Below are 144,179 nucleotides of genomic sequence, written 5' to 3'. Positions count from 1 at the left end.
TTGAAGGGAAAAAAACTTTTTTTTTTTAAATGTATGAACCTCTTTTAGTCTGTGAAAGCTCTAGCCCCTGATTTTTCAAGACTTTATGTTCAGGATCAACTGCCATCTCAACATGGACTCTCTCTCTCTCTCACAGCATTTCCCTTTCAGATTACAGCAGCTACTGTAATAGGGTCAAAAGGCTGAGCAAGTCTAGGGCACATGCCTGTGAGAAACTAGTCCATGTGAACCGTCTAGGGCACATGCCTATGAGAAACTAGTCCATGTGAACCTTCCCATTCTTTTTTGTTATTTATTATTTTATTTCATTTTTGTCAGCTTGCAGGCTCACATTTTGTGTCTACCAGTGTTTCTGGGACAGATTCTGTCCCCCAATCTGGCCTCTAGATGCCACGTGCAAGGCAGCCCCATGCTGGGACTCTTCCTAGCCCCTGCAAATCCCAGCACAGGGAACTCTAGTGGAAGGACTGTAACATTGGGATCTGTGGCGATTTCCTAAGGCTCAGGTTGTAAATTAGAGCAATGAGAAGTCCCCAGAATCCTGAGGGCACAAAAGTGACATAAAGATACCCTTTTGTTCTCTTCCCCTGGGCTCCTGGAGGTATAGCATATAATTTCAGCCTCATATCCAGTGATCAATGGTGTAAAACATAAAAAATAGCCCTAGGTGAGGTACACTATAATATGAGGAGCCAGGCTGCCAGAAGAAAGTTCTAGAAGATAGTGCTAGAAATGTGATAGTGCAAAATCAAGGTCATGTACATAGGGACTAACAACAAGAAATTTTGCTGTAAAATGGGGAATTATCAGTTGAACGTGACAGAGGAGGAGAAAGGTCTGGGTGTATTGGTTGACCACTGGATGACTGAGCCACCAATGTGTTGCAGTTGTGAAAAAGTTAATGCAGTCCTAAGATGTATGAGGAGAAGTATTTCCAGTAGAGACAGGGAAGTGTTAGTACCGGTATACAAGGCATTGGCGAGACCTCATCTGGATTAGTGTGTGCAATTCTGGTCTCCCATCTGTAAGAAAGATAAATCACACCGAACAGGTGCAGAGAAGGGCTACTAGAATGATCAGAGGAATGGAAAACCTACCTTATGAGAAAAGACTCAAAGAGTTTGGCTTGTTTAGCCTAACCAAAAGAAGGCTGAGGGGAGATATGATTGCTCTCTATAAACATATCAGAGGGATAAATAACAGGGAGAGAAAGGAGTTATTTAAGTTAAGTGTCAATGTGGACTCTGTTGTAAGTTGTGTGTGTGTGTTCTTTCCCTATGCTGTCCCAGCTCTGTGTAGATAGCTGGTTCATTTTTCACAGAATCAGCAGACCTCGATAGTACTACCCAGTGTGGTTAAGTGCTAGAGACTGGAATATTGTTGCCTTGGAAGTGCTGTTTAGGCTGCTCAGAGCTTTTCTCCTTGGGGCTCCAATGTTATTGGTAGATAGTGTGGCACATTAATTCGGCAGACCTCAATGCTACTTGTAAAGGAAGACCACGGGGCACGGGTTCAGTGGTGAAGGTGCTTGGCCAGGTTTATTGTCAGTGAAGCACAGTACTAGCTCCCGGGGTCAATGTCTACACAAACTCATGTATGCTCATTACAACGGACTCAGCTCAGCCAGGTGCAGGACTTTCCACTACCCCTTAGGCTGGACAAAGGGTTAAGTTGAAGTACCCTGACATTTATAGGCTGAGGCAAACAACTAGAATACACAAGTTACATACCACCTTACTTATTTCATGACATCTGCTTGTTACCGCCCCTTCTTCCTGATATTTTGGACAAAACTTCCCTATTCATCATGTTGTCAAACCATCTGATCTTGTATTAGATTAAAATGTATCTATACTAACTGGAATATATTTACATCAATATCTAATTCCTAGTAATCTAACAACAACTATGTCAACTTCATGTACCGGACAGTGAACTTGTAAGTATCTGTTTTATTACATGGCCTGACTTTGGTTCAGAGCTTCTGGCTCAGGCCTCAAATCTTGCAACATGCCCAGTGCTCCAGGCTCTTTCTTTACTACAGGCACAAGAACAAATGGTTATAAACTGGTCATCAACATGTTTATGCTTGAAATTAGATGAAGATTTCCAACCATCAGAGGAGTGAAGTTTTGGAACAGCCCTCCAAGCACAGTAGTGGGGGCAAAAAATCTAACTTGCTTCAAGACTGAGCTTGATACATTTATGAAGGGGATGGTATGATGCGTCTGCCTACAATGGCATGTAGCTGATCTGTGTCTGGTAATATCTCCACCTGTCAGTGATGGGATATAGATGGGAGGGCTCTGAGTTATTTCAGAGAATTCTGTCCAGATGTCTTGCTGGTGGGTCTTACACACATGCTCAAGGTCCAACTGATCACCATATTTGGGTTCAGGAAGGAATTTTCCTCCTGGTCAGATTGGCAGAGACCCGGGTGTTTTTGCAGGTTTAAACTAATGTAAATGGTGGATTATCTGTAACTTATTTAAATCATGATTTGAGGACTTCAGTATCTAGCCGGAGGTTATGGGTTATTACAGGAGTTGATTGGTGAGGTTCTGTGGCCTGCAATGTGTAGAAGGTCAGACTAGGTGATCATGATGGTCCCTTCTGATCTTAAAATCTATGGGACTTGACATGAATGAGGTTGACAAAATGTGATGGGGGGAGGGGGGAAAGAATGGTTTGATGAAAGAAGAGAGCTAGAGCAACATGATTACATAGCTTCTCAGCTTAGGCATGTACATCCTTTATCTTAAATCCTTGTACTTTTCCATACTTACTGTAGAAAATAGTTTAAATATTGCATATACTGAAGTTGGTTAACTGCAAATTGTGTATAGTTAAGCACTTTCACTGTATATACTGTAATACAGAAAGGGTAGCAAGTGTTTGGTTTTACTTTCAGACACAAACCAATTAACTGCCACAGAGAGAGATGTTTGGTTTCAGAGTAGCAGCTGTGTTAGTCTGTATTCGCAAAAAGAAAAGGAGTACTTGTGGCACCTTAGAGCCTAACAAATTTATTTGAGCATAAGCTTTCGTGAGCTAGTGAGCTGTAGCTCACGAAAGCTTATGCTCAAATAAATTTGTTAGTCTCTAAGGTGCCACAAGTACTCCTTTTCTTTTTACAGAGAGAGGTGTTTCTATTGTGCTGAGCTGTAGCTTCCATCTTGTCATTGTACATTGCTGCTTGTGATGCTCAGTGTCATAGTTCAGGACAACTGCACTGTATTTCCCCTCAGTGGTCCAGCAAAGGCATTTGCTCTTGCCTTCCTGCTCTCAAGCTGTTGCCTTGCTTGGTTGGAGACCTGTGTCTGACACAGCTGCTGACCAAGGCCTTTCCAGGCTGCACAATTCCCTGCCTGCTGCCTTCACTTTGTTATTCCCAACAGAGACAGGCTGCCCAAGCACACCTGCTTGCTTTCTCTTCAGAGACTGATAAGAGCGATTGCCCACGGTTGTAAGTTACCACACAGTCCTTTCTATGCAAGCCTATTTTATTCTTAAAGTTAAAAAAATCAGGAGAGAGAAAACAGATTTAAAAACAATAAAAGAGCCCACACATATGCTAATAAGCTTACAGACACCATTCCAACCCTATCATGGGCTCTGGCAGGAACAGTCCCACAAATGCCCACCCAAGGGGATTCCTTAGGGTTACAAGTTTATCATAGCTTCAGTTCAGAACAAGCATTCAGTCCTAGTAGGCCCAGACCTTCCAACCCTTCCAGAAGGGCCCCCAATTTGCTGGATCAGGAAGAAGGCCCTGAGCCTGTTTAAAACCAGGCTATTTATCCAAGAATCTTTTCTTTGTCTGTTGGTCCCTAGAGAATGCAGTTTGAATTAGTACATGCCAGCATCTTCAGGGGGTGACTTCAAAGGGCTGATAACCAGAGGAGCTACATTAGCATCCCTCTCTAACTAAAGAAGGTACATACAATGCCATGATAAGATACACAATTGCATTTTTAATACAATGTACCCCAAAGGTATTAACCCTAATTCAATAAGATTTAACTTCATTCTGTAAAGTTTATCTTATTTTCATAAGGTTTGTTCAGGATATTACAGGATATTGTTAGTCTGCCATATTCAGGTTCAGAGATGTGAATATTTTTGAGACTAAGGCTAGCTTGAATGTATAAATTTTGTCTTGCTGGCAGTCTAAAGAATGAAACAGCCTAACTAGGAACAACATCTGCCAACCAACGAGACGGTCACTTGGCTTATCCCAGCCAGACACAAGGCATATTCTGGTCACGAATCTGATAAACAAATGAGTGAGAACAGAATAAACCACTGTTGCTTCATTAATCAATCAGGTTATTGATTTTTTTGTTAGCGATCTTTTATATGTTGTTGACATAAGAATGTATACAAACTGCTGTAAGTTATTTTTATCTTCTACTCTTTGGAACTTTTTAATTCATCCTGATTTAAGGCAGTATCCACAATTTTCATGGCTGGAGTATGGGTTTTAGCATCACAATGGAGGTTTGTTACTGAAGATACCATCATCCTTTGAAAGACTTTGAAGCATCAGTTTAAATAAAGTTTAACAATATTTGTTTTTTCTCTCCTCTTTGTGATTTCTTCCCCTGTGGCTAGGATTAAATGCATCAATGGAAAAAGAAACAACCACAAAATGAATATGAACAGTAGCTCTGCCTAGGAAAGAAGGAGCCAGTTCAGGGGAGCTAATTTCATCCTTACTTAAAGAATGATTGCTATGTCTTATGTCCTGACTACCTGACATTTTAATAATACCATAACTCTTGATTTTGTGATAACTTGATTCAAAATCTTCATATACATCCCGAAGTGGTATGTATGACACTGCACTCCATATTCTTCATAGTGAAATTATTATGATATGATTATGCCATAATTATAATGCATTTTGTACAAGGCGGGGCATGTAAGGTGTCATTGGAAAAATTATGCACATATCATTTTTGTATCTGAAGTTATGAATATTGACTATGTATCTGTATTTCAAATGTAGTTACACCTGGGCGATACCCACTAGGCAAAATGCTCCCAGTCTAGATAGCCAGCTGTGAAGGGCCTATTCAAGGTAATGGAGCATTAGGAAAAACAATAAGCCTTAGGAGAATCCCCCACTCGTTAAGCCTTCCTGAGAATGCTCCAGAAAGCATGTAAATAATGGCTACTATGACTCAGCAAGGTATGCAAGGCCATGTAACCAGTCCACATGACTGTGGATTCCATTTTGTGAGGTCTGTATTTTTTCACAAACTGATCTGAGAACCAAGTTTGGAACAAAGGGTTCCCACCATATACTAAAGCTATATAAGGCAGGGTGTGACATCATCAGTGGTTCTTTACTCCTCACACAAGAAAACTCCTGGAAACACCTAAGGAACAAAAAGACTAAACTGGGAGAAGTGCTGGACCCAGGCTAAAGGGATTTCTAGCCTGTATATGAAAACTTGGGGATCTCAAGCTGCAACACAAGTGCAGCTTGGGCCTTGAGAATCTGCAAGCCTGCTTGTATCATCCGCCAGGGTGAGAATTTGCTAATTTATATCCTATCTTTCTAATATCTTAGGCTTAGTTTGCATTTTTGTTTATTTACTAGGTAATCTGCTTTGATCTGTTGGCTATCACTTATGCATTTCGTGATGTACATACCACCATAATTGGGTGTCTAACTGCATTTATGTCCAAAATACCCATTTTTCAGACTTGCTTAAAATAGCTATAAAGGGTCTAGTTCTCCACTTGTATACACCAGTGTGCACCATTGGCTCCAGCAGAGTTACTCCTTATTTATGCTGGTGTAAGTGAGATGAGGACCAGGCCTGCTGCTCAAACTCTCTTGCCTGTTGGCTACATAGTCTACCTTCCCTATTCAGTTGGCCTTTTCTTTCTGCTCTTTAAAGCAGCCTCATGATAATGGCCCATGAGATTTAGTTTAGTTAAGGTTTAAATGAGCTTTCTGTTTAACGCTCAACTCTCTAAAATTCTTATGTTACTCAGATTGCCTTGAAATTTGGTGTGCCTCATAGGAGAATGGGGTATGGTTAGTGAGCCAAATATGGGATCATTTGGCCAAGGGATCCTAAGAGACATCTCCCGGACTCCCCCAGCCCCAGCTTTTCTTAAAGTTGACATATTCTACCAATGTATTTTTGCCCAGATCTGTGGATTGAACCATGGGTCTGATCCTGACAAAAAGGTCTCACTTATTTAAGGATTACCCCCAGGGAGTTCCTGGCACCCACTATCCCTTTGCTAAGTGGAGAGCGGGAATTAGAGAGCAGAGGAGTGAGGACTAGAGGGGTTTGGGGCTGCAGCAAGTGGGACATTATGAGGAAGGGGATAAATGGGAATGGGTGGGAGGGTGGTTTGCGGGAGGGAAGGAAAGAGGTAGGCCACTGGGAGGGGGACATGGAGGTGCATGGCAGGAAGAATAGGGGCAGGGACACCTGTCAGCCTTACAGTCTCCCCTCCCATGTTTGTGCCAGGATCTGGAGAAGCTGCCTCTCTTGGTGATTCTGAGCCTGTTCTCTCTACCTTTGCATATGTGCTAGGATCTGGAAGCTCTGCCTGTGTAGGGGAGGTCAGAGCCCCTCTCCCTTCCCTGTCATGTCAGCTAAGATATGGAGGCCTGGCCCCTCAAGAGTTTTCTGAACCCTTCTCCCCACACCCTTTTGTGATATCTGGGATTCTCTGCCTGATGGAGTGGTGTGTCAGCTCATCTCCCTACTCTTCTCACGGGAGATGAGATCTGGGGAAGCCCTACCCCTCTGGGAGTGAAGCTGAGAACAGGCATACTGGGAGCATGCACTATGAACACTCTGGGTATGGCTACCTTGCAAAAAAAAAAAGGAAAAGAAAAATCAGCATAGAGTCTCAGAGTCTGGCTCAGCTGATTCAGGCTCACGGGGCTCACACTGTGGGGCTAAAAATGTCAGTGTAAACGTTCCCCCTCAGGTTGGAACTTGGGCTCTGAGACTCTCTCGCCTCACCAGGTTTCAGAGCCTCAGTTCCAGTGTTCAGTACATGAGCTTGGCAAAGTTGACTCATGCTCTGAAACTTGCTGCTATGGGTCTCTTTTTGCAATGGGGTAAGGAGCTGTCAGGCTGTATTCATCTCCACTGTATGCAATGTTGTAGCCATGTCGGCCCCAGGATATTAGCTCGAAAATTTGTCTCTCTCACCAACAGAAGTTGGTCCTATATAATATATTACCTCAGCCACCTTATCTCTCTTGATCTCCACTAGGTGTTCTTATTCAGCGGACAACATCTCATTAAGATGAATGGGTAACTTCACACATCTCTGAGTCTCCTGTGGTGGATATGTAGAGCCCCTTCTCTCCATCCTTCCTCTATCCCTGCTAAAATATCTCCCCTTTCAGCATTATAGTGGACAACCAGGTCTACTATAGTAAAGGTCTACAATATTGTTCTTTTTAAAGCTCAGTTCTTCCAAGTGCTCTAATATCATCACAGGTACTTAGATTGCTTTGAAATCTGTTGTGTCTCAGTGAGAGGCTGTCTAGCAATTTGAGCCACATTTGGGGTCATTCAACCAAGGGATTCCCAAGATACAGTACCCTGAAAAAACAGCATTTCATAAAGTTCACATATTCTCCCAACTTATTTTGTTCACATACGGCTTCTAAAATGCTAACAGCTTAATGGGATGGGATGGGAAGGGAAGATCCTGTCAATCCATATAATTATAGACATATAAGCTTATGTCATATCCAGGAAAATCATGATAAACGTAATTGTCAACAAATTATGGCCAGTTTTAGAGGAAATAGTAGGCAAGGAACAGTGTGGCTTGAGGCCAGGCCAAAGTTACACTGATCAAATGTTCACACTCCAACAGCTGATGAGGGGTGGGGTGGAAAGCAAAAATGGGGATTAAAGATGTTTGCTGTTTTCATCGACTTCACAAAGGTATTTGATTTGGTTTGAAAGAAGCAAAATTATTTCGAGTTCCAAATAAGATATTTGCAATTATAAAAATTGAAGATTCCTGCAATGCCATAAAAATTGGTGGAAAATTAATCGACTGCTTCAAGTTGAAGTTTGGTGCGAGACAAAGGGGAATGGTAGTCACTTTTCATCATGCTCTTAAATTGGACATTAGGACTTTTAGATGAGTTGGAGGGTATGACTTTGGGTGATCTAGAGGTAAGCTCCTAAACTTATGCGGATGACATTGTACAACTGGCAGGCATGTTTGAATTAATGATAATACCCTTTGCTACCTTGGAAAAATTGGAATAGTCAACTTGGCCTTACAAATAATGCCAAGAACTTGAAGTGATTGTATCTTGAAAAGGCATAATAGACAAAGTGTTGAAATGCAGAAGCAATGAAGTCATAGAACAAGTATAATCTTATGTATACCTAGGAAGCTTGACCAGTACTGACGGTTTCATCAAGGATGAGGTTAAATGCAGATGTGTTTTACAAGTTCTGCACCGAAGTTGAAGAAATTATGGGCTGATTAAAAACATTAAGTTTAGTACCAAAGTGAAAATGTACTAACTAAACCAGTGTACTAACAGCCATTACTCTATGATCTGAAAACCACTGCATTGAATGAAACAGATATCAGAAGGGTGAAGGCAGTAGAGATGAGAATTCTTTGTAAGATAACAAGTGTTAAATGGAATAATTTCAGGACAAATAAGGAAGTTAGAAGGAATGTATTATGTAAAATCATTGGAGTACAGGATTTGCTACAATCAAAAAATTTTTGATGGTGGGGACTGCAGAACGGAAACAGAGGATAGGATGCCAAAGAAAATAATGCAAACACAAGCAAGGTCAGTCTGAACTAGAGGCCTGTGACAGGATCCATGTGGTGCAACCTGGACTGTGGGATCCTTGAGACCCTCAAACCCAACAACCTGGGTTGCCTCTCACTCTGAGATGCTGATGTCAAGTTCCAAACCTCTGATAGCTAATGCACATACACAGCTATCCACAGGCAGAGGCACACCCAATTGAGTTACATGAATGATTTTCCAGCCCTCATCAACCAGTAATAGAGAGGCTCCAGCCAATTCCCCCCAGCTCACCAGTTTTGCACCACAGAAATGTACTGTCTTGTACAGGTAAAAAGCCTGGAAAGTGTAAATTCATTATCCAGTTTGCCACTCCCTCAATATGAGTGGACACATACTAGCCTTTGTAAACTAGCTGAGATTTCTCAAGCATTTCAGTCAAAACACACTGTTTTAGGTAAAATATAAAATGCATTTTTAACTATAGAACAATAGATTTTAAGTGATTATAAGTAGCAAGCATAGAAATCAAAGTTGGTTATATAAGAAATAAAAATAAATTCTCAGTCTAAGTTCTACAAACTAAACAGGATTTGAATCAAGCAGTGTCTCACCCTGACAGATGGTACAAACTGGTCACAGATCCTCAATAGACAGGCTGAAACTGCATTCCAGCACAGGACCACCTTTCCCCAGTTCAAAGTCTTTGTCCTCCAGAGATTTCTTCCAGGTGTTGAGTTTGGGAGGCTGGGTAGAGGCCAAGTGATGATGTCACTTCTCCTCCTTTATACTTTCTTCCAGCTTGCTGGAAAGATCTATGCTGTGACATGCAGGTCAATCAGTCCCCATTGGTCAAGCAGTCTCCATTGCATACATATTCTTTCTGAGAAGTCTCCATTGTATACAGTTTCTGGGATAGTGTATTCTTTCCTTAATGGATGTTGATGAGCCATTAACTGCTGCCTGGCTACTCCATTGTTGTACCTGAAAAGCTGGTTGTGGGTGTTCCCAACCTCACAACATATTTTAGTGACACATACGGAAATACTTCATAACTTCACATATGATGATAGCACATACAATCCAACAGGATATTAATGTTCAATAGATCAAGACTTTTAAAATGATGCATCACAAGCGATACTTTGTACAAACCATATTATAATTATATGACAGTATGACAATATGCCGGTTTCAGGGGGCTACTCTGAAGTGTCAGCCACTGACTAGATGGCAGGTCATTGTATGCAGGGACATAACTAGGCTGGGCTTAATGGAGAAATAAGCCATGAACAGGAATCAATGGTAATGCTGTATAGCACCCCCTGCATGTAAAAGTACTCTGGGATGAAAAGAAGAAGAAGGCAAGGTCTGGACCATCCTCTAACATAGTGAAACCCCCAGGAGTGGGCTTATGGGAGGAAAACTCAGTGATGATTTCCCTGTTGAATTTCTCTCACTTTCCATTAGCTGGGAAAATATGGTTTGCTCTCCTTTCCCAAAATGATCGTCAGGACCCAACCCTGCAGATCCTCTGGCACCTTTGCATATCCTAGAGGATCCATAGGAAGCCAGAGACATCTCTGAAGAGGTTCTGTGCCTCCACACTGGCTCTGGAGCCAACTATTCTGCACCACTGCACTTTCCGGAACTCCCCTGGATTTGGCTGCCTTTGGGACTTGCCCCCTCATCCCCCGGACTCTATTCCTTTCCCAAATCATCGCTGCAGAATTAATGGAGGGACAATGTACATCCATTGCCCCACCTCCAATCACTGCAAGACAGTGTGCTACCTGCCCTAGCCTGTTCAATCTCCTTCCTCCCCTCCCCCCCAACCCAGATCCCAGCCTATGGAGCACCCTCTGCAGGATTCAGGGGAAGGGACAGCTGCTACTCTGAAACATGATGAGAAATACATCTTTCTACATATGTAAGCTCTGTTGTACTGCAAACAAAATTTTTTTGACTAATCTTTTCATTTTCTAGTTTCCAGCTGGAAATGGCTGTACTATTGTTAAAGGACATCATGTGTGACACTGGCCACCTGCAAGGTTATAACTTATTGCTCTTCAAAGTTGCTACCATGGCTGCTGGCTGAAAGTCACCAGAGATTGCCTGGGCAGTTAAGGTTTATATATTTCTGGATGTGATCTTTCAGTGTCAGAACTTTTATCGGAACATAGGAGTAGTTAAGTTTAGTTAAGGAACATCTGAGCTTTATAAAGGGTTATGAGGGCTTAGGCAGAAGCCCAGAATACAGAGAGGAAGCTCCTGGGGAAAGAACTCCTCAAGGGAGCTGTCTAATAAGCTACTTCCACTGGTGCCTCCCTGCAGAGCAGGAGCTCCTGGAGAGAGCAACATCTCCCAGAACACAAAGAGAGAAAACTTGAGATACACTACAAAGCTGTTCAGGCAGGGAAGCCTGAGTGATACCCTGAGTCAGCAGTGGAGATGCTGCAGAGCTCCAGGCAGTGGAGAAGCCTGGGGATTTACCACAGAAGGAGAAGGCTTGTTTATATCTGGCAGTTGATTAAATAAACTGGACCCCTAAAGGTGCATTGTTAACCTGTATACTAGCCTCATTGAACTTACTGAAAGTCCATGATGGGAGACTGAGGCAGAGATGTAACTGCCTCTCCATACCAGGCCACCAAAGGGTGCTCCAGAGGTGAGTATTTTCTTTTATGCTCCCACTGAAATCATGGGAATTAGGTGCCTAACCAGCCTGGATGCTTTTGAAAATCCCACTAAGTGCCTATGTGCATCTTTAGGTACCTAATTACCTTTGAAAATCTGGCCCTAAAAAATTTGCCTGTGGTCACACGGGAACTTTGGGAAATCTGTGGCAGAGCCATGATTTGATCTATGTCCACTGCCTTAACCACAAGACCATCCCTCCTCTCAAGGGCTTTGGGATGTGTCCTTCCCTCAGAAAAGCAACCGTAAATCTCTGATATCAGAACTGGGGGGGCAGAAACCTAACAATCTCGGGGACTTAAGTTGAACAAATCAGAATCACAGCAAAGAGGAAAATAATTACCTGAAGACGTTTCAATATTTTGAACTGCTAACAGCACCTGTAGCAGGTATGTGCTTAAATGGGAACAAAATTCTTTTTCAGATTCTGTTCCAAATTTGGAATCTGCTACCTTTAAAAAGACTATTGTCATCAAATATAGAGACAGGCAGCTAGACAAATTTCACACCATTAATATTCACATCATAATCAGAATTGCTATTCAAGTCACAGAGGACAAAATAGGAACAAATGACAAAACACATGGAGAAGGTTATGTTGCGAATTGGAGGGGATAGATTCTGACCTGAAATATGTATGACTAGCTCCAATTACATTCGGGTGGAACCGTGTCTATGCTTCTTATGGCAGAATATGGCTTTATGGGCCAGACCCTGCCCTGCACTCCAGACATTTTTTGCCACTCTGATGGCACCAACTGGATGTAAGACTGGCCTAGCAGGTTGCTGGATGAATCCCCCTGTATAGGGGAATCTTCAGGTGGTATAGCAGCTCTGAAAGCCTTCACATCATGAATGTTGACATGGTGGCAAGACTGACAGAAAGAGGTATGATTGAGGCACTTTTGTGCCCTGGTGATCCCTGGCTGCCACAATGGTCCTTGAGTGTTGTTGGCAGCTAGTATAGATAGCCTTCAGGCTTCTCTAATTTATGCTGAGGACCAGTCCAGGGGTTTGACAGTGCAAGACTAAGGAAACGCAAAGATGGATTAAGGTCACCTTGTATTTCCTCCCTTATCCATTCACACATTTCCAGTTTGCTTGGAGGACCTCTGCAGGTTTGAGAGAGTGCATGTGTGCAAGGAGTGAATTTGTGCAGGGTGCACAGCAGCTAACTGGGAATTTGCTTAAAAGATTAATACAACATAATGCAGAATTCATTTTTCCACAAAGCCCACACTGTGAGGTGAAACTGGGTTTCCAGGGGGCATGCCAGAACTCTGGCTCCAATGAGCAGCCCTGGCAGGGGAATAGCTAAGCAAGGGCCACCAGCAGGGCTGGTTCTAGGGTCCCATTACTAGTGGGGCAATTTTGGGGCCCCTGGATGTCACTATATAGAAAACAAACACGCTTCCAGGAGTCAAGAGGCTAGTTATACCCCTGGAAAATCTTTTAAAAAGTCAAATTTGGCTACTGTAGCAGTGTTTTGCTGTGATTTGTAATGTATATAAAGGACGAAGACTCTCCAATCTGCTGCTGTTCCACTGGTTAACATGGTACATATTTTGGCCTTTCTGATAATAATTTGAGGGCCCTTGAAGATTGCCAAGGGAGGAAATGTCCCTTTTGCACCCCTTCCCCTCACCCCCAGTAGCGCCAGGCTTGGCTGACCGAACCAGTGCTGAGGCATAGTGACTCCACATGGAGGGATCTGATCTCCTCTGGATTCCCAAGGTCCATTAATTCTACAGAACAACTCCTCATTCCCTACTCATTCCCCAAAGGGTTGGGACAAACTCCACCTCCCTAACAGAACAATCTGTGGAAATCAGCATTAGTAGATTCTAACAGATTCCCCGCCCGCTCCCTCCACCTAGTCCTCTTTCAAGAGGGTGGGGATGATTTTACCCCTCTTTTTACTCAGTACTTACTTAGGCAGACTCCCACTGGCTTCAGTGGGAATTTTGTCTGCATTAAAACTCAGGAGGTGTCCTAAGGACTTCAGGATGTTTCCAATTAAAAATAACTTGAGACAGGTGGAGAAAGGATGCACAGTTTACATTGTCCTTCCCATTGTTCTCTTTTATAGGGAACTTTCTGTAGGTCTGTCATCCATTACTCTGCAAGAGAGAGAAGAAAGCAGTTTTCCAAAAATATCTAGGACATTTTACATACTGTGCTGTTGAGAAAAAAAGACACATCTTTCAAATCCTTTAATCCTTCAAATAAGGAACATATCCTAACTTTACAGCATTGGGCTTCTGCGAACCTGTGGGAATAAAGGATTTAGAAAGTCTATGGTAAAGGGATTACTACACATTACTTTTGCTTAATGACTATTCCTATTTCTAAATTCAAATGCCAGTCTGAAAACAGCAAATTCTGCAAGTGGGTGGGAAAGAGACAAAACAGAGAGCTGAAATTAGGGATAGGGATTTTTTAAAATCATATTCTGAATATTTAAAAATCTAATTTATGTAAAGTAGATTTATAGCAAGAGTGTGTGTGTGTGTGTGTGTGTGTGTGTGTATTACACACACTCAAGCCATGTTGCAAAACTGACTTGAGAATGCTCTGTTAACAACTAAACCAGTAGTTCCAAGGAATTTGGCCTAAAATGCATTAACAGTGCTTTCCTCAATTTTTCTCTTTAAAATGGAGAGGTTCCATATTGTTGTCTTTTGCTCATAGACTGCCAACATAATATGCAGGAACCACACAGGCCTGGTGCAGTCAAAATAACCATGTTTACTAACTATATACAATGTGCAAGGCCTAACTACATACACTGATTACAGTTCTGGCAGGGATCTGGTGGCTTCAACATAAAAGACAGGGAGGGCATCAAGAGGACTCAAACTATTTAAAGGGACACTACCCAATTCCTATACACTACATTCTCCTGGCCTGTAAAATGAAATACATTTTTAAAAAGTTACAATGTATTATTATCATAAATGATCTGGAGGATGGTGTGGATTGCACTCTCAGCAAATTTGCGGATGATACTAAACTGGGAGGAGTGGTAGATACGCTGGAGGGGAGGGATAGGATACAGAAGGACCTAGACAAATTGGAGGATTGGGCCAAAAGAAATCTAATGAGGTTCAATAAGGATAAATGCAGGGTCCTGCACTTAGGATGGAAGAATCCAATGCACCGCTACAGACTAGGGACCGAATGGCTCGGCAGCAGTTCTGCGGAAAAGGACCTAGGGGTGACAGTGGACGAGAAGCTGGATATGAGTCAGCAGTGTGCCCTTGTTGCCAAGAAGGCCAATGGCATTTTGGGTTGTATAAGTAGGGGCATAGCGAGCAGATCGAGGGACGTGATCGTTCCCCTCTATTCGACACTGGTGAGGCCTCATCTGGAGTACTGTGTCCAGTTTTGGGCCCCACACTACAGGAAGGATGTGGATAAATTGGAAAGAGTACAACGAAGGGCAACAAAAATGATTAGGGGTCTAGAGCACATGACTTATGAGGAGAGGCTGAGGGAGTTGGGATTGTTTAGTCTGCAGAAGAGAAGAATGAGGGGGGATTTGATAGCTGCTTTCAACTACCTGAAAGGGGGTTTCAAAGAGGATGGCTCTAGACTGTTCTCAATGGTAGCAGATGACAGAACGAGGAGTAATGGTCTCAAGTTGCAATGGGGGAGGTTTAGATTGGATATTAGGAAAAACTTTTTCACTAAGAGGGTGGTGAAACACTGGAATGCGTTACCTAGGGAGGTGGTAGAATCTCCTTCCTTAGAGGTTTTTAAGGTCAGGCTTGACAAAGCCCTGGCTGGGATGATTTAACTGGGACTTGGTCCTGCTTTGAGCAGGGGGTTGGACTAGATGACCTTCTGGGGTCCCTTCCAACCCTGATATTCTATGATTCTATGATTCTATGATTATAGTTAAATATACAATATGGTACAAATTGTCTGAGCAGTGGGTTATGCTTTCTCTCTGGATAATGTCTCACAGGCATCACAACAGTAACTGTACTTTCTGGTGTAGCTGAATCAGCTATATGCTCCAGCTCTATAGGGTTAGGGTCATTTTCTGTAGAAATTGGGACCTGAGGTTCCCTGCTACTATCACATGTCATGGTCTGTGGCTGTACTGTAGCCTCCGTATTTTCAATAAGCATCAATGGTGTAGAACATCCTGCAGAACTTGTTCTTAAAAGCTGGTTTACACATCGTCTTCAGGACATGTTTGGTACCACTTCTATCCTATCAGACAGAGGACTCTGGTCTGTGTTATAATCATTCTAGGTTTCCATGAATTATTTTGGAAGCCTCTTATTCAGACTTTTTCTCCTCTGTGAAAACTGTGCAGTTGGAAGCATCAGTTTGTAGCCATTGGAGCATATATTTCTTAAGAATGCGCTTCATTAGATTAGGTTTTAACAAGAACAGGAAAGACCTTAAATCATGTCCTGCACAACATTGCTGGCATCTGATTTATGGTAGCATTCACTGCACTCCTATAGATCAATAGAAAATTTACAATCTTGTGCTGTAAGCTAACTTTATCCTGAGAGAGAGATGTTTCTAGGGGCTTCTGAAACATAGAACACAGTGAGGACCACTAGCAGGCTCACAAACTACTTCATAGATTCCAAGGCCAGAAGGAACTATTGTGATCATCTAGTCTGACCTCCTGTATAACACAGGCCATAGAACTTCCGCAAAATAATTCCTAAAGCGTAGCTTTTTAGAAATACATCCAGTCTTGATTTAAACATTGTCAGTGATGGAGAATCCACCATGAGTCTCCCTTGGTAAGTTGTTCCAGTGGTTAATTACTCTCACCATTAAAAATGTACACCTTGTTTCCAGTCTGAATTTGTCTAGTTTCAACTTCCAGCCATTGGATTATCTTATACCTTTCTCTGCTTGATTGAATTAAAAATTTGTGTAGATACTTATAGACTACAATCAAGTCACCTCTTAACTGTCTTAAGTTAATAGGTTGAGCTCTTTGAGTGTGTTATTATAAGGGATGTTTTCTAATCCTTTAATCATTCTTGTGGCTCTTCTCTGAACCCGCTCCAATTTAAGGGAATGCTACTCAGTCCCAAAACACTACACATATTATGGCTAACATCAATCCAGCAGACACAATGCCCTTTAGAGTCCACCATAGTCACACTCTTTGTTTGGCAGAGGGTCACCAGTGACTAATGTATGGTTTTTCCTTCCATGCCAGTATCCGAGCCATGCTGATTGTGGCCCAGAACATAAGAACTGAAGTTTGGTCTTCTTTATGGGAGCACACAATATTTGCAAGCACATGTGGCAGCCTAGAATTATAATACAGAGAGAGAGCCTGAAATAGAGGAATTACCACAGAGCGGACAATTGGGATATTGGCACTGACTTGCTGTTTGGTGCTAGGAATGTCACCTTACCTCCCTTTGAATTTCCTCATCAGTAAAATGGGGACCATGATCATTAATTACCTGCCTTGCACAGGTTTTATGAGGATTAATTAATGTTTGTCCAGTTCTAATTGCTAAGAAGATAGCTTAGTATTAATTATTGTGAATTTTACCTTTTAATCTCAAGTGAGAAGCAAGGCATGTTACTTAGATGCTGCCAGTATGTGCAAAGGGAGAGAGAGCAATGAAGGGTGAAGTAAAAAAAAACATGGTTCTTGTTGGTGCTGCTTTCAGTATGTTAACAGTAGGGCCTGGTCTATAGTACAAAGTTAGGCCTATGTAAATTGTCGGCCTATTTATGCATGTGTCGACACTCAAATTTGTCTCCTGATGATATAAGCACCCCATTACTGTGATGCAGTAACCCCACCTCCTTGAACAGTGTTGAGCCGTGGTCAACATATTGGGATTGACACTGTGAGTATAGACACTGTGTGTCCTGTGTTGACCTTAATAGTCCTCAACAATGCCCAACAATGACTTCTCTGGTCACAGTTGTGAACTCCATAGCCCAGGGATCAGTGAGATCAGAAGCCACCCTCCCCTTTAAACCCCATCCATATTTTTGAAAGGCCTTTCCCTGATTACCCAGCTTGATGAGCACACCTAGCAACTCTCCCTTGTGTACAATTCCCCAACTGACCATGCTGGCTACAGGGTCTAGATGTGCACCTGCCTGGATTAGACAGGAGATATTGGATCTCCTGGACCTGTGAGGAGAGAGGACTCTGCAGGCACAGCTACAGACCAGTCATGAAAACATGGACACTTATGTCAAGATTGCATAAGGGATGCAGGTGAAGGAGTATGACAGAGTGTAGCAGTGCCGCATGAAAATAAGGAACCGCAGCAGGCATACCAGAAAGCCAGGGAGGCTAGTGCCGATCTACAGACTTACTGCTTTTACAAGCTGTGTGCCAAACTTTGTGAAGACCTCACCAGCATCTCACAGAGCACCATGGATACTGTGATGGAGCCCTGAGACAGAGATCACTGCCATGAGCAGGGAGGAGGAAGAAGAGGAGGAGGGTCATGTAGGGAGTGGAGTATGGGTCTTTGCTGCAAGTCTGGGTCTTTTTGAGACTCCACCACAATCTAGCCAGTCCCACCAGTTGAGCACAGACAAGCCCGATCCAGGGGAAGGCAATTCAGATAAATGTGTGCATGTATTCTCCTTAAAAAGTTTAAATGTGAAGATGGCATCTGGCTCAGCCCCAAGTTAGCAGTACACAGGTATCTGCCTTTCATGGATTTACTTGTACAAGAAGAGGTAGAGCTGTTATCTGCTTTTTTATTCCCCTGTATGATTAGGTGCTCGGGAGGATTCGGGGGCGAGGGGGAAGCTATGCAGAGCAGCTTGTTTATGTTCATAGGATTGTCCCTTGAATCCTCCCGAGAGATCTCACTGAAACCTTCATGGTGATACTCTGCAAACCTGCCCCAAAGGTTTCTGGGGATTACTGCCCTATTTCTTACTATGCACATAGGACACATTCCCATGTTATTCTGTGATGACTTCAGCAGACACTGTTGAAGTAAAACAAGCTAGCAGCATACATGCCTGGGCAGCTTTGGGACACAAGTAGCAGCTGTGCTCTGTGCTTTCATTACTATCAGAAGCAAGATATCAGCTAAAATTACCACATCCTGTGGGAAAAAATGCCAGCACTCAGTGCCATTGCCCTGTACTTGTGCCCATGGAAATAGGAACCAATTTTTTTGTGCAACCAACCAATTCCCTTCCCACCTGTGCCTTATTCACCGTGGCTGGGACTGGAGAGAGGTGCTGTGCACAGGCACTCTAAGGCTCAAGTTTCAATAAGCATGTCTGATTTTACATTTTTATGGGAATAAGGGACGAGAGTTCTGAAACTTATCTTTCTCTCTCTGCTGTGACTGTAAACACAGTGATACATCTGTCTGTTTTATCTGTAGCTGGTGCCATTGTGGCCTTGAGGGGTGCTCTTGCTACACCTGCAGAACACCTGAGCCTGATGCGGAGGAGCAAGAAGCAGGCCAGAGAGGACATGTTCAGTGAGATCCTGCAAGCCAGTACTTCATTGGACTTTGAACAGAGGGCTTGGAGAGTGAATATAGCAAACAGCTTGGAGAAGGCAAAAGCGGATAGTAGAAAGGCCCAGGTGTCCCAGCAGGCATAGGAGAGGAAGATGCACCAGGATATTATGGGACTTTTCAGGTAGCAAACACAAATACTGCAGACTCTTGTTGACCTGCAGATCCAACAGTCATAAGTTCACCTCCCATTGCACTCAATGGAGACTCCATTTCAACAGCTTGCTACAGCACCCAACATTCTATGTGTCATCAGGAGCCGCATCCCTACCCCTCCCATTCCACCCTAGGGGACTGTAAAGAAAACCACAGATTCACATACACTGACCTGTGAGACCCACTGTTGGTGTATGTTTGGCAGAAATGCACTGAAATGGACACAAATGTTTACTGGTGTTCTAATTTAACAGTTCTGTTTCATCAATTTATTTTATAACTTGGCACTATATTGGTTTTTAATTGCACATTATTCTTTGCAGTTTTTGTTACTCAATACATTTTTTGCAAATAATTTCATCTTTATTACTTCATAACATATACTGCAGAATGCCTACCACTACCAAAAGCACACAGCAATTGTAATTGAACAGGACCACAGAACTCATAGGTTCATTGCAACACACATTGTAATAATTATAAATGTACAGTAAGCACACGTAAATTCATAGGTTAATTAAAAGTCTGTGATATTCATAAATTTACAGAAAGCATTGTGCAATTCCTAACAACCCCTAAAACTTCAGAGCCCACTAAAGCATTGTCCAGCACAGCACATTACTGTGGCTTCAGAGTAGCAGCCGTGTTAGTCTGTATCCGCAAAAAGAACAGGAGTACTTGTGGCACCTTAGAGGCTAACAAATTTATTAGAGCATAAGCTTTCGTGGTCTACAGCCCACTTCATCAGATGCATAGAATGTATATTTCTTCTTACTATATGCTCCATTCTATGCATCTGATAAAGTGGGCTATAGCCCATGAAAGCTTATGCTCTTATAAAGTTGTCAGTCTCTAAGGTGCCACAAGGACTCCTGTTCTTATTACTGTGGCTGACTGTTCAGGAGCTCTTTCAAGGCTTCCCTCAGTTGCATAGCCCTGCATTGAGCCTTTCTAATAGCCTTTGTGTTTGGCTGGCTGCTCCACCTCTGCTCTCCACCCTGGCAGCCTCACAGATATTATGCAGGGTACAACAGGCAGCTAAAACCATTAAGATGTTTTTCTCAATGAGATTTAATTTAGTGAGTAAACACTGCCAGCATCCCTTTAGTTTGCTGAAAGCACATTCAGCTGTAGTTCTGCACCTTGATGCTGTAGAGATGGCCACTGTCCAGCTTCATGAGCCAGGGGATCAAGGGAGAGGCTGGGTCCCCAGGATCACTACTGGCATTTCAACATCACCAATGGTAATCCACTGACCAGGAAAGAATGTCCCTGCTTGCAGCTTTCTGAACAGTCCTGTGTTTTTAAAAACACAAGCATCATGAAACTTCCCTGACCAGCCCACATTGGTGATGTACTCTGTTGCAAGGTGGGCTGGAACCAAAATAGGGATGTGATGACCATCTATCACCCAACCACAGTTCAGGAATCCCATAGCTGCAAATCTATCCACACTGCCAAGAGTCACAGTCCTGCATAGCAAGATATGATTAATGGCCCTGGACACTTACATGACAATGGCCCCTAGCATGGATTTTCTAATTCCAAATTGATTTCCCACTGACTGGTCACAATCTGATGTTACAAGCTTCTACAGTGTGCTTGCCACTCACTTCTCAACTGCCAATGCAGCACTCATTATGATGTCCGTGCTCTGGAGGGCTGGGGCAAGCTCAGCACAGAGATCCAGGAATGTGGCTTGTTGCATCCAAAAGTTCTGCCCCCACTGCTCATTGTCCCAAACCTGCACTGTGATGCAATTCCACTCATCAGTGCTCATTTCTTGAGGCCAGAAGAGACACTCTACTGTCTGCAACAGCCCATGAGTACCACCAACAACCTTGAATTGGTTTTCACTATGTACCTTAGCAATCTCTCCTTGAAGACATCATCATGTGCCCCGTTATGATGGTGCTTCCTGCGACTCTGCTAATACCAGAGGATCATTTGTCCTGTGTTTGCAATATTCATGACAATAGTGCAGAACTATGCAGGCTCCATGCTTCTGTCAGAGATGGCGGGCAGTAACAAGTGCTGTGTGGGTTTGTGAGAATTTTAAAAAAGAAATGAAAATTATTGGATATGGATCATATTATGGGATGAGGAAAGTTGCACGAGGGGAACCTTGTTCCCTGCATGACTCATTTGTAGCCCACAAAATATTGCAAAAATCCGCCAAAAGGCATTGCACCAGAGGGCAATGCATGGTACACTGGGATACCTACTCATGGTGTACCACATTTTGCATCGACACAAGCACTCCTGGTGAGTACGCAAAGCACAAGCATAGTATGCATGTACACAAGCAATATATTAACTGCAGCAGCTTTACTGCATCTAACTTGCATCACCCAGAGTTTGCAGTGTAGAGATGACCCAATAAATAGCCTGGAATGCAAAGCCTAACCAGAAATATCCACTTAGCTGAATCTATCAATTACTTAATGAAATCATTTTGAATTATTAACAAATGTGCACAGTCTTACTTCTGTGTCTAGCAACCTGTTAGATGTAATACAGTAATACTATATCAGTAAAATAATATTGTTGACAAGAAATGTTACACTAATTTTTTCTGCTCTTGGTTTAAACAGTGCATTTATAGTCTGCTCCACACTAAAGATAATTATCTCCTAATGAACAGGGTATTGTGGCTGGGGAAAAATCATGATATAGGAAGAGAAGTAAATAAAATAATGGTTTTTGATGGAATTATTCATGTCCTGTTCTTATTATCATAATTAGCTTTTCTCCCATTATGTGTGGTTGGTTTTTTTTAGTTTTGCTTTTTATTCCTGCAGACTATTAAATCAGTAACAGTTTCTTCAATGTCTGTATAAAGTTCAAGGAAAATGAACTTTCCCATATGGATATGATATTTGCAGCCATAAATAAATTCTTAAGATATTTGTCAGGTTTTTCACACACCCACAGATTCTGCTATCAGCCAATAAATCTTTGTTTAAGACACTATGAGATCAGATTTCTTTGGATGAGGTGTTGGCCAAAAGAAAAACATAACATTACAGAGAAATTATACAATTTCCAATTGTACCATTTCTCTCTCATCCACTCCATGTTGTATCCTCCTCATCTTTTGCTTTTGTCCTCAATTCTCTGCCATCGTGGCCACTGGGATTTGAACTATGTAACTGGTGGTAAGAAGTAGGAAGACACCCCACTAGATTTTTTTCTACAGCAGGGCGGGTCTTGCTGAGGGTCCCAGAGCATTACAAGTCAGCTATGCAGAAGGGCATATGGAATCCTCATAGTCTTTGCCTCCCCCCCCCCCGGCCATCTGTGCAGATGGCTCAGTTCTGTATTCCTGCTCTTGCTCAACTGCATGAAAAAACAATTCATGATTAGATCAGCAATGTTTAAAACTACCCCTAGGCTTTATCTGGAGTACACACAGGGGTCCTCCGAGCACTTTAAAGCTAGAAATGTAACAGGTATACTTGCAGCTATTCATATAACCCTATATATACAGTATACACTTCAACGTTTTAAACCTCTCCTGGGGAATCACATATGTGAAGTGCTAAAACAGTGTATAGTTTTCGTGAAGGCTAGAGTCAGGTCAATGTCTCCATGAGGCAAGGCACAGTAATCTTTTTTTACTGAAGAGAGGGGGAGTATAAAACCAAATGTTAGTACCATTTCTTCATTTCATATCCCCCGAAGATATGAGGCATGAATAGCAGAATGTTTAGTTTTGAGTTAATTCCTGAAAACTGAGTTTTGGGATGCTTAGCTCTGTTTTGAGGATTGCTTTTTCTCCACAGAAAGTCCCTTTAGAATTCTTCTTGAAGCATTGCCCCTGTAGTAATCCTCTTTTTCTTCATCTAAGAATTATTGATGCTTTCCTTTGCCTATACAGCTAGGAGTTGTCTAGGCCTGTCTCAGTAGGAAGTCATACTCTGAATATTTTACACAGATCATAATGTCTCTTCTTAGGCATCTTAAACAGCAAGTTAAAAAAGAATTGGGGAATTCAATAAACTTACCCTTGAATACCCTTAATTGAATAAAGCATGCCAGTAAGTACAGGTCAGCTATAATCTACATTCTGAAAAAAGAAGATTAAGACATCTATTTACTGAACATTTTTCTCACTTTGATCAATCCCACTCTTGATAAAATCACATTTGGTGAAGTGAGGAGAAAGCAAGATAGATTTGTATTCTTTCTGACCTTTCACATAGAACTGAGTGAATTGTTAGTCATTTTTTATACAATTTAACTACTTTCAAGTTCACAAAACTTATGCTCCATTGGGTCAATTTTACCTAACTTCTCGACAAAGTTGCATATAGAATATTTTCCACTATCACATTAGTGAGAAAAGCCCCAAAGCATGGAAGTTCACAACCACATTTTGAAAAAAAGGAGCCAGAGGAGGGGGCTATACCTGCCCAAAACAAATGATTACAAGTATAGGAGCTAGGAGGATCTAGTTTCATATCTACCACTAACTCACTTTAAAGTACTTTGCATGTCTAAAGCACTTCATAAATAATATTTAGGTGGGACTCACAACACAGTTAAATGATCATTGATTTCATTTTGCTGATGCAGAAAGCTGAGGATCGTAGAGATTAAGTGATATACTCAAGGGGACACATCAAATGAGTTTCATAACTAGGATTAGCACCTCTGGGCCATATCCTTACCTGTTGTAAATGACTGTACCTCCCAGCTATGCTGTTTTATATCATGTGAGGTCCAGAGTCTCAATTCTTAGTATCTGCTTAATCCACCAGACCCTGGTCCTCCAAAGTCAAGGTACTTAATCTTTCTGGGCCTCACTTACTCTTATGTAAAATTAAGAAAATAGTGCTTACCAAGCTACCTGTGGCTGTAGACATCTGGCATCCTGTACATGTTCAGATCTCACCTATGACAAATACCACTACTGATTTGAAACCTGAGGCAGCATAGCCTGACATTATCCAGCCAACATGCCAAAAATCACAAAAAACTGAACCACATTTTAATCTCCCTCTTCAGCCATTAACAAGTCTTGGTGTCTGAAATTCTTCTCATTGGACCAGCTAATTCTCTAGAAGTGTACATTTCTGCGCCATCTGTTGGTAAAATTCAGTAGCAAAAATAAAACAAGATCTATCCTAGTAGATCTTTTTATGAAACAACTATTGTAGCACTGAAGAAGACACCATTTTTGAAACTAAAAGAAAACGTTTGTGCTGTGAGTAGGGTGTGTAATTCAGGAAGAGGAAAGAGGCCAGTTGGCAAATGATTTCCTTCTGCCCTCATTGCTCCAAAAACCAAATAAAAAAGCTTGATGGGGCTGATGAAAATCATAATTTCTTTAAAAGCCACATTTTCTTTCCGGACTCACAAATCTCAATAAGCTCCATATACTTTTCTCTGGAAGTATAGTTTAGAAAAATAAATGGATTAAAGTAGACTGAACCAGCACAAGAATAAAAATTTCCATTTGGTGAATACTATTAATGTAAAAAATAAGTTATTTAATGGCAAAAAGATAAAAAGGGGGAAAAATTCCTTAGCACAGCAAAGAGCCTATATATTTCATTTCCCATTCATGATGAAACATTGAGAGCTGAACAGTATGTGATATATATCATAGAATCATAGAATATCAGGGTTGGAAAGGACTTCAGGAGGTCATCTAGTCCAACCCCTGCTCAAAGCAGACCCCCTGCTCAAAGCAGACATATATGTAGTATGTCTCTCTCTCTCTGTATAAACTGTGAAACCATGAAATAAACTACATTTATTTTCTACCTTTGACATGCTCCTCACCTGAACTCTGCCCACTAATTTTCACGGGATCTGCTTCTAACATTTCAAACCTCTGAAAATCTGTCAATTGACCTTTTCTTCTTAAGAACCTACCATAAAAATGTTTCCCTCTCTTCCTCCAAATGTGGATTTTGTAAAAGCAGAGATTGAATATTACACTTAATCGGAGGTTTAGCTCTGGCGTGTTTTACAAGTCCTACATTTACAAGTTTTTTTAAGGTCCAATGTCTTGAAAACCAAAGAACAGACTGAAACCACTGTCTGGTTGAGATAGTGATCTGGGTGAAAGGCACGTGGCTGTTGGATGAGACGTTTATTGGAGGAACAGGAAGAGGCTATGTCTGTACCATTTTTGAGTGTGAATTGTTAAGTGTGCGGCCATTTTATGCCAAAATGGTTCACAACATGGCTGGGCCTGAGAAGGTGTCTTATTGGATCCATTCATTGCTCCTGGATCCCGAGAGTGCACCAGTGACCGGTCTGCTGAGAAAAATGTAGGGATGTGCAGGAAGGATTATTGAAGGGTATCGCAAAATGTGGTTTATGTATTGGATTTTGTGCTGCGGCAGCAGTGCTGCAGCTGCGCTTTAATGTTGCTGTGTAGTCGCGGCACCAGCACTGGGAGAGAGCTCTCCCAGCGCTGTAAAAAGCCCACCCCATGCTTCCAGTGCTGGTGCACTGTCTATACTGCCACTTTACAGCACTGAAACTTGCATAGCACAGGGGTGTGTTTTTTCACACCCCAGGCAAGAAAGTTTCAGCGCTATAAAGTGGCAGTGGAGACAAGGCCTTAGACTCTCAGTGTGGAGCAGACAGTTTCAACTTCCTTGCCCATGGGGTGTTTCATTTACAAGAACAGTGATCATAAAGCTGGATGGTCTAACTAACAATGAACAATGAAGCAACAATCATGGGGCATTCACCTAGGTGGCCTGGCTGGCAGACTGGGAAAAACCATCCTGAGGCAGAAGCAAGACTTGTAACAAAGACCATTTACCACTAATGTAATTGGGCCCAGACACACCCACTGTAGGTGGGGACTTTCAGAAAACCTAGTTTCCCTGACAGTGAACAGCCAGATTCTGGGAGACAAACTGAGACCAGGTTTGGTCCCAAAAGAAGCATGGCCTCTTTAAAGACTGTAAGTTGTGTTGGTTGACAAATGAAATCCACACCAGTTTCAGCTTAAACAGTTTATTGTAGACTTTATTTTGTATGTTTTAAGACAATGCTGTTACCGACTATAAATTACATGTACATGCAAAAACAGGTAAGACAAGAAAAGTAATTGATCAAATTACCTCTCCTGGGGACAGGAAGACTTTTTTCAAAGCTCTGGTCTCTGCTATGTTCTTCCCCTGTGCCTTCTCCACTCTCTTGTTGTCAATCACAATCTTGTTGTCTTTTATACCGTGTTTTGTAACTTTGCGCAGACTCAGTTACCCATCCTTATTTGTGTACTTATCCATTTTAATTCCCCGGCTAAACATTTGTATATGTAAATCACAATAACTAACCTAAACTAACATATTTTTGCTTTGCCTACTAAAATATACTTTTATCTGTTTACTTCTATCATCTATTCTCTGCTGTTAATCCCCCGGGCTCCATCCAGTTGCTCTTATCTTACTTGTGGCCTGGGGTTTTTGCTTGTTAGCTTGTCATGGGGGGCACCTGAAGTTGATAATTCCCTCATGACCCTCTTTTTCTCCCTGCTTATTTACACAGGCCAAGGTTTTACAAAGTAAGGTACAAAAATCAGGTTTCATGGTTTACACAGCCCTGAAGCTGTTTTAGCAAAGTTATGGAATGCAGCATCAGCAGGAACACACACAAAAGCAAAAATCCCTTTATATTTTGCTATCTATATATCTAATTAATTTCTCCAACATTGTTTAGTATATATACTTGACTGACACAATTCATTACAGTTTCCCAACATTTCGTTCTGTTCTCTTCCTGTAACTTTAAAGGAAAGCCTATCTGAACGAGCTGTATCGAAGTCTAAACTTATATGAGACTAAGTATGTGTGTAGGCAGCTGCTTGCTGTTTTTAAACCTCTAAAGCTTTGTTCCAACTGCTAAATAAAACAACAACTTTGTTTTAAAAAGGCTGTTGGTCACTATATCACTGGTCACAGGTTCCTAAAGAGAAGACACACAGTTGCTAAAACCCAGCTGGACCTTCAGGGTAATAAGTAGTTGGGATACACAGGGAGTAGCCAGACCCCAGTCTCAGTGAAAGAGCTGAGTGATTCCACTCTAAGGCAGGTAAGGACAAGAAGCCTATTACCTGAAGAGACTAAAAAGGGGACAGAGGTGCAGCTAGCTCCATAACTGTGGCACATGCTTTTCACCCTCTACAGATGGCCAAGATACTTTAGCCATTTTTATGTGTGGTGAACTAATACCATCTTTATTACCTTCAGGCTTAGTTACTACAATGTCCTTTACTTAGGCTACCCCTATAGTAGCCTTGCAAAATTCTACTTGCTCAGTTGCCCAGAACAAGCAGCTTATGTTGATGAGTGAGTAAAATATCATTTAGTTTTTTCATTATCTCCAGGCATCATTGTAAAGGATGGATGAGAAAGTTTTCATAAGTATTTTTAAATGCTTCCCTAATGTCATCTTAGAAGCCTGGCCTAATGTACCTGCCCCATCTGCATGCCTACTTCTGAGTGCTTTCCTTTACCAGTTAAGGCTGGCTGGGGAGTGCTTGTTATTGATACTTATGGGCTAGAAATAGAAAAAGAAAATAATTATGTTTTACTCACCTATGAAAATGAACTTCTTCCCCTGGCCAAGTGGGTGAGTAGAATTTTGCAGTGCTGTTTAAGACATAGCCCTAAGTAGAGCATATTTAAGTCTAAAAGTAACAAAGATGGAGTTAGTTTCCTATTAGATTCTTCACTGGAACGCATTGACTTCAGTGGGATTTCTCATGGAATAGATTACGATGCCTGGTAGGTAGTAAGTGTTTGCAGGACTGGGTCCTAAATTTGAACCCTCCAGAGCTAATGGCAGGGCTTTTTCTTTCAAAAAGTCACTTCTTTTTGGAACTCACCCCACTTGCAATCCTCAAGCTTAAGGCTAGTGACCTTTGGGGCTTGATGCAAGATGCATTTATTTTGTTTAACATTTGATTAACTGATTCTGTTTGTTTTTGTGTATCATTTTTCTGTAATTAAAGCACTTAGCTGCCATGATAATAGGCACTAGTGACATATTCAGATAATTTTACCATTATTTTCCATATTTATATGGGTGGTGTATTTGTTCTGATGTTTTTCCCCTGATAAGTCGACTGTGAATCTGAACTGTACTTTTCTCTTTTTTATGATTATTGTATTATTCTCTTACTCTATTACTCGGCTTTTTGTTTTCTATCATAGTTACTTTGTTTCCATAGATCCTATCTTGCAGCTGACTAAGAAAGAGGTAACCATATATCATTCAACCACGTGTGACGTTGTGGATTCAAAAGCCCAGGTTAGGATAAGAAATACTCACCCTTCAGAAGAATTACTTTAAATGGAGGAATATTCTGTATCATTACTAGACTGAAATGACTGTGACTATTCTTGTCTAAAGAATTATTCTTCAGGAAAGGATAAAATAGCAACTTCCAGATTTTTAATTGCTACTGGTGCCTATTTTGCGTCTTTATGATGTATGAGGAAAGTCTGAATATCTGTGGATATCATTTGTGATTTTTGAGGAATTTCTCCCCACTTGACTTTATTAGTAACATCAGGAATGGCAAGCCTCATCTTCCTTTTATTTTTTCTTTTGTTTGTAGGAAGTGTAAAATGTTTCAAATAGGGAATCTGAATGATACTTTTATCTTTTTATGATTATTGTATTATTCTCTTACTCTATTATTCTGCTTTTTACCTCTTATCTGATGGAGTAAATGGTCCTACCTCTTCCCCATTCCTTCCCATTTCTTCAGGGCGGCTAAAGCCAGTGGGGCAGTCTTTGTGCTAAGGGAACAAAAGGACTGGAATTGTGATCTCCCTTATTTGAGCTGGTCTTGGCAGAGGAAGAAGATTTCTTTCATCTTCCTCCACTTGTAAACCAATATGAAGGCCACCCACAAATTGGTCCTTAGTGAATGTTATGTTTGTAAAATTCTTTGAGATCCACAATTGGAATGCATGAGAAGACCAAAGTGTTACTTAAATGTTGATGGCAGGAGACATTAAGAGACATTATGCTTTTGACTTCTTTTCTTCTTCCACTCATGTTTGTTCACTTTTTTTCCTTTTTTTTTAGATTCTCTCATTGCTGTCTCTTTTTGTCTGAAGGGTCTGTCTGAGATGTAGTCCAGAATGGCCAAAAATAGACTTTCTCTTAATCCAGCTACAAGCCTCCCTGGTTTGAAATTTGGTGAGAGATCTCTTGGCCATTTCTTCTGTTAGAAAATTCAGGATACACTCAGTCCTGACCTTTCTTTGTCCAAACATATTTCTGCCATATTTAACCTCACTCTATTTCACTTGAAGATTGAGGCCAATATAAAGCTTTGATTTATTTTTAAATTTGCAAAAGCCATATACAACATGAAAAAATGGTCCAATACATTAGAAGCGGCTTTTAAAAATGTCCTTTTCATGCTGAAGTTTATATTTATGTGAATGTTAAACCACAATAAAAGATCATCATCAAATGCTCTGGTCACCTTTGCTGACCTTAAAAAATATTCTAATAGACATAGTTAGCCAAACTGGAATTAATCTGGGTTACAGTGCCATAGGGGCAAGGGGAGGAAGTAAATATCCCCCAGGCACCTAGAATTCTGCATTTCTCAATAGAAATAGATCTTGACTGTGAACCATAAGCTTTGAAACACCAGTAATAAAATGTATTGTTGTTATTACAAATGTCACAGCTTATGCTACATCATGCTTATTGGATAGTCTATGAATTATTATTTATTTGTGTTATCATAGTACCTCAGAGTCTCAGTCATGGATGCTGTTATGGGTCTATTCCACATTTGACCTGACACATGGGCAAACTTGTTGTGGGTGAAATGTTTGCATGACACTCTTTGCATTCAGCGACGCCTGTCCTGGTCTTAGTTTGCTGCTAGCCCCATTGATTGTTTCTTCAGCTATGCAAAGTCATGAGCAGTTCAGTGGTTTGTGTTAGCGTGTCCGTCAGAAGAATAAATCCATAAAGAGGGTGACAAACTGATTTGGACTTAAAACGTCTGCTCCTCTTTAAGGAATAAACTTGTACATAAATTAGCAACTCTCCTCTGTAGTTTCGTGTGTCATTAGGCTAATGATCTGTTTAACCATGGTTATCAATCATTTCTTGATTAAAACCTTTTATGCCTGGCAACAAATGTGTGCTAAGCAAAAGTGTTAGCACCAGAAAGATGCTAGGTATTATTGTGCTTTTGGGAAAAATGAAAATAAGAAGGAACCAACTGTCTGAAGTGTTAACCAAATCACTTCATTAAATCTGTGACATGTTAACTGGGAATTCTGAAATGGGCTCATTAAACAAATTTGAACAATTGTTCACTTAGTAATGTTATTTTCACAATTTGACCCTGACCTGCTGTTTGTTTTTTAAATTGGCCTGTCAGTGCCCTCATAACTCTGTAAGGCAACATGAGAAGAAGATAACTGGAAATCATCAGGACGTCTTTGAGCTAAACCAAAGCACTCATTGTCCTGCTGGATGATGAGTCTGCTTATTATTTCCAAGCTTAGAGAAGCCTCAAATAGTTGGGCCCTTCTTTGGGTATTAGTCTAGAAGCCTAATGGTCTGCTCTGATGAAGGCTAGGTGGTGATGAGTTGCTGGGCCTTGCTTTGAGGAGAGGTTGTAATTTTGGGGTTGTTGGACCCTGCTTAGAATATGGGTTTGGAAGAATAGGGGCTCCCAAGATTTAGCAGAGGTTGGAGAGATGGGACAGTCCTTTGGCTTGTAACATGGAGATGTCCTTCCCTACTTCTCCTTCCCCCCAGCTTTAAAGGGGGAGGCCTGAAAATGTTGTTTATGTGGCTGCCTCTGAATTTAGCAGTGAAAGCAAGGGGTTAAGGAGTGACATTGAGCCCAAGTAACCCCTACCCCAACCCCTGGCACACCTGCAAATCAAGTATGGCTTTAAAAATCAATTACTTACCAAAATCCATTATCCCATCATACCATCTCCTCCATAAACCTATCGAGTAGAATCTTAAAACCAGATAGATCTTTTGCCCCCACTGCTTCCCTTGGAAGGCTATTCCAAAACTTCACTCCTCTGATGGTTAGAAACCTTTGTCTGATTTCAAGTCTAAACTTCCTGGTGGCCAGTTTATACCCATTTGTTCTTGTGTCCACATTGGTGCTGAGCTTAAATAATTCCTCTCCCTCTCCTGTATTTATCCCTCTGATATATTTATAGAGAGCAATCATATCTCCCCTCAACCTTCTTTTAGTTAGGCTAAACAAGCCAAGCTCCTTGAGTCTCCTTTCATAAGACAGGTTTTCCATTCCTTGGATCATCCTAGTAGCCCTTCTTTGTACCTGTTCCAGTTTGAATTCATCCTTTTTAAACATGGGAGACCAGAACTGCACATAGTATTCCAGGTGAGGTCTCACCAGTGCCTTGTATAACGGTACTAAAACCTCCTTAACTCTACTGGAAATACCTCACCTGATGCATCCCAAGACCGCATTAGCTTTTTTCACGGCCAGATCACATGGGCGGCTCATAGTCATCCTATGATCAACCAATACTCCAAGGTCCTTCTCCTTTTCCGTTACTTCTAATTGATGCGTCCCCAACTTATAACTAAAATTCTTGTTATTAATCCCAGTGCATAACCTTACACTTCTCACTATTAAATTTCATCCTATTACTATTACTCCAGTTTACAAGGTCATCCAGATCCTCCTGTATAATATCCCAATCCTTCTCCGAATTGGCAATACCTCCCAGCTTTGTATCATCTGCAAACTTTATTAGCACACTCCCACTTTTTGTGCCAAGGTCAGTAATAAAAAGATTAAATAGATTGGTCCCAAAACCGATCCCTGAGGAACTCCACTGGTAACCTCCCTCCAACCTGACAGTTCGCCTTTCAGTAGGACCCGTTGCAGTCTCCCCTTTAACCAATTCCTTATCCACCTTTTGAGTTCATATTGATCCCCATCTTCTCCAATTTAACTAATAATTCTCCATGTGGCACGGTATCAAATGCCTTACTGAAATCTAGGTAAATTAGTTCCACTGCATTTCCTTTATCTAAAAAATCTGTTACTTTTTCAAAAAAGGAGATTAGGTTGGCTTGGCACAATCTACCTTTTGTAAAATCATGTTGTATTTTGTCCCATTTACCATTGACTTCAATGTCCTTAACTAATTTCTCCTTCAAAATTTTTTCCAGGACCTTGCATACTACAGATGTCAAACTAACTGGCCTGTAGTTACCCGGATCACTTTTTTTTTTCCTTTCTTAAAAATAGGAACTATATTAGCAATTCTCCAATCATTCGGTACTACTCCTGAGTTTACAGATTCATTAAAAATTCTTGCTAATGGGCTTACAATTTCAGGTGCCAATTCCTTTAATATTCTTGGATGAAGATTATCTGGGCCCCCTGATTTAGTCCCATTAAGCTGTTTGAGTTTCGCTTCTACCTCAGATATGGTAATATCTACCTCCATATCCTCATTCCCATTTGTCATGCTACCATTATCCCTAAGATCCTCTTTAGCCTTATTAAAGACTGAGGCAAAGTATTTGTTTAGATATTGGGCCATGCCTAGATTATCTTTAACCTCCACTCCATCCTCAGTGTTTAGCGGCCCCACTTCTTCTTTCTTAGTTTTCTTCTTATTTATATGGCTATAGAAACTTTTACTATTGGTTTTAATTCCCTTTGCAAGGTCGAACTCTACTCGATTTTTAGCCTGTCTCACTTTATCCCTACATGTTCTGACCTCAATTAGGTAGCTTTCCTTGCTGATCACTCCCATCTTCCACTCCCTGTATGCTTTCTGCTTCTTCTTAATCACCTCTCTAAGATGCTTGCTCATCCAGCTTGGTCTACAACTCCTTCCTATGAATTTTTTCCCCTTTCTTGGGATACAGGCTTCCGATAGCTTCTGCAGCTTTGATTTAAAGTAATCCCAGGCCTCCTCTACCTTTAGATCCATAAGTTCTTCAGTCCAATCCACTTCCCTAACTAATTTCCTTAATTTTTGAAAGTCAGCCCTTTTGAAATCAAAAACTCTAGTTGCAGATTTATTTTTGTTAATCCTTCCGTTCAGTTTGAACTGAATTAGCTCATGATCATTGAACCAAGACTATCCCCTACAACCATTTCTTCTATGAGGTCCTCGCTACTCACCAAAATTAAATCTAAAATGGCATCCCCTCTAGTCGGTTCAGCAACTACTTGATGAAGGAATCCATCAGCTATCGCATCTAGGAAAATCTGAGCCCTATTATTATTACTAGCACTGGTCCTCCAGTCTATATCTGGGAAGTTAAAGTCTCCCATGATCACGCAGTTTCCATTAGTATTTACTTTATTAAAAACATTAAAAAGGGCTCTATCCATATCCAAATTAGATCCTGGAGGTCTATAGCACACCCCAAGCACTATCGTAGGAGAGGCTTTACTAGTTATCTTCCCCAATGTAATTTTTGCCCAGACAGACTCTGTCTTATCCATTGCATCGCTTGTGGGATGTGTGACAGCAAGACATACAAATAAAAAAAAGTCAAAAAAAGTCATGGGACATGGCCACCGTGAATCGGGTAATACAATTTTTTTTATGAGGTAGTAGCACTTGTGGGAGTATTACCTCCTCTTCAGAGAAAGTAATAGCAGCCGTAGTACCTCCAAAGATGCAGAGGCAGCCTAGCTATTGCTGCTCCTATCTGCTCCTACCTATCCTTTAGCTGTCTTACCTTTAGTTCCATTCCTGCAAGTATCGTGACCCCACTGCTTCTCTTTTGTTCCATTTGCCGTGATATTATTGTTGTGCTTCATCAAGGGAAGAGTCATGGGACAGAAGTGGAAATAAACTTAATATCTCTTTCACTGGACTGGTGAAAATAGAAAAGTGACTGGTAAGGTAGTGCCCTTATATGTGATCTCTAAAAGGAGGATATGAGAGAAGGAGCGTGGGAAGTATGAAAAAGGGGGGGAAATGGAGAAAGATCTGCTACAAAAAAAGTACTGTCTTCCACACACACTCATCTCCACTACCAGCACCTTGAAATAAATTAAGTGATCCATTCTGCACTTCATCCTATTTTATTCCCAAGAACAAGACCAGAGAGAAAAAACCATCCCCAGAGGTAGCAACTCTTTCTAATATACATTGTCCCCATAAGTGAAATAGAACCCTGACCAGGTGTATTCTATCTGCTACCCAAGATCCATAAACCTTGAAATCCTGGATGCCCCATCATCTCAGGCATTGGCACCCTGACAGCAGGATTGTCTGGCTATGTAGATTCCCTCCTCAGGCCCTACGCTACCAGCACTCCCAGCTATCTTTGAGACACCACTGACTTCCTGAGGAAACTACAATCCATTGGTGATCTTCCTGAAAACACCATCCTGGCCACTATATATGTAGAAGCCCTCTACATCAACATTCCACACAAAGGTGGACTACAAGCCGTCTGGAACAGTATCCCCGATAATGTCATGGCAAACCTGGTGGCTGAACTTTGTGACTTTGTCCTCTCACATAACTATTTCACATTTGGGGACAATGTATACCTTCAAATCAGCAGCACTGCCATGAGTACCTGCATGGTCCCACAGTATGCTAACATTTTTATGGCTGACTTAGAACAACGCTTCCTCAGTTCTCGTCCTCTAATGTCCCTACTCTACTTGTGCTACATTGATGACATCTTCATCCTATGGACCCATGGAAAAGAAGCCCTTGAGGAATTCCACCATGATTTCAACAATTTCCATCCACCATCAACCTCAGCCTGGACCAGTCCACACAAAAGATCCACTTCCTGGACACTACGGTGCTAATAAGCAATGGTCACATAAACACCATCCTATACCGGAAACTTACTGACTGCTATGCTTACCTACATGCCTCCAGCTTTCATCCAGACCACACCACACGATCCATTGTCTGCAGCCAAGCTCTACGATACAACTGCATTTGCTCCAACCCCTCAGACAGAAACAAACACCTACAAGATCTCTATCAAGCAATCTTACAACTACAATACCCACCTGCTGAAGTGAAGAAAGAGATTGACAGAGCCAGAAGAGTACCTAGAAGTTACCTACTACAGGACAGGCCCAACAAAGAAAATAACAGAACGCCACTAGCCATCACCTTCAGCCCCCAACTAAAGCCTCTCCAACGCATCATCAAAGATCTAGAACCTATCCTGAAGGATGAGCCATCATTCTCATAGATCTTGGGAGACAGGCCAGTCCTTGCTTATAGACAGCCCCCCAACCTGAAGCAAATACTCACAGCAACCACACACCACACAACAAAACCACAAACTCAGAAACCTATCCTTGCAACAAAGCCCATTGCCAACTGTGTCCACATATCTATTCAGGGGACACCATCATAGGACCTAATCACATCAGCCATACTATCAGAGGCTCATTCACCTGCACATCTACCAATGTGATATATGCCATCATGTGCCAGCAATGCCCCTCTGCCATGTACATTGGTCAAACTGGACAGTCTCTACGTAAAAGAATAAATGGACACAATTCAGACGTCAAGAATTATAACATTCAAAAACCAGTCAGAGAACACTTCAGTCTCTCCGGTCACTCGATTACAGACCTAAAAGTGGCAATTCTTCAACAAAAAAACTTCAAAAACAGACTCCAACGAGAGACTGCTGAATTGGAATTAATTTGCAAATTGGATACAATTAACTTAGGCTTGAATAAAGACTTGGAGTGGATGTGTCATTATACAAAGTAAAACTATTTCCCCATGTTTATTCTCCCCCCGCCCCGCCGCCACTGTTCCTCACATGTTTTTGTCAACTGCTGGAAATGGCCCACCTTGATTATCACTACAAAAGATTCCCCCCGCCCTCACTCTCCTGCTGGTAATAGCTCACCTTACCTGATCACTCTTATTACAGTGTGTATGGTAACACCCATTGTTTCATGTTCTCTGTGTATATAAATCTCCCATGTATTTTCCACTGCATGCATCCAATGAAGTGAGCTGTAGCTCACAAAACTTATGCTCAAATAAATTTGTTAGTCTTTAAGGTGCCACAAGTACTCCTTTTCTTTTTCCATAACTCTGTAACTTTACAGGTATTATTGTAGAAGATTGTCCTGGTGACATAGTCTAGAGCCACGTCCTGACCCAGAACTGGTAATTAGACCTTGATACAGTGGATAGCATGCAAGCTGTATGTACCTGCCATAGAACTGCTATCAGACTCCCACTGATTTCAATGGGGTTTTAATCAGGTGCCGAGAAAGGGTCACTAACAGACAAATGATTGGGGTAGAATATCACACACTTACTCAGCATGGCATATGAACATCCTCTTAGTATTGTTCTTGTGGAAAGAGGGGAAATTGTTACCTTTCCTCTCCTATGTCTCATAGGCAAGACAGCACAAGAGAGATTTTAGGGATGATATGAAAGTAAAGGAGGTAGCTTCATGAATAGATTTTGGAAGGGCTTTCTAAGGCGATTTTCCATATTATATTCTGTTTAGTCACATCAACATTAATAAGGGAACAGCTTATTTGCCTTTTTGATGCTGTGACACACTGAACAGAAGCCTTCATTGAGCTGACCGCAGTGATGTCTAGATCTTATTGCCAAAGTGACTGCAAACAATTCAGAACCCATCAGTGTATATGAGTAACTTAAATTGTTTGAGCACGTTAAACAAGGAAATGTGAGATGGAAGGTTGAGCTCTGCTTACAAGAAAGAAAATGGAAAGCACTGTAAAATGGATATAAATGGGTTAGTATCCTTGAAATGTTCACTCTCTTCCTAGATTTTTTCTGTTGCTGTCAATGAGAAAAATTCTCCTCTTTGCTCTGGATTGGATGTCTGCTACCCACAATGTGCACCTCTCTTGCATTTTCTGTGTACAGATTTTCACAGAAAAAAAATCATCATCAGTGACCTTTTCAGTTTTTAGAAAAAAATGACTCTTTCAATAGAAATTGCAAATTGAAAATTTTAACCAAAAATGGTTTTAAAATGCAGTAACTGTGTTTCCCCCAGTTTTTCATTAGTTTTACGCACAAAACGCACAAAATTCTGGTGTGAAATTTGGATAAATATAAAATACAAACAATTTTTTTGAAAAATTTCCACAAAAAATATTAGTTTAGTGCACTGGGAAATTTCTTTCTAGAACCATTTTCATGACTAGGGATGATGTAGGGTAGTGTATTAACCTCGGGAAATACAAAATGCTACAAGACAAAAAAAATAATGCAAACTATTCCCACTGCTTTCTAGGAGACAACGCCCCACTTTGTGACTCTGAAAAGGGTTTCAGGGGTCATAGTGAACAAGCAACTCAGCAAGACCTCCCATTGTCATGCTGTGGCAAAAAGGGATCCTTTGGATGGAAAACAAGGGATTGATAAGTAGGAGTTGGGAGATGATGTTTTCCTCTCTGTCTAAGGCATTGCTGAGACTAACACTAGAATACTTCATATGGCTCTCATGTCAACATTTTAAAAGCATGTTGAAAAATTGGAGAGGGTACAGAAAAGAGCCACAAAAAGTTGTCCGGGGTCTAAAGGAAATGCTTTAGCCAAACGCAAATAATTGGGCTCAAAACAGATGTAACTGGGTAAAATTTAAGGGCCTGTACTATACAGATCTGATTAGATGATCTAATGGTCCCTACAGGCCTTAAACTCTATGAGTCAGTGAATGAATCAGTGCATTTCAGCATGCTTGGATACAGTGATCCTGATTCTGTTCTCAATAATACTGTGGTGAATCAGGAGTAATTCAACTGGGATTATACTGGATTCAATGGAGTTATACTGCTGTAAAATGATTATTTGGTCAGATCAGAACTGGACCATGGAGATCACATTTAGCCTTAGGGTGCAGCTCCTATTGAAATCACCAGTAAATATAGTAGTGCCAAATTTGGACCAGCAAGAAAATATTAGAATGTACCTGCTTTTTGTAAACTGGATTGGTCAGGTTCTCTGTATTTCCCAATTAACAATGAAAAAAGATCTCCTGATACTGATACAGCTATGTTCTACCAAACTTCTACAGTAACTAGTTAGGACTAGAAACTGATGAATAACACCAAAATGTTATTGCTAAGGATGGATCTATAATACTGGAGAAAACTTCCAACTATGATTACTGTATATTTGTGTTGCTCAATTGGAAAGTGGTTAGATCTATTGGTTTACATCAGTGGTTCAGCCAGTCACAGCTCCCAGTGGCCGCAATTCGGTGCTCCAGGCCAATGGAAGCTACTGGGAGCCGCAATTGGCCGAACCTGCGGACACAACAGGTAAACAAACTGGCCCGGCGTGCCAGGGGCTTTCCCTGCACAAGCGGCAGAGCAAGTTTGGGAACCACTGGTTTACATGGTCATATTTATATTTATTTTTGTTTGTTGGTTTGTTTAGAACATTCTCAGTTTTACAGACTGGCTTCCTTATTCTCTTTTTCTGCATCAAGAAGAGAGGCCAAATTCACCACTGGAGTTATGTCCATTTGTGCCAGCTGTGAAAATGGCCCTCTAGTCTGACCCAGGGAGCCCCCTCAGTGCCAGCTGGCAGAGGCCACGCCATACTATAACTCTCATCAAGCCTGACACACTCATTGCCCCAACTCACTCTTGTCATAATCTGTATCTTACAGATGTCATGTTAGGTGTAATATGCAAACTGGTAACATGCTGGTCATGAATACTATTGAGTGACGTATGTATGGGTGATGTATAAAGAATTTTGGTGTGTGCTGGAAATACGTTCCCAAAGTGTGCTTGGCAGGCAGTGCCTAAGCCCAGACTGACCTAGAGAAAAGCATGTTTCACTGGCTTGACTGTGTCTCCAATGTAAACTAACCAAGGTGAGACCCAAAGTTAAAGGAAAGCACATCTACAAGTAAGTTAAACAAAGCCATCAGGTGAGGAAGTGGGAGAAGATGGCCATTTAATCACAATGGAGGATGGAGTTTGCACTCCCTGGAAGCCTTCCTGCCTTTTGAAACAGGGTCGGTGAACTTTGGTGATTCCATGGGTAATGAATGCCTGGTGGACAAAAGCAATATTTTAGGAGGAATTAAGTGAAGTGGTAGGACAGGAAGTAGGAAGGGATAAGAAAGAAGGTTACTAACGTTTTCCCAAGTGCTCTTTTATAGGATTTGGGATATACTTTTTATTTCAGGTTCTACGGCTTTCTTTCTGCTGTGTGCACTCTGGAGATTTTTGCATCAGTGGATATAGTATCAGTTTCCCATTGTTACATGACAGTGGCTGCCTACATGCTGTGAGTTTAAAAATGTATGACTTTGGAATGGAAGAAAACGATCCAATTCTTCTCTGTAACTTTGCATAAAAGATTTATAATATAAAGGTCAAGGCATGTGGAAGTTTTAGTGAAAACAAAATGCTTTTTATTTGTTTCACAGCTAAAATGCCTGTCTTAGCAAGTAGGTGTCTTGAGAAATATATAAATACACATTTCATAACAAAACCTGCAGCCAGTTCACTCCCCAGTCATTAGTGCAGGGTGGGAATCCTCTAGCCCTAAACCTGATGTGGTTTGTCCTGACTGATGCAAAGGGATGTCCTCTTAAAGAGACATATCCCTCTTTGGTGCTAAGAGCCCTAATGAGGGTGCGGACCAGCTGAGGCAAAGATGCTGTGGTTTATCAGCTCCTGCCCTGCGGCTGCTGTAGAGTAGTCTCCCTTTAGTTCCTAAGGGATTGATGCAGTTAGCTAGATTTAACGTTCATCACTGGAAGGACAGACCGCTCAGTTGATAAAGTTTCATCACGTTGTTAGATGCAAATTTTTAAATAAAAAAAAAAGAAAAATTGAAAGTCACTATCTTCTTTATTTTTTATTTGATTATTAAAAAAAAATCTGCTATGCCCTGCAAGTCACAATGAAAATGGGAGCCCCCTTCCCCGGCTTTTCATTAGCAACAAGTGAGACTGTCGGCTGGCAGAGTTGTAGGAAAGAAGTTTTTAAGCAAGCTGAGAGGTCTGTGTTAAATGATCAGGCTCTACAGTGTGTTTTAGAAGCTTTGTGCCAGCTTGCATTCTGAACCTTCAGTATCCTCCTTTCTGAAGCCTGAACCGCTTTCTCCAGTTTTACTTTTCAGACTACACCCAGGAACTTGGAATCTGAGGGTTTGTCTACACAGCAACTAGACACTCATGACTGGCATGTGCTAGCCAGCTCGGGCTCTTGGGGCTCAGGCTGCAGGCTGTTTCATTGCTGTGGAGACTTCTGGGCTTGGGCTGGAGCCTGGGCTCTAGGACTTTGAGAAGTGGGAGGGTCCCAGAGCTTGGGCTGCAGCTCAACCCCTGATGTCTACACAGCAATGAAACATCCCAGCCAGAGGCGGTTTAAGGTTTCCTGGGGCCCTAGGCCCATGGCTCCACCCACACCCCACCCCTTTCTGCCCCCTCCTGAGAGCCCCACCCCTGTTCCATCCAGGGTCCCCTCCCATTCTGCCCACCCCACAACCTGTATCTTCCTTTCTCTCCCCCACCACACGGTGGCCCCAAGACCCGGAGAAGCTCTGTCCCTGTGCCATGGCCCCAGGGCTGCAGTGCAGAGTGAGAACTCCTCCAGTCCCAAGGCTGCAGTGGGGGTCCAGGTGCTGGGGCTTCCCCCCCCCCACACCCCCTGTGCTTCTGCAGGGGACCAGGGTCAGGGCACTGGGGCTTCTCCCACCCTGCCTGGCCCTTCTGCCAGAAAGTGGGGTTGGGTGCAGGGGCTTGCCCTGCCGCTCCATGACTTCTGACAGGGACCTGTATGGGTCGGGGCATTAGAGGATTCCTCTGCTGGAGAAGGGGATGGGAGGCTGCTTGGAGGGCTTTCCCTTCCCTCCAGCTTTTGCCTGGGACAGTGTCAGGGGTTGCTGGGAGAGCTTCCCCTGTCCACAGCTTCTGCCGGGAAAGGTGTGTGTGTCAGGGAGGAGGGTGCTGCAAGGTCCCCCAGTTGGCTGGTGCCACTGGGCTGGGCCCCATGGGCCCAGTGGCTAATGTGCCACTGATCCCAGCAGCCCAAGCCCCATGAGCCCAAGTTTGTCTAGTTGCTTTGTATACCCTGAGGATATGTCTATACTGCATTCTGAACCCAAGCTCAGACTCGGGTTGGAGCTTAACCTCCCCACCATCCATACATAGATCTATTTGATGTGGGTCTGCAAGCACTCAGGACTGAGGTCCTAGGACCCACTCATCTGAGCTTGAGTCCTGCTGAGACTTCTGTCCAAGCCTTGTCATTCTGCAGTGTGAATGATGCAGTGCAAGCCACAGATCTGAATCAATATGTCTGTGTAGTGCAGTATGGATACATTAGTAGAGTGGTGAGACTTGGGTCTAGCAATTGTAAACCCAGGTCTGGGTGGGCTAGGAAACAGCAAGTCCACAAGCGCGAGACCCACACACCTGGATTTACAATGCAGTGTAGACATACCCTAAGGGTCCAAGCCCACAAACACTTATGTATATGAACAGTCCCAATGACATCAGTAGAACTACTCAGATGAGTAAGAATGCACGCAGTGAATAAGGTCTGCAAGAACAGGCCCTAAATTAGGTCTAGGACACCAAAAGATATTGAAAGGGTGCAGAAGGGTGATGGTGCCAGGAGAAGGGTGGGGGTTAACAACAGTAAATATTCATGACCTAAGCTATTGTAGACACACCCTGCTAACTCCTGTTTTCTTTATTTGAATTGTGCATGTAGCTTTTAGATATCATAAGTTTGTTTTTTAATATCAATTATTATATTGCATTAAGGATTAGATTTTCAAATGTGCCTAAATTCCCACCCTTAATAGCTCAAGGGAGCAAAGAGAGGCAAGAAGGCAGGAGTGGCAGATTGGGGGCCAGCAATGGGGAGTTCCCAAAGGAAATGAACAGAGTTATCTGATTACATTGTCTCTCTGTTACATTCAGGGAGAAAAAAATAGACTATGTGCTGAATAAGGGTTTGATTGTGCTGTTTAGACACAGACAGTAGTAAGGGCTGGTACAGAACTATGCTGGCCCAGGCAAAGCACGTGTGCCCACAGATGCTTCTTTTACACACCTCTTACTTCCCCATCTCTGAAGCCAGCCAGTTATGTTGGGGCGGGGGGGAGGGAAGAAAGGGCTGTGGAGCCATGGCTCTGCTTCCTTCCCATCCTGTTTTTGCACACCCAGAGGAATATGGAAGGGGGACCCAGACTACTCAGGGTTAATAGAGAGAATCTCTGTGCGCTTTCTGTTGCATTCAAGGTCCGGCTCTTGTGTCCTATTTATTTCATGGAAAAGGAATGAGTGGGTTTGGGGAAAACGCTAATTGGGACAGGATAAACCCAGTCAGAATTTCAAGTGGAAGTGACTTTCCAACTTTTAAGTCTGAACTTACTACTTTGTGGCATATCAGTGGCTCTGCTAATCTATTGCAATCCCAGTTTGTCTTACTGACATAGCTGAACTGAAGAACTTGGTACTAGTGCTGAGAACTCCCTTCTGAAAGTAATTATCAGTATTCACCAGATGATTTCAGTCTCTTGTGGATTCTGGAAGAAATATTCTACCATTTTGGAAAGATGACATAGTTAGCAATATCTATTTCTCTTGGTACATTTGTGCACTATTCAGAGTCTGTCAGCCTTCATCAGCCACACACATTGTGACTTGAATGATGAAGCAGGAATAATGGATGTGTGGAATCATGTGGAGGGGGTTTTGTGGTTGCCAATCATAGGGACTCTAGTAACCTATAGTTTAATATAGATAGTATGCAGGAATCCTCTCTCACACATTGTGTATATTAACACAGTGGGAGAAGGTACCTGTGTAATGCCAATAATAACCGTGGGTCACACCAGACCTCCTGATGTTCTGTAACCACAAAAATCTTATTAAACACTTAACCCACCAAAACAACCCCCACCCTAATCTGTTCACAAGTAGAGTGGAGTTTAATTTTTACTTTAAATTTCATAGTAATTCTTCAATTAACATTAGAGTGACATTTTGAAAATTGATTGCATTAAACACTGAGGATTAGTTTTATTTCTCAATGATTAATTATGGCTATTTTTATTGCTGTGATTTAGGGATGAACTTCCACATCTGGTCACATAACGCATTGAATCAGATTGACTGTTGCAGGTCCAGAGAAAGGCCCCTTTGACTCCAATTGGATATGTGCGTGTGTGAATCCAAATGCAGAATTCAGCCCTTCCTGTCATTGTGTGAGATGAATTTGCTCAATAGTAGGTCAGCAGAGGCGAGCGTAATGAATCTGCTTGGGGCAAACCTGATGCTGCTTTCTTTCTTCTGCTCAGGAGGAGATAGTTTGCCTGAAATGGGGGGGGGGGAGTTCTGTGGCTGCTGGAAGGACAGTTGACAAGGAGTGGATCACAGCAATGTGGTGTTTGGGGGCCCTGGGAGGAGCATGACAATTGGTTGAATGCTATTTGGGACTCAGCAGATGCTAGAGCCTGAAAGCTTAACCTGAAGCACCTCCAGCCTGAGTAGAGGTACAGAATGTGCTATCTTCAAGGGCTGTTTTAAGGTTGGTGACCATAGCATGCCAGAAACCCCATGAAGAGGGGACAGTGACATTACATAAGCAAGTGGGTAGTTTATTATCCCATAAAGAAACAAGGTTTGATTCTGCTGGTCTTGAAGTCACTCAAGGGGAAAATGCTGTTAAAAAACAGGTCCCACTCCAGCAAAGAACTTTCTGCATGGAACTGCTAATATGATTAAAGCTAATCATTTTCAGGGCTAGATTGTGGGAAGCCTGTGAGCACAGAGTGAGTTGCTCAGTATTGGAGTTGAAGATCCGAAATCAATCCAGGACCAGGCCAGCTCAAAACCACAAAGTCAGAGACTGTTACCAATTTGAGAGCGTGCAGCAAGAATCAAGGTCAGGCTGGGCCAGGGTCTTTCACTAGAGTCAGTAGTAAGTAAACCAGGATAAGGGTCAGGAGCCAAGCCTAGGTTGAGAGCCAGAAGTCTGGACACCAGGCAAGTCACAGTGAGGAGCAGTTTGTGGTGTGTAAGTGCACACTGGAGATCTGCATTGCTTAATGTCTGCATCCCAGAAATGTCTTCCTCGTTTACATGGCAAGTGCCAGCTTCTAAGGGAATCATGGAGGGCTGTCACTCATGCCCCTTAGGGTGGAACTTCCTGCAGTACCTCTCAGTACCTCTTGGTAGCAAACTTCCATGGGTGCTTCATGGCAATGAGGAAATGATGCCTGCCTCAACCACTACAGACCCTGCTGTATAGATTCTTACATCACCCCCCTCTTCAGGTCCTTACTTTTCAGGATGAAACTGGGCCAGCTTGTCCAGATGAGTCTCACAAATCTCTCCTACCAAGTTGGGGGCATGGATATGGGAGGCAGGTTCCCAAGTACGCTTTTTCGGTCTATATGCAGCCCCATCTACAAGGTAGTACAGGCATCCTTGCGTGCATTTGGAATAGAGGATGGCATGCACCCCATATTCTTCACAATCTAAGAGTGGAGGAGTTAGTTTGGCCAGAGAAGGGTTTCTCAGTGTAGGATTTTAGGCTGTACAGGGTTTGGGAAGCTGTAATCTGAAAGCAACTGAGTTGACTTTCTGGCATAGCTGGTCCAGTTTGTGGGAGGGTCTACTGGACAGAAGAAGCTTCAAAGTGAGGCTGATTTTCTGGTTTATGGAGAAGGCCAGAGCCTTCTGGCATCCCTTGTTGGCATACTACTTTTAAGCTCTCGTCATGTTCTCTAGCTGGTCCTTAAGTTCCTTAAGGTATGCTGGATAGGCTGGATAGGCTTGAATGTCGGCCTTCAGGGAGGGCCAGTAGAAAAAGTGTGAGACTGTGTGTGAAGTTTTATGATGACCAAAATGTCCTGCCACTGGGGCATCAGGACAAAGATGTTGTATCTCAAGGCGGGGGGCCTGGAGGGACAGACATTGAAATACACTAATCTGTCATGATTGGAGTGGTTTAGCTGGGTCCCTGAGACTTGGAAAGTGTTCCCCAGTGAGGGGGTCCTCCTTCAAGATGGATGGAATAAGATCTTGGTAAGTTGCTCCAATAAGGGAATTATTGAGTTTGAGGTGATATAGTGGCTCGGTGGTTAGTTCTTCACCCTCGTGGTAGTGCTCTCCTTTTCATGAAAAGGCATCGGCCTTCCCCGTTTGGTAGGGAGGGTAGGTAGGGAGGTGATGGTGAACAAAGACCTGAAAGTAACAGTAAGGGCCTACTTAACTGCCTTTAATTTAAAACTCAGCCCTTGTGGAGATACTTGAAGTCCTGTATAGGGTGTTGAGCTCCCTCAAGGTGGTGGTGCCACTCCTCAGTTTTAATTCAGAGCAGCTTCTTATCTAATATTGTGTAATTTCCTTCCTGTTGGGTGAGCTTGCAGAAGTAAAATGTGCAAGCCTTGCTGGGGTTCAAGTTGGTGCAAGACTACTGTTCCAAGGGCCAAGTTGGATGCATTTACCTCCACTATGAACAGGCAGGTTGGGTCAGCCAAGGTATGCCAGGATGGAGGCTGTCATGAAGGCAGACTTGAGCTGGATGAAGGCATGCTGGACTTTGGGTGGCCGAGTGAACTTATGTAGTAGCACAGTCAGAGGACTCATTTTTCCTTATAAGTTGATGATAAACCACAGATAACTGGTAAAGCTCAAGCAGTGTTGTAATTCACAGGATTTCCAGGGAGCTCCCCAGTTGTGGATTGCTGCTATCTTTTGGGGTTCTATTTGAATGCCCCTTTAGGAGATGATGTAGCCCAAAAATTCGATGAAGACTGGGCAAAGAAGCATTTTTCCAATGTGGCAAATAGCCCATGCTTCCACAGCCTTTCTAGAATAGATTGGTCATGACAACATTGTTTTTCTGGGTTTTCTGAGAACACTGGGATATCATTGAGATGACTGATAACACATTGATCCAATATGTCCCTGACCATGTCATTTACAGAAAGTTGTAGGGGCATTGGTTAAGCCAAATGGCATTACTAAGCATTCAGAATGTCTGTATTGGATACAAAAGGTGTTTTTTCCACTTGTCCCTGGTTCTTAAATTCCCCAAAGGTCTAGCTTCATGAAGATCCTGGCTGTTTGCACGTGATCTAACAATTTTGTGTTCAGAGGCAGAGGATACTGGTTGCAGATTGTGACCTGATTTAGGGCTCAATAGTTCACACAAAGGCACAGCAACTGATTCTTCTTCCACACAAAAAGGACTTGGCCTCCTGCTGGGGAAGTAGATTGATAGATGAAGCTCTTCTCAAGATTTTCTTGATATAGGTGTGCAGTGCTTCCAGCTCTGGTTTGGACATGGTATATATTTGTCCATATGGGGTCTTTGTCCAATTCTATGGGACAATAATTGTGCTGGTGCAGGAGCAGGATGACCACATATTTTCCCCTCAAAAAAGTTGGTTTACTCCTTGTGTTTCTTGGAGAGATGGGGTTCTGGGCTCAAGGCAATTTCTCTCTGACTGGCCCCCACTGCCCTGGGTTTTCCCTCAGGTGGTAATGTCCCTTCTTGGTGAAAAAAGATTAGCTTACATGGAGATTGCAGGCAGAGTTTTTGGTACTAACTGGAAGAAGAGTAACTGCTCTTCCCACTCCAGGAGTTACGTGGGCTGTGCTGCTCCAGCCACAGTATACTGAGTATTATTGGGAGAAACAGAGAGTGGATCACATTGATGTGTAATAATTTGTGGTGCTTTTTCATGCTGGCCTCTAAGAGAACAATTTCCTGGGTTACTGGACCAGATGACAGGGGTAACTCATTGATTGTTTTTATCAGGTCCAGTGAAAGTTTGGGCTGAAGGGGAATTTGTAGGGTCTGGGCCACCTTTGCCTCTATAAAATTGTTGGCAGTGCCAGAGTTGATCATTGCTAACTGCAGGGGAATCAACCTAAATTCCCTGAGGATGCACAATTGCATGGTAACTGTAAGTGTGGAGAGGCTCTGTAGGGTTTGGGGTGTTCTTTTTCAAGGTGAGGAAACTAGCTAGGGGCTTGGCACCAGAGATGCCCAGGAGGTACCCCCTAACTGGGCCTGGGTTGGTCTGTTGCCCAATATTGATCTGGATGGACAGGAAGTGAGGGTGTTTCCCAACACTTTACAGTAGAAACAGAGGTTAAATTGCCAATGACATTCCTTTTCCTCCAGGGTCAAATGTTTGCCACCTAGATCTACTGCATCAGTTCAGGGGTTGGTTCCACTGGAGTGGGAGCAGTGGGTGGGTGTGGCAGCACTGGGCCTCCCTTTCTAGCCTCCTTTCACTTGCACATCTGGGTGTCAATATGAAGGATGAAATCAGTGAAGGCATTGAGTCAGGTAGGGTTCTCTACATGAGACAGCTTGTCTTTTACCTCTTTGCTGAGACCTCACCAGAACTGGTGCAGTTGCACTGCCTCATTCCACTTGACATTAGTCACCAGTTGTTAGAAATGGGTAGCAAGTGACTTAGCGAGCCCTTGCCTAAACTTCTGGAGGGCAGCCTCTGCTGAGTGGGCATGGTGTGGGTCATCAAAGATGGGCAACAATTCTCAAAGAAAGTCATCCCAGTTGGAGAGTACTGGGCTGTTTGGTCCTCCCTCTGTTAGAACAAATCTAGTACTTCTCTCCTGAGCAGGCTAATCACTTGTCTCCCCTTTGCTTGATCTGTGGGCCATGTCTGGGGATATGGCAGGAAGAGCAGCCAACACTGTCTTAGGAAACCTGGAGATTTCTGGAAGTCCTCATCAAATTGTTCAGGTAGTAGAACTGCAGGGCCTTGTTCAGGAGGGGAATGCTCTCCCCAGGTCCTCAGGGCAGCTGCCTCTCCTTGTGATACACAAAGAAGCTCTCAGAGGTTCTGTACTTCTGATATAAGTTGTGTGTGAGTGGGTCTGTGACCAAGCCAGCAGCTCATGTAGGGCCAGCACCTCAGCCATGGCTTGTGCTAACTGGACTTGCAATGAGAGGTTCTTCATCTGCAAACAGGCAGCTAGCTGCATTAGTGTGACTCTGCTGTAAAGTGAATGAATGCAGGCTTCTCTTGCCCACCATGCTGGAAGGGCAGCCACTGCAGCAAGGTTCTAAACTAGGAAGTGGAGTTGTCATGTGTGAAACCAGTCCAAACTAGGGCTGCATAGGAAGGAGGAGCTGGATTAGACCGGGGTCACACAGAAAAGAAAAGGCAGGTCGCAGCTGTCTTAAAGCTGTATTGAGACCAGACAGGCTTGCTCATGAGTTCTGGGGAAGAACAAGAGGGTCCAGTTCTAGAGGTAACTCAGTCAGACAATTTTGCAGTAACTGATATGCCAGCGGGGACCCAGTACTTAAGAAAGCTTATTAGGGACCTTACGATAGCATGGCATTCAAGAAAGAGCTCCCTAAGTACATAGTAAACTGGGAGATGTTTGTCTAACATACATACAGCACATTATTTCTTTAAGGATGTTTGTAGAATTAAATAGTTTTATCTGTTAATTCTACTCAGTGGTGAGCTACAGACCTGTGATCTGCTGGCTTGTGTGGGAACACTGCTATAACGCACAGCTTTGGTCAGAGAGTTACAGAAAACTCCGTGTAAGGAGACAGGAGAAATCTTCAGAGTATTCATGCATCTAATCTAATTATACTAAAGCTATGGCTAATAAAATATACCATGCACACACTTAACAAGGTGAGCCAAAATGGTCTTCAAAGCATTAATTCAGTTTAGATTAGTGAAGATAAGTACTGTCAAGTTGCTACTGTCAGATAAAAGATTCCAACCAAAGTCTACACAACAGAGATAATTGAGAATAATACACACACAGCTTCAAAGTTCTATATTTAAAAACTTGGTTGAAGCCAAAATGTTTGTGTAATGTTCTGATGATTCTCAGGGTACGCAGGATTGTGAGTGACTTTGTTATCCCCTGCCTCTAGTGAGAGGGAATCTTTCTTGTGGTAGCTGGGTGTCAGCTCCCTGACACTGTCCTCCTTTCAGCCACCCAGCACTCTCCTGTGGATAAGGGCTCCTTATGCTAGCCCTTCCTTCGCCTTACAGGTTAACAACAGGTGAACCCCAGTCCCTTAGTCACTTGGAATAATTCCCTTGTGGTACCCAGCCCCTGACACCGGCTACTCATAGATATGCCAGATTCTCAGCACCTAAAGCTGCAGTGTACTCCATTTTGCCAATTTCATCTTATACCACAGCTCCTGAAAATAATACAACAAACCTGTGAGCATGTATATTAAAAGTAGGTTTATTTAAGAAAGAATAAATATTTAGCCAGAAACAAGAGAGAGAAGTGGAAACAAGTGGTTATAGCACAAAAATAAATTGCTATAATGTGAACCTGGGTCTACACTTATCCATAGCTACCTTTTTTATTTAATAAAGTAGATCCCCCTCCCACCACAAAGTTCAGTTGATTGCAAGTCTGGCTTGTTTCTTAATAATCAGGATCTAAACATTCATGTAAGCACTGCCCGCCATCCCCTCTCCCCCGGAGGATTTTTCCTCATTGAATGGATCTAAACTGCCTTTCCCTGCACTCGGTTATACTCAAAACAATCTTTTGTTTCCATTCACAGACATAGCAAACCCCTGCCCATAACAGAGTTTGTTTTCTACCTTCGAGCAGTTTCAATTGTTTTCTGTCTCTGATGGTTTTCCATTGACTGTGGCAATGATAGACAGTAGAACCTGGCATTACCTCAGTGGCTGACTATGGAGGGGTGACAACTTCTGATCCTGATCTATGAACACTGAAAAATCACATATATGATCTATTAACCATTTATAACTCTTTTCTTTTCTTTTCTTTTCTTTTCTTTTCTTTTCTTTTCTTTTCTTTTCTTTTCTTTTCTTATTAAACCTTTAATTTTTGGTTACTAAGGGATTGGCATGAGTGTGATTATTGGGTAAGATCTGAGTTATATATTGACCTGGCTAAGTGTCTGATCTCCTGCGACTGGAAGGACCCTATATCTGATTGGTTTTCAGTAATCACATATCATATAGTCCAGTATCTGGATGGTGAGCCAAGGGCTGGTGGCTAAGGAGACTGCATTTTTGGCTTTTTGTTAACCGGTGTGGTGAGACAGAAGTTCACTTTTGTTACTGGCTTGGTATGCCTAATGATAGAATAACCATCAGTTTGGGGGTGAGTCTGCCCTATTTCTTAGCAGTTGGTCCTGAATTTGCCACTCTTAGCCATGACTGAGAGACTGAGGCATGGTGACAATCAACATCTTGCTATGTATCTTAGACAAGAAAAGCAGACTACTGTTAGAGTAGGTGCAATTTCCTTTCTTAGGGCCTTCTTGTGTCCATGAAGAGTTCCCTTTGTTTTTATGTTACCTACTGCTGTAAGGTCTTAGTGTTGGCTCCCCAAAGAGATTCTGCTGTGTAATCTACCCAGGGGGAGAACTGAATGGAGCATTTTTGTTGTTTTGAGGAGGTCCTTACAACAAATGAATAAAAATATATAGCCAAATTCATCCCTGGGACTAACTCCAATTAACCCTACCTGTGCTGTCATTACCTTGGAAGAGCTTTTTCTCCAGTAGATTGAAACATTATAGGAATCAGGGTGTCGGGAAACCACTGTCATACACTGCTTTCTTCATGTGTTCCGCCTTGTCCAGAAACTTCATTCTGTTGAGTAATAAATTTGTGGGGCCGGCGGGGGAGGAGGAGAAGGAAAATACATTCAAATAATGAATAAATCTGAGGAAAAAAGAAGAGGCTAAATTTGTTAAGTAAACTATTCACTGAATGATTTGCTTAGTTCTACTTCTAGCTTAAACATTTTGAAGTATCCTGTGAGTGGTTCAGATGATAAATAATGAAATGGTTAAGCACATAAGAGAACTGGCAGTTTTTGATGCCAACAGGACACATTAGCTCATTATTTACAGATGTAATCTTCTTTCTCTTGGTCTTGGCGTAAAGTCACATAATCAACCCTTTCTAACGTGGGTCTGTGTTCCTTAATGTTGTTATAGTGCAAGTATTCAAGAAACTGCTTTGGAGCAGCTTGGAGTCTTTATAGGCTAACAACTTGTCTGAGAACAAATCTCCTACAATGCAATGTAATGGCCTGCCATTTTGTGAACAATTGCAACGGAAGCTCTTTTTTTCCACAGAGACATGAGGATAATTTCTAATGTCTCCAGTCAAGGAATCCAAATATGTGGTTAGAGGCAGTAAACTGATAGTAGCCTATTATAAATATATGCATTATTTATCCTTCTAATAATTCACACCTCTGTTTTATTTTAAATACAATACTTGAAGTATCTTATTGCATCTCTGCTATAATAAATACACACCTGTTTGTACAAAAACTTTCTGTCTCTGTGTCCTCTTTACTTCATAGATGTTAAGGTCAGAAGGGGCCACTATGATCTAGCATGGCCTTCTGCATATCACAAGCCTTAGGAATTCACCCAGTAATTCCAGCATTCTTCAAGCGTCACCTTCACTTGATCCATTGGAGAGTCAAACTCGTTACAAGCATAGGAGAAAAAAATATAATAGTGTTTTTAAGACTTTGGGTAAAGGTTACTCACATGGTGATGCAAACCTCTTGGGAAACTTATCTTATTCCAGAAATATTTTTTATGTCTGTAGAAACACAGATGGAATGTGTCTGAGTCACACAAAATGATTAGTCGATACTCTGCAAAAGGAAAATCTGTTTTGCATTACAGCAGTCTTAAAATATTGGAAAAGAGATGGGTTGAAAATGATATACTTGATTTAGTTCCTCATGCTGGCAGTTTCTCTGGAGACTGCGACTTGTACTGCACAATCCCAACTTATATCTGTTAGCCATTGGCAGAGTTCTCTGGATGTGACTGAAATGAGCTGTAGTGCTTATACTCATAAAAGGTTGGCTTTGTTGAACAAAAGCACAGAATCTTATAATCATTTGGTTAGCTAAGGCCTGGCTCTTCTTTTTCTAGCTGGCACAAATCAACATAGTGAAAGAAAAATTGCACAATTTGCAGAAATGATATGTTAAATGAAACTTTAGAACATTCCCTTGTGTACATAAACATCAACAAATCTGAGAATTCAGCAATAGGACCCCTACCTGAATCATTTTTGGGAAAGTTAACTTGCCCCTTTTTCCTACCTTCTTTTTTCATTTCTAAGTATTCCCAGTATACCATTTACTCATACCATACTGGTGCTGATACTGCAGTGGTAATTAAACTTCTGCCAGTGGTTTGTGTTAGAAACCACTATTTTTAGAATTTTCTAACTAGACTACAAGTTGCAGTCCAGAACTATTTTTAATGTATAAAGACTCTGCCTAGAAGCAATTTAAAAAAAATGTAATTAAATCTATTTGGCTCTGTTTGAACTGAGCAAATGCAATTACTGTATGTAACAGAGTACAGTCCGCTCTTGATGTACAATGGCTTACATGCCAATGCAGCATCCCACCAGGACTCTTCTTTCTTATACTCATTTGATTAATTGATATATAATTACCACTCTACCTGTCTGGCTTTTGTTCTTTCTATGCTTTTTCAATGTTTTGAAATTGTTATAATGTTGCTCTTCTAATTGATCTTCTCACCTGTGTTTTTTCCCCTTATTAATTAATGGATCTTTCAGCCAGTTCCTGAGGTGAGGCATAGCTTTTGTGCATTATTGTGCCCACAGAAATTGTTCTTAAACCAAGGGGAATCCTCTAGTGGTATAGGGCCATTGTGGAGGCTCTCTGTGCCATCCCCTGACTGTTGCCAGCATAAGGGTCAAGGCCAGGAGAAATGGGGCATGGCTGGAATTCAGTACACTGCCAGTGCTCAGCTGCTATTTTAATTTACAGCATCGTTAGCGCCCATTCAGATATCGGCAGAGTGGAGAGGAGACTGCAGAAGGAAGACATGCTGCTTCTGAGCCCCATCTCTAAATACTCCTAGAGCCCTATATCCTATGGAGCTTGCACTTGAGGGGCTTCCAGAGAGTTCTTAAGGAGGGGTTAATTTTCTTCATTGATACACACCCTTTGAATTCTTCCAGATTTAGCTTCTCTTCTTTTAAGATTTGTTGTAATAACGGCCTACAAATTTACCCTAATTGTGAACACAACTGTCAACAGTATGTGAAAGTTCTTAAGATGTCGCAACAATCTATAATAACAAATATTAATGGGAAAAGATATGAAAGGGAGACAGACTGACTTCATCCAGACAAAAAGGCCTACTGATATAACTCAAGGACTGTGTTAAGATCATGCCTGATAAACAAGAAAAGTGTGGAATCAGAAATCAATGAACCAAAATGGATGTATTGGAAACTATGCCTAATGGATGGACACCATTCCCTTTGTGGGTCTTAAAGAAAGAGACTTTGAAAGAAATATTGGCCACTGGTCTGAGCTTCGCTATCATGACTGCCACCTCCATCTTTTTCTGGGATCCTGAGAGATCCTGATCCAGGCTGAACCAGAGAGAGGGACCCAGATGACATTGCTACCTCTACCAGCTCTGGCTGAATCCCAAATATCACCAGAGATGAAACAGAATCTGACTTTAACAACAACAGCTCCTGTTAATCTCACCTAACTTGTCTCTTTTCCTCAAAAGGACAGTTATTACCATCTTTGATACCATCTAAGAGAATGTCAAACAAGGGTGTTTTTTCTTCTAAAAACTCTCTCCAGCCAAAGGGAAAGGGAACAAGGTGTGCTGTTAAGATGAAAGGCTTATTTAATACTTTACATTGCAAATGTTTTAACTGTTCTTCCTTTCATTTTCTTTAATAAAATGTTAAAAGGATTTTTAACTGTGTGTTTGCCAGCGTATTAAGCGGTTGATGTCTCTGTATAACAAAAGCCTTGTTTAACAATGTTTAATGTTGGACAACGACTGGGTTATGATAACATCTTTGGCTCATTTATTACATCTAAATTAATATAAAAAACACTTACTATTAATTTAAGAGGAGTAATCTGTGGGACTTGGGTTTAACATAATATATGAATTAAAAAATATTTTAGATGCTCTTCTACACTCCAGTAAGACAAATAAAACAGCACTCATACCATATATTGGAAATTTAAAAAAAAATGTAGCTTGTGGATTTATGTGGAATGTGTTCACTTTGAAGGTCAGGAAGATTATAGAGCAGTGGTTCCCAAACTTGTTCTGCTGCTTGTGCAGGGAAAGCCCCTGGCAGGCCGGGCCGGTTTGTTTACCTGCCGCATCCACAGGTTTGGTTGATCGTGGCTCCCAGTGGCCGCGGTTCGCTGCTCCAGGCCAATGGGAGCTGCTGGAAGTGGTGTGGGCTGAGGGATGTACTGGCTGCCACTTCCAGCAGCTCCCATTGGCCTGGAGCAGTGAATCGTGGCCACTGGGAGCCATAATCGGCAGAACCTGTGGACGCGGCAGGTAAACAAACCGACCCGGAGCGCCAGGGGCTTTCCCTGCACAAGCAGCGAAACAAGTTTGGGCACCACTATTATAGAGCCTTTAGTGCTGAGATTTGTGTGGAAATCTTCATTTATCAAAATAGCAAGTGATGGTTTTGAAACTAAATAGTTTTCAGAAATGGTCAAAGTGACCATGACAGACAAATACTCGAGACCTTCTAGTCAGCCTTTATTGTGAGCTGTGAATGTCTCACCAACATTCCCAACAGAATGTGCAAATAACTGGTAGGTGAAACAGTACTGGAAAGGCACTTTTCCTTGATGTTGTAGGAATATGTACTAGGTATGTCATAACCAGATTCCTATGTATTCTGCTGTTCTACAGCTGTGGAGTTTGTGGGCTTCAGAATCTAAGCTTTCATTGATAAAACGAATATGCATCTACTCCACATGTTTGTGAAACAGACATTAAAATATTAACTGAATGTAAATTGACATAATGCTGTCTTCCTGCGTCTGCAGGCAGCTTGAAAAATAACTATGAGAGGCATGACTTGCTCCATTCACATAAATAGGATGTTGACTCTGAAATCCACAACAACAATTTAAATGCCAACATTAACTGTTTCACTGCTGATCCTTTCTATTTGATGTGTTCATCCTAAAATCCCAATGAACCTCAAAGCCCCTTCGGGTTCCAAAAAGTCTCAACTATGGTTTTTGACAAAATCCACATCTTCTTCCCTGATGACTGCTGCAGAAATAACAATGTGAACAGTGTAAAAACTCTCTTTTAAAAAAAGAATTAATCTCCTGTCTGCTGCATCACTCTGTTGCAAAATCCAAGTATTTAGGTATGATTCTCAATGAAAATATGGGCCCTGGATTACCACTAATTTAGTTTTAATTCTTTTCCTCCAAAGCATCTGGCATTGGCTTCTCTCACACATGACACTGGAGTAGAAGGACCACTGGTCTGATCCAGTATGGCAGTTCCTATGTTTCTCTGTTGCTAGTCTGCTAGATGTAGTATAGTGAGTAGATCCACTGACATCAGTGAGAAAACAGTGTAACGGCTACAAGACTGGTATGAGCATGAACCCTTAGCAGAGAAAAGTATAACACAATCCAATAGCAGGAAGTTGAAGCTAGACACATTCAGACTGAAATTAAGGCAGTACATTTTTAACAGTGAGGGTAAATAACCGTTGAAACAATTTACCAAGAGTCGTGGTGTATTCTCTATCACTGGCAATTTTGAAATCAGGATGCAATATTTTTCCAAAAGATACACTCTAGGAATTATTTTGGGGAAGTTCTTTGGCATGTGTTATCAAAACAGTCACTTCTGGCCTTGGAATCTATGAAACAAATCAGCAATGTGATATACTTAGTAAAGCTGCACACAGAATAGTATTTATATTTTGGGGAGGACTTCAGAATTTCAAAGTTTTGGTTTTGTTCGGATTTTGAACAAAAAAAATGTCAAAATTCTCCACAAAACAGAATATAAAATGTTTTGAAAAATCAAACAGGTTCATCTTGATATTATTGAAACAAAATCCTGCCTGACAGGCTGACGTGGAGCCAGGGAAACCAGGGGAGTGCCAAATGAGTCAGAAGCCTTAGAACTTGGGAGAAGGCACTCCCAAGGCTTCCAGACCTTCTCTCCCGAACAGCCCACAAGGTTGGCTGTCGAAGAGCCTGGCGGGAAACTGGGCAGGTTTTGAAATACACCTGGGTTCCACTGGATCTTTGTCAAAATCAAACAGTTCCTACAAAATGTTTTGATTTTGACAAATTTGCATTCTCTGACTGAAAACTAATTTGTCAGATAATTTCTAACCAGCTCTTCTACTTGGCCCTGTATGTTTGGCAGCAGTCAAATGAGTGAAAAGGTAATTATATTACTGCAAAGTCACTTTCCTTAGCCAATGGTTTATTTTCATCACACGCAACTGACAAGTTATAGGAAAAACTCTATCTACTTTCCTATCACCTCAGATATCTTGACTTCTTGCTATTTTTTTTTCTTAGCGCTGAACAACAGTATTCAGCTTCATGATACTCTCCTATCATCTTTTCTAATGTTTATCATGAACAATTTTGGTATGTTTTATTCCTGAGAACCCTAAGACAGATTCTTAGAAAACCTAGTGCTGAGTCTTTCTTTTCTCCACTATGAAAGCAGATCTTAATTACAATGTAAATGCTAAGGATGCTATAACATCATTATTTATGACCTAGTTTCAGGAACTGATAACTTGGTCATAAAATCTGACTCCAGGGATGATGCTTGTGGGCGTACATACAAGATCTGTATGTCAGAGAGAATTTTTCTTTTTCCACCAAAGCCATTTAGAAGGTAGACAAGTGCACGTAAAATATGAAAATACATCGAAATAGCGTTGTCACACACAGATTAATAAAATAGGGTCAGATAGTCTTGCTGAAAGCTATACATGTTATGCCATTCACGATCAGAGGTCAGGATATGGCCCATACAATTAAATGAGGAAATTAAAAATTAAATCCTCGGAGAAAGAACAATGCAAAATAAAAATACAAACGAGGAAAATCTGGGTTGGAGCAGCTAATCTCTATTGTTTTCACTGCTGAACTATATGAACTTTCTTTTTGCTACTAAGTCACCATCTGTATGAAATTTCATAAACATGAAAACATTTATGTTTACCAAGTGCAAAATGAAACTGGAAAATTTCATAAAATATTTTGTACAAAATTTTGCTGTTTCACAAAGATCTAACAATCAGTGTGGAAAGTTACAAAATAAGATCTTGCTAAACAATGGCTATCATGTAAACTGCAACAGGAATATGTAGGACATGGGATCATTGCGATAGCTAGAGAGCAAGACAAGTCCAGTGAGACCAAACCAAATTCAGATCTGAAATAAGGTAGTAAAAGGTACACTTTTAAGAGTGAGGGTGTTTAACCATTGGAGGGGGCAGATTCTCCGTTTCTTGAAGTTTTCAAATCAAGCCTGGCTGCCTTTCTGGATAATATGCTTTAGTCAAACACAAGTTATTGGACTGTGAAGTGTTATGGCTGCGAAAAAGAAGGTCAGACTAGATGATCTAAGGGTCCCTTCTGGCCTTAAAAATCTATAAGAGACAAAGGCCTGCTCCTGCTCCCATTAAAAATGGTAAAACTTCTATTGACTACAATAGAAGTAATTTGGAGTCCTAAGACAGGGAAGATAAGCATTGCAGCATATCATTTGCCCTTTAAGAGATGCCTATTCTCTATAGTTCTCAAGCCATTAGCCCTAGCTCAGAGTACTTTAAGGGTCAAACTCTCTGGTTCCTGTGTGACTGCACAAGAATGGGAGGCTGCAAAGAGCCCTCTCACCTTTGGGTCCAGACTAATTTGGCTGAAGAGAACAAGCACTTTTCCTTTCCAGTGCTCCTGTGAGTTGGGTCATGGTAGGCTAGCAGCTGGCTGGGTACAGAACAAGGTTACTGCTTCTTCCTCTCTAAAGAATTCTTCCTGGGGCCTCCACTGCAAGTTGAGTGAAATTGTAGGTGATCAGCACTTCTGAAAATCAGGGCCTAGGTTTCTTAAGTTACGCAGCCAAAAACTAAAACATCCAGAATTAAGGGATGCTTTTGAAAACTTGGTCCTAAATTAACAGGTATTACAGCCTTAGCTGAACTCCCCCTGCTGGACATTCACTCTTGTGTTTGGGTTCACCTGCTGAATCTCATGTGCTCTTTGGTTGGCTGGGTAGAGTCCATGCTCTGTCTTTGCCTCTGAATCTGCATGCACATTGTCATGGTACAGATACTATGTCTAGCACTCCTTCCTGAGATATGGAACTCTGCAGTAAACTATACAGGCCCTGAATAGTGATGTTTCTCCCAAGCATCCCCAGTAGCTATTTTACACTCCCCAGATTTCTACTGGAGCTGTGGACTCTTTCATCTTACTGTTTCACCCTTCGGGGACTTTGTGACAGTTAAAGAAAGTAACACAGAGACTTTGCAAAGGAATTTCTAAATCAATCACACTTTACTCAAAGACAAAGCACATGAGACATATAGATCTCTGGAAAAATAACACAAGCCTGCATGCAAAACCCTCTCTGCAGTATCCTCACCACTCTGAAAGCCCTTTGGATTTTGGTCAGTCCTTTCAGTAGCATGGGACCGTCATCCTCCTCCTGCCCAGTCTTGCCTTCTTGTTCTGGTTGCTGCAAGAGAGCTCCTGCAAAGAGCAGAATTTGTCCTTTTATAAAGTTCCAGCCCCCTCTGTCAGGTGTCAGAGGAGCAGCCGTGTTAGTCTGTATTCGCAAAAAGAAAAGGAGTATTTGTGGCACCTTTAGAGACTAACAAATTTATTTGAGCATAAGCTTTCGTGAGCTACAGCCCTCACCCCCCCCCCCCAACCTTGGGGCTCCAAATCCTTTGTCAGATGATTTGTCACTTGGTTAGAGCCCATCTAAAATCCAGATTAGGAAAACTGGTTCCTTCTGGGCTGCAGCCTGCTCATTATTGTAGGGTGCTTCCATCTGAATGGAAGACCATCCAGAATAATGACTCCTGAATGCTCTCCATTGTTAGCCCTATGCTGAGGGTACACAGAGTCTCTGCTAACATCTTATCGGTATCTCAGTCCAATATGGAGATGTAAAGGCATAGCACAATTTACAATCTAAATGACATGTATAAAACAAAATTGATTTTGAAGACTGATACAGATTATAAAGCCAGAAGGGACCATTGTAATCATCTAGTCCAGGGATCAGCAACTTTTGGCCCATGGCCCGCCAGGGTAAAACCCCTGGTGGGCCGGGAAGGTTTGTTTACCTGCTACATCGCAGGTTCAGCCGATCGCAGGTCCCACTGGCCAAGGTCCGCCGCTCCAGGCCAATGAGGGCTGCAGGAAGCAGTGCGGGCCGAGGGATGTGCTGGCTGCCGCTTCCCGCAGCCCCCATTGGCCTGGAGCGGCAAACTGCAGCTAGTGGGAGCTGCGATTGACCGAACCTGTGGACATGGCAGGTAAACAAACTGGCCTGGCCTGCCAGGGGCTTACCCTGGTGGGCTGCGTTCCAAAGGTTGCCAATCCCTGATCTAGTCTGACTTACATAACATAGGCCATAGAATTCCAGGAATTGATTCCTTTTTGAATTAGCGCATATCTTTTGGACAAATGTCCTATGTTCATTAAAAAAATTAAACTGATGGAGAATCCACCACGGCCCTTGGTAAGTTGTTCCAATGGTTAACTAACATCAGTGTTAAAAATTTGCAACTTATTTCTACTACGAATTTACCTCAACTTCCAGCCATTGGATCTTGTAATACCTTTGTTGGCTTGACAGAAGAGACTCTATGATTAAATTTCTGAGTGTCATGTGGGTAACATATAGACTGTGATCAAATCAGCCCTTAACCTTCGGATTGATATCCTTGAGTCTTTCACTCTAAACCATGTTTTCTAATCCTTTAATCATTCTCATGGCTCTTCTCTGAACCTTCTCCAATTTATTAACATCCTTCTTGAATGTGGACATCAGAACTGGACACAATATTCCAGCAGTGGTCACACCAGTGCCAAATACTATATATATAGTAATATAACTACCTCACGCGTACTCAAGATTCCCCAGGTTATGCATCCAAGGATTGCATTAGCTTTTTGGCCACAATGCAGTATTGGGAGCTCATGTTCAGCTGGTTATCCACTATGATGCTCAAGTCTTTTTCAGTCACTGCTTCCCAGGATAAAGTCCCCCATCCTGTAAGTATGACCAACATTCTTTGTGCCTAAATATATAACCTACATTTGGCTGTGTTGAAACACATTTGCTTGCACCCAGCTTGGCAAGCAATCCAAATCACTCTGTATCAGTGACCTGTCCTCTTCATTATTTACCACTCCTCCAGTTTTGGGGTATGGCTACACTGCAATGTAGTGTGATTGTAGCACATATTGATATAGCCAAGCTGGTTTTAATCTAGTTAATGGGAATACCAATAGCAGTGAAGCTGCAGCAGCCTGGAATCCAGTGTGGGCTGTACAAGCCCCCTCCAAGACCTATTATATGTACCTGGGAATTTGACCTGCACTAATCTTTGCTGTCGTGGCATCACTGCTATTGGTACTTGAACAAGAGCTGAGATATACTTCCATGCGCTGCAATCACATTCTGATTGCAGTGTAGTCCTACCCTCTGTATCATCTGCAAACTTCGACACTAATGATCAAGCTGGTTTTACATATACTCATGTTGACTGGCTGTAAGTATATTACCCTCCTTTAATTCTTTATTAATTGAGTTCCATATCAGCTGCTCCATTATTTTGTCCAGGATTGATGTCAAGCCAACAGGCCTATAATTACCTGGGTCACCCCATTTATTATTTTAAAATATTGGCAGAATTCTAGCTTTCTTTGAGTCCTCTGGAACTCCCCCAGTGTTCCAACACTTATTGAAAATCAACATTAACATACAGACATGGCACTAATCCATCACAGTAGGAAATAAACATCCATATCTGCATTTTTCTCTTTTCCGGAGAGCAGTTTTAGAACCAGGTCCCTTTTAACCGACACCCTGTGTAGATTCACAGATTCTAAGACTAAAAGGGACCATTGTGATCATCTAGTCTGAACCCTGTACAACACAGGCCATAGAACTTCCCCAAAATAATTTCTAGAGCAGATCTTTTAGAAATACATCCAATCTTGATTTAAAAATTTTCACACTCCACCATGACTCTTGCTAAATTGTTCCAATGGTGAATTACTCTCACTGTTAAAAATTTATACTTATTTCCAAATAAGTTGTCAAGCTTCAACTTCCAGGCATTGTATTGTTAAGCCTAAGATTTTATCATGGATATTTTTAGTAAAAGTCATGGCCAGGTCACAGGCAATAAAGAAATGTTAATGGAATCCCATGACCAGTCTCTGATTTTACCAATAATATCCATAATAAAATAGGAAGGGGCTGGGCAGATGCTGGGAGCTGCAGGGTCCCCCTGCAGCAGTGGGGAGCAGCTGGGGTCCCCCTGCCCTTGCAGCGGCTGGGGTCCCCCTGCCCTTATGGTGGCTGGGGAGCTGCTGGGATCCCCCCTGCTACCTTGGCAGTGGGGAGCTGCAGGGATCCCCCATGCCACCCATGGCTGGGGAGCTGCTGTGGTCCCCCATGGTGCCTACGCCAGCCTGGGTGCTGTGGGGTTCCCCTGCTGCCAGCGGTGATCGGGAAGCTCGGGGATCCCCCTGCCACTGGTAGCTGCAGGTAGCTTGGGGATCCCACCTGCTGCCCGAGGGGGCCAAGGAGCTGCAGGCATCCCCTATGCTGCTGGAGCTGTAGTGTACCCCCTTGCCCGCAGCGGCTGGAAGCTTGGGGGCACTGCTGCTTTAGGCAGTGGGGGTACCAGGACTTCTGTGACTAAATTGTAGCCTTATGGATTATGTTATACCTTTCTCTGCTTGACTGAAGAGCATATTATTAAATATTTGTTCCCCACGTAGGTACTTCTAGTCTGTAATCAAGTCACCCCTTAATTGTCTCTTTGTTAAACTAAATAAACTGAACTCTTTGAGTCTATCACTATAAGGCATGGTTTGTAGTTCTTTAATCATTCTTGTCTGGGGGCTCAAGTGTCTCCTGCGCTCTTAGTTGTGTGAGAGGTGCTCCATGTTTTTACTTTCCTTCAGAGGGATGAACTATACACTTCTCCTGGCTGCCCAGCTCTGCTGGTCAACATGGTAGAGGGTGGAGTGGGGCCCTGCCTCTGCCCTTCCTGGTTCTTCTTGTAGTAGTAGCCTATTCATCAATACCACAAGGATAGCCATTGTTATGGCTCACTTCATGAGGTGGCTTAAGGTGGTTTCTTTCACAAGGACTGGAAAGTTTAGCTTGGAAGAAATCAGAGGACACATATATTTGCAACTCGATAAACACCATTTTCCAGATTATTTTGTGAATTAGGAATTTGCACTTCAGTGTGAATATATCTGTTAAATAACAAAACAAGTTAAATAAAATGAACTCTAACGGTGGCAATGTGCTTACCTACTGTACCAACAGGCATATTGTAGCCAATTATCCATGCTGCACAGCAGTAAAGCATGAATCAATCAGTCAAGGACTCATGGGAGCTGGTATGAGGGATGGGGAAGGAGCAACTGAATGATTAATCCAACTACCCAAGAATACATAAAGTAGGTTAGAAAAGACAAACTGTATTGAAATTGTCAAACTTCTTAAAACAATGACTTGAATTTTTTTTAACAAGTAAAAGTTTTTCTGGCATCTTTTCATATAGAAAAATGAATAAAAGCCACAGGGAACTGAAGTGACATCAGTATAAGAGACAGGTGTATGAAGTTTGTCTTCAGTTTGGAGAAGTTGTGGCTTGATGTCTGATTTGTGTGCATTTATTCTTTCAGCAAATTTCTTAGTCTTAGATTTCTTAGTCCCGCAGACACCTACAATAAGGTCCTCCACACTCATGGGGTAGAGGGAGGGCAACATTTGACCTCTATAGAACCTGTCTCTGATAAGTTTCAGAGTAGCAGCCGTGTTAGTCTGTATTCGCAAAAAGAAAAGGAGTACTTGTGGCACCTTAGAGACTAACAAATTTATTAGAACATAAGCTTTCGTGAGCTACAGCTCACTTCATCGGATGCATTTGGTGGAAAAAACAGAGGAGAGATTTATATACACACACAGAGAACATGAAACAATGGGTTTATCATACACACTGTAAGGAGAGTGATCACTTAAGATAAACCATCACCAGCAGCAGGGGGGGGGAAAGGAGGAAAACCTTTCATGGTGACAAGCAAGGTAGGCTAATTCATCTGAAGTGAAGAAACAGATTGACAGAGCCAGAAGAGTACCCAGAAGTCACCTACTACAGGACAGGCCCAACAAAGAAAATAACAGAACGCCACTAGCCATCACCTTCAGCCCCCAACTAAAACCTCTCCAATGCATCATCAAGGATCTACAACCTATCCTGAAGGACGACCCATCACTACTACAGATCTTGGGAGACAGGCCAGTCCTTGCTTACAGAATCCCCCCCAATCTGAAGCAAATACTCACCAGCAACCACACACCACACAACAGAACCACTAACCCAGGAACCTATCCTTGCAATAAAGCCCGTTGCCAACTCTGTCCACATATCTATTCAGGGGATACCATCATAGGGCCTAATCACATCAGCCACACTATCAGAGGCTCGTTCACCTGCGCATCTACCAATGTGATATATGCCATCATGTGCCAGCAATGCCCCTCTGCCATGTACATTGGCCAAACTGGACAGTCTCTACGTAAAAGAATGAATGGACACAAATCAGACGTCAAGAATTATAACATTCAAAAACCAGTTGGAGAACACTTCAATCTCTCTGGTCACTCGATTACAGACCTAAGAGTGACTATTCTTCAACATAAAAGCTTCAAAAACAGACTCCAACGAGAGACTGCTGAATTGGAATTAATTTGCAAACTGGATACAATTAACTTAGGCTTGAATAGAGACTGGGAATGGATGAGTCATTACACAAAGTAAAACTATTTCCCCATGGTATTTCTCCCCCCCACCCCACCCCCCACTGTTCCTCTGATATTCTTGTTAACTGCTGGAATTAGCCTACCTTGCTTGTCACCATGAAAGGTTTTCCTCCTCCCCCCCCCCCCCCCCCGCTGCTGGTGATGGCTTATCTTAAGTGATCACTCTCCTTACAGTGTGTATGATAAAACCCATTGTTTCATGTTCTCTGTGTGTGTATATAAATCTCTCCTCTGTTTTTTCCACCAAATGCATCCGATGAAGTGAGCTGTAGCTCACGAAAGCTTATGTTCTAATAAATTTGTTAGTCTCTAAGGTGCCACAAGTACTCCTTTTCTTTTTGCGAATACAGACTAACACGGCTGCTACTCTGAAACTTATCAGAGACAGGTTCTATAGAGGTCAAATGTTGCCCTCCCTCTACCCCATGAGTGTGGAGGACCTTATTGTAGGTGTCTGCGGGACTAAGAAATCATCTTCTGCACACCTAGAGCTGAGGTGTGAGATGCCTTCCTGCACTTCACTAAGGAAGAGGACTGGGTACAGGGAAGGGGCAGTGCAACTGGGTCCACTGGGGGATATCCACACCACACAAGGCCTGAAGGGGTTAAGATGGCTAGGTGGGCCAATTAACTGCCTAAACTGCCCCTGGTTGAGGAGCCAGGGAGCAATGAGGATTAATTAGAGATGAGGCTCATCTGGAGAGGAACAGAAGGGGCTTGTATAAAGCCCAGTAGCTGAGCTTTGATAGAGGTTGCAGGGATTGAAGCTGCAGAGTAAGTGGAGGCAGGAAGCAGCCCAGGGATACAACATTATGGGCTGGGACTGTGCAGACCGTGCCTGCTTATTGTCGGGTCTCTGGGCTGGAAGCTAGTGGTCCTGGGGTTCCCTACCAACCACTGGGGAAGTAGCACTGTTAAAGGGCTGTGAATGGGAAGACTGCCCTGGACAATGGTTCCTGAGAGATTTTGATTTTCCCACACACTCCCCTGGAAGGGAAAATGGCTGGAGGGCCAACCCACCAAGTGGGACAAGTTGAATCCTGAGAGGACCAGAGAGAGAGATGGCCTGAGCAACCTCAGGAGGGGAGCATCAGACTGGTGGAGTTAATCCCCAGAGATGGCCACAAGGAGATGCTCTGGCAGTGAATAGAGCATCCTGTGACAAGTGGGTATCCATTAGTCACTTCCCCCGGTAGAGAGGGGTGCAAAAGAGGTAGTGAGATGGTATTAGGCTGCTGTCATTGCCACCAAAAAGATGGAAGGATTCCTTGCCCACTGCCTCAAGGAGCTCCCCATTGTACAGCTCAGGTGTAATTAAAGCTAAAATAGTGGAATACTTACAGTAAATGTGCCTAGCCTTTTCAGTAATTTATCTTGAAAAACCCTGGTTTCCCAAAATACTCTTATTTAGCCAGTAACTTAATTCTACCACTAATGGGAAAGGCTGTGTTGCTTCCGACCTTTCAGAGCACCTTTCATGCCAAAAGATTGCTAAGTACTTTCCTACCCTTCTATCCAGTTCTCCTTAGAAGTGGTGTGAGGCACTTGTTACAAACTTCCCACAATTTTGGGGCTGTTAAATTCTGGAATGTTTTTCTTTTTTTTTTTTTCCAGATCTGTAGGAGTTGGCTGCAAAGTTCAGTTTGAATCTCAGTTTCTCCAAAGTCTGGGGATATTTGACTCCAAAGTTTTGTTTTTGCCTGATTTCAAACAGGAATAATTTAATTCACTACAGAAATGCAGCTACTTCTGGGGTGACATGCAGTAATGTGTTGGTGCATAGCAAAACACTCTGCAACAATTTGAGAGGAAGTGAGGAATGAAAGGTGGATTTTAGCTAAGCTGAACATAGTTACCTGAGTTCAGAAAACCAGAGTTAGTAACATGACATCTTTAGTATACACCAAAAAAAAAAAAAAAAAAAGAAAAAAAAAAGAAAAAGAAAAGGATACAGACTAACATGGCTGCTACTCTGAAACTTAGTATACAGCAGTAATCTGAAATTTTTATAAATTTCTAGCAATACTTTCCTCACTAATGATATGTTAATATATAGCTTTAATACTGATTCAGAGGGAAGAAAGCCACCAACTGAAACATGAATTCATATATAGTTGTGAGTACCAGAAAAAGGTTCTCACTTTCTATTGCCTTACACTTAAGTGTAATTATTTTCATCTGTGAAAACTGGGTGTAAAATTCTACCATTATCAAAGTTTTGAGGCCTAACTCCTGTCTCGCACCTTAAGGAGACATTTATTCTGTGGAAAGTGAATGCAGATATGGAGCAAAAAATCTACCATTATAATGCTATACTATCCTTGGAAGCTATATGAACTTATGATAAATCATTATGCATTATTTAATTTAGAAAAAACATACAAACTGAGTTAATTTTCCTTTTCCATCTTTACTTAACCCCCCCACTCCCTCCTTGCAAAGAAGAAGAATGGAATTTCTTACTGAGATCAAGCCATTATAAGAAGATTGCACTTAGATTAAGGAATAGAGGATTTATTTAGGACTCAAATTTATTAAAAATTGAGGATTCATTTAAGGGCATTTGGAAGCCTTTTATGGATTATATATATAAGCAGATGCTGCGTCTTAGAAATACTTGTAATTCATTGTCATATCCTACTTGAATGTAGGTTTGTAATAAGCCTGAATTGTATTACCAGCTAAGAATTTTCTTTGAGTAATGGAGTTGTTTTCTTTCCTTTCTTCTGTTGGGGAGGGTATTTTGCCTCCATTCTGTTGCAGAACACAGCACATCTCATTGTGGGGAAATATGCTTTTATTTCACAAAGACAATGTGCATCCAGGAGCATTTCAAGGGCCACCAAGAACAAACAAACAAGAACAAGACAAGAAACACAACACCCTTCTTTCAAGAATTCAACTCATTCACTTAAGTAGAAATCATGTAAAAACACGTACAGAGGTCATATTAACTTTCCTTTGGGGGGCGGAGAGAATTCAGTCCTGAACTAATAGAGAAAGGAGCACAGGGACCACTAGGGATCTGCTTGGACCTCTGAGCAGGTTAGATGGTTCTAAATCGCATGCCTGTTGTAATAGTTCCTATTGGCTCTAATCCATGCCAGAATACCCCTAGCCAGTTTTGCACATGGGGTCTTTGATGGGATTTGGCACAAGCCAGCAGAGGGTTTTTGCACTAAGGTATGCCCTGGTGGGCACGGCTGGCTGCTTTGTGGACCCTTTGTGCCCTCTGTGCTGATGCAAAAAGGGTGCAGGCACCCTTGTTGATAAGTCAGGCTCAAAGGAACAGGGGCAGTAGTTCCATCCCATAGTGTCTCTAATCATAAGGTCATGTATGGTGTTGGACACAAAGTAAAACTATTTCCCCATGTTTATTCCCCCCTCCCCGGCTGTTCCTCAGATGTTCTTGTCAACTGCTGGAAATGGCGAACCTTGATTATCACTACAAAAGGTTTTCCCCCCCGCTTTCCTGCTGGTAATAGCTCACCTTACCTGATCAGTCTCCTTACAGTGTATATGGTAACACCCATTGTTTCATGTTCTCTGTGTATATAAATCTCCCCACTGTATTTTCCATTGAATCCATCCAATGAAGTGAGCTGTAGCTCACGAAAGCTTATGCTCAAATAAACTTTAGTCTCTAAGGTGCCACAAGTCCTCCTTTTCTTTTAGTGGTCCTTTCTGTATCCCTCCATCCACTTCCTCCCCACTTTTTTTGAGGCGATTCTCTCACCCTGGGGGTCAGGAGAGGACAGAGGGAGAGTTTCCTGAACTCCCCTGCACACAGGGACTGAGATTGTCTTTGGTCTTTGTATAGGATACTCAAGGAGTGAAAGGCAATCAGGCGCTAGGAGAGCAAAGCTGGGCTGCTCTTTGCTGTTGTTTGGAGGAGGGAAGGAGTTATTCAAATTCTTGCTTTCTTCTAGTTTTCCCAGTGTTTTCTCTGCTTGTCTATAATTGTGTTTCCTGTCAATATGTTTGCTGCCTGGATTTCTGTGTGCAGCGCCTTTTTCCATTTGTGCTTCTTATTTAGGACTACTAGGTAAGATGGTCTTTCTTCTATTGGCTGCTTGCCATTCCATGAACTGCTAGCCCTTGATCCCTAGACTTGCTGAGTTTCTGTTTAAGCTACAGTACATTGAACATTTTAATTTAGTTGCCTTTCACTGATGGATATTTGTACAAGGTTGCTGGTTGTTGGTAGTTTACTTCTGTTCCCCTGTTGCTTTTGAAAGACTTGTTATAGAAATACTGTTAAAATTACTCTGTGGAAATGTTTGTCCAAAAAACATCTTTTATATACTATTTCCAAGGATGTTTGCAGTCACAACCCTGATGGAAGCAATGAAATGCATTAATTTTTAATGACTTGGCAGATTATGGACTCTTTTGGTTTAGGGAGAAAGGGTGACTTAAGAAGTTCACCTTAGAGACTAACAAATTTATTAGAGCATAAGCTTTCGTGAGCTACAGCTCACTTCATCGGATGCATTACATCGGAATGCATCCGATGAAGTGAGCTGTAGCTCACGAAAGCTTATGCTCTAATAAATTTGTTAGTCTCTAAGGTGCCACAAGTACTCCTTTTCTTTTTGCGAATACAGACTAACACGGCTGCTACTCTGAAACCTGTCATTAAGAAGTTCAGCCATCAGAAGTGGACTCAGGAGTCCTCACTTCAGTTTCTGCCTCTGCCCTACAGTTGTTTTGTGACCCCCATCAAGTCACAAATTTCTCAGTTCCGCCCTGTATATTTCAGGCTATTAATAATTCCTCCTTGCTTTGTCTCTCTTGTCAATTTAGATTGTAAGCTTTTTGGGACAGGGACTGTCTCTTAGTAAGTGCATGTATGCTACCTAGCACAATGGGTCCCCAATCTCATTTGGGGTATTCAGGCACAACTCCAATGGTTTTATGTATTTAGATTTATGGAAATGCAAAAAAGGGCACTACTCAAATGCTTTTAGGCACCCTTGGTTCAAATAAAAAAATACAGTAAGAATACCCTAAGTGCAGCAGTACAATTTAATACACCCCATTTCCAGTCAGCCAAGCAAATTAAAAACTCAAATCCCTCATCCCCTCCCACAATTGCCCAATCTTACAGTCTATTTCTGAGCAAAAAGATGAGCCTTGCAACGTCCCCTGATGGCCATCAGGCTTAGGTTATTTCAGACCAAAGGAGGGAGTGAATTCCAAGGCTATGGTGCCCCCATGGACAGTGCTATGCCAGAAGCCCCATCCTGTGCACACCAAGAGGGTTTGCAATTCAAGTGTGTCTGCTGATCTCTGCTGTGTCTATATGTTATGGAGAGAGAGGCAGATAGATCCTAAGTCATTTAGGTCTTTATAAGTCAAAACAAACACCTTAAATGTCACCCAGAAACCCACAGGAAACAGGTGCAGATTGTGGAGAAAAGGTTTAAGATGTCTGTGGTGAGAAACTCTACTTACCAATCAACCCACTACATTCTGTGCTAGTTTCAGTTTGTGGATGGATTTAGGGTGCATCCCTGCATTGGGCTCATCTCAGTAGTTTAATTCAGGGGTGACAGTTGCAAGGTCTGCACCTGACAGCAATGTCACAACCTCCTGGCTGTACATAAATGATTAAAAAGCTGACCTGACTATTGCAGCTACCTTACAGGTTCAAGTAAGGCCTGGCAATCCAGCTAGGTTATGAACCTGACCAACAAATGATTCATGCAGATTCTCAGTAAAGGGGGCATATTCTGTAATTGCTTCTCCCAACCAGATAATATCATTTTACTCTTGTCAGAATTTAGCATCACTGAACTAGCTCTCATCTATGGCCCAGTCTCACCCAGACACTGAATAAGAACCTTAACTGTTTTGGATGAGTCAGATGAAATGGTAAGTAAAGTTGTGTTATCAACATATTGAAAACATCACAGCCCATGTCTCCTCAATTATTCTCCCAGTGACCCCATATACATGTTGAACAAGAAAGATGTTAAGATCACCTGCAGAACATCACAGGAGTGCATGCCCAGAGCAGGTTCCCACCACTACCCTCTGAGAAGGTGCTGCAAGGAGGGAACAAAGTCAATTCCAAGCAGCCCCATCCGTCCCCCTTTGATCAACCTCATAATCTGTGGTATCAAAGACAGTTGATTGATCTAATCTCAGCATGGACAACTGATCTTCATCCATTTTCAGGAGGAGGTCATCTATCAATGCAGTCTCTGTTCCATACCCAGGCTGTAACTAAGATCGACAAGGGTTAAGACGAGCTGATATAACTAGTTAGTGTTTATTGTTTCACCATAATCACGCTACCGCTATAGGCACTCTAACCCTAAAGGCGCCTTTCCCACTCCCTTATCCACTTAGGTCACCATGGCTCTTGAACTGAACACAGGGCTTATACACATAAATGACTTTTTTTTTAGGGCTGTCAAGCAATTAAAAAAATTAATCGCGATTAATTGCACTGTTAAACAATAATAGAATAATACCATTTATTTAAATATTTTTGGATGTTTTCTACATTTTCAAATATGTCGATTTCAATTATAACACAGAATACAAAGTGTACAGTGCTCACTTTATATTTATTTTTATTAAAATATTTGCACTGTAAAAAAGATAAAAGAAATAGTATTTTTCAATTGACCTAATACAAGTACTGTAGTGCAATCTCTTTATCATGAAAGTTGAACTTCCAAATATAGAATTACGTATAAAAAGACTGCATTCAAAAATAAAACAAGTCCACTCAGTCCTACTTCTTGTTCAGCCAATTGCTCAGACAAACAAGTTTGTTTATATTTGCAGGAGATAATGCTGCCCTCTTCTTGTTTACAAAGTCACCTGAAAGTGAGAACAGGTGTTCTCATGGCACTGTTGTAGCCGGCATCACAAGATATTTATATGCCAGATGTGCATGCTTCAACCACCATTCCAGGGGACATGAGTCCATGTTGATGATAGGTTCTGCTCAAAAACCATCCAAAGCAGTGCGGACCAACACATGTTCATTTTCATTATCTGAGTCAGATGCCACCAGCAGAAGGTTAATTTTCTTTTTTGGTGGTTTGGGTTCTGTAGTTTCCACATCAGAGTGTTGCTCTTTTAAGACCTCCGAAATCATGCTGCCTACCTCATCCCTTTCAGATTTTGGAAGACATTTCAGATTCTTAAATCTTGGGTCATGTGCTGTAACTATCTTTAGAAATCTCACATTGGTACCTTCATTGTGTTTTGAGAAATCTGCAGTGAAAGTGTTCTTAAAATGAACAACATGTGCTGGGTCATCATCTGAGACTGCTATAACATGAGATATATGGCAGAATGCAGGTAAAACAGAGCAGGGGTCATACAATTCTCTCCCAAGGAGTTCAGTCACAAATTTAATTAACACATTATTTTTTTAACAAGTGTCATAAGCATGTCCTCTGGAATGGTGGCCAAAGCATGAAGGAGCATATGAATGTTTAGCATATCTGGCACATAAATACCTTGCAATGCTGGCTACAAAAGTGCCATGCAAATGCCTGTTCTCACTTTTGGTGACATTGTAAATAAGAAGAGGGCAGTATTATCTCCCGTAAATGTAAACAAACTTGTTTGTCTTAGCGATTGGCTGAACAAAAAGTAGAACTGTGTGGACTTGTAGCCTCTGAAGTTTTACATTGTTTTGTTTTTGAGTGCAGTTATGTAAGTTGCACTTTCATGATAAAGAGAGATTGCACTACAGTACTTGTATGAGGTGAATTAAAAAATACTATTTCTTCTGTTTATCATTTTTACAGTGCAAATATTTGTAATCAAAATATATACTTTGATTTCAATTACAACCCAGAATACAAGATATATATGAAAATGTAGAAAAACATCCAAAATATTTAATACATTTGAACTGGTAGTCTCTTGTTTAACAATGCAATTAAAACTGCAATTAATCACAATTAATTTGAGTTAATTGCATGAGTTAACTGCAATTAACTGACAGCCCTACTCTTTTTTTAAAACACTATTTTACCAACTCTACTCATCCACCTATCTTCAGTGCACCCTCCTGATTCCCCATCTGCCATATCTTTCATAGCAGGTATGGACATTTTGTGCTGCATATTGGAAATCCCATGGAAGTATATGGAGTACACATAGTTGACTTCTGATTAAATTTAGCACAACAAGACACCATTGTATAAGGAATGGGGGGGATTTACACTGGTGGCTCTACTCACCAGCTGGGAATGGACAGTCAAATGGACATGCTCAAATTAGAGGTCTGTCCCTTTCTTCTGGGCTCTGTTTATTGTTTTCACAAAGAAAGAAGTGTGCAAAAAGTAAACAAACAATCTGGTTAGGGGTTCAGATGCGGGTCCTCTTGTAGCCCTTTCCAATCCTAGGGGGCTCCATAGGGATGGTCTGCCTGCTCTGGTTACCAGAGAGTATCCTCTCTCCTAATTCCCAACCTCCACTCCAATGGAGCAGAGTTCTCCTTTATATTGTCCAGCTGAGTGTGGTCCAGTCTTGATGGGCTAATCAGCTGTGTCAGCTGATTCCCAGCACCTGTCTGCTGGGCATCTCTTGCTGCTCCCTGCCCTCCCGGGCTATTAAAGGGGCAGATTGCCCTGTTAAAGGAATATTTAAATATTAGCAAGGGACTAAACATATGTCTGCTAAGGGACTGAATTTTCAAACCTACCTGTAGATTTCCTAACTTAAAATGTAGGCATCTAAATAAAAGTGGCTTGACTTTGAAAATGTTGGCCTTATTGTTTTAGGCTTGTGAAAAAAATATTTGCCAGGGGTGAACCTGAGTAGGTTAGAGATTCACGTTTTGCATTTGATAGGAAAAAGTTCCTTTCTTGAAGTGATCTTATAAGTTGTATTGCTGGGCTAGCTAGCATGTCTGCACCTCCCACGCAGGAAAATGAAGCAATGCTTCAAATAAAATTGTAGTAAGCATAATGACAACCTGAGATGACTTCAATTTGCCGTTCCAAGGGCCTTGTGCTAAAATTTTGTCTCAAAGCACACAGTCACAGCATAAGATGATCATTTTAGACTATGGTATCACCACCACCATTATTTTTCTAACTTGTGTAATACTGTAAATCTTTATCTTAAATACAGAAAGGAAACAATCTCATCACTGAGCTCAAAGGGGCTTTCCACATTCTTCCCATTAATAAGTTTCACTTCTAATTTATACAGTGCTGCAGGTTATGATTATTACAATGAAGGAATGATGAGGATTAATGCACCCCCTTGCTGTAAAGTGTTTTTTTCACCAACACGTGTGACTGTGGGGCCAAGATGACTATAGCTTTTAGCACTCAGTTTTATTAATATCCATGACAGTATCTTGTTAACTACACCTTATTGTTTATTGTAAAGTGTTTATAGCAGTGGTAGGCAATTTGTAGCCCACGGGCCACATGTGGCCCATCAGAGTAATCTACTGGCGGGTCACCAGACTGTTTGTTTACATTTGCACTGCTACCCGCAGCTCCCAGTGGCCGCAGTTCACTGGGAGCTGCGGGTGGCAGTGCAAGTGTAAACAAACTGTCTGGCGGCCTGCCAGTAGATTACCTTGATGGGCCACATGCAGCCTGCGGTCACAGGTTGCTCACCACTGGTTTATAGCAAGTTCAAGCTGAACTCGAATGAATAAATGAATTTACGTTGGATATCCCCAAATGCTTTAGTGAAATCTGGGAGGAAAGTATAATCACAGTGCAGTATAAGACTGAACATAATGAACACAGAAGACTTTCTTCCCTATGCACATTTTGTGTGTTAAATATTTTAATCCTTTTAGGCAAACATATTTTAATTCTTCATTGTTTTCAATCCCATTAACCTTGGACCACTCTCTGGGTAGCAATATACTGCTACTAATGGCCCTGGGCTGGATGATGGCTGATCCTGCAGAAGTGTGCTACAGGAGAGCAGAAGTGCACAAAGATACTTTAATTACCAGGACACTGGTGGCTGGCTGTACTTATGAGCCCGAGGAAAGAGAGTTGGCTAACACTTTTTGGCTCAGAGTTGTATGTGCATAATATAGGCAAAATGACTCCTTCAGTGACTCCTGGAGTGCTAGAGATTCTCCATGAAGCCTAGAGAGTCAAAACTAGATCCAATAACTTATGTTCATATAATAGCTTTCTAGCTGAAATCCCCAGGCACAAATTACATATATATAGGGATCACTTCTCTCACCACTGCAAAGCACCTTTGGGTTTGAATGTGGTACTTCTTTAATAGAGCACAGCACCAACATACAGGACTTTAGAAATGAAGAAGAGTGTTACACCCATTAAAACTGCCGTGCAGTCTGGGTTGCCAGAATGTCATCACCCACAGTGGAAACTTGCCAGGAGAATAAGACAAATAATACAGGGCCATATTCGGTCAATATTACACTGGGCCAGGTTATCTCATGGACTTTAAAACATGCATGGCAGTTTTCTGAATAGCAGGGGGGGCTTGCCTTGGTTTTACTCTCCAAAATTTCCCTGTGTATCATACATCAGCTGGTGGCTGCATTTTCATGTTGCTGTACATCATCTATAGAGTGAATGATGAAAAAGCACTATAAGTAAAATTTTCAAAAGTGCCTAAGTGACTTAAGATCTTAAATCTCATTTTCAACAGTGACTTGGGCACTTAGCTGTCCAAGTCCTGTTGAAAGTCAATGGCACCCTGGCTCCTAAGGGCCAGATGTTAAAAGATATTTAGGTGCTTTAAGATGTAGGTAGGTGCTTTTAAAAATCCTTCTAGCCACCTAAATCCTTTTAAAATTCTGGCCCTGAGTGACTAAAATGGGAGGTAATGTTTTGAAAACTGTACCCACCATACATAATATTTTATCAAATTGAAATGTATTCCCTTACCAATGTTTTCCTCTTGCTCATACACTGCATTATTATCACATAGGTATCTATGAGAGCTGAACTTCAGTGTTGGCATTTAAAAAAAGGTACAACTGGATTAAAATTTGCGTTAGCAGATGAATACTCCACCACTGAAAAAAACATGTGCCCTCAGAAAAACATAAGTACATTGATGTTATATATGTTTGTACTTTTCCCCAGAGAGATCAGTTGAAGAGATGAAGAGAGGAAAAGTTAGTCCAGATTTGATCATACCACTTTTTTAGCCCATCTATTAGGAATGTTATGAGTCTGTCAGACATCAGGAAGGTGGCACTCTCTCGCACTTGACACTGTATTTGTAGTGTAAGTGGACAACCGATGAGGCTGTTTGAGTATTTTGTGTGCTTACTTATACATCATTTAGGAGAAGAAATAAAGATGACACAAGAGATTACCCTCTTCACAAAAAGGAGTGAAGAACATCTGAAGGCAAGCCTTTTGTTCCTTCCCATACAAGGGATTTCCTTGGATTGATGGGGGTGGACTCTTAAAAACATGTAAAGAAGTTTAACTTTTGACTTTTTGTCTGGATGTGGATGTGACCAGCTGCAGTTTTGTGAAAGAAAGAGGGTTGACACTGAGGTATTGTGCTGAAAGGCAAAAGTATGAAGTGTGATTTAGAAAGCAACACGGACAAATTGGAATAGTTCAGGATGTTTCTTCTGGTGTAGGGCTAGGAAAGAGGGAAAAGATGCCTGCTTTTTCTCTCTCCCCTATTTATCCATTTTTCTTTTTGTAGAATAAGTAAATATTTCATTGTCCATTTTTTATTCATAATTTTCATTATCTATGTGCCATAGTGATTGCAATTACTGTGCTTATTGTTCTTGAATACAAAACTTAATGAATATTATCAATTCAGTTTGAGTATTGCCTATTTTTATTAGTAATAAAAACAATAAATGATCGTTTTGGTTATATATATTAGTTTCAGGTGAATTTCCTCCCACCCTTTTTAGAGATCTGGACTGGATAATGGACAGGTGGCACACAGGAACAAACTTTCAAAAGGCTAGCCTTTCTTTTGCAGGGTCAAGTTGTGCCCAAACGTTTGTTCCTGCAGTTTTGCACGTACAATTCAACTTCATGTGCAAGCCTGAATATTTGTGCCTCTAGCAACCTAGTTTGTATCACAATTCATTTAGCAGGTGCAATTTGTACCCACAGAAAGGGTGAACCTATACAAATGTACCTCTCACTATAGACACATTGGGGTTGGACTAGATGACCTCCTGAGGTCCCTTCCAACCCTGATATTCTATGATTCTATTAGGGTGACCAGATAGCAACTCTGAAAAAACGGGAGAGGGTGTGGGGGGTAATAGACTCCTATATAAGAAAAAGTCCCAAAAAACAGGACTATCCCTTTAAAAACGGGACATCTGGTCACTCTAGAGTCTATAAAGTTGGTACTCAAAAATGCTTTTCTTAGCAAGAAAGGTTTCAGAGTAGCAGCCATGTTAGTCTGTATTCGCAAAAAGAAAAGGAGTACTTGTGGAACCTTAGAGACTAACAAATTTATTTGAGCATAAGCTTTCATGAGCTACAGCTCACCTTCATCAGACACATCCGGTGGAAAATGCAGTGGGGAGATTTATATATACACACACAGAGAACATGAAACAATGGGTTTTATCATACACACTGTAAGGAGAGTGATCACTTAAGGTGAGCTATTACCAGCGGGGGGGGAGGGGGGGAAGGAGGAAAACCTTTTATGGTGATAATCAAGATGGGCCATTTCCAGCTGTTAACAAGAAAGTCTGAGGAACAGTGGGAGTTGGGGGCTGAAGGTGATGGCTAATGGCATTCTGTTATTTTCTTTGTTGGGCCTGTCCTGTAGTAGGTGACTTCTGGGTACTCTTCTGGCTCTGTCAATCTGTTTCTTCACTTCAGCAGGTGGGTATTGTAGTTGTAAGAATGCATGATAGAGATCTTGTAGGTGTTTGTCTCTGTCTGAGCGGTTGGATCAAATGCAGTTATATAGTAGAGCTTGGCTGTAGACAATGGATCGGGTGGTGTGATCTGGATGAAAGCTAGAGGCATGTAGGTAGGAATAGTGGTCAGTAGGTTTCCAATATGGATGGTGTTTATGTGACCATCGCTTATTAGCACCGTAGTGTCCAGGAAATGGATCTCTTGTGTGGACTGGTCCAGACTGAGGTTGATGGTGGGATGGAAATTGTTGAAATCCTGGTGGAATTCCTCAAGGGCTTCTTTTCCATGGGTACAGATGATGAAGATGTCATCAATGTAGCGCAAGTAGAGTAGGGGCATTAGGGGACAAAAGCTGAGGAAGCGTTGTTCTAAGTCAGCTATAAAAATGTTGGCATACTGTGGGGCGATGTGGGTACCCATCACAGTGCCGCTGATTGACAGAGCCAGAAGAGTACCCAGAAGTCACCTACTACAGGACAGGCCCAACAAAGAAAATAACAAAACGCCACTAGCCCTCACCTTCAGCCCCCAACTAAAGCCTCTCCAATGCATCATCAAGGATCTACAACCTATCCTGAAGGACGACCCATTACTCTCACAGATCTTGGGAGACAGGCCAGTCCTTGCTTACAGACAGCCCCCCAACCTGAAGCAAATACCCACTAGCAACCACACACCACACAACAGAACCACTAACCCAGGAACCTATCTTTGCAACAAAGCCCGTTGCCACATATCTATTCAGGGGACACCATCATAGGGCCTAATCACATCAGCCACACTATCAGAGGCTCGTTCACCTGTGCATCTACCAATGTGATATGTGCCAGCAATGCTCCTCTGCCATGTACATTGGTCAAAATGGACAGTCTCTACATAAAAGAATAAATGGACGTAAACCAGACGTCAAGAATTATAACATTCAAAAACCAGTCGGAGAACATTTCAATCTCTCCGGTCACTCGATTACAGACCTGAGAGTGGCTATTCTTCAACAAAAAACTTCAAAAACAGACTCCAAAGAGAAACTGCTGGATTTGCAAACTGGATACAATTAACTTAGGCTTGAATAGAGACTGGGAGTGGATGAGTCATTACACAAAGTAAAACAATTTCCCCATGTTTTTTCTCACCCCCCACTGTTCCTCAGACGTTCTTGTTAACTGCTGGAAATGGCCCACCTTGATTATCACCATAAAAGGTTTTCCTCCTTCCCCCGCCTTCCTGCTGGTGATGGCTCATCTTAAGTGATCACTCTCCTTACAGTATGTATGATAAAACCCATTATTTCATGTTCTCTCTGTGTATATAAATCTCCCCACTGTATTTTCCACCAAATGCATCCTATAAAGTGAGCTGTAGCTCATGAAAGCTTATGCTCAAATAAATTTGTTAGTATCTAAAGTGCCACAAGTACTCCTTTTCTTTTAGCAAGAAAGGTGTACAAAAATCCTACAGATAATAAAGTTTTGATTACAGCTTTTGTCATGAGAACAAGGTATCAGAATTTTTATGCTCATTGTTCATGTGAATTATGGCCAGTAATATGCTCTCACACTTAAATGTTTTCAGTGTCCCATAATATGAAGGACCTTCTCGACATTCTGATTAGGGGAAACAATCTTGAAAGTAGTAAAAAAGGGACCATTTTAGATAGAGAAGCAGTTGGAATGAAATGAATAGTTAATGAAACCACACAATGCAGGAAAACCAAAGTCTTACTGTATATATCATCATAACTCAATCATATATGAAGAATAAATAGTCTGTGCAACATTCTTTTGAGAAAGATTATAGAGAAAAGGAAAGAGACAAACAGTTCTCTCATTTGTTCTGGGCAAGAATCTAAAAATATCAACTACCCACATCTACACATGAGTAAGGGAAATATCCCTTAGTCTGACTAGAGACTTATATGCTTTAGCCCTGAAAGTTCTAATGAGATACACATAATTCCTGTTTTCTAAAATGCTAGTTCAAATTCTCCTTTCATATGGCCAAACTCTGGCAGTTAGCTACTGGCAGAGTAATGGATAGAGTGGAGATATGCTGCTGTGTAAGGAGTTTGGGAAGGGATTGTGCCTCATCGAGGCACAGCCTCTTCTTGAGTGATCCAATGTGATGATGCAGTTTGCCACTAAAATAAAGTGGTGATAAAGCTCATGCAAATACCTGCTGTAGATAGATCCTTTGGAATAGTGATATTAGCTCTTTCTGTTGTGGGTGCAGTGAGTTCAAGGCTCTACCTCCTCCTTTCTGCTTTGGAGCATTATGTATCTTCCATGAAGAGCAGTCTCTGTGTTCCCCTGGGAGCAGGGGCTGCAACTGGGACAGGTCATTGAGCAAGCTGCACCAGGGCAAGAGGGAGATTTCTTGTACACTCTTCTTTCCCTTCACCCAAACTCATCTGTGCATGGCAAATACCTGTGAAAATAATTCTGAATAGTGCGATTCTACCAGCACAAATGGCTGGAATCATGTCACATTAGATTACATCAATATTACTCTAACTGACCACATGTACTTGACACAATATGATCTGAGGCAAATGCAGTGGAAATGCAAAAATTATGTGGCTTAATATAAACTCATACAGTTTTGTGTGTGTGTGTGAATATTTTAACAATACTATTGATTAAAAGGAATAGTCAACTAATTGACTATACTTGTGGATCAATATTAAACAATACCCTACAGGAAGGTCTCACTTAATGACAATATTGAGCAAAGGTTTATCAGTTGTTTTTCTTTTAATTTTGATGGGTACTTAGCAGGCTAGGTAGAGTGATACCTACATATCTATCCTGTTTGATGATATGTATGTCACTGAAATTGTTTGCCATGTTACGAATGGTAACAACAATGGGAGATGAAAGAAACTTAGCTTGTTGAAGAATGCAATGATAAATGACAGTTACAGTTGATAGTACAATAAATTAATACTCCTATGTGAAATTAATTTGGTATACTCAGTCCTGCTCCTAGTGAAAGCTAATCCATATTTTCAAACTCCAATATTACCATTAAAAAGTCAACATTTATACACCCAGCAGGATCTAAGGACAATTCTACCCTATTCTAAATAACGCATAGTGGAATATTGCATCATTATAAAATTAACTGGAATGGAAATAGGGGTAAGCAGTAACTGATTAATGGTGATTTTTGAACCACACCAATTGATGCCATCAGCAGTCTTTTTGCAGAGGCCGGCACTTGGACTGGAAGAGTGTTGTAACTCAGGCTTGTTTTACAGGGGTACCTCTACACAGTGAGGGGCAGCCTGCCGCAGCAAGTCTCAGAGCCTGGGTAGCCAGACTTGGGCTTGTGTGGCGCCTGCTACAGCACCAAAAATAGCTCTAAAGCCACTTGAGCTCAGGCTGTAAAACTTAGGGAAGTGGGTGGGCTTCAGAACCTGAGCTCCAGCCCAAACTGAAATGTCTATACAGTTGATTTTAGTGCTGTAGCATGAGCCTCATAAGCCTAAGTCTGTTGATCTGGGTCTGAGATTCGCTGCCCCAGGCTGTGTAAACATACCGTATGTGGTTAATTTGAAAATCAATACAAAATGATGATCAGAGCTTGTGATAGAGTTAGCTGCCATTTTTTTGCTCCTACACTTGCATGAGCAATAAATAAGGTAAGGGTGATGATAAAATGTGATCTTCTTCCAATAATAATATAACCTACTGCAGCCCCTCTTAGCCAAATCATTAGAGGTACTTCACCAAGTAACTTCCATGCTTATCCCTGGCCTCACTGTACAACCTTTGTCTTGAGGGCACTGGTTCTTTTACCATGAAGTGCATGGGTGTGAGGACACTCTCTTGTTGGGACAGAGAACCTCAGGCAGGGTGAGATTCCATTTGCACTTGGATTTACATTATACTTCTGGCTACCTGCCTGAGATTTGACTTTGAGAGGCACCTCTAACATAATGGGGGTTTAGGATTAACAGTACGAGGGTGAGAGCTGCTGTTGTCTAAAGGTGCTGAGAACTGTGTGCTTTAGTCAGAGTTCAGAAAATGAATATTTAATGTAGATTTGGTGCTGCTTTTGCTATCTTTGTTCAGTGTGATCAGGCATGAACTTATTGTCAACCGCGTAGGCTTCAGATGCTCTTTTCTAGACATAGTTGTTGCTCTCTCCCCTGAAATCATCCCTATTTACATATCACAAATGTGACTTGGCTACTCAGAAGCAGATACTATTTTTCATTAAAAAAAAAAACCTAACTGGATGAAACTCCAGTGCTAATTGATAATGGGTAGCAAACGTCACTAAGTAATGATACCATGGAGATATAGCCTGCATCTATCCCTAGGGCAAGGAGATGCTGTCTCTTGAATACAAATATAAACTCCATGAGCCACAAAAGATTGATTAGATGTCCATCTCATGGGCCCTTCCAGAAATCTGATTGAGGTCAATGTCCCTTTCTGAGAAATTCAATTAAAAGAAAAGGGAAAGTGTAAAGACAAACCCCCAGTTTCTTGCAATCTCTTATTTTATAATTAGGGAAGGCTCTTCTTACTGGTGACTACTAACAAAAGAGTTTGAAAACAATATGTGCTTCTAAAAACTAAAGAGACTGTGGTATAAAGCCTGATGCACTTGAGAGACCAAGATGTTTTGTCAATACTGAGCAAATATAGCAACATGTTTTTATTTGATGTACAAAGGGGAATGAGAGGGTGTGGAGAAACCTTGTGTAGTTGTACAGAATCAAACTGTTGGAATAATGGTAATTATGGGCTGATTCTGTGGTGGTAATAGTCTGAAGTGCAAACCCACCACCAGGAAATCTTAATTTATGGACCATAAGGACTAGGAAAAAAATAACAAAACCTAATTGGAGGAAATCATGGGTGGGAAAGCAAATGATGCCATAAATGATCTTGTGAAAGGCAGATGATGCTTTAAATAAATGGTTTTCAACCTATGGCCTATGGACCCCTGGATGTCATCAGACTGTCTAAGATTCTGAAAGGGGTCTACACATCCATTCAAAATATTTTAGGGGTCCACAAATGAATAAGAGTATATATGGTCTCAGGCAACTGTTACTTAAAATAGGCACAAATTATCCTGTCTCTCTCCATGGTTGAAGAGGATGAAAATCCTATGGACTCACTCTCAGAGGGCACCAACATGGGGAAATGTCACCTCTGTATTATTGAAGGCCTCTTTCTCTCAACTTCACAGAAGCTCCACCATATAGGAGGCAATGCTGGTTAGGGGGAATGCATATTGTCACACCACCAATGGCTTTTGCATGTGGATTCCATGCAAAAGTTAATGCTAGCTGAGTGGATATGATGTTTTGCATTCTGCCTTGGTTGTGTTTATAGAGACAGTCCACTATGTCAATGTAGGCAGCCATAAACCATGACACACATCGTTGAGAACTGCAAAATGACTCAACTTCCTGGAGGTCTTCATGCCTTGAACATTGTTGATAAGAATGCTGTGGCTTGACTGGATTGCATAAGCCAAATAAATACATTTCCCCTCTGCAAACTGTGGGATGTACTAAAGTTAGCTATTTATTAGCAGTGGCAGGGAGGAAAGTCACTGGCAGTTTTGCTCCATTTCCATAAGCATCAAATTCATACAAACATTAAAAAAAATCCTGAAACCCTTCTTTCTTTCACATACTTGTATGTGCACCTGAAGCCACAAAAAGGAGATTATTTCAGGCCAAAGGTCACTGTATGCTTTATGCCTGGCTCTGTTCTTTGTCTGTTTTTCTCTTTCTGTGGTATTGAAGTGGATTCTTGATCTGATCCTGTCAGTGAAAGATGTTATTTCAACTCCAATCATAATGCAGTCAAGCACGTGGATATGCTGGTATCAAATCTTCTTTGTTCTTACCAAGTATTTATAAACCGCTTTATGGGGTGAAAGCTATTTCAATTGAACTCTCTGTTTAAATGTATAGAGCTAGAGCATCAGCCTGATTTTTAAGTTATCTTGATATCCAAAAGGCTAGCAATTTTCTTTCAAAAATAGTTATCCAATAATCAAACACCACTGATTTTGATTTAAATCTGCTCTGTTGCTCCCATAACATTTTACAAATCACAATTCTCCTTTCAATGGGCTATGCTCATGGTACCACTAGAATCTATTTCTGTTGGTTAGGAAGACCTTCACGTTTCTGGGATGACAGTAATAATTATCTTTCTCTTTCAGGTGGGCTCCTACCAGCTGAACTGCCTAAGTGAATTCCTGCCTGCTTGGATGATTAGAATCCCGCAGCTCACAGAGTCAGGCAGTGAGATCAGATTCCGCAACTCTGTCTGGCAGCTGCAAGGTTAAGTCTCCAAACCCTAAGGACAAAGAGATGTAGCGTCACATCAACCTGACCTACCTTTCGGAGGGCTAGAATTTCACATTTAGTAAATGTGAAACAATAGGGCAGTGCTTCCTTTTGAGTGAACATTAATATTAACCAACAATGGAATCCCAAAGGAAATGTGTGGCTGAAGCTTGAATACAAAATGAATTCTTTATGAGTAGGGTTGAACATTAAAATAAACCCTGTCACAGCCAGGTGAAAGAATTAAACTAAGAGAATTTATGATAAAAAAGCAGGAGAAAATCCTCATTGTGAAAAACTTGAGTTGGTGTAAGTGTCTAAACCAGAACAAAAATAGCATCTTCTGTCTGAGGCAAGATAATATTTTAAGATAATTATGTTAAAATTAGCCATGATAGAATTATAAGATTCACCACCTACACAGATGCTCAGAAGCACAAATCTTACAATACAGAGAGATTCAATATAAATGCTTTTTGGCTTTCAGAATACTTTTCCTGACCAATTCAGTACTGCTACAATGTATATACTTTGGGAATATTTCTTGCGTTAGTTTTAATATTTAAAGATCTCTTTTCCCTTATTTGCCTATGTATATTAACTCTCTTTGATGCCAGTTTGATGTATGAGCAAGGATTACCCATCTCTTTATTATATGGGCTCTTAGTAATTCCGTTAGCCCTTGCTAAGGTGTAAGATACAAAGTAATATATATATAAATGTAAAATGATTACATGTTAAAGCTGAGCAAATAGTGGGAAATATTGTCCAGGAATATTAATTTGAGATGCAAACATATCCTTTTGTGTTTGCTTTCTGTGATCATTTAGTGCTTGAGATTTAAAAGCATATTCTGAGCTCATATGGTTGGATAGTTTCTGCAAGTTAAATTTGATTCTATTTTGATTGTATAAGGTGTGAGTCACAGTTTGCAATAGCCTACACAATATGAAAAGTAAATTTCACAATTGGCTACAATTTGAAATTCTCTCTGTGGGAGAAACTGAGAGTTTACTCCTTAGCAAGGGGCAGCACATAACTACATTATCCCAGCAGCAGACCAGGGAGTGAGTCTGAGAATCATAATTCCCTCCTTCACTCTGTCTTTGCTCAAAAGGGAAGTAATTTGTTATGGGTCTATTCCAGCTGTGCTGGCTGGTGCATGGGGGTAGAAGAGAATGCCCTGTCCCTTGCCTGACCACTCACCCATTCCCAAAATGGCTCCATTGGAGGTGGGGGCAGTGACCCCACAGAGTGTTATCTGCAATGTAGTCTGCATGAGGGAGTTTAACTCGTTGGGCACCAAATAATAGATTAAGTAAAGAACGCGCAGGCTTTGAAAAATAACTTTACTGGTTTAAAAAAGGATAGGAGACTTTAAGGAAAAACAACAAACATCTGCATGCAATTCCCTCCTTAAGTTTCCTCCCCACTCTTGAAAACTTTTTGGGTTCAGGGCACCTCCTGCTCAGTCTTCTCATTCTGGCAATGATGTGCAAGATAGCATCTCTTTTCAAAGCAGTGTCTGACATCTTGTTTTCCTTCTGTTCTTTCCCCAATTCTGCTCTGTTCGATTGCAGACAGAGGATCATTAACAGTTAATTGCTTCTTTGTAGCCACCTTTGTCTTGCTAGGGCACGGCTATTCAGTTGTTGATGGCTCTGTTTCTGAGGCTGTGTCTGCACTTACAGCATTGCGGCCACACAGTTGTAGCACTTAGGGTATGTCTACATTGGCAGAATTCCAGTGCTGTGGAGCGCACTGAAGGGAGTGCTGAAGGGAAACCGCTGTTGTGTGGTCACACTGTCAGCTGCCTGTGCAATAGTGTGTTCACAGTTGCGACACTTGCAGAGGTATTCGGACCGGTGCACTCTGAGCACCTCTTTCTCTTCTGCCGCTAAGAGTTGTGGGAAGGTGGGAGAGGCCCGCCGTTGAGTGTGCTTTTGGCCATTTAAAGCCTATATGGGAGGCTGGACCTGGCTGATGACAATATTCCTATGCTTATAGCTGTGTGCAGTACGCTCCATAATATTTGTGAAGGGATGGGTGAAAGCTTCACTCAGGGCTGGACCGCTGAGGCTTAGCACCTGGAGGCTGAATTTGAACAGCCAGCTACCAGGGCTAGTAGAGGGGCGCAGGATCAGGGATGCCTTGAGGCAGCAATTTGAAGCTGAAAGACACTAATATTTGTTGCTATGCTGCAGAATGCAGTGCTTGTAATGCTAGGAGGTGATTGTGTTTGATGCAGATAATGCACTATGAAGGTTTAAGAAAATTGCATGTTGCTTTGCAGGGCTCTGTTTGCTTTCAATTAATGGAATAAAGATTTCTTTCAAACCAAAACAATTCTTTTATTAAAAAACAACAACCGGAGGAGAGAGACGAACAAAAAAACACATCAGGACTGAGGGGGATGGGGGAAGGGAGGGTCCCAGGAGGAGGTGGGGTCCTGGAATGGTTAAAGATTTGTGTATGTCCAGATATCATATCCAACCTTCTCCTTTGGAGTACAGTGCAGCAGAGCCAAATTGCAGAAGGATGAGTGTTGAGTGCATTGGGAGTCCACAGTGCTGGACTGTGACGAGGGAGAATTGGAATGCAGCGGGTATAGACTGGAGTCAAGAGGTTGATAAGAGTGTGTTGGTGGGGTCTGGAGGGCACATGGGAAAGAGTTTTGTGACAGCGGCTGCAGGGGAGGGCAGGCACCGAACTGCTCAGTTTGCAGTGCTAGTAACACCTGGCGTGTGTCCGCTTGATGCTCCATAATGTTTAAGAGCCGCTCCGTGGCTTTGTTCTGGTGTGCCATGTTCTCCCTCCTCTCGCTGTCCCACCACTCCTTCAATCTTGTTTTTCAGCTGCGGAGTGCATCATGACATCACACAGAAAGTCCTCTTTAGTTCTTTGTTTCTGCTTTCTAATTCTGCACAGCCGTTCAGTCGGCAATAACAAAGAGGAAAGCTGGGTTCCCAAGGTCCTACCTGTGAAGCCAAAATGCAACATTTTACAGAAGCAGTGTTGTTTGCAACACACAGACCACTGATTCAGTGATTTAAAACACAAACATTATTCACATACCTATCACTAACTGGCTGACTCCAGGCAAGCACAAATGAGCCACAAGACCCCCAAAATGGCAAGTAACCACAGGGGCAGAGGAAATCAGTGTTCCAGGACTGCACTATACACTGGGCGTGTGGCTCTTGGGGAAAGCCAGCACTGTAGGGGGGTCCTTATAATCATTATTGTCCCCACATTTTCCACAGGCTGTGTTCTTTATGGAAGATACCTCGCTGCTGAGGGTGATCAGGGAATCAAGGGAAGGTCTTCTCCAAGCCTGTGGCTTCTGCCCTGGCCTTTATGCAGCTCACCTCAGTGCAGCAATGGTTCCTCCTCTCCCCCGCCCTCCATGATGGCAAAGTGACATGGGAAAGTTACCCTTGATGGGGCAAGAAACAAAGCAGCTCTGCCAAAGAACCTGTGGCAGTGGATTGCCCAGTATCCCCATGAGAATTTTGTGGAGATCTCTGAGGCAGATTCCCATGAAGTGAGGGAGTCAATCAACACCCTGTTCCACTGCTCAGACTAGGCATGTGGTGATACACGCATCACACAGACCCAATCCTGCTTTCTGCAACCCTCCTGCCCCCAACAACTTGCTTCAATGATTCCCAGAATTAAAGGCACTTATCAGGGGCCTCCTCTCCTGTTTGCGCTTTGCCAAGCTCCAACAGCTGTGACTGGCTAGCCTCCTCCGGGGTAGAGAAGAGCTCCTGGCTGCTTGGATCTCTGGCCTCTGAGTCGTCCTCTGCCTCTGGGTCTCCCTCCACATCCTCGATTTCCTCCTTCTGGCTCAGTCCACTCTTGACTGGCACATGAGCCACTGAAGTATCCCCAGCGGCCTTCGCAGTGGAGGTGGGGTCACCACCGAGTATCGTGTCCAGCTCTTTGTAAAACCAGCAGCTCGTGGGTGCAGCACCAAAACAGTGGTTTGCCTCCTGCACCTTGTGGTAGGTGGTCCGTAGCTCCTTCACTTTGACCCTGCACTGCAGTGTGTCCCGGTCATGGCCTCTTTCTGTTATGCATTGTGAAATCTGTCCATAGGTATCATAACTCTTACAGCTGGAGCGCAGCTGGGACTGGACAGCCTCCTCTCCCCAAATGCTGATGAGATCCAGCAGCTCAGCATTGCTCCAAGCGGGGATCACCTGGTGCATGGAGCAGTCATGGTTACCTAGAAAAATGCACTGAGACCACTGCATGCGTCATCGAGCAAACAGGAAGGGGACTTTCAAAATTCCCAAGGAATTTAAGGGGTGCAGCTCATGGTTGGTCACCTGAGGGCTGGGCAGAAGAGTTCAAACCTATTACCAGAGAGGCGAGAACAGGCACTCTGGGACCCCTCCCAGAGGCCAATCACAGCGCTGTAATTGACCACGTTGTCTACACTGCCACCGCAGCACTGTACCACCAGCACAGAAAGCTCTACGCCTCTTGTCGGGGTTGGGTTTTTTTCAGCACTGCAACTGCACAGTTTCTGAGCACTTTGTGGCTGGCAGTGTGTGCACCTCTGGGGTATCAACACAGAAAGTTGCCTTTCTGCGCAGAAACTTGCCAGTGTAGACAAAGCCTTAGTGAAGATGCTACCTACACAGACAGGAAGGCATCTCCCTTTGGCTTAGGTATTCCACCTCCTCAAAAGGTACTAGCTATGTCAACAGAAGAAGCCCTCCCGTGAACATAGCATGGTCTACACCAGAAGGGTTAGGTCAGTATAACTACATTGCTCAAGGATGTGGATTTTCATAGGCGCATAGGCGCCGACTTTCCAATATGCCAGGGGATGCTCGAGCCCTGGCTCTACCTCAGGCCTTGCCCCCACTCCATCCTGCCCCACCTCTTCCGGTCCTATTCGGCCCCTCCCCCCCAGGGTGCCTTGCCCTTGCTCCTCATGGCAGGTGGGAGGCATGGGGTTGGAAGAGGAGGTGCTGATCAGCAAGGCCGCTGGTTGGCGGCAAACACTAGGGTGCAGAAGGGGAGCTGATAGGGGTGCTGCCGGTGGGTGCTTAGCACCCACCATTTTATCCTCCTGGGTGGTCCACCCCAGAGCACCCACAGAGTCGGCGCCCATTAGACCAAGTCTCAGACAATACCCGTGTTACCAATAGAGGGAAGATTTAATCCCTGCTGCTATAGTCAGCAGTAGAGATCATAAAATCAAATGGAATTCATAAGTTTCTATAGACAGATTCCCCAAACTGTCACAGACCCTCAGCCACGTGGGCCTAATACTAGAATGAAATTGGTTATCTAGAGGAGTGAACTCTCAAATATTGGACTTCCTCCTCTAATCAGCCTTAAAGAGACAGTGTCTCTAATAGAACTTAACCTCAACTGGTTCAGCTGCAAAAGAAAAAAAGTCAAGCCTTTGAACTGTAGTCTATGCCATTAGGAGTGGGATGACCTAGTAACCCTTTCCCTTCTTTCAATCCCATGATAATTGAGCATTTTCAAAATGATGTGTAAAGTACTCTTTCACCTCTAGTACAAACCTGTGTGTCAGAATACCAGTCTCCCACAGAGCAACAAAATTGATTATCAACATGTCACAAACATGAAGAAGCAATTGACAAAAGATAAACATATGCATATATATATATATATGTTTTTTTCCCTCCTAGCACCTCTAGAGGTATTTTGCCTGTTGAACATACACAGCTGAAAGACTATGGGATTCATCTTTAAAAGTCTTCATGATGCAGGTAATTCAGTAACTGCATATCTCTATGTTCAGCTTTTTAGTCCTTTAGAATTGCTTCTCCCTGGGAACTTCCTAAAAGGAAAATGCTGTATTTTATAGATTTTTGAAGATCACTTAAATTTTTAACCAATAAATACTATCTGTTAACTATCTTCATTTGAATCCTCTGATTGAAGAAAATTTCTTTCAGATGTCACTAATCTTGCTTGTAATTTGTTCAAGTATATAACAGCTACAGTTAAAGTATTAACGGTCTGTGACAGATCAGGTTTAATCTATCTAATTTATGGTGATATAAGAAGGAAAGAAGATTAAAATGACATTACTGGATGGGGGGGAGGGAGAAGCTTTGTAATAGTTGCCATCTTGGCTAGCACTGGAGAATGAGCAAGGGACCTCCAGAGTTGAAAGCTCTATAACTTGAGCTAAAGAGCCAGGATTTACAACAGGCCCATATATTCTGGATCAGGCACAGCAGGGGATATCTCTCACATGCTTCTTCTGGATAGAGGAATTTTTCCTAAGCAGTTCAAATCTAGCACAAGCCCCCATTTATGTGGCAAAATCTTGACCAACACTAGTGATGGAACTAGGGCCCTCAAGAAATGAAGGCATGAATTGCTTGAGCTAAACAACTAGACTGTATTTGGGAGCTGTAGCAGAGTCATCTGTGGATTTAGCAGATGACCTCTGAAAAGTGGATTATATCTTCTCTTTAAAGAATTAGGTTAAAGGTTGCCCTTTATACCCGAGACAAACATTTGAAGGGTGGTTAATTACCAACCCAAAGGACTTCTTAAGCAATAAACAATCACCCTGAAAGTAAGACAATGGGAATGTGGGACAGCTCTTGTATGGCTACACTTTCCAAAGAAACTTTACAGTTGTAAACAGGGTACAGAGAAAAACAGAAAGCCAAACCTGGTTATCCAAAAGAATGGATCTGGGAAACATCCTGTGGACATTTCATGAGAAAATGTCATACCCCAGCAGAGGGACATCTATGGGGGATGTAAATACATTTGTGGGGGATACTTGGGGTTATTATAATGAACAAATACTTTTAACATAAAAATACCATAACACTTGTGGGGGAAGCTCTATGACACCTGCCTATAGCTCCAAATCATAGTAGGCATGGGATCCAGCCTCAGTCTGCCACCTATTCAGTCCTTAGTCTCCTTGCTGCAATCAACAATAAGGGTACCACTTAGTGTTAATTGTGAAGCAGACACCTCCCCACTAGGAACTGGATCAAGACCATCAGCTCAGTTCATACAGATTTATATCAGTGACTTACTGGTGAAAAGCTCTGTATGGTATTGTCAATCCCTTGGGCAAGGTAGCCCCTGTTTTAGAGTTGCTTGACAAATGAGGTTTGGTTTCCAGAGAACTGTTGCTAGGTTGCGCCTTCTTCCCTGATATTAACTTATCACACCTCTCACTGTCTTTCTTCTCTTCCTGACAATAGTCAAATAGATGTTAAACAATAGAAAAAGGAAACCAAAGGGAAGGTATTTTATTGAAATATGATTTTATGTTGTTATCATAAAATAAAATTTGAACTGGCCATTTAAACAAGAGGGACATATATACAAACCTCTAATGTTGTGAAATTACCACCACTATTTAATTTTCATAGAAAGAAATGTCCTTTTAAATATATCATTAGAAGTCTGTGTAAATGTGGTATGAGATTCTCAAGCTTTCTACTGGGAGTCCTTCTGTTTTGTTGTTTTGGAGGAATTTTATATGATCATTCTGTCTATTTATTCCTGATACTTAACATGCCAAATGAAAAGCATTATCAAAAAAAAAAAAAGAAAAAAAAGGTTGAATGTTTTTGACAGCAAATAATTAGTGATAAATGCAATTTCTTTTAGTTAACTAACAAAAAGTTCTAGGTGTGATATAGAAAAGATGATCTATTTAACAAAAAACTGTGAAATCAAGTTGTTATGGAAACTGGAATTTGAAAGAAAATAGGTTTAAAAAGAAAAGAAAGAAAGATTTATATTCCATCTGGTCTAATCACTGTGTTAAAACACCACTGTTGAAAAAAAAATAACCCACCATCCAATAAGGATAATATCATATCTGGAGTCAAGTCTGTACAATATTTCACATCAACAAGACTCCCAGATGCAAATCAAATCTTGGTCAAATGTCTCCTACATTATATTGATCGTGCTTAATTATAATTTGGCAATTTTAAAACTATATTATTCTCAGTTCAAAATGCTTGAGTCTGCTCATTTTTGTTACATATTGCTTTTATTGATTTTGATTAACTGCATAAGCTCATGATAATTATCTAATGTAACGTATTGGACATTACTTCTGTTTTCTGTTACCCTGCAATGCTCTGGGAAATGAGATGCTTCATCACACTTGGTGCTGCAGCCTGTTAAACAAACATATGTATTGGCAATTAGAATAGAGACTGTCTGAGAAGGGGCTTTGTGGAAGGGCTTTTGGGTCCCATAAGGTATTAAAATCCATTTCACTGGGCTCCAGGGAGAAGAACTTACAACCCTAAACAAAAATAGCTGGTAAGATTGCTTTGAAGCAAAGGTTATTAGAGATTGTACATTGGTACCTGTGCTGTGGAAATTGAACTAAATTACAGTTCTGCTGCTTCCCAATTCACTAAAGAATCTGTGATTGCCTACAATTGCCAACAAGCCATAGGCTTTTAAATGTGCATCAAGAACAGTTTTCTAAAGTGGTCATTTTGCCATTTCTCTATTTCATTATCTAAGAACTGTCCACTTTCCATATTCTCTAGATATCCTCAGTGTCAAGCCATCAAGGAGGTTATAAACAGGAAATCTCTTTTCATGAAGGTTGTGCTTTCCTAGTTTGAGCTTGACCTCATTGCTGCTTGCTTTCTTCCCCACATTATCAATAACAATGCTTGGAATCAGAAGCTACATAGTTTGTGAGTGTTTGATCAATTCCACTCAATCACTTTTCACATTAAAGTCCCTTCTCTCTTTCATTTCTAAGCTCATTGGACATGCTGTCTACAGTCGCTGTGTCTGGAGTTCCTCTCCTGCAGTTACATGTGTAACTAGACCCGCTCCATTCTGGCTTCCATCCCTTGCACTCTGCTGAAACTGCTTTTCTCAAAAGCTATAATGACCTCTTCCTAGCAAAGCTCAAAATCAGTACTCCAACCTTGTGTTCCCTGATCTGTTAGTTGACTATGCTCCTTTTCTTGAAATCTTGTCCTCCCTTGGCTTCTGTGACTGGCTTCTCCTGGTTCTCCTCCTACTTCTCTAATCATTCTTTCAGTGTGTCCTCTGGAAGATCCTTCTCATCCCTCCTCCAACTCTGTGGGTTCCACCAGGTTCTATCCTTGGTCCCCTTTCTCATCGCCCCCTACACCTTATCTTTGAGTAATCTTACCACAAACACAAATTCAACCACCATCTTTATGCTGGTGATATATAGATCCACCTGTCTACTCCAGATCTTTTTCCTTCTGTCCAAACTAAAATCTTGGTCTGTCTGACATCTCCTCATGATCATAAGTTGAACCTCAAGATGGCTAAAACAAGACTCCCAATCTCTCCTCCAAGCCCACCTCCCTATCTCCTTTCTCGATACTGTGGATAACACCAACACCCAGCCTGTCACTCAGGCCTGTAATCTGGGCATCATGTTTGATTTGGACCTCTCTCTGGGTTCTCACATCCAGGCTATATTTAAGTCTTGCAGATTCTTTCTGCATAACATCTCTAAGATGCAGTCTTTCTATCCACATACAACTAACACTCTCCTCCAGGCTCTCATCATCTTTGTTAATGTAACGTCCTTCTCTCTGGCCTTCACACATGCAAGCTTTCCCTTCTCATCCATTCAGAATGCTGCAGCAAATATGCTCTGAGCGCCTCACCTTGGTTGTCACCACCTCTCTTTGAATCTTTCCACCCGTAGATGCTGACTCTGTGGTGCTTTGGGGCTGGAGCACCTATGGGGGAAAATGGTGGGTTTTGAGCACCCACCAGCAGCACCTCCCCACAGCGCCTCCTGCCTGTCTGCAGGCCCTGCTGATCAGCATCTCTCCCTCCCTCCCAGCGCCTCCTGCCCACCACTGTTGGCATGCAGGAAGCTCTGGAGAGGAGGGGGAGGAGTGAGGACACAGCACGCTCGAGGGAGGGAGCAGAACAGGGAGGGAAGAGGCAGGGCAGGGGTGGGGTGGGGTGGAGCGGGGCCTGGGGGAAGGGGTGGAGTGGGAGTGGGGCCCGGGGCAAAGGGTGGGGGTTGAGTGCCCCCCCCATCCCCGGCACATTGGAAAGTCATCGCTTGTGCCTCCACTGGCTCCCTCTTTTCTATCACATCAGCCATAAACTACTTGTTTTCATTTTCAAGGCCCTTCTTGGCCTATCCCTACCTTACCTTTCATTCCTCATTCCCTATTGAACATGTCAACTCCTGACTCTGATCAGCCCATGATGTCAGTTACATCTTCCACTTTGTAAATGGTCAAAACAAGCACCTTTGTGTTTTTCCCATGTTGATCCTCATGCTTTAGAGGAGCTCCCCATAAACATCCATAAATCTAACTCATCATCCTGCTTCAAACACTCTTTTGCCACAAAACAACTGGACTACAGTTAGGCTGTTGCTGTGCTGTGACCACGGCTGATCATGCTGACTATTGTTGTCTTATTGTTTCCTTGTAATCCTCCATCTCTCTGTATTCATCAGTTATCTCTTGTCTTATACCAAGGGGTTGTTTACATGAACAATTTGCTCGTGGCAAGCTGGGATGTAAATCTACCCTGCATGACCCTGCCATGGACTAACTGTACATGTGGACCCTGCTGACATACATTAGTAGTGAATTAATATGCTTTGGTCTAGTCCAGTTTCAGAGGACTAGATCAAGGATCATTAACAAACTTTTTACACTCATCAGCAGGGTCCACACAAAGTTAGTCTGCTGTCAGTGTTGCATCTAGCATGGGGAAATTCTATATTAAACTTCATCTTGAAAGATACAGAGAAACTAAAAATGAATGACAGGTTTCAGAGTAACAGCCGTGTTAGTCTGTATCCGCAAAAAGAAAAGGAGTACTAGTCTCTAAAGTGCCACAAGTACTCCTTTTCTTTTTAAAAATTAATGGTAACTTAGGAACAAGTGATCATGAGTTGATCACAGACCAATGATATATGTACTTGGTGCTTTAAAAGGGCCAATTTCACAAAGCTGAAAACAATTATGAGCCAAATCAGTTGGGAGGAAGAATTTAATCAGAAAATGTGAAAGATAATTGGGAATTGTTTAAGAATACTTTAGTAAATGCCCCAAAAGCCACAATCCCAAAATCAAGGAAGAAAGCTATGTTGGTTAAAAAAAACAGCCTGTTTTAGACCAGAAGTGAAGGGAGTTACTAGAGAGAGAGAAAAAAATGTATCAAATGAAAGAAAGGGGAACTTTGATAGTAATGCATAGAAATCAGAAGCTAGGAAATCCAGAAAATTGATAAGGGACACATGAAGAAACCTATGGACAGCAGAGTTACGGACAATAAAAAGGAGTTTAAGCACATTAGGAAAAAAATAATCCTAGCAATGATATTGGCCCATTATTAGATGCAAATGGTAGAATTATGAGGCAGAAAAGGCAGAAGTGTTCAGTAAATATTTCTGTTCTATATTTGGGACTGTAGGGAGGCAGTGTGGCTCCCCGGTGCCCCGGAGAGGGACGAGCTCTGCCGGATACCAGAGTGGGTGGAGCCAGAGCACTCTAAGCCCGCCCCCCCAGAAGGTCAGAGGCTGGACAGGAAGTATAAGAGCTCAACCCCAGAGCTAACTCCAGAGACAGCTGCTGGAGAGGCCAGACACCTCTGGCCCAGCTTCTGCTGGGGAGACTCCAGCAACGGACCTGGAGACTGGCCTGACTAGCCGATATTCAACGTGGACCAGCGTGTGGGAGAGTCACCGAGCTTTCCCCTCGCCAGCTACCCTGAGGATCCAGTGGTGATTGACCCCCCGAGGACCCCACCTTGACCCAGGTTCCTCTAGAGTGGGAGTTGGGAAGTAGCCCGGGGGCAGCCGACCTGAATCTGGCTGCAACACTGCTGGAACCCATGTCAGTGTGTTGCAGCCAGAATCCCCACTGACACAGCAGCGAGCCTTTGGCCACTGCTAGGGCCCCAGGCTGGGATGCAGAGGAGTGGGAGGGCCTGCATTCCCCCCTGCTACCCAACGTGTGGGTGGCAATCTCCCCCCCTCTCCCAGGTCGCTTGGAGCCTGAAGCCTGGGTGTGCTATTTACCTGTGTTTGCTCAGCCCCTGCCTGAGGGCCTGAGCTTTGGACACTTCGCTGCCCCGCCCTGACCCAGGGCCTGGGCTTATTAACTGCTAATTGTTCCCTGTGTTTGCTCAGCCCTGCCTAAGGGCCTGAGCTGTGACTCTTTATTGCCCTGCCCTGCCCTGACCCAGGGCCTGGGCTAGTTATCTGTTAATTGTTACCTGTGTGTGCTCAGCCCCTGCCAGACGGCTTGAGCCAGGACTCCTGCGGCCTGACTGATTCCCCAAAGGGCTGTGCAAGGACTAAGGGAGGTGGTGTGGTTCCCCGCCACCCCAGAGAGGGACGACTCTGATGAACCCTCTCTACAGGGACCAAAACAGATAATGTAGTCTTATCATATTATAACGTTCAATTCGTCTCAGGAGCAAGTTAAATAGCAGCTAAATGTTTACTAAAGTTAGACATTTTTAAATAAGCAGATCTGGATAACTTGCATTTTAGAGTTTTAAATGAGCTGGATGAGGAGCTGTTAATGTTGATTTTTCAATTTTTAGTCTTCGAACACTGGGGAAGTTCCAGAAGACTGGGAGAAGCTAATGTTGTCCAAATATTTAAAAAAGGTAAACAGGATGACTGGGTAATTATACGTCTGACTGTCTGACATTGATCTGGGCAAGATAAGGGAGCAAATGATATGGGACTATTCATAAAGAATTAAAGGAAGGTAATATAATTCATGACAATCAACATGTGTTTATGGAAAATAGATCCTATCAAATTAACTTGATATTTTTTGATGAGATTACATATTTGGTCGCTAAAGGTAACAGTAAGTAATATACTTAGATTTCTGATATCATGGTATCACACAACATTTTGATTAAAAAACAAGAAGGATCTAAAATCATTATCACCTTTGTCTGGCTTGTCCTCATCTGTCTCTCCACGAATGCCACACCATTCTGTTTTAGTGCAAGCATGTTCTTTCCATTTCTGGCCAAAGAGTTTTGTCAGCCCAGTGTGTTTTCGGTCTGTCCAGCGGACCTTGTGGTCTCTGGGCTGTCACTGATGTGAGTTATCCACCTATCGTCTTCCCTAAAGACTACATGACCCTCCCATCTCAGCTTTGCATTGTACATCGCCTGCACTACATTGGTCACCTCTGTACAGTTTCTAATCTCCTCATTTGGTATATGATCATTATGGTACATATTAAATTTATTAAAAACTGGCTAATTGATAGGTCTCAAAATATAATTGTAAAGGAGAAGTCATCAAATGGGTGTGTTTCTAGTGGGATCCCATAGAGATTTGTTCTTGACACTATGCTATTTAACATTTTTATTAATGACCAGGAAAAAAACATAAAACCATAACTGAAAAAGTTTGCAGATGATGCAAAAATTGGGAGAGTCATAAATAATGAAGAGAACAGGTCACTGGTTCAGAACGATCGCAATTGCTTGGTAAGATGGCACAAGTAAACAATATGCTTTTTAAAATACAGCTAACTGTAAAAGTATACAGCTAGGAATAAAGAATGTCGGCCATACATACAGGATGCTGGACTCTATCCTGGGAAGCAGTGGTTCTGTAAAAGATTTGGGTATCATAGTGAATAGCCAGCTCCCAGTACAACACTGTGGCACAAAAGACCAATACAGTCCTTGGATGAATAGACAGGGAAATCTCTAGTAGGAGTAGAGATGACTTAATCTCTGTTACGACTCCTGCTGGAATATTGTGTACATTTCTGGTGTCCACAATTCAAGAAGAAGGATGTTGATACATTGGAGATGAGAGAAGAGCCACAAGAATGATTAAAGGATTAGAAAACATGCTTTCTAGTGATAGTCAACAAGTTCAGTTTATTTAGCTTAACAAAGAGAAGGTTAACACGTGACCTGATTAGTCTACAAGTACCGACATGGGGAAGAAATACTGGGTGCTTCAGTCTAGAAGACAAATGGTATAACACAAACCACAGGCTAGAAGTTGAAGGTAGACAAATTCAGACTGGAAATAGAGCATACATTTTTAACAGTGAGTAAATAACCATTTGAACAACTTACCAAGGTTGTGGTGGATTCTCCAACACTGACAATTTTTAAATCAAGATTGGATGTTTTTCTGAAAGACTTGCTCTAGGAATTATTTTGGGGAAGTTCTATGGCCTGTGTTTTACAGGAAAGCAGATTAGATGGTCGCAGTGTTCCCTTCTGGCCTTGATATCTATGAATAAGGCCAGTGTGGGGTACATTCACACCCCAGTTTGCTATAAACTAATTGTTTGTTTGTGTAGACAAGTCCATATATTGTAAGCTCCTTTGGGCAATGTGATGGGGCCATGCTCTGTCTCCACCCTCTGATGGCCCAGAAACTGCTCAGACCCACTTTCTTCTTCTGTGCAGTCAGTATTTTATTCTAAATCCATTCACCAACCACAGTACAGTGCAACACGCTTTAAACGCTACATCTCTCTGCCCTTCTTTGCTAGGGCCCTCGGAGGATAGGAGGTCTCATTTCCTCGACGGAGCTCCTTCATTCCAGGCTCAGCTAGTCCTGTCCTCCTCCTCTCTCCCCTGTATCGTTTCCTTCCTGGCTTTTATCAGGTTGTTCAGCTGAGGCCTAGTTAGTTCCTTACCTGCCCAGCCTCTTCTTCATATTGGCCAATTATTCAATCAGCTGTTAGTGGGGGAACTAATTGAGGCTACAGTGGTCAGATTGCTGACCAACCTGTCAGATCTCAGCACTCAGTCACACGCAAGGACAATCTTTGTATTCTGTGTACAGCACCTAATATAGCGTTCCATGACTAGGCATGTATGTGTGACAGAATGTACCCCTGTGTCCACATCTACCCAAAGTATGCCTTGTGAGGTACCATTGGAAAGCACATAACTTGCTGGTCATTATTGTCCTGATAAAATGTGTGTGGCAACGTTGTATATGAAGTTATAAGATTCCAGTCTATTTTAATACATTCCATTCCATCTTAACCCATGTTCCAAACCCAGGTTGGCAAACAGGTCTGTCTCAAACAAAGGAATGTGTGCTTTGCTTAATTTGCATTTAAGCAGTAAACAGAGTCATCAAGCAGGAATGAAAATGAAAACAAAGGAAGCTCAAATAGGTGAGGAAAAGCAGCAGGGAACACTCTTCCACGTAGACTCTTTGTCTCCTGAATCTCAGCTGGAAATGTTTTTCAAGAGGGGGACTGACAGTATAAAAAGGAGGGACAAACACTCCAATATACCCTCCTCTCTGTGTGTGTGTGTGTGTGTGTGTCTCTCTCTCTCTCCCTGCCCACTGCATTCATGGCACCAGAAACAACAAACGAAGCATTCGTTGGACTGGAGGAAGAATCCTGACCTCAGAAGTTTGGTCAGTATGATTTCTGAAAGCATATTGTGAGAAAGTATATTTGCTTGAATCTAATATAGTTTAAATTTGGCACTAGTTGCATTTAAACTTTGTTTTCTTGTAACTAGTTCTGACTTGTATGCCTCATTACTTGTACTCATTTAAAATCTTTCTTTGTAGCTACATAAACTTGTTTTATCTAATCCAAGTTGTTTAAATTGAAGTGTTTGGGAAACTCCATTTGGGGTGCAAGTTATGTGTATATTACTTCTGTTAAAGCAATAACAAACTTTATACAAACTTGTATTGTCAAGGAGAGAACTGGGCAGTACAGGACATACATTTCTGGGGGAAAATCTAAGACTGGGATGTTGGCTCTTACCAGCGTGCAATATAACCAAAGCTGGTTGGTAAGAGCCAAGGTTTGGCTGGCTGACTTTCTGCAGCACATGCACAGATATAGCTGGGAGTAACTTGCACGCGGGAGGCTGTTTGTGAGCAGTCCAGGTGGGAGGCTACAGTGGCAAATCAGGCTAGAGGGCAGAGGTGACAGTTACTTATAGGTCTGTATTGTACCTGACTGGATGTCACACTATAGTACTACAAAGAACACATCATATGATTTGGTGACAATCACTTTCAGTGTAACTGTCATCTGCCAAGCAGAGGCTCTTTCCACTGTTTTAGATCTCCATCCACTGTTCATTTTGAGAGCATTACAGATCCCAACATGTTTGTAATCCTCCTCACAGAAATCTCATTCACGCTCAAAACCTCTCTGGAATGTTAGAGCAAGTAGTTGGTTGCTGGAGTGAATGGAGATATGTGAACTAGAAATGACTCTCTGTTCCTGTCCAGATCTGAGAGAATCTGGCCTCAACATAAGACTGGAAGCCACCAAAATGGCTTTCAATCATAACTTTAATCTGTCATTCCATGCTATCTCATAACAAGTGGAAATAATTTCATTTTAGTCGGATGTTTACGGGCATGCTTGTGCTTTGGCAAATAGTTTTTCAGATGGAAAACTCTTCTGTAAAGCACATGAACAGCTTTTGTTTGCAGCATTTTAGACTGAATATTAACCAGTGGTGTAAATAATTACATTGTTATTAAGGAAATCCATATATCCGGGGTGTCATTTACACAGTTTGAATCATACTGAAGCCATTTATTGCTGACTAAGTATGAGGCAACAGAATAGGTTTATTTAATTATGGGAAGGGTAGTATTTATTCATAGGTTCAGAGTGGATCAGAAGATTTAGAGAGAAATTTATCTCAGTGCAAATCCTTTAATCTTCTTACATTCACATTTCAAAATCTGAAGTGAGGGAAATGAGATGTTTTATATGCTATCATATTCTTTCACTGTCAGCCTAAGACTTGTCCAGTCTGTTAGCCATTGCCTTAGATAGCTCTCTAAGCTTTCTTTAGATTTCTGTAAGTAATACTATGCCTTGTTGAATCACAGGTACTCCCTACACCTTTCACTTACTCTGCCATGTACCATTAGATTTTTATTTGGCTGGATTATATTTCTTCACCTTATACAGATAAATTGCATTTTGGAGAAGCAAAGATGTGTTATCACTTTAAGGAATCTATCATTCTAACCTCTAGTAAACCCAAGGTCAGAAAACAGGTTCAAGGGTTTAAGTTATTTGCTTTCAAAGATTTAATTGATTGCTCTAGTAATTGCTATATAGTAACTGCTAGAGCCGAGTGAGTTGCACTGTGTTGTGAAGAGAGTAAAAAAGCAGGGAGCAATAGAAAAAGAAGCTTCTGTAGATTATGGGCCTGATTCTCCTTTCACTTCTGTCAATAAGGAATAACTCCACTGAAGTCAATGTGTCAAAGGGTGGCCCCAACTGGAGTACCATTCTGTGGTATGACATGCATCTGCCTTAGTTTCCCTCCTTCAGAGTCCAGAAATAGTCCAGCCTTTCTTGCTTGAAGCATACCCCTCCTAGTGAGGGCCAATTTGTTTTTAAAACATGCAGTACAGAAGTCCCCAGCATAGTCCACTTATTATCCTAATGCATCTTGTCCTTAGAATTCCATAGCATGATGTCCCACTATCCCACACTGGCATCATCCACCACACTTAGCTCCTCATCAGTCATCTTCTGTCCCTCTGCCAGGATAGTCACCACAGTCTTTCAAGCTGGAGTGCAACTCTGCTCTTCCCAGCAGGAACCCCTGGAGCCTCTCTGAGGAGAAATCATGCTCACCAGGGGAACATCCCTCATGCCCTGCTGGACCTCTGAGGGTTTCCTTGGGTCCAGCTCTGTGGTTTGGAGACATCAGTGGGTAAGTGCCTCCACTGCTCCCTTGACTTCAGCTCTGTGGATCAGAACCAACAGGCACCCCCCTCTGTTGCTGCTGCTGCTCCTCCTCCTACCTTCAGCCTTGGATCTCTGGCTTGGGGGGGGGGGTGTCGGCCAGCAAACCCCCCTTGCTGTTTTCCTTGCCTTCAGCCTTCCCTCAGGATACACCTTCTGGATCTGGTAACTCTCCTTTCCTGCCAATCATCTCCTCTCAATTCAGCCCTGACTCACTGGTTCTTCCTGTTACTGGTTTCCCTGATCTTTGATAGCCCCACTCTCTTAATTGGTCAAATGGAAGCACCTGTTGTAGCTCAGGGATGCTGTGCACAATGGAAATATGCTGCTGTAAGTGAGGGGAGAATGATGCCTTGATGCCTAGATGTGTTGGAATAGAGACCAAGCTGAAGTCTACTGACTGAGTGGAAATTCTCACTAATTCTGATCTTGAATATCTTTTTAACTCCTTGCCCATGGCAGTTCCACGCAGCATTTCTGGTCATAGCTAAAGATTTAAATCAAGGAATTGCAACTTCTGAAATAGAATATTCTTCCACAGTAGAATATAATGTATTCTGTTCTCTGTAAAGGGGGGAAAAAAACCCCAAGAAGTTAACATAGTGGAATGCTACAGGCAGGCAACTGGGTTGGTGGAATCAATGGAAGTTCTTTCTATTTAAGTTTAATCTTCCACACCAAATTCCATGTAAATGAAAATGGGCACAGTTCAATGACACTTCACCCTCTTATGCTATGCCCCATATCTCAGGAAACTTTCAAGTGAGATTGTTGACATAGTCTGTTTGACTTCACAAGTGAATGAATGCTGAGAAGTAAGGAAATGGGGATATACAAGTGACCATTAATAATGTTTGGTATAACTATACTGATTTGGAATGAATTGGATTAGACAGAGTGGTAGAAATATCATAAGACTTTATCTCCAGATTTGAAGTGGCAATAGAAAGCCATGTTGGGATCTGGTTCGTTAACTGACCTTTCCTACATGTCTAAAATGGTTCACTTGAGGTTTGGCTCAATAGGACAAGGGCTTCTTATTGTAATTAAACTGTTTTACTCATTCCCAATCATAAATTGGTAGAAATTTTCAGTGGTTTGCTTAATTTATTCCCAGTTTGGCACTAGAAAACAGTGAAGCAAGAAAATCTGAGGAAAGGTGGATATATTCAAAACCCAGTATTCTCAGTAATTTTTCTTCTATATTGATTAAGAAGTTTTCTGAAAAGCATTTCCTGCAATAGGTTTTTAAAATTATTTGCTGCAATTAAATCAAGTAATTCTTTTGTAAAGTACAAAATCTTTGCAAAATGTTAATTAAATAATTTATCAGTTACATAGATGCCACATCTCACACTCCCATGGGGAAACCTGCAGGAGGGGAGCAGGGAGAGAAGAAACCGCCATAAGGTTTCTGTCAGGAAGTTCCATCCACATTTTTCCATGGAGAAATTTCTCTGTGGGGCAAAAGGGGATCAGCCTTAAACCCTGCAGAATCCTTAAGACCCATGTGGGTCCTGGGGTTCCACTGGAGGCTTAGTGTCATATGTATCAACAAAAGCGGCCAAGAGTCCTGTGGCACCTTATAGACTAACAGGTGTATTGGAGCGTAAGCTTTCGTGCGTGAATACCCACTTCATCAGATGCATGTATCAACAAAGTTTCCATAATAGCTACTTGGAACATCATATTACTATAAAGTAATTTGTTAGATGTTAGCATCCTTAAAGTATAGTTATCCATCATCTTAAGTTCCAGGGCTAAGTGCATATGTGGGTATAAGTAAATCAACTTTCTGTGATTATGTTGGAAGACAGCCAGCCTGGCCAGAAGTGAGAGGGCAAGCAGGAATATGCTGGAAGCTCTCTAGAAAAACTGAATGTAAGATGTAAATATAACTTGACCTTTTTAAAGTTTGTGGAGTCAAGGTCATAACATATTTGTGGAAAACACTAAGAAATTGATTCACTCAAATGCAGCTGCTTTGGGGGCATGACCCTCCTGGAAGTTGGTAGGATGATAGGATCAACCTAAGGATTGCAAAAACCAGTCTGTGGTGGGGTTCACTTTAAATTTGGCAGGGGAAACCTGGAGCAGCTTCATCCTTTCATAAACACTTGATTCACCCTCCACTCCTACTATCCAGGCAAACAATTCGTAGCTGTGAAGAATGTAAGCCACTAGCCATGAGTGAGTAAATGTAGAGAGAAAATTGGGGATAGATGACTTGGGAATCTGTGGCTACTTATTCACTGCTAAAAAGGTGGAGGGTTTTTTTTCAGATAACTAACATATGCTAGCTATCCCTCTGTAAATTTTTCAAGGAATCAAGGCATTGTAGTTTTACCATGGGATGAACCATGGGGTGGGTATAGCATTGACCTCATTTACCTACCTTGCAGTAAAAACTACAGAGCCTTGTCTTCACTGGAGTTTTACTGTAGGACAGCCAATGCATGTTAGTTATCCCGTGATTAAAAACAGATCCTTTTTTGACAATGAAGACACAGCCCACCTCAGCAAAAATCAGACTAAAAATTTCCATTTCCATCAGCTGTGCAGTGAGTGCCCATGGAATATTGCTGTTGCAAATGTTTTTGTGTGAAAAAAGTGACCAATTTTGTGCAAGTGTCTGACACCCTAATTGCATGTGGAAAAATTAGCAGTTTGCCACCCACGTTCGTATTTTCTAAAGGTTGCTTTTGGCAGGGGCTGTCAACATGGAAACAGAAAACAAGAAGAAAAACATTAATAGACTTTGATAGCCAAACACCTTGGAGATATTCGTTTAACCATTCAAGTGTGAAAACAAGTTCTGCACTGCAGAGTGAGCAAAAGCAGAAAATACGATGGGTGGGAGGGGAAGTTTACATGAAAAAATTGTTTAATTTGGAAATTTGATTTAAAAATAATACTGTTATACATACCTAGCAAATGGATTTTTCTTTTTTTTAGGTTAGAGATTTGGGACATAAAAACTTGCCCTTTTATTATCACTGTTTATGTATATCACTTTTGCAAAGGGCACTTCCTGGAGAATTAATGACCAATTGGGGCTAATGGACCTTAGCTGTACATCAGTCCTTCAACTCTCCCATCCAGCCATTAATCCCAAGGAAATATCCTGTGATTTGATTGTTACTACTTTAAACAAGGGGGCATAGAAGAATCTCTGTTCTGTTGTATGGTTCTCTATTTCCTGCCAGGACTCTTGTACAGAATAGGGGAGAGAATATCTTTTGTTAAACATATCACTTTATATAATGTATTGTAGAATGGTGGAATGTGAGTCAGCAAAATGAAGTGCAATTGAACATGCTGGAATGCATGCATTGAACATGCTTTTGACTGTCCATTCTCTACTTAGAAAAGTTGATAGTGAACAACAGTTGACCCAAATTGCCCAGTGAATAACAGACTACAAGCAGCACATGGTCATACATGGTCTACTTATAAATCAGTGGCAAACTCACATTTGGACATAAGACTTGATACAAATCTAACTCTTTATACCATGTGGTCTCTCTGATGCTTTTAAACTACAGCGCTCTAAAATTATTACTCTGTCATACTTTCTTGTTGCTGCACAAATGAAACTTGAGACATTAGAACTTTTCCACTCACTTTCCTACAGTGGTTCCTCAGTTTTGAAAGGTTCCATCATTTACAGCAAAATTCCCTTCAATGGAGTATTCAGCTGGCAATTGTAGAACCTTTGAATATAGCAGGGGTTCTCAGTCTTTTTCTTTCTGAACCTCTCTCCAAATATGCTATTAAAAACTCCACAGCCCACCTGTGCCACAAAAACTGGTTTCATGCATATAAAAGTCAGGGCTGGCATTAGGGGATAGCAAGCAGGGCAGTTGCCTGGGGTCCCATGCCAAATAGGGCCTTGTGAAGCTACATTGCTCAGGCTTCAGCTTGAGATCTGGGTGGCTGGGCTTGGGGCCCCAAACTTCAGCCCCAGGAGGTGGAGCTACAGCTTTCTGCCCTGGGCCTCAGCAAGTCTGATGCTGGCCCTGCTTGGCGGCCCCCTGAAACCTGCTTGCGTCCTCCCAAGGGGCCCTGGACCTCTGCTTGAGAATGACTGGAATATAGTACAATATTTAAGGGTTCCTACCATACCCTTGTGAGAAAGAAAGTGAGCTACCTAGTGAGCAGAGATAGCTTCATTCGATAGAGAAGAGGTCTGAATCATACTTCCTCAGGTAATGACTATGGATTTGAAACTGCAAAGCCACAGAGGACTCCACAGTTCCAATATTATTTTATTTCAGAAATCACATGTCTGTGTTTAGATAATTTTGGCCAACCAAATTGGAAATATTGTAGTCATTCTTGTGATTATTATTTGTATTGTGGTAGTGCTTTGGTGCCCCCGTCTGGGCCAGGATCCCATTATGCTAGGTACTGCACAAACACAGAACAAAAAGATGGTCTTTGCCCCAAAAAGCTTATAATATTTGGGAACCTCCAGTCATGGGGAATGAACAAAGCATGGATTTTGATACTCATTCTCTTGCACTATATGTAGTTACCGTCATGTTTCTCGGTCCTAGTGCCCAAAAATGTACCACTCTAGAGGATGGAATTCGCAGGAACTGAACCATACCACTGGCAATACTCTTTCAATGGTAGTTTCAAGTTCCGCTGCTTGATGTCCTGGAATGATATTTAAAGTGTTCTTGTGTTCCATATGCCTGTGAGTAATGACAGTATTGCAAAACTGTTCGGAGGGGCCAGTTTTTTGTCTTAATACAATTTACTTGATAACAAATTTCATCCTGAAAGCAAAAGAGAGGGACCTTAAGAATAGGAGGAAACAATGAATATTCTGAGTGCATTGAAGACACTCACTACAGTCTTAAGGTAACATTGCAAAAGTGCCTAAGTGACTTGGGACCTTACATCCCATTTTCACAAGTCAAGTAGGCACTTAGGAGTCTGTCATTTAAGTGCTCTTGAAAATTTGATCCATAAGATAGGGAGACTCTCAGAAGCAGAACTAGGAAAATTAATGTAATAGATGACAAAATCCTAATTTTTTCTTGTCTGATATAATTGAAGGTAGCATCTGAAAACCACTGGTTAGACAGATCAGAAAGCACCAATGAAATTAATGGGATTAGACACCTAACCTGCTTGGTCACTTTTAAAAATCCCACTAGGCACCTATCTGCATCTTTCAGTACCTAAATGCCACTGACAATCTGGTCCAAAGGGACTTAGGAACCTAATTCCTATCAACTTTCAATCAGATTTAGGGTTCATAGCACGAAAGTCACTTTTAAAAATGTGACTTAAAAGCCTAAGCACTTAATTTTTTTCCTCTAGATCATATACTTTAAAAAAAAAAAAAAAAAGCCAAATTTGAGAATCTTTATGAAAATTGCACTTTTATTTTTTCCTACGAATAAAGAAAATGACCGTTTATATTCTTTGTTCAGGATTAAGGCAAGTATGCTTCCTTCTCACATGCATGTTGCTACTAGGTCTAGAAATATAGTTCCATATATTCTTCTGGATTCAACTGAAAACTGGCAGGGATTGGATAAGGAAGCTTGTTTTGGCCTGTTCTTCAGTGACCGTCCATGATAAGATACTTCAATGCCTCCTTCTAGCCACACTGAACATGACTCTGCCAGATACAAATAAGACAAAATGTCTATAATGGGGAAAGTAGGTGTGTGTGAAAATCTTTGAAGTCAGTCTCCTGACACAAAACAGAAAATAGGGCCAGGAGACAAACTTGTATGAATCAGCTAGACTGATCTACTGTAACACTTTTCACCCTAGATGCTCTACAGAGCGTTTGAATTTCATTAGTGGGTGCTGTAATGCCTACATGCAATCTTAGAAAACAAAGGGGTATCTATTAAATATGCCCAGTAATATAAAAAGTGTAAAGTGCTGGAACAGTTGTTTCAACAACAAACAGTGCTTGAGTCAATAAGTCTTCCTGCTCAAAGATTTTTCCTGAGATTTTAAAGTTTTGTAACAAACTAATCCTTCCCCCAACCCCCAATTAAAAAAAGACGGGGAAAGAAATTTACATAATTAGAAAACAAACAGGAAGGGAAAAAACAGCTTTGGTTAGAACTAAGCCATTTGACAAGTGGGTGTAGAGCACTGTCTTCCTAAAGGCATTCCCTAACTGGCTAGATTTCACAGAATGTTCGGTACTCCCTCTGAGAGCCTGATTAAGGTTTCAGTACATGGGCTACAGCACCAAGCACAATGAAGCTGGAATCCAGACTGAGGCATGCAGACACTACTGCAATATAAATAATACAAAAGAATAACTGCCCTGCCTTCTTACTCTGATCTGACCCAGGCAGTCAACCCTCTCCTTGCTGAAAATCAGGTAGGGCAATCTGTCCCCCATGTCACAGATTTCAGGACAAGAACTGAATATCATAGTTAGCTGGAAATGTAGAGAAGTTGAGCGGAATTCTTCTTTAGCCCGTTCTGGGTTCACTATTAGATGGACAAGTTCCACTTACTTAAATCACTAACAACACTTCTTGGAGCACACAGAATTTTCTTTTGGAAGTCTCCAATTCATTTGCTGACCAGGTCAGACCACATTTAGCTCAGGAGAACTGAAAACTAGAGAGGGTTGAAATTTTTTTTGTTGAAGTTCCATTAATAAATGTCATTTAGGTGAAGCCAAAATGTTTCATAGGAACATATCTAGTTTGATGAACTTTTCCTCAGGTCCAAGAAGGAATTTCTGGTGAGTGAGAGAGAGAGATGGGAGACCCAGGTTCAAGTCTGATTTGGAAAAAGAACTTGAAGTTGGGTCTCCAAAAGCTCAGAGGAGCACCATAGCCATCAATCTGTAGAGTAATTCTTTCTTTGGCCCATTGAATATTTAAATTATTTACACAGTGTGGAACAGCTCCAGCAGGAGAGGCTGACTGACCCTCTAGCATGGTTATCAGCTATACTGGGGCTTGCTCGTTTTTTCACAATTTTTTTCCCCATGTGTCTCAATTTCATTCCTCATCAGAATAGAAACAAATCTCAAAGATATGGAAATTTGTGACAAAACAGTTGTTTTCTAATGAGCCTTACTGACAACATCACAGTCTGAGGGTATGTCTACAAAGCAAAGAAAAACCCATGGCTAGCCTGTGCCAGCTGACTCAGGCTCATGGGACTCAAGGTGCAGGGCTGTTCCATTGCTGTGTAGACTTTTGGGTTGAAGCCTGTGCTATAGGACCCTGTGGGGAAGGAGGGTCATAGAGCTTTGGCACCAGACCGAGCCCAGAAGTCTACACAGCAATGAAACAGCCCTGCAGCCCGAGCCCCACAAACCCATGGACTAGCTGCAGGTTTTTCTTTGCTGTGTAGACCTACCCTTAGAACCACGCCTGCAGACGTATGAATAAATATCAGCAGATAGGCCAAACTTGTATATGTGCCCCACAAAATGGGTAAGAGGTAGGAGAGGTTCAGTCCTTACCGATCGACTAAAAACAGGGAAGGCAAAACAAAGAGCAAGACATGTTGATTCAGAAGGGAAAATGCTTCTGATCTAAGAGATGTGGGGTGAACTTAGTCTTTCTGTGTTGGAGTGCTTCAGTCCAGAGCTACTTGTAAGGTTTGGTGCATTGTTAGTGTTAATAACTCTTAATAGTATGCCTATTTTCTTTTATCTGTCTCATTTTCCTTCAAGATGGCCAGAACAGCAAACTATATAATAGCAGTATATTACATCTACCTCTGAAAACAGGACCAGTACAAATTAAATGAAATAGATTTTAAGTGATGGGTGCATTAGAAATGCCTGGTTAGAGCAGACCTGCATTTCCAGGTCAGGCATTTCCTGGAAATTAATGACTGTTAATGTGTGATTTGAGGTCTTAATTTGTCTTGGGCCTTCAATCAGCTCATCATTAATTACCAGGAAATATACTCCCCTATTAATCAGCTGCTTAAATAATTAACCCCCTATTTGTTCTTTATTGAGGAAGTACCTTAACTAAGGTAGATTTCTTTATACCTCTAGCATTTGAAAATGAACTTGTTAGAGAAGTGATTGAGATGATTGTAAAAATATATCAGTTTAATGAACAGCTCTTAGGAAACTAATGATGTTGTGTATAAACACTTGCAACTTCAGGACATTTTCTTCTGTTTTAGGTGCTCACTATATTAAGCAAACCTAGAAACTCTCAGCTCTCAATGGAGTTAAAAATGAAAACATGTTTTAAAGTCAAACTCTTTTCAGTCCTCAGGGAATGATATTATATTATCTGTAAGTATTCTTTTTCAGGGTACATTAACTTCCAGGTGCAAGTTGCAATCATTTTGTTTTCAACATATGATCACCCTCTTTATATTTACCAGAGATGGAACAGCACATAAAGCTTATAAATGTTTAAATCTGACTCTTGTTTAAAACTATGTGGTTGTCAGACACTTTTTTCTTATGCTTTAGTTATTGTATAAACCTAAACAATCATTTGCCTAATCTCATCACATAGATGGTTTCTGCAGTGGCAAGTCTTTGTCTATGGGTAAAAAGAGGATGAATGTCCTTTAAGATTCACAAAGTAACACTAAAAAGAATATTCTAATTATAACAACAAAATGAAATTCTAGCTGGAAATATGCAGGTTAATATATCTGGGGGGTATAATTGGGACCATAGCCATTGTAATCATAACAGGAGGAGAAAAGCAAATAACCATAGCAGGGTTAGAGCCAAGAAAATGTTTGAGGGCAATGAAGAAAGGAGCAGCTATTATCCAGTTGATAGGGCACTAGACTTTGCATCAAGGTTTCATTGATTTCATTCCCAGCTCTGACTTTAGGCAAGTCACTTTACCTCTCTGTTCCTTTGTTTCTTCTCCTATCCTATGTCTATCTTGTGTATCTAGGGGTAGAGCCTCTGCTAGTGTGAATTGTCATTGGTCCATTGACTTAGTCCCTGCACCAAACAGCTTATGCCTATTTCTTTCAATATATGTGCGCTCAGTGTGGCCCCACTCTCAATACGAAGAATAATGAGGAGCGAAAAGGAAAAGAGAGACTTGGGGATTAATTACTGAGGGAAAAATCACTTATTTGGTTTTCAGTTTTAATAAAGTTGATACGCTTTTACTAATTTACCAGGTACCGTAGTTGTAACAGGGATGGCACAGCTTGGGGCACATGAAAAGGAGATGTTCCATGAGAGAAGCTCTTCCCGAACAAGTGGTCTATGCTAGGAAAGCCTGAGCACTGGTCTAGGGAATGGTTGGGAAGGTGATTCATCGAGGGAATGCGTGGACACATTGAAGTTCAGAAAAAAAGACAAACTCTCTCCTTTTATCCTGGTTGAGACATAAACAGGAATAATAGCATACAGTTCAACACACAAAAACAACAAAGGAAAACTGATTTATTCCCCTTTAAAAAGGTTTTAAATAACAAACATCTTCACAAACAGTTTTGAGGAAATAACTATATTTCAGTATGTGAATTCCACAGACAAATGCCATTTTGAAAATAATTGTTCTATAATATAGTAATATGGATTGGGTGAACAAACCTGGGGATGAAATACATTTTTAATATGAAGGATTACTAAAAATAATTTTTAAAAGAAGCTTTTTGAAATGCCTATGCTAGTTGAGCAGGGAGTTAAATTAGATTAGAAGGACTAAAACATTTTACATTAATATTTTATATAGTCAAATATTATGTATACATATTTTCTTTAGTGTACTTATTGAGGAAGAGGCCTACATTTTCTATACAATATGGCTTCTAGTACAGGGAATCTTTTGATCTTTTCAGTTATGTGGGTGTGGGTATTTGAACATTTTATAGATGAGGTAATTTTAAAGGATAAACAGTATCTAAGCAGATTCTAATTATAAAGCAGTATGTGGTACTGCCCAGAACAAGCTAACACCAAAGGATATGTATGTTGAACAAACTGAGCATTTCTAAAGATTCTTTCCTACAGCCACCCCACCTGGGGCTTTGATGTCCTCAGATCTCACAAATGAAGCAAAAAGGGCTGTAAGATCACCCTTGGCTGTCTTTGGAAATTGGAGTAAGTCATTGCATGGAAAAAAGACCGCCAAGTAAAAGCTTGGGTGTTGTAGGATGTGGTTCTGGTGATTCAGAAAGTGCCACACTTCTCTTTTGAGTCATTAGTGAATATTGACATTAGTGAATCTGTTGTTGCAGGGATCATCTTTTGGCTCATCCACAAATCATTTTTTGTCTTGGTGTTTTTGCTAAATTTCAGTTTGGATAACTTCTTTCTACCAAGCTACAGTATGTTCCCCTTGCAGTTTCAAATGGATTCCTGTCTTATTCTAAGTAGTTGTGTCATAGTGCACTGTACTTTACACAACTGGGGCCTAAATGGTATATGTTGCTATTTACAAAGTATAATATACTAGTATTACATACTAAACTAAAGAATAATCTGTTAGTCAAAATTCTGATGATTTGCAAAGTATTAAAATAAATGGTTGATGCACCATTCATTAAAATTAATGTTTGGTTCTAGATTTGTTTCAACACTGTGAAACAAGAACAAAAAAACCTATCAAGGGCAGTTGTGAATACACCTTGTCTAAATCCTATGTAACCTACAGGGCCTACAGCACTGTCTGTGTAACCAATTCCAAATGGGATGTGTGCAGTGCCCTTCACACCAGCTCCATAAAGCACTTCACAGTAATCTATTTTTAGCATTTTTACAAAGTGTGTTTTAGTAATTAATTATCATATAAATCTAAATATGCATACCGACTAAAGCAGCACTCTGCTTCACATCACATCACACAATACAAGGCACTGAAAGCACAAAAAGAAGTCTAGCTCACACGAGAGTCAGATTCTTCCAGCTCCCTGGGTAATGAAAGCAAATGAAAAAAACCTTGCTTCTCACTGATGTTATAAACTCCCATGTCAAGGAAAGTAATCTCCCAGAGCATGCAATAGTCTGACAAATTCTCAAACACTGAAGGATTTCAACTATCTCACTAGCAACCCCATCTCATATCTTCCGTTCTTGGATAAGATCATTAATGGCAAATGATCCCTAGCAGCATCTAATTGTTGCTAGTATCCCACACTGCTCTCAGTAGGCTTCAGTTCTGGTTACTATTATTATTTACTATTTTTAAGGCCCCAAAGGGTGTGAGATGGTTCACAGAGACAAGTGAATGCATGGTTCCTGCCCAGTAGCGCTTATAGTCTGAATTCAGACACGAAAGTGGGGCAAGGTCATATACAAACAAACAAAAAAGGGGAGGGAGAAGAAGAGTTGGAGAAAGGTTACAATAATATAATCACATGATTCACAATAAAGTCTCATGATTATTCTGTTAAACTACTTCTGTTGTGTTTTATTGTAAGGACAGCTCTCATATTGGTGAATGTTCTCCATATTATATGGACAATGATAAAGCAGCCATACAAATTATGCTGGATCTACCTACTTTCTTCATTAGTCATCTGTGATCCAACAGGTACTTTGAGATCATCTTTGGAATAAAGAGGGAATCCAGGAAACTGCTCTCAGATGACTTTGCTCATTCCTCTCCATTCATTGTATTCAACTCCACAGGTTTGTGATAAAGAGCTGCTCCTCCTCACCAAAAGCCTTGTCCTTGGAGTACCACAGAGTTCAATCCCTGTCCAATTCTACATACATATGAAGCCATTAGGAGACATTGTGCAATTCAAATGCCAAAGGTAAGCAAGCTCCTATACCTACCATTCTAAACTACAACTGACAATATCTTCCAACTATCCAGTGTCTGGATAAGTAATTTGATCTTTCATATTAGGTCCAACTAAAATGGAGGTCATTCAAGAGGAAATAATTTTCAAAATCTTGCAGCATCAATGCATGATTTCAACCTTGGCCAAGAGCGTTTGCTCAGCAGTTATCAAGGAAGTACACAGTTCAGGAAGAATACTTGACTCAGCACTATAAGGCAGTGATAATGTGTTATGCCTTTCTTATTACAAGTAAAGTTTGATGCTATCTACCCAGGGCTCACTACATTGGTTTCCCAGAGAACAATGCTTTAATTTCAAGATATTGGTGTTCATATTTAATGTTCTCTGTGGCACTAGACCAAGAATTCTAAATGAACTTTTCTTGTCAAGGGATCGTGATGTTCCCTTTATAGCTGAGTTTCACAGGAATGACTCAGATTCATACATACACTGTAAAGCCAGAAGGGACCATTGTGATCGTCTAGCCCTACTTCGCATATAGCACACGCCACAGAAGTTCCCTGAATTAATTCCCATTTGAACTAAAGGATAGTCCCAGCCTCTTGTGCAGAGAGAGAATCAAGTACACTTACACCATCCCTGACAGATGTTTGTCTAACTGTCATATTCTGGGTAGCAATAGAGACCAGTAAGGGGTAGATCACTGCCTTCCCCATAACACTGGGTGCCTGAAATAGACTAATAGACTTTAAGGTCAGAAGGGACTATCATTATCATCTAGTCTGGCCTCCTGCACATTGCAGGCTACAAAACCTCACCCACTCGCTCCTGTGATCACCCCATAACCCATAAATGTTCTGCTGCTGTGGCTCACAGCCTGGACACAGACAACTAACAGACAAGCTTGCAATATCTCGAGTCTGTGTGCTTTGCAGCTCTGGTTCAGCACTCTGAGACCAGAGCGGGGCTGTTGTGTTGTAGACAGGCTGCTGGGGTCAATCACCCAGTTACCTCATGTAGGGATGACTCCAACCACACTCCCAGTCCTAAATTTCCACAAAACAGCGTGCTTTGCAATGTCCAGCCCTTTTCTCAACCAGTATTTTTCCAGGTATCAAAGTTAGGCTGACAGGTCTATAATTCCCTGAGTCATTAATGCTTCCCTTTTTAAAGATAGGCACTATGTTTTCCCTTCTCCAGTCCTCCGGGACTTCAGCCATCCTCCATGAGTTCTGGAAGATAATTGCTAATGGTTCTGAGATTGCTTCAGCTAGGTCCTTATGTATCCTAGGATGAATTTCATCAGGTCCTGCCAACTTGAATACATCTAACTTATTCAAATATTCTTTAACTTATTCTTTCCCTTTTTTGGCTTCTGTTCCTTACTCTTTGTTGTTATTAATTGTATTGAGTATCTGGTCACTATTAATCTTTTCTAGTGAGGACTAAAGCAAAATAGGCATTAAACACCTCAGCCTTCTTTGTCATCAGCTATTGCTCTTCGTCTGCACTAAATAAAGTCCTTCCACTTTCCTTCATCTTTCTCTTGCTCCTAATGTACTGAAAAAACTTCTCATTGCCTTTTATGGCCCTTGCTAAATTTTGTGCCTTAGTCTTTCTGATTTTGTTCCTACATGCTTGTGCTATCCTTTTGTACCTCTCCTTAGCAATTTGTCAGTGTTTCCTTTTTTTGTAGGGTTCCTTTTTGATATTCAGGTCATTAAAGAGGTCCTGATGTAGTCTCATTGGTTTCTTACTATTCCTCCTACTTTTCCTTTGCATTGGGATAGTTTGCTGTTGTGAATTTAATATCCTCTTCTTGAGGAAATTGCCAGCTCTCCTGAATTCCTCTGTCCCTTATTTCTTTCCCATGGGACTTTACCTACCAGTTCTTTAAGTTTGTTAAAGTCTACTTTTTTTTTTAAATCCATTGTCCTTTTTCTGCTGCTCTCACTCATTCCTTTCCTTAGAATAATGAAGTCATCATTTCATGATCACTAAGGCTACGATTTTGTCATGGAGCTCATGGAAGTCACAGATTCCATGACTTCCAAAGACCTCCGTTACTTCAGCCCCTGGTGGCTGGGAGCTGCAGGTTACCCCCACGGCCTGAGGTGGCATGGCCCCCAAGCTCCGAGCCGCTGTGGGTGGTAAAGGGGTACTCCACAGCTCCTGGCCGCTACAGATAGAGGGGAACCTCTGGAGCTCCCCACAGCTCCTGGCCCCCGCGGGCAGCAGGGGAACCCACAGAGCTCCCTGCTACTGCAGGGGGACCCCAGCAAGCTCTGAGCCACCACTCAGTTGGTGGGGGCCCCCAGAGTTCCCAGCTGGCCCTGCAGCTGCCCAGCGGCTTCCAATTTTGTCATGGATATTTTTAGTAAAAGTCAGGGACGGGTTACCAGCTTCTGAGAATTTTTCTTTATTGCCTGTGACCTTTCTGTGACTTATGAAAAATATCTGAGACAATCTTAGCCTTAATGATCATTTTCACCCAAATTGCCTTCCACTTTCAGATTTGCAACACATTCCTCTTTGCTGTTCAGAATCAAGTCTAAAATGGCTGTTCTCCTTGGTTACTTCCTCCACTTTCTGAAACAATAAGTTGTCCCCAGTACATTCCAGCAATTTACTGGAAATTGTGTTTTTCCAACAGACATCTTGGTAGTTAAAATTCCCCATTACTACCAGGTCTTGTGTTTTGGATATTTTAGTAGTTTGTTCTAGAAATTCCTCATCCACCTCTTCTTCCTAATTTGGTGGTCTATAGTAGATCCTGTCACTCCTATTTTTCTCCTTTTATCTTTACCCAGAGACTTTCAACTGGTCTGCCTCTCACCTCTTTCTGGCCCTCGGAACAAATGTATATATTCTTGATGCATAATGCAACACCTCCTTTCTTTTTATCCTGCCTGTCCTTCCTACAAAAGTTATACCCCTCTATACCAATATTCCAGTCATAGATCCATCATCATTTATTAAAACATCTAGTCTTGAATTAAGCATTTTCATGATGATGAAACAAAGAAAGTGTCAGCTGCAAGGGTCAAATTCATTAAAGCAGTCGACAGAACTTTCTCAAGAACTGGCTCAAGACCACTGTTCCCTTTAAGCTGTGCTCGTGTGCGTGCACACACAGATCTTAAACCCCACGCACACAGTGAAACACCATGTGCACAAAAACTTGCGCAGAAGCACAACAATTTGCACAGAAGAAATTTTTTGTGCATACGGCCTCTTAAAAATTAGAGGGAACATTGCTCAAAACTATGAATTCTCTTCTAGAGACTGTAAAAAATGATCACAGAAATTTCATCTCTAATCCCCTGACCAATACCAGCAAGCAGAAAAAGTAAACAGGAAAATAACCCTTATTCTTTTATAATTCTTCATTCACTCCAAAAGTCTGGGACAAGAGAGGGGCTGTGCAGCATGACAAAAGGTCAATAGAGTCACCATTCTGGGTTGTTTTTTTTTTTTTTTTGGATTAAGGAAGGGCAATAAATTCCTGAGTTTCATAATTTCATACTGTTTCAGACCAAAAGAGACCATTAGATCATCAACTGTTGCCGCCTACATATCACAAACCATTAAATTTCATCCAAATCACCCTTAGAATCATAGAATATCAGGGTTGGAAGGGACCTCAAGAGGTCATCTAGTCCAACCCCCTGCTCAAAGCAGGACCAATGACCAACTAAATCATCCCAGCCAGGGCTTTGTCAAGCCTGACCTTAACTTCTAAGGAAGGAGATTCCACCCTTATATTGTGCCCAATGATTTTACTTAAATTTAAAGCATTTAAGACCAGTAGCCCCTTCCTGTTAAATCAAGTGGCTCCCCCTTGAGCATCACAATTGATTTACAATGCTGGTGGTATGATATGAGGAGCAAGGTCGTTCCTCTTGTAGGCAGGTTCTAAGCCATTTAATGAATTGTGTAATTAATGCATATACGTGTTTTGTTCCTTCTGTGAAAGCAGGCTTTTCTATGGGTGACTGACATTCTGGGGTGCAATCCAGACCAATAAGGGTCTGTGTCACCACTTGCCCTGAAATGTGAGCAAATGGTGACAATGCTCTGCTGCTGTAGCTCCCTACCTGGGCTCCTCACAAACAGCATGCAGGTCACACCCTGAGTGTCTATGTATAGTCACCACCCTGGTCCAGCGCCAGCAACACTCTGGCTTCCAGCAGTCATGGTTGCTACTTGCAGGGTGACCCCAGCACACTCCCAGGTTCCCCCCCCCAAAAAAACCCCTGTATTCTGGACTGTCCAGCCCTCTCCCGGACAGTCCAGATATTAGATTTGTTGCCCTTCTAAGGGAATCAACATACAACAGTTTACTACCTTTAGGGGTGTTACCCAAACAATTCATAATATGGGATTTGTTTTAATTAAAGAATAAAACAAGTTTATGTAGCTACAAAGAGAGATTTTAAGTATCTAGTATCATTGCTGACCAAGTTTCAGGTCAGGCTCGCCTCCCAAAGTCCATCGGCTGTATCTTTTGTTTTCTGAGGTGGAAAAGAGAGAGAGATGGATAGGTAGAGATCCCTTGGAGTGTTTTTTCCCCTCACTTATTTCAGTCCCCCTTGGAAATACATTTTACTGAAGGTTGCCCAACAAAGCATTTTGCTCATTTTGAAGTCATTGTCAAAACTCTAAATTTCAGTGGGAGCAGCATGGGGTCCTGTTATCAGATAGCTCCATTTTAGGAATAGACAGCTAAATCTTAGTGTCAGAAGTCCCCCTGATTATAGTATGGCAAAGAGAGCTCTGTCTGAGAAAAAGACTAAGCAGGCTGGGGGAACAAACACAATTTTAGGATTTGGGATATCTTAAGTTCTAAGTTGTCTGCTGCTACCTTACTTCCACATTGCCTGGGGAAAAATCACTTCCTCTGCCTCAGCTTTCCTACCTGTAAAATGGGGACACGAATTCTTGCTTACCTACCTCTGAGGAGTTTTGAGGAATAATTAGCTCATGTTTGTACACTTCTTTGCATATGTAATAAACACAATTGCTTATTATGATAGTAATAGACTTGTGAGCTTGAAGTTTATAACCCTGAATTTATTAAATTCTGTCATTTTAAAAATGAGTCACTTATTATAGTGTCCTACCTGACAATGACTGATATTTCACAGGTTGTTGAGAGTAGGCAAAATCCCCTTCCCTCCCCAGTTATAACCCTCCCTACCTTTCCTGACATCCCTCCCGCACCAAACAAAATTTTCTGTTTCCCATTGCTGGGAAAAGACAAACACCAGGGTCCCGATTCTCTTTGTCTCTGTTTTTCTTCTCTCTGCAATGAAGGCCACAAATTCACATTTTAAGAGAAACTCTTTGAGATTTGTATGGATGATACTTTCCCCGAAGCAGCTGGAAGCACATTTTTATGACAATATCTGATTTTGTTTACAAAGGCCAAGCCCAATCCTCTTGTGAATCTCTAGGGGAATGCTTTTAAGTTTTATTCAGTTAATTCAAAACACTGGAGCAGTAAAAAAGGTGCTTCGATGTACACTGTAAAAATGGTAATTTATGGTTTCAGTGACTTTGATAGCTTTATTAGATTAAATTATTTATTGCTAGGGATTCAAGCAAAGAGTAAATGCAAAACCAGTAGTGTTGCTATTATCTTTTTGTAAAAGGGTTTTTCTTCTCTTTCCTCACTGTTTCTAACCAAATAGACTAATTTTATGTATTTGAAATATACGCCCTGATGGAACATTACACACCACTACCCAACCCCCTCTGAGAGGTTGCATACATGAAAGGCCTCTTATTTACTGACATTTCACTTTTCAAAGTCTTGTAAGCAGACAAATTAAAGTATCATCATACTGGACAACTAAGCTGGACAACTACCATTTACTTACTATAGGGCTGGCTGCTGGTTTGGGGGCTAAAACCTGCTCCTACTGAAATCAATGTCAAAACTCTTAATGACTTCAGTGGAATCTGGTTCAGCCCTTGATTCCTGTTTTACTTACCTTCTTTTCACTTTTACATTATGACCATGCCTGGATCTTACTGTTCATACTTAGGCAAATCTGTCAGAGTTAATATTTTCATAATGTAGGTTATTATTTGTTTGTTTTCCTCTGTCTATACAGTGCCTAGCACCATGGGGCTCCAATCTTCAATATCCCTAGGCGTTACGATAATAAACATGATTAATATTGAATTCATATCCCTGTATCTTATACAAAAGAGATTAACAATACACATTTCCAAGAGACATTCAGCTTGCACATTGATCTTGAATTCTAGTTTTTCTTCACCCCCCGTGTGTACAAAAATCTAATTTTGTTCAGTGAGTAGCTCTGGTAATCCATACTAATGGGTCCACCACTCTCTACAGGTGACTGAAAGGAAGACTGACAAATCATAAGAAGCATCTCCCAGCAAGGGAGTCAGTGTTGGTAGCACGCAGGAACCTATTTGCGCTCTGCCTTATGGAGGTATGAGACACGGTTCTGCTCAGAAGCCTTTTATTTTTTCCCCTTCAGATGATGCCTGTACAAAGTGAAATACAGGTATAGGTTGGCCTTTACTAACTGCTCCATCTGCAATGGAGACAGCGGCATAAAAGCAGGCCAAGCTTTTGGCATCTGATTCTCATTTACTCTGGTACTGTAGAAGAACCTTAAAGTGAATGCGAAGTGCTTTCATCTGACACTGGATTGCTATAATTCATACCCCCTTTCCAGTGTAATGTTTTTAAAGAGTCAAAGGGTAGGTTTTCTCCATTTGTGTATTTCACAGACAGCTATTATTAATTTGCATTGCAGTAGCACTTGGAGGCTCAGTTTCAGCGGGGTGCTACAAACATATAGTAAGAGTTAGATCCTTTCCCAAGGAATTTCTAGTCTAAACAGAGACAACTTGACTTTCACAGGCTGGCACAGCAGGTCAGCAGCCAAATTAGGAACACATAAAACAAGTCTGAGTCCTAGTCCAAAGTACTATCCACTGGACCAGTGGTACAGGGAGCACAGAGAAGACAAGGAGGAGATAAACCATATCGCATGAAGGGAAGAAGATATGGTCTCCACAACTTTCAGAAAACTGCTCATAAATTTTAAGACAAGACAGAGCTGACTGCCAGATACAAAATGTGATTTGTGACTAAAAGCAGCATGCTTGGTTCATTGTTTGCAGGATCAGCAGCTGGATATTTCAGGGAAATATTTGCAAATCCCAGAAGTTTCATTAATTTTAGCATGTATAATTGTTCACTCAGAACTTCATAGTGGAAGTGTATGTTAGTTTATGTGCTTGTTTAAAAATTCAGTCATCCAGTCAGAGAGTGGGAACAGAAGCATGTGACTAGATTACCATTCCCACCCCAGGAATACAGAATAGTTGATGTGAACAATTTATTGGCTGAAATTTGTTTGCAAAAATTATTTGGTGAACATTTGCAGCAAAACGGGCCAAATTCAAAGAAAATATTATTTGCAATGAATAATTTGGCCAGCTTTAATCAGACTAATTTAGGTTTAGATATCACTGAGTAACAAAACAGTGTGTTGGGCTGATAATTTTTCCCACCACAATACTATGCATTAATAAAGACTGAATGCTGTTAAAATGAAAATCAGAAAATGAACAGGCAGGACAATATGACTAATTCCACTGTACAAATTCCTAATTCCACTGCCAATTCCACTGTATAAAATATCATTAGCAAAGCTGCTGCAGGGGTTTGGAAGCAGGAACTGTCAACTCATCTGATAACACTGCACTTTCCACAAGTATTTGAGGTGAGTTATACATTAAATTCCCCATCAAGTTCAGTTTCCTCAGCATCTCTGGTGGAAAGAGGAGCCAGGATTTCTAGAGATCCCAGTTCCATTTATTCCTGGAAAGCTCCAAAAGAGCTTGGCAAAGAATGACATGACTGATATCCTCCTCAGAAATGGAGAAAACAGACAATGCAATCCCAGTCTTGGAAGAAATGTGCCATGGTAGTTTGGGCCAAAATCAGAAGATAAAGCAATTCTGGCATTACTATGAAATGTAAGAGGGCTTTCATTATTTGGAAAGACTTAGACTTTGAAAATTAGGCTACTGGAAAATGATTCATCTTATTTAAACATATCCATTACATTATAAACCGCCCATCCTGGGCTCTAGGTACTTTTCCCATGTACTAAAAGTTCAGTTCTGGTAAATGACCTAGTAAAGAGTGAATGCAAGTAACTACGTTAATTATTCTTCTGTCTCTATCTTCAGTGGTTATATTACTGAGTTATAAAAGGGAACTCCCTATATACACTTTTGTAATGATTTAACTATATTGGTTTCTAAGTTTCTATAATGAAATCAGTGTAAGAAACTGTGGGTAGACCACTCTGTACTGTTTTCAAGCAAAACTAATGGACTTGTCTCAGAAACCTATGTGGATTAAATCCAAATATAAAACAAACAAACCAACAAAAACCTGCTGGTCCCACCCTTAACTGGTCCGAACAAAGAGCCTGGTGACATGCAGACTCTTTTGGTACATAAAGTACCTTAAAACCTTCTGAATTTAAACATATAAAACACATTTTCCCAGGAGAAGTAAATGATGTTTTTGAGTCTGGAAGTAAGCAGCCAATCGTGGTGTTAAGGGGTGGGTTTTGCTACTTTTTATTCAGGAGGGATACCTTACTCCACCAGCGCTTCCACTGAAATCAACATGTGGAAGTTTATCAGAATTTGTCTACTGTAAAATACTTCTAGGACCAATATGAAGTCTGTACTGGTAGCCATGGAGAATCTTCTCTCTTCATTGGGATTCAAATGTGACTTTTTGTGCCAGAAACTTTGGTGCTTGCGGAATCTGATTTCTGTTTCTGAACAGGTGGATTGTTGTCAATATCATTTTCCTGAATTGCTGTGGCAAGAATTTACACATTCAGTGGGACAGCTTTGATTTAGGCGAGAGTTCAGCAAGGCTGATAGAAGAGGAATAATTATAACAGGGTTATAATGATGCATAAAATGCATAAACGCATAAAATGAAGGAAGTGTAAAGAATACAGAACAACAATATTTTATGGTGACAATAAATATCTTTAATATTCACAATATGATTTTTAGCAAGGCCAGAATAAGAGGAATGATCTATGAGTTTTACCCATCATCCATTTTTCCCTCCACAGTCTGTGAAGTAAATGATTATTAGGAATTATTAGGTAGGAATATTTGATCATGACTAATATTGCAATCATTGTTTTACATGGGGATCTCAATGCATTTTATAAATATTAATAAATTTAGTGTCACTGTGACACAGTAAGTAAGCATTTTAATCTTCATTTTCCAAATGAGGAAACTGAGGCACATAGTGGTTAAATTACTTGCCTAAAGTAATGCATGAAACTGGATCAGAGCTCAGAAAAGAACATAGCCTGAACAAGACTATTTCTCTCTGAAGAGAGGAATTGAGTGACAGTATGAATGGAGCAAAAGAAATACTATGGCTAGGAATACTATAATTCAATATAGAATAGATGCAATGCTTAAGGAATAGCACTTACTTGAAAGTCTACATACATAAGAGGAGAGAAGAAAAGCAATTTGGCATTTATGATGGACATGCTCTCTAATAATGTCATTTTTGCAGATGAAATAGCTAGGGAAAAGCAGGTGGGAATATTTCCAGAAAAACTGAGTGAGCATCAGAAATGAATCAAATTATTGTGGAGGCAACACTGGCAATTACTGCAGCTTTCTCAATGTACTTATGACACCTTAGATTAAATAAAGTGATTCCCCACCCTCCTTCAGCACTGAGAAAAGTTTTCATTTTGTTTCTGCCACGAATGAGAGAGAAAATTACTACTGTTTACTTGGAATAAGAACTGGAAATACAGCAGTTGGCCTTTAAACTTGTCAGTTATCTTAGGTAAGTGTTTGCAAGAAAACAACTTCCATACTTCCACAATTAGTTAGTAAAGGGAATTAACATGGTAGGTTGCAGTAAACTTATCTATATATCTCATGTAGAACTGGGAAACTTAAGTACTACACATAAAAGGTTCTGAAGACAGGATTAAAGAATTAATTTAATTCCTACTGGTCAGAGCTGGAGTTCTGTGTAAAGAAAAGAATGGACATCACAAGTAGCTATTGAAATAATATATTGTGTGGGAAAGGAAGGAAATTGACACATGCAGTCTGAATAATTTAATTGCTGGATATTATAGTACAAATCACAGCACATTTATTTAGAAGGTAAAACATAAGCATACCAAGCTAATGAAGAGAAGATGGCTAAGAAAAAATAGAAATGAATCCAGGGCCAATTATATAAAACAATGTATCATTGAGTGCTGAAAAAAGTGTGTCAAATAGAACCCAAGATAATTTTCATTGAACAGGAGAGGGAATCAAGTTAACTATGCTTGGAGATAAGTAATATTAGAAGGTTTATTGTAGACAGTGACAGTAATACAAGAAAAGAAAGACACTGATATAGAAATAATTGAAGAAATTAGTTGCCTGACATCCATGAGAAAGCATTACTTCTAATAAAGTTAAATATGCAGTCAATCAATTCAAGCAAGGACATTCTCCTGGGAAGACCACAGTAAGTGATATGCTATTGCTAATGACCTATAGGTTAGTCGGAAATGTTTAAAAACAAGCTTTATGGAAGTTTCAGCTATCACCAGTGACCACTGGTAGACGTAGAGTAGTTGAGTGGAATACAACGGTCAGCTTAGGATGGCACTGCCCATGAGGAAGCTGAGAGACACTCCATTCTGCCACTCCAAAATGACCAGATTGAATCAGAGTATGGTGGAGTCGTGCAAACCCAAAAGATATTAAAAAAAATCAGTCTCAAACAGTCTTAGGCTTCATTGATGATTTATGCCAACTGAGGATCTGGCTTATTAGCTTCCAGTTAATCTGTTTTAGTCAGGCAGGGATACACAGACTGATAGCACTTTTTTAGCCTGTTGAAGTCATTTCAGGCCACAGTAAAAACATTTTTAGGGGATTTTTTTGATTGCCATGGGATTCAGATGTCCAGATCCCATATATGGTTTTGAACATCAGTTTTAAATGCTAAATCATTCACATTTTGCAAACAAACTTTTTAAAACCAATTTATCAAGTGTGAGTTTTCAGTCACAGCTGTGGGTAATGTATCTGTCTGAAACATGAAGACATTGTACAGATCTTTGACAGACTATCTCAATTGTTTCTTTGGTGCAGCAGATCAGTCCATATTATGGAGATAATGTGTGAGATTCTCAGTTCCACTTTCTCCTTTTTAAGCCATGTAAAAGAGGCCAGAGTGGCATAAAGGGGCTCTTAAAAGGTTCTTATCAAGACACGGGAAACTCTGGAAGACAGCCATAAGGCTCCCCTCTGAATGACCCCTCATCAGGTGTAGGGGGTGTGGTGGGGGCTGGGCCAAAGCACACAGCACTGTGGAAATTTGGGGTAGTGCTATGTCCCATAAAGGAGCCCAGGGAGGCTACTGTCACTTAGGGCACCCGGGCTGTCTCAGTTATTCTGCAGGACTTTTCCACCCTCCACAGTAGCCCGGCATTGGAAGGGTGCAAGTGTCTCTTAAAATCACCTTAGCTTCCTCTCCCCCTGGGCTGCAAGTTCTGTGCTGCAACTCCTCTCGAGGTAGAACTTTGCAGTGGTGGCTTTCAGTGGTTTCTTTACTATTGTGTCCATAGATACTATAGTTCAGAGTAATGTTTACATTAATATGCATATGTGCAGAATATTTTAAGACATGCCATATTGCTCCCTCCCATGTGTGTGTGGCGGCAGGGTGAGGGTCGGAGCATGTACAACAGGGGACCAGAGTGGCAGGAAAACTCAATGGAGGTGAATCTCATGGACTTTCCTATACAACTTCTTGGGGTGACAGAAGGAGTGGGAAAAGGCAAAGAGTGTGGAAGGGGTGAGTCCTTCTCACTGGTTGCTTTCATTTTAGAAGAGAGGCTTATATTGGAAGTGTTATCAACTTCTAGTTATAGCTCTGCAAACATAATCTCATATGAAAATATACAGATTAGAGACCCAGGACACAGCAATCTGGGTGAATGCCAGACTCTATTTCCTATTCACACAGGCTCTTACCTCCTTACTGTATATGCCCCATAGTGGCTACCCTGAATGTATTTCTAAATAGTCACAACACACACCACATAAAGACCATATGAAAAATAAAGCCACATAGAAACCATTAAAACCCTTACAACAGAATTAGGCCAGATCCTTAGCTGTATAAATAAGTATAAATAAGCACAAGTCCCTGTGACAAAGTGCTGAGGCCTGACAGATGAATCAGCACCCTGATCACCATAGCCTCAGTTTCCTCAGTGATGGCTGATTGAGGAAATAGGGAGCTAACCAGATAGGGAGGTTGGGTGAGTGAAGGAATTAATTGGATGACTATCTTGATAAAAGGCAAGAAGGCAGTGTTAGGGTGGGAGGACAAAACTAGCTGTGTCTGTACCAAAGGAGATCCCAAGTAAGGGAGAGCTCTTTTTCTGCCACGGCTAAAGGTTATAGGAATTAGGACTATTGTGATGAAATGTATAGGTGGTGGTAGAAGGGATTTGAGTAAATTATACAGAGTGGACACTAAAAGAAGAAAGTTTGAGCAGTTCCTGGGGCAGCCAAGAATGTGGGACATGTACTTCATCATTCAGGTCAACGGAGCTATACCCACTTACATCAGCTGAGGACCTGGCCCCAGTGTCTATATTTCACCATACAGGCATCTTGTTGATTAATTTTTTAGGTGCCTGACTAAAATAGATTGACATGCTAGTGTTTATTACCTTACATTTTAAAAAGGACCTCAAATGTAGTATGAATATGTTGCTCTCAATAGAAACCTTATACAAGTGAAATTAGATACATTTAAAAGCAACATTTTAAATATTTGTGACGAGTTGGATCACAGAAATCTGCTGGGGGCTGCCAACTGAGGTGCCAAGACTACTTCTGCCCCTGCTTTCCCTGCCAGCTTGGAACTCCAGCACCCTGTCTTGTTGAGCCAGACATGCCAGTCTGCTCCAACACAGACCCAGGGTCTGAATCATGTGCCCCAAAGCAGCAGACTTAATTGAAAGCAGCTTAAGAAATGTTCCTGTATTTGACACTCAGATGCTCAACTCCCAATGGGTCCAAACCCCAAATAAATCTGTTTTACCCTGTATAAAGCTTATAGAGCGTAAACTCAGAAGTTGTTTGCCCTCTATAACACTGATAGAGAGATGTGCACAGCTGTTTGCCCCCCCAGTATTACTACATATGCTGGGTTAATTAATAAGTAAAAATTGATTTGATTAAATACAGAAAGTAGGATTTAAGTGGTTCCAAGTAATAGCAAACAGAACAAAGTGAATTACCAAGCAAAATAAAATATGCAAGTCTAAGTCTAGTACAGTAATAAAACTGAATACAGATAAAAATCTCACCCTCAGAGATGTTTCAATAAGTTTATTTCACAGACTAGATGCCTTCCTAGTCTAGGCACAATCCTTTCCCCGGTACAGCCCTTGTTCCAGCTCAGGTGGTAGCTAGGGGATTTCTCATGATAGCTGCCTCCCTTGTTCTATTCCACCCACTTATATATTTTTTGCATAAGGTGGGAAGCCTTTGTCCCTCTGCATTTCCACCACTCCTTCTCAATGGAAAAACACCAGGTTAAAGATGGATTCCAGTTCAGGTGGCATGATCACATGTCCTGTGAGACCCCAATCCTTCATTTCTCCCAGCCTGACTCACAGGGAGGCCTGCTTGCAAACAGAGCCATCCACAGTCAGTTGTCCTGGTTGATGGGAGCCATCAAGATTTCAAACCACCATTAATGACCCACACTTGGCATAATTACAATAGGCCCTCAGTTATATTTCATATTTCTAATTTCAGATTCAAGAGTGATACATTTATATAAATAGAATGACCACACTCAGTAGATTATAAACTTTGTAATAATCCCAAGAGACCTTTTGCATGAAGCATATTTTAGTTACATGATGGAGCTCTCTTTGCTACAGATTAGCAAATGGACATTACCTTGTGTCCCTTTTACCAACCCATGACAGTTGCCACCAAATTATTTTATTCTGTCCAGTCTCTTTCAGGTGTTCACACTCATCAGCATACTTTCATAAAATCATATAGAGTGCAACGTCACAATATTGTTTACATGTATGAAATGTATAATATTTTAGTCAAGGGTTGAATCAGAATGTAATCACATTGTGGCAGGACGCTGCTGGGGAAGCCTCAATCAGCTCCTGCCACTCTAGCCCCAATCAGGGGAAATGGGTAGGGGCTGGGTAAATTAGCCTAGGTTTGCTGAATCACTGACTGCACCTGCCAGTCTCATTAGGCAGGAGCTATAAAGCTGGGAGGAACTAAGTGAAAAGGGGGTAGAGACCAGGAGGTTCAGAGAGTGGTAGATACCTATTACTCTATTGTTTACAAGCCTGTGCTAGGCTAAGCTATTGTAAATAGCATGTATATAGTACAGGAATCAGCAACCTTTAGTATCCCATGGCCCACACCGCTTTCAGCAGCCCCCATTGGCCTGGAGCGGCAAACTGCAGCCAGAGGGAGCTGGGAATTGGCTGAACCTGTGGACACAAAAGGTAAACAAACTGGCCCAGCCTGCTAGGGGGCTTACCCTGGCGGGCTGCGTGCCAGAGATTGCGGATCCCTGATGTAGTAGGAAACTGACACAAATAAAGAGCATGGAATTTGCACCAGCTTGGAATGTCCCTAAATCTGTGAGAAGCAGGACCAAGAGGCTAGATATGCAGGGGCACAAGGGGGCACTATTACCCACTTACTGTGTGTGTGTGTGTGTGTGTGTATAAATTTTAATTGTAGGGGTTGGGGTTTTTTTTTGCCATCTAGTCAACATTGCAAAGGTATGTCACAATGCAATAATTTTTCATTCTACATTTAACACTCTGGTTTTCATCCTTCAGACCGCACTAAATGCTCACATGAGTGCTAGATGTGTTTTAATAGATTGTGTGAGTAGTTAAGCTTATTTGCTTCTCTCTAGCTCACCTGTTAGCAATCAGTTCTTTGAAAATGGTTGGTCAGTTGACATTGAGGAGGAAAAAAAGGCTCAAGAAAAATGAAGGCATCTATCATTTATGAACTGGCTTTCTGTCAGTGAAAATGGAATTTACATTCACTGATGTGGCCCTCATGTGGAGTACATAAGGGAGGCAAGACAGGCCACAAATTATGTAATGCTGGTATTGTGTTGCATGACATCATGGGAACCAGAATGGGGAAAAACATATCTGAATATTAGTAGCTCCTTCATGTGGAAAGGTCATTTGACAACTGCAAAGTAAAATATAAAAGCATTAAATAACATTGCATTCTGGCTGAGTAGCAAATTTTAGTTCTGTATTGGACTTTACAACATTGTGGAATTCTTGGCAATTCAAGGCCCAGACCTGAGGCCTCTAAATAGGCTTTTGACTTCAGTGGGAAACTTGGCCTGAAGGAATATTTTTAATTCACTACCAAGTTTTGTATACATGGAACTGCTCCTGATCACAAGGAGCCCAATGCTGATCTCATTTGCACTAGTGCAAATGGGAGATAAATCCACTGAAGTCAGTAATATTATTCTGCTGTAAAATCATTGCTGAAGAGACCAGAATCAGGCTCCAAACATTATCAAGATTGTTTTTATTTATAAATGAGTTGTGATATTCAGCAAAATGAACATTTATTATGTCTCATTTAGCACAGCCATCTGTACATGTTTTAAGAATGAAACACATCACAAAATGAGTTCTGTTCAGGATAACAATCTGGTAGCATGTCTTGACTTAATTCAATCACACAATAAAATTTACTTCTTGCATTTGGCAGATGAAACAGGAAATAATGAGGCACTTGCAGAAAGTTAATTTCTACATTATAATATAATCAGATTTTAATTATACAAGTAACATATGCCATTCATACCATTTTGGTGTGTGGGAAACCTTGCAGAATGAACATAGATTTCTTTGGTCATCAGAAAGCACTCAAGTGCTTTATACCTTGATGTAACAATGTTGTCCTGTCTGTTATGACATTATAGACAGCTTTTATTAATTCTCTACTAGGGGATAACTGGAAGTCTTATTGTTATTTAAAATGACAAAGTAGAGACATTAGGCCATTTGACACTTTTTAATTTCATGCTTGTCTCTGACAAAATATTCTCCATAAGTCTAAGTTCAACAAAACATAGACACAGCACCAAGTATAAAATTTAAAAACATGTATTGTTTAGAGTAACAGCCATGTTAATCTGTATTTGCAAAAAGAAAAGGAGTATTTGTGGTACCTTAGAGACTAACATTTATTTGAGCATAAGTTTTCGTGAGCTACAGGTCACTTCATCGGATGCATTCAGTGGAAAATACAGTGGGGAGATTTATATACACACACAGAGAACATGAAACAATGGGTATTACCATACACACTGTAAGGAGAGTGATCACTTAAGATGAGCTATTACCAGCAGGTAGGGAGGGTGGGGGGAAGGAAGAAAATCAAGGTGGGCCATTTCCAGCAGTTGACAAGAACATCTGAGGAACAGTGTGTGTGTGTGTGTGTGGGGGGGGGGGGGGGAATAATATGGGGAAATAGTTTTACTTTGTGTAATGACCCATCCACTCCCAGTCTCTATTCAAGCCTAAGTTAATTGTATTCAGTTTGCAAATTAATTCCAATTCAGCAGTCTCTCGTTGGAGTCTGTTTTTGAAGTTTTTTGTTGAGGAATAGCCACCCTCAGGTCTGTAATCAAGTGACTGGAGAGATTGAAGTGTTCTCTGACTGGTTTTTGAATGTTATTCTTGACGTCTGATTTGTGTCCGTTTATTCTTTTATGTAGAGATTGTCCAGTTTGACCAATGTACGTGGCAGAGGGGCATTGCTGGCACATGATGGCGTATATCACATTGGTAGATGTGCCAATTGAGGTGATTGAGCCTCTGATAGTGTGGCTGATGTGATTAGGCCCTATGATGGTGTCCCCTTAATAGATATGTGGACACAGTTGGCAACAGGCTTTGTTGCAGACGTTCTTGTCAACGGCTGGAAATGGCCCACTTTGATTAAGTCACCCTTTCTACCTTTTTTGGTTGTCTCCTCAGTGACTTTTCTAAGAGAAGCTATTCATTCGCAGCTCAGATGGGAAGAGAATGTTTTCTTAAGAAGCAACTTGTCCTTCTTAATTCCTCAATTTCATACAATCCATTGGAGTTTTCTGGGAAAGTTACCCACCTTCCTCTGTGGAGAGGTTTCCCATCTAGGACCTCTTTCTTGATACAAGTTATTTAGTTTAGGGGTAACTTGTAGTTAATAGATTCTAAGGCCAGAAGAGATCACTATGATCATCTAGTCTGACCTCCTGTCTAACACAGGCCACAGGAACATCCCTGAATTAATTCCTGTTTGAACTAGAGCATATCTTTTAGAGAAACATCTAATCTTGACTTAAAAATTGCTAGTGTTAGAGAATCCACCACAACCCTTGGTAAGGTGTTCCAATGGTTAATTACGCTTATTGTTATCAACCTGTAATACTCTCAAGATAACATTTACTGTTAAATATGGGCACCTTATTCCCAATCTGAATTTGTGTAGCTTCAACTTCCAGACTTTGGATCTTGTTACATCTTTGCCTGTTAGACTGAAGAGTCCACTGTCAATTTTTGGTTCTCCATTTAGGTCCTCATAAACTGTAATCAAGTCACCTCTTAACCTTCTTTTTGTTAAGCTAAATAGATTGCGCTCCTTGAGTCTGTCCCTATAGGTCATGTTTTCCATTCTCCTGGCTCTTCTCTAAATCTCTTCTAATTTACCAGTCAAAAGCGGAAGACCTTTCTCCTATACCGATGTGTCCAATAGTCTCTTAACATTTTATTTCCACAGGACATATTATATTTTGCCTTTCCTTCTAACATCTGCAAGCTGCACTTCACACAGACCAGGTGAAGCCTAGCCACTGACTCACAAAGCCACAGTTAGTGATAGGTAAACCTTAAAAGGTTCAGTTGGGCTAAGCATACAAAAGAGTCTTCTCATTTCAGTTACTTGGGTTAGCGAACGTTTGGACAGGGTGCAGGAAAAAGCTACAAAAAAGATTTGAGGGCTGGCGAAAACGCCTTGCAGGAAGAGACTTAAAGAGCTTAGTCTGTTTAGTTTATTAAAAAGATTGATAAGTGACTTGATTACAGTGTGTAAGTACCTTCATGGGGAGAAAATACCAGGTTCTGAAGATTGCTTGAATCTAGCAGAGAAAGGCATAACAAGAATCAATGGCTGAACATGAAAGGCAGACAAATTCAAATTAGAAAGCAGGCATGCATTTTTAACAATTAAGGTGATTAACCATTGGAACAAATCACCAAGGGAAGGCATGGATTTTCCATATCTTGATGTTTTCAAATCAAGACTGGAAGATATGCTTTAGCCAAACACAAGTTGTTGGGTTCAATTCAGGGGTAATTAGGTTAAATTCTATGGCATATGTCATACAGAAGGTCAGATTAGATGATCTAATGGTCCCTTCTGTCCTTAAAAATCTACGAATCTATACAACTTGGGTTTGTAAAGTGAGACTCAAGTCCCAGGAGAACAGGCTGTTACAGTTCCTGGATTAAATGCACCTCTGACCCTCTCGTGGTGTCCTCGAGGACACTCTTCTTAGCTCCCAGGGCTCTCGCCATCCTCTTTCTTGGGGCAGACTCCCACAATTCTCTCACTCCAGATCAGAGCCTTAGGCTACAGACCCCTGCAATGCGCTACGATCTTCTCAGCAGGTCTGACTTTAGTTCAGCAACTACAATTTTGTCCTTGCAGGGGCAATGAGCAGCACGCTTTCATAAAGCAAAGTAGTATTTATTCATAATAAAATAATTTTGAGAAAACATATCTTAAAAACGACAAACTGCTTATACACATGCCTAGCTTATCAGGTGTCAAGGCTGATTCCCCACTCTGGCACTTTGAGTGCAGAAGGTGGGGGCCTGTAAGGATTCTAAAAACTAATACTGGTCACTCGAGGCTCGTATTAAACTCCCAAGGTTACAGTTTTTCTCTGACCTTGGCTGGGTAGATGCTGCCACCACACAAATGCAAAACCCCTGGGAACCCAAGAAGGTGCACTTGGGAATTCCTTCCTGTGGGGTACTCTCAAGCCCTTTCACTACCCCCTCCGGGGAAGAGCTGAGAAAGGAAAACAGAGAAATCAGCTGTTGCCACCAGCTAATTAAAAACATGTGCACCAACCTCTTAGGACACCAAAAATCCAATCCTGTTCTTAAAAAAAGTAAATTTTATTAAAAACAAAAAGAAAGAAAATACATCTGGAACTTAGGCTTTTTCTAGATTTAAAAAACCCACTTACAAAAATTAAACATAAAGAATAACCTTCTTGAGGTCCAGCTTAAAGGTTACAAGCAAAACAAAAGCATCTGGGGTTAGCACAGAGGAGTCCACAAGCCACTAAGAAATAAAAGAAATAACCCTAATCGCATCTTCCTATACATTCCCTGATTTGCTTACATATCTGGGGTTTCAGATAAGTAGATTCAAGGTATGAATTGATGCTTTTTCATACCTGGTTTTAAAGCTGCTTACAGCATTGCTGCTCTGTGTCTCCGCTCTCCAGAGAACAAAAACAGACAAAGGGAAAGATTTTTTTTCCCAATTTTAAAAAGTTCTAGCCCTCCCATTGGCTCTTTGGGTCAGGTGCCTGCTCTCTTTCTTTTACTTATGGGCTTTTTTAACCCTTTACAGGTAAAGCAAGTAGAGAATAGCTACTAACAGGGATTTTGTAGCTAACTGGCTGACTGGGTGTCTATAAAAGGGAGCTACCCCACCCTCATTTATCACACCAGGTGTCACCCATTTTCCATGTGCAGACCTCCTGTAGGGCATGTTTCTATTGGTCACAGCCTCATGCCTGTCAGTTCCGAGATGTCTGTATTTTTCTTACAAGAATCAGGGCTGTCATTTTATATAGTTTCAACTCCTTTGCCATCTTCTGCCTTTTGAACCAGGCCAAATCAGTCATGGTGCTTCTTCTCCAAGGAGGGTGAAACTTCAAAAGACTTCTTATCTGTGTATGTTTCAGTATTGGGATTTGTATTAATTACCCCTCCCCTACATTGTCTTTCTTTCCTGCAGGAAGCATTGCTTATCTTGCCAATTTAGTCAGGAATACAATCACTTACAAATTATAAAGATATTTCTTTTATATGGCTATGGAATATTCAAATTCTTGTTATATATTAAAAAAAACAAAGAATTTGAATATTCCATAGCCTCTGTCAGACACACTTTCCCATGAGATTTTCAGCACTTCCATCGTGGGTGGAAACCTGACAAAACACCTGTTTTTATAGAGCCAGACTGTGTGAACCACTTGCTCACGTAGGTAAAGCCAGTGAATCTGATCAAGTGACTAACTATTCATCAATGTGAGTAAGAGATTCAGAACCCGGCCTTAGTACTGTAGAGCTTTTACTTCCGTAATGAGCAGAACCAGGAAGTACAGAAGGACACAAAAATGAAACAAACAAACTTAAATATGCCTTTTCAAACCACAAGAAAGATTTAATTTAGGATCAGTTTGACATTCATACAGCTCCTTATTTTGTGCAAATCAGTTCCCCCCATTCCTGGCAGGAAAGGTATCTCATTTACATTCTGTTTTTCTAATAACCCAGATCGCTGTTTTTCTTCTTTAATTTAAATGAAGCATTCTGTTTCTCATGCCTTAGCCCTTCCCCCAATAAACATCTTGCATGACTTTTCACCTTGGAACATGTTTTGTTTTCAGGTTTCAGAATAGCAGCCGTGTTAGTCTGTATTCGCAAAAAGAAAAGGAGTACTTGTGGCACTTTAGAGACTAACAAATTTATTTGAGCACAAGCTTTCATGAGCTACAGCTCACTTCATTGGATGCATTCAGTGGAAAATACGGTGGGGAGTATACATATATATACACACACACACACACACACACACACACACACACACACACACACACACAGAGAACATGAAACAATGGGTTTTATCATACACACTGTAAGGAGAGTGATCACTTAAGATAAGCCATCACCAGCAGCAGGCGAGGGGGGGGGGAAGGAAGAAAACCTTTTGTGGTGATAATCAAGGTGGGCCATTTCCAGCAGTTGCCAAGAATGTCTGAAGAACAGTGCGGCGGGGGGAAGGGGGGGGAGGTTGAAACAACAGACTGGACTTGTACATAGAGTGCTTCCGCTGACGTGCACTGGCTGCAATTGTGGAAAAGCAGCATCACTTGCCCCATAACCTCAGCCGTGCAGAACACAATGCCATCCACAGCCTCAGAAACAACTCTGACATCATAATCTAAAAGGCTGACAAAGGAGGTGCTGTCGTCATCATGAGTAGGTTGGAATATGAACAAGAGGCTACTAGGCAGCTCTCCAACACCACTTTCTACAAGCCATTATCCTCTGATCCCACTGAGGGTTACCAAAAGAAACTACAGCATTTGCTCAAGAAACTCCCTGAAAAAGCACAAGAACAAATCCGCACAGACACACCCCTGGAACCCAGACCTGGGGTATTCTATCTGCTACCCAAGATCCAAAATCCTGGACGCCCCATCATCTCAGGCATTGGCACCCTGACAGCAGGAGTGTCTGGCTATGTAGACTCCCTCCTCAGACCCTGCACTCCCAGCTATCTTCAAGACACCACTGACTTCCTGAGGAAACTACAATCCATCGGTGATATTCCTAAAAACACCATCCTGGCCACTATGGATGTAGAAGCCCTCTACACCAACATTCCACACAAAGACGGACTACAAGCCGTCAGGAACAGTATCCCTGATAATGTCATGGCTAACCTGGTGGCTGAACTTTGTGACTTTGTCCTCACCCATAACTATTTCACATTTGGGGACAATGTATACCTTCAAATCAGCGGCACTGCGATGGGTACCCGCATGGCCCCACAGTATGCCAACATTTTTATGGCTGACTTAGAACAACGCTTCCTCAGCTCTCGTCCCCTAATGCCCCTACTCTACTTGCACTACATTGATGACATCTTCATCCTCTGGACCCATGGAAAAGAAGCCCTTGAGGAATTCCATGATTTCAACAATTTCCATCCCACCATCAACCTCAGCCGGGACCAGTCCACACAAGAGATCCACTTCCTGGACACTATGGTGCTAATAAGCGATGGTCACAAACACCACCCTATACCGGAAACCTACTGACCGCTATTCCTACCTACATGCCTCTAGCTTTCATCCAGATCACACCACACAATCCATTGTCTGCAGCCAAGCTCTACGATACAGCCACATTTGCTCCAACCCCTCAGACAGAGACAAAACACCTACAAGATCTCTGTCATGCATTCTTACAACTACAATACCCACCTGTTGAAGTGAAGAAACAGATTGACAGAGCCAGAAGATAGGTATCAGAGTAGCAGCCGTGTTGGTCTGTATTCGCAAAAAGAAAAGGAGTACTTGTGGCACCTTAGACTAACAAATTTATTCGAGCATAAGCTTTCGTGAGCTACAGCTCACTTCATCATCCAGAAGTCACCTACTACAGGACAGGCCCAACAAAGAAAATAACAGAACGCCACTAGCCATCACCTTCTGCCTCCAACTAAAACCTCTCCAATGCATCATCCAGGATCTATAATCTATCCTGAAGGATGACCCATTCTCTCACAGATCTTGGGAGACAGGCCAGTCCTTGCTTACAGACAGCCCCCCAACCTGAAGCAAATACTCACCAGCAACCACACACCACACAACAGAACCACTAACCCAGGAACCTATCCTTGCAACAAAGCCCATTGCCAACTCTGTCCACATATCTATTCAGGGGATACCATCATAGGCCTAATCACATCAGCCACACTATCAGAGGCTCGTTCACCTGCGCATCTACCAATGTGATATACGCCATCATGTGCCAGCAATGCCCCTCTGCCATGCACGTTGGTCAAACTGGACAGTCTCTATGTAAAACAATAAATGGACACAAATCAGACATCAAGAATTATAACATTAAAAACCCAGTCAGAGAACACTTCAATCTCTCCAGTCACTCGATTACAGACCTGAGAGTGGCTATCCTTCAACAAATAAACTTCAAAAACAGACTCCAATGAGAGACTGCTGAATTGGAATTAATTTGCAAACTGAATACAATTAACTTAGGCTTGAATAGAGACTGGGAGTGGATGGGTCATTACACAAAGTAAAACTATTTCCCCATGTTATTCCCCCCCCCCATCCCCCACTGTTCCTCAGATGTTCTTGTCAACTGCTGGAAATGGCCCACCTTGATTATCACCATAAAAGGTTTTCTTCCTCCCACCCTCTCCCCCTCCCGCTGGTAATAGCTCATCTTAAGTGATCACTCTCCTTACAGTGTATATGATAAAACCCATTGTTTCATGTTCTCTGTGTGTGTATTTAAATCTCCCCACTGTATTTTCCACTGAATGCAGCCGATGAAGTGAGTTGTAGCTTACGAAAGCTTATGCTCAAATTTTAGTCCCTAAAGTGTGACAAGTACTCATTTTTCATTTTGTTTTCAGTTACTAGTTATTAAGATACATTGACCTGCCGTGAACTTTGACTGCCATTTATAAATCTAAATTGACAAATATAAAAATGTCACTTTTTCCTTATAAATGGTTTGAATTGTTCTTCATATCAAGCTCTGTCTCTGTTTCACATTGATGTAGATTAAATCATGATGGTAAAGTCATTAAGTAATCCTGAGTAACAGTCACAATACTTATTGGCTATCTTTCCCTAATTCAAAAGAAGGAAAGTTGTTTCTTTAAAATGTCACAGAAGTGAACTGGGACTGAAAAAAAATCTGGCAGTGAAAGGGACTGAAAAATAAAGCCAAATAGCATTCAGAAAGTTGGTGCACAATTTTAATTCCTTCCCATATGACCCATTTTCCTACTACCAGAAAATGAACACTAGCATATCTGTGTGAGTTTTTAAGATGCATACAGCAGCAATGTAATCTATTGCTTGGAGAGGCAAATAAATGGAGACTATACAGTACACCAAAATAGTCTGTAAGAGAGACATCTATGCAGTGTCCATCAGATCATCACTACTACGGTAAGGGAGGTAGGAAAGGGAATTTGTAGAACACAGAAACTAGATCAGAAGGAATGGGCCAAAGACAGATACTCTATTCAGTTCCAATAAGTTCCATTAGCCTCTTGCACACTATAACTATTTAAGTCAAGGCCAGTGGAAACATTCGAAGAACCGTGTAAGGGAGCAGATGAGTCAGACAGAGTAGCACATTGTCAAGGCAGCATGGTGTTGAAGAAACATTCAAAATGATGACAAAATGGATCAGTAACAATCCTGACAAGCCATTTGGCAAATGTCAATGTCAATCTATGGCAAAAGTCAATGCGATAGATTTTGCAGCTCTTTACATTGGCAGTTGTTTTGGAGACAGACTATATGTGCTACTCACGTTAAGCCTCCCAGCTAGTGAGCATCTGAGAAGGTGAATTACCTCATCCATCTCTTCCTTTTCATCCACCTTTACCAGCTAGGACAACCCCTATGGCTGTGAAACAAAGTATTATACTGGATACAACATGAACAAGCTGTGACAGTGACTATACAAAGGCAAGGTATTACTGCCATGGATGAATGAAAGATAAGCATGAAATTGAACAGTCCAGTGGAACAAGGCAAAACATATAATGCAGTGTACTTTGACAACCGACACAAAATTACAGGTAAAATAACTTACAAACAGGAAGGCAGTGATTAGAGATGACACTGCAGGAAATGAAAGGATCATTGCAAGGATACCCTTGCACGTGTGTGTGTGAGAGAGAGAGAGAGAGAGAGAGACCTTTCTTGCAGCCTTCTTTAATGGCTGACAGAGAAAGGAGTTACCCAGTCACAATCAAGCCACAGACGTTAACAATTGGTCACAGACCAATGATCTATGACAGTGTCACCATGCCTCAGTGGGTCACAGCTGAGAAACCCAGATTCAGGACAAACTTCTGAGAAATTGGACATACACACACAAAACTGGTGGTTATTCTTCCATAAGATACACCAAACCAGTTACAAAAGCTAACTTCTCTCTCACCACACTGATTAACAAGAAGTCAGAAATGCAGCCTCCTTAGGTATCTCAGCCCTTGTTTCACCACCCAGACACTAGACTTAATGATGAGTGGTTATTTAAAATCAATTTAATCAAACAAAGGGTTCTTCTAATCCCAGAAGATCAGCCACTGAACCAGGTCAATACATAACTCAGATCTTTCCCATTACTCAAGCTGTTGCCAGTCCTTTACTATCTAATATCTAAAAGTTTATTTATAAGAGAAAAGAAAGAAGAGAGCGTTAAAATGGTCAAAGAATCAAATACATACAATCATTGAAAAGTTCTTGTATCAGGTTTGAAGCAGCGATGGAATAAACTGCTGGCTTGTTAAGTCTCTGGTGTCTTCCAAAAGATTGAAAGGTTCTCAGTCCATTGACTGAAATGCTCCCTTTAGTGTAAAGCCATAGTCCAGATATATGAGCAGGCAAGAGGTACAATGAAGATGCTTCCAGGGCCTTTTATACTTTCTCCCATGTGGACGGGATGCTCTCGCTCTTAGTTTGTGGAGAATTACAGGTACAAGATGGAGTCCAGGGTCACATGAGCAAGTCACATGCCCTTGCATGCTTCAATGAGCAGGAGCCATAACCCATATTCTGGCTAAAACATTCTCGGGAATGCCAATGTGGTGGGAATAAGCTTCTTCTATGGCCTTGTCAAGGTTCCTTCCCCACTCAGAACTCTAGGGTACAGATGTGGGGACCTGCATAAAAGACCTTAAAAGTTTATTCTTACCAGCTTAGGTTAAAAACTTCCTCAAGGTACAAACTTTGCCTTGTCCTTGAACCCTATGCTGCCACCACCTAGCATGTTAAACAAAGAACAGGGAAAGAGCCCACTTGGAGACATCTTCCCCCCCCCCCCCCACCCCAAATATCCCCCCAAGTCCTACACCCTGGGGAAGGCTTGATAAAAATCCTCACCAATTTGCATAGGTGAACACAGACCCAAACCCTTCGATCTTACGAACCATGAAAAAGCAATCAGGTTCTTAAAAGAAGAGTTTAATTAAAGAAAAAGTAAAAGAATCACATCTGTAAAATCAGGATGGTAAATATCTTACAGGGTAATCAGATTCAAAACATAGAGAATCCCTCCAGGCAAAACCTTAAGTTACAAAAAGACACAAAAACAAGAATAATAATTAAAAAAAAAAGGAGTACTTGTGGCACCTTAGAGACTAACAAATTTATTTGAGCATAAGATTTCGTGAGCTACAACTCACTTCATCGGATGCATTCAGTGGAAAATACAGTGGGGAGATTTATATACACACACAGAGAACATGAAACAATGGATTTTATCATACACACTGTAAGGAGAGTGATCACTTAAGATGAGCTATTACCAGCACGAAGGAGGGGGGGAGGAGGAAAACCTTTTGTGGTGATAATCAAGGTGGGCCATTTCCAGTAGTTAACAAGAATGTCTGAGGAACACTGGGGGGTGGCGTGGGGGGAGAAATAACATGGGGAAATAGTTTTACTTTATTTAATGACCCATCCACTCCCAATCTCTATTCAAGCCTAAATTAATTGTATCCAGTTTGCAAATTAATTCCAATTCAGCAGTCTCTCCTTGGAGTCTGTTTTTGAAGTTTTTTTGTTGAAGGATAGCCATTCTCAGGTCTGTAATCGAGTGACCGGAGAGATTGAAGTGTTCTCCCACTGTTTTTTGAATGTTATAATTCTTGACATCTGATTTGTGTCCATTTATTCTTTTACGTAGAGACTGTCCATTTTGACCAATGTACATGGCAGAGGGGCATTGCTGGCACATGATGGCATATATCACATTGGTAGATGCACAGGTGAACGAGCCTCTGATAGTGTGGCTGATGTGATTTCAACAATTTCCAACCCACCATCAACCTCAGCCTGGACCAGTCCACACAAGAGATCCACTTCCTGGACACTATGGTGCTAATAAGCGATGGTCACATAAACACCACCCTATAACGGAAACCTACTGACCGCTATTCCTACCTACATGCCTCTAGCTTTCATCCAGATCACATCACACGATCCATTGTCTACAGCCAAGCTCTACGATATAACCGCATTTGCTCCAACCCCTCAGACAGAGACAAAACACCTACAAGATCTCTGTCATGCATTCTTACAACTACAATACCCACCTGCTGAAGTGAAGAAACAGATTGACGGAGCCAGAAGAGTACCCAGAAGTTACCTACTACAGGACAGGCACAACAAAGAAAATAACAAAACGCCATTAGCCATTACCTTCAGCCCCCAACTAAAACCTCTCCAATGCATCATCAAGGATCTACAACGTATCCTGAAGGATGACCCATCACTCTCACAGATCATGGGAGATATGCCAGTCCTTGTTTACAGACAGCCCCGCAACCTGAAGCAAATACTCACCAGCAACCACACACCACACAACAGAACCACTAACCCAGGAACCTATCCTTGCTACAAAGCCCGTTGCCAACTGTGTCCACATATCTATTCAGGGGACACCATCATAGGGCCTAATCACATCAGCCACACTATCAGAGGCTCGTTCACTTGCGCATCTACCAATATGATATATGCCATCATGTGCCAGCAATGTTCCTCTGCCATGTACATTGGTCAAACTTGACAGTCTCTATATAAAAGAATGAATGGACACAAATCAGATGTCAAGAATTTATAACATTCAAAAACCAGTCGGAGAACACTTCAATCTCTCCAGTCACTCGATTACAGACCTGAGAGTGGCTATCCTTCAACAAATAAACTTCAGAAACAGACTCCAAGGAGAGACTGCTGAATTGGAATTAATTTGCAAACTGGATACAATTAACTTAGGCTTGAATATAGACTGGTAGTGGATGAGTCATTACACAAAGTAAAACGATTTCCCCATGTTATTTCTCCCCCCACCCCACCCCCCAATGTTCCTCAGACATTCTTGTTAACTGCTGGAAATGGCCCACCTTGCTTGTCATCATGAAAGGTTTTCCTCCTCCTCCCCCCCACTCCTGCTGGTGATGGCTCATCTTAAGTGATCACTCTCCTTACAGTGTGTATGATAAAATCCATTGTTTCATGTTCTCTGTGTGTGTATATAAATCTCCCCACTGTATTTTCCACTGAATGCATCCGATGAAGTGAGCTGTAGTTCACGAAAGCTTATGCTCAAATAAATTTGTTAGTCTCTAAGGTGCCACAAATACTCTTTTTCTTTTTGCGAATACAGACTAACACGGCTGCTACTCTAAAAACAAGAATATACATTCCATTCAGCACAGCTATTTTACCAGCCATTAAACAAAAGAAAATCTAACGCATTTCTAGCTAGATTGATTACTAACTTTTTACAGGAGTTCTGAAGAGCATTCCTGATCTGTTTCCAGCAAAAGCGTCACACAGACAGACAGACCCTTTGTCCGCCCCCCCCCCCCCCACAACTCCAGCTTTGAAAGTAACTTGTCTCCTCATTGATCATTTTGATCAGGTGCCAGTGAGGTTATCTTAGCTTCTTAACCCTTTACAGGTGAAAGGGTTTTGTCTCTGGCAGGAGGGATTTTATAGTTCTGTATACAGAAAGGTGGTTACCCTTCCTTTTATATTTATGACAGGCCCATTGTGTTTGTTAATGGGCCATCAATTTGAGTAGTCCATTCAAAAAGTGCTCGCCAGACTGGATGCAAACTCATGGACATTACCCCAGGAGCAACACTTTTGAAATACAGGTTTATAGTTAATATTCATAACTTTAGATACAAAGATAATACATCCATACAAACAGACTGTACTGGATCAGACGAATGGTTCACTATCCTGTCTCAAAATACCAGATGCTTCAGAGTAAGGTGCAATGAAAAGTTAGGTAGACAGGGAACAACCACTCACAGGGAAAGCTTCTTTCTAGCACCCATTTAGAGACTGGCTTGTATCCTGAAGCATGAGTGTTTATATCCCCTTCAAACCTTTTTTCTTTCTTATAGTATTTTTTTATTATTATTTGTTTCTGCGGTTGCAACTTTGGATGTTCTTGTTATCTATTCAAATAGCAACCCTTTTTTGAATCCTGCTAAGCTCTAGTCCTTAATAGCATCGGATGGCAAAGAGTTTTGAAAGCTATTGTGTGGTGTGTGAAAGTAAATAATCCCAGTTTTTTCCATCTCTCATCATAAGAATGCTTTTCTGTGTGTCATCATTTGTGTTGCTATTTCTGAACACTTCTGTTTCTGCTAGGTCCTTTTTGAGATAGGGTGATCACTATTGAACAAAATATTCCAGTTGAGGACATACTATTCACTTTTTATAATGGTTTTGTAATGTTTTTGGTATTATTATCCATCCAATTCCTTGTGAATCTTAACAGGTTGTTTGTTTGTTTGACTGCTGCACATTGAACATAAGTTTTCACTGAGCTGTCCACAGTGTTGACCCTTTTTCAGATCCCACAGGATATTTCTCTTAGGCTTGGTCTACATTAGCAACTTATGTTGGTATAACTACATTGCTGAGAGGTGTGAAAAATCCACACCCCTGAACAACACAGTTATACTGATCTAACTCCAGGTGTAGACTGCGCTATGTTGGTGGGAAGTCTTCTCCTGTCAATACAGCTACTGCCTCTCGGGGAGGTGGATTGCCTATGCTGACAGCAGGGCCGGCTCTACAGTTTTTGCCACCCAAAGCAGTGAAAAAAAACTGCCACCACAGACGGCAAAAGGGAGAAGCTGCACCGATTTGCCGGCACGGGTGGTGGGACAGAGGGGCTGCCGCCGAATTGCCACCACCATGGAAATGCTGCCACCCCTTTCTAACTGCTGCCCCAAGCACCTGCTTAGAACGCTGGTGCCTGGAGCCGGCCCTGGCTGACAGGAGAAGGTCTCCCATCGGCATAGGGAGCATCTTCACTGAAGTGCTACAACAGCACAGCTACAGTGATGCAGCTGCACTGCTGCAGCCTTTAAAGTGTAGATAAGCCCTCAGTGACTAAACTTGTGAAACCTCTACCAGAGCGGCTTCATCTCTTTTCTCAATATCCTGATGTGCTCTGCATTATCTGGATCTAGTGTCTTTCAATGTTAAGTGTCTCTGACCTTGTCGTAACCAATTCTAATGTTGTCTGCACATTTTCTAATTCCTTGTCTGTTATCCCTGTAAATCTGATCCCTGATTTAGGCAAATCTCCACCCTCTTCAATTCTTAAGACAGATCCAAAGTGATTATTTAATGTTTTAATGTTATTTCTTTATCCACTGGCACTAATTTCCCACTATCATGCTTAAGAGGATAAAATGTTTTTTTCATCCTTGCTGACTGCTTACATACTTAAAAAAACTTCTGTCCTTCTTTGCTCTACTAATCATTTTTGTTTATCTGTTACAGTAGGTGCTTTCTTCAATCCACCCAATCTTTCTGTTTTGCACAATCTTTAATTGTTTGAAATGCTTTGTGTTTATCCTGGCTGTAGTTCTTTACTTCTGTACTTTAAACACATTAGCTTCTGCTACTTCTGGCTATTAATATTTGGTAAAGTGCTCTGACCTGAATGCACAGAAGGAGATAGGTATTGTGAAACAGGAAGATTCACAAAGCTTGTGTTAGTCACTGGGCTACTTATATAATGAATGGGAAGAGTGTCTTAAGACTGCAATTCACAAAATCCAGCATGCTAGGCAGGGGGCCCCCCTAAGCCAGCCAATAGCAGATGCTGAGGAGAGGGGTGTGTGCTAAGCCTCACACCTGTCTCAGGACAGGTCTACACTACAGCCCAGATTGACACTCTGAGATTGATCCACGGGCAGTTGATTTAGCAATTGACAGCAGATCGCTCTCCAGTCAACCCCTGTACTCTACCTCCAACAAGAAGAGTAAGGTAAGTCAATGGGAGAGTTTCTTCTGTTGACCCCCCACAGTGTAGACCCCATGGTAACTTGACATAAGGTACATCGACTCCAGCTACATTATTCACGTAGCTGGAGTTGCATAGCGTAAGTCAACTTACCACGGTAGTGTAGACATAGCCTCAGAGATAGGCACTGAAGTCCATACTGCAGGGAGGCACCCACCTCTGCTTGTGATTCACAGTAAGGAGACCCTCTTTAGAGTTAGGCATGTATGCTGTTTTTGCTGCAGCTTCTCCCCTCCCCCTCATAATTTTCATCACAGTGGTTAGAGCACTAATCTAGGATGTGGGAGACCAGCGTTCAGATCCTCTCCTTTGCCTAAGGGGGAGAAGGGATTTCAAGAGGTATTTGACACCTCTTAAGTGTGTGCACTAATCATTGGGCTATGGGATATTCTGATATGGGGCTCCCTCAGTCTCTCCTGTTGAAGC

At 41.5% G+C, this 144,179-nt stretch overlaps 1 long non-coding RNA gene across 1 annotated transcript; it reads left to right on the top strand.

Moving 5' to 3' along the window:
• The first annotated feature begins 27,142 nt into the window (after positions 1 to 27,142).
• Positions 27,143 to 83,975, top strand: LOC122457964. Its single transcript, XR_006277759.1, has 3 exons — positions 27,143 to 27,201; positions 28,343 to 28,422; positions 83,107 to 83,975. It is a non-coding gene; the product is annotated as an uncharacterized LOC122457964 (long non-coding RNA).
• Positions 83,976 to 144,179: the final 60,204 nt, after the last annotated feature.

This window comes from Dermochelys coriacea, chromosome 1 (genome assembly GCF_009764565.3).
Source record: "Dermochelys coriacea isolate rDerCor1 chromosome 1, rDerCor1.pri.v4, whole genome shotgun sequence".
Taxonomy (NCBI): Eukaryota; Metazoa; Chordata; order Testudines; family Dermochelyidae; genus Dermochelys; species Dermochelys coriacea.
Note: the sequence above shows the minus strand (reverse complement) of the source record. Positions and strands in the feature narration are given on the sequence as shown.